Source organism: Epinephelus lanceolatus, chromosome 22, assembly GCF_041903045.1.
Source record: "Epinephelus lanceolatus isolate andai-2023 chromosome 22, ASM4190304v1, whole genome shotgun sequence".
NCBI classification, from domain to species: domain Eukaryota; kingdom Metazoa; phylum Chordata; class Actinopteri; order Perciformes; family Serranidae; genus Epinephelus; species Epinephelus lanceolatus.
This window is the reverse complement of record NC_135755.1, coordinates 299,555-415,163: the sequence shown is the minus strand read 5'-3', so window position 1 is coordinate 415,163 and position 115,609 is coordinate 299,555. Positions and strand designations below refer to the sequence as shown.

Sequence of the window (115,609 nt, the reverse complement as noted above, 5' to 3'; positions counted from 1 at the left end):
AAAAATTTCATCTGGTAGATATATGGAGAGAAAAAAATCCTAACACTAAACTCTATACATGGAATAATAAGGCTTGCACCTCAATGTCCTGCATAAACTACTGGTTAGTTTCTGATCGTTTAGATAAGAATAACATTACTGCTAATATAATAACTACTCCTCTAACAGACCATAGAGCTGTGTCACTAAATGTCTCTTTTAGCCCTAATACTACTCGCACATCTAGAAGCTCTTATTGGAAACTTAACAACTCTATTCTAGAAAATGAGATGGTTATTCAAAAAGTCCAAACATTAATAAATCACACATAAAGCTGATTTGGACATCTTTTTTGCACACCTCACAGAGACAAAATTAATCAGCGATGACCAAAAAAATGTGTGTGATAGCCCCTTAACCCCTAATGAAGTCCTTGTTGCCATCAAACACCTAAAACTCAATAAATCTCCTGGAGTTGATGGCCTAACATCCGAATTTTACATTGCTTTTGCAGAGCAGCTAGCCCCCTTCCTTCATGGTATGTTTGTAGAGAGCATTAACAATCAAACTCTTCCTCCCACCCTGTGTCAAGGTCTTTTAACCTTAATTCCAAAGCATAAAAAAGATCCACTTTTGATTGATAATTGGCGACCAATTTGCCTTCTTAACAATGACTACAAAATATTAGCTCAAATTTTTGCAATCAGAATAAAAACTGTTCTAGACTACATTACTGATGAAACCCAAAGTGGTTTTATGAGACATAGACATATAGCTAATAACATCAGACTTGTGCTAGACCTTATTAATTATGCTGATCTTTGCAATGATGATAGTTTAATTTTGTTTCTAGATTTCTGCAAAGCCTTTGACACCATCGAACACGCCTTTATGTTTCAAGCCTTGGAAAAATTCGGTTTTGGCTCTTACTTTTGTGCAGCCATTAAAACTATGTATAAAAATACTAACTGTTCAATCAAACTATATGCAGGCACCTCTCCCAGATTTGATTTAAAGCACGGTGTTAGACAAGGCTGCCCGATCTCACAGTACTTGTTCCTGATTTGTACTCAGTTACTTTCAGACTTTATTAAACTCAGCCCACTGAAAGGTATCACTATAGCTGAAAGAGAGATCATCATCATCAGTCAGCTAGCTGATGATACCACTTTATTTTTAAAGGACGCTTCCCAGGTATCTGTAGCCATCGACACAGTTAAGACGTTTTCTAATGCCTCTGGGCTTTGTTTAAACGTCAGTAAGTGTGAGCTGTTAGCACTTAAGAACTGTAATGTTTCCTCCATCTCTAGCATTCCTGTTAAAGATTCTGTTACCTATCTCGGCATAGATGTTAACAAAAATCAGAGTACTAGATGTTCCCTGAACTTTAATCCCATTATAGGAAAAGTACAGAGAAAGTTTAATTCATGGCTCCAGAAAGATTTGTCAATTAGAGGCAGAATTTTACTAACTAAAGCAGATGGCATTTCCCGCTTGACCTATGCAGCTTTGTCTCTTGCTGTGAATAAACAGACCGCTGGATCCATTGATAATATGCTCTATAAATTTGTGTGGAGAAACAAGATAAGATAAAATAAGATAAGATAAGATACACCTTTATTGATCCCATAATTGAGAAATTCCAGTGTTACAGCAGTCAAGGGGAAAGAGTCAGATTAAAGATTTCAATTTAAACTTAAAAAACTTAAATAACTAGGCATGCAAAAATAGTAGAAAAATACAAAAAAAAATAATAGAAAAGTACAAAAATACAAGAGATGGCGATAAATAATAATAACAATAACAATAAAAATAATAATGGGAAGTGGATAATAAGGAGCAGCAGTGAATGAAAATGACCAGTGGATAAGATGCAATTGATTGTATGTGCAAAAACAGCAGACTGCTGTGGTGTCCCTAAAGTGTCCATGGTGTCCCTAAAGTGTCCATAGTGTCCCTAAAGTGTCCATGGTGCAGTTTACTGTGAGCAGTGCTGGTTATGTAGCCTGACAGCAGCAGGCAGGAAGGACCTGTGATAGCGTTCCTTCACACACTTTGGGTGAATCAGTCTATCGCTGAAGGAGCTCTCCAGAGCTTTTATCTCCTCCTGCAGAGGATGGGAGTCATTAGTCCTCCTCCTTTCTCCCACCACCTGCACAGAGTCCAGAGAGCATCCCAGGACAGAGCTGGCCTTCTTGATCAGCTTGTCCAGTCTCTTCCTATCTGCAGCCGAGACACTGCTGCCCCAGCAGACCACTCCGTAAAAGATGGCTGATGCCACCACAGTGTCAAAGAAGGTCTTCAGGAGCGCCCCCTGCACTCCAAAAGACCTGAGCCGCCTCAGCAGGTAGAGTCTGCTTTGGCCTTTCCTGTACAGTGCTGTTATGTGATTAGTCCAGTCCAGTTTATTGTTAAGATGAACACCCAGGTACTTATAAGATGTCACCATCTCAATGTCCTTTCCCTGGATGTTCACCGGTGTTGGGGGGAGGAGTCTGCGCCTGCGGAAATCCGCCATCAGCCCTTTGGTTTTCCCCACGTTGATCTGAAGGTGGTTCCTCAGGCACCAGTCCACAAAGTCCTGGTTCAGTTCTCTGTATTCCCTGTCGTCCCCATCTGTGATGAGGCCGACGATGGCAGAGTCGTCAGAGAACTTCTGCAGATGACAGGTGGGGGTGTGGTATGAAAAGTCTGCAGTGTAGAGGGTGAAGAGGAACGGTGCCAGCACTGTCCCCTGCGGGGCCCCCGTACTGCAGACAACCAAGTCCAATACACAATCCTGGGTCCTGACATACTGCAGCCGGTCCGTGAAGTAGTCCAGGATCCAAGATGTGAGGTGATTAGCCACCCCTATGTGCTCCAGTTTGTCCCTCAGAAGCGCAGGCTGTATGGTGTTGGAGACGAGACAGGACCAGGCGCTCCAGAGTCTTCATGAGGTGTGATGTTAATGCCACCGGTCTGAAGCTGCTGAAGTCCTTGGGGTGCAGAGTCTTGGGCACAGGTACCACGCAGGATGTCTTCCACAGCTGTGGTACTTTGCCCAGCCTCAGGCTCAGGTTGAAGATGGTTTCAACTATGCTGCACAGTTGGTCTGCGCAGGACTTCAGGAGCCTGGAGCTGATGCCGTCTGGACCCGCAGCCTTCCTCGTCTTTATCCTCCTCAGCTGATCTCTCACCTGACAGGTAGTGAAGGACAAGCTGGAGCAGGGGGGCTGTGCGCTGGAGGGTGGAGGTGATGAGGTGGGGGGGAAGGTGAAGGTGAGGATGAGGGGGGTTGCAGCCGTGATGTCTGGGCCAGGGGAGGGGCAGACTGATCAAATCTATTGAAGAACAGATTCAGATCATTCACCCACTGCTGGTCACCTCTGGCCTGGGAGTCTGGCTGTTTGTGTCCTGAGATGGTTTTCAGACCTCTCCAGACTCCACTGACGTCGCTCTGCTGCAGCTGTTCCTTCATCTTCTTTTTAAATCCTTCCTTTCCCCGCCTGATGTTTCTCCGTAGGTCCTTCTGCACGGCCTTCAGCTCCTCCTTATTTCCAGAGTTAAAAGTTCTCCGCTTCTCCTTCAGGAGAGCTTTTATATCTGGAGTAAACCAGGGTTTGGTGTTGGAGAAGCAGCGTACAGTCCTGGTGGGTACGGTGCTTTCCACACAGAAGTTTATGTAGTCCGTAATGCATGATGTCATACTGTCAATGTTCCTCTCCATGGGAATCGCTGAGTACCTGCCACACAGTGGTCTCAAAGCAGTCTTTCAGGGCCTCCTCAGACCACCTCTTCACAGTGCGGGTGGTTGCTGGTTCTCTCTGCACCAGAGGTCTGTAGACAGGCAGAAGATGAACCAGGTTGTGATCAGCTCTTCCCAGGGGGGGCAGGGGGGGTGAGTGGTATGCCTCCTTGGTGTTGGCATAAAATAAATCCAGTGTTTTATTGTCTCTGGTGTGGCAGGAAACATACTGGGTGAAGGTGGGCAGGGTGGTGGATGGACAGGCGTGGTTGAAGTCCCCAGAGATCAGAAGGAGGGCCTGAGGGTGCTGTGTCTGCAGCCTACTTGTAACAGAGTGGAGAACGTCACAAGCAGACTCAGCCTTTGCAGACGGGGGGACATACACTGCTACCATAATGACATGAGAAAACTCCCTGGGTAGATAATATGGTCTCATGCCAACAGCCAGCAGCTCAATGTCCCTGCAGCAATGCTGTTCCTTGATAGTGATGTGCCCAGAGTTACACCATCTATCATTCACAAACACAGCCAGCCCCCCTCATTTCCTCTTACCGCTGTCCGCTGTCCTGTCGTAACAGGATACACTACATCAGGAAATCGATTTTAATGAACTCATATGAACATGGTGGCCTAAACTTTCTTGATTTCTCTACCCTAAATAACACTTTCAAAATAAATTGGATTAAACAATTCCTTAAAAACCCATCCTCAATCTGGAATTTTATTCCAAATTATTTATTTTCAAAACTGGCCTTAAATTCATTTTAATCTGCAACTACAGTATTGAAAAAATCCCCCTAAAGTTGTCCAATTTCCATAAACAAATGCTTCTTTCCTGGTCCTTAATTTACAAGCACAATTTCTCACCCCACAGATACTACATTTGGAATAATAGAGACATTTTATACAAACATAAATCTTTATTTTTGGAAAACTGGTTTGTCCATGGAATTTACTTAGTTAAGCAGCTTTTTAATTCTAAAGGTGTTTTAATGTCTTACTCTGAACTTTTAGACAAGTACGGTATTCCCATACCACCAAAGGAATATGCTCAGGTTTTTGATGCAATCCCATCTGGTGTCATAACGCTTCTTAAAAACTCTGTAGCTTCCGAATTAACCTTATTGAATTTGGATCCTGCTGATACTAGTGTGGGTCAAATCTGTTTTGCCACTAAGAAAGGAAACAACAACCGTGATATATACGTGCCCTATTTCAGAAGGACGTGGTCTCTGTCCCAAATGTGGTCTCTTACTGGAATAGCTTCACTCCAGACCTGAACTGGACGAAAATATGGTGTCTTCCATCCAAATATCTGATCTTGAACAAGGTCAAAGAAGTGTCTCTTAAAATGATTCATCGGTTTTACCCCTGCAAGTTGTTTTCATGGAGATACAAAAAAGACATTGACGTGGACTGCTCATTCTGCCAACAAACTGAAGAAGATCTATGTCACTTGTTCTGGTCCTGCTCTTTCTCTGATGCTTTCTGGCGAGACGTCGGTATATTCATTTCCTAAAACACTGACTCTGATTTTTCGCTTACATATGTAAATGTATTGTTTGGATTTTTTTTCATATAATGCTAAAAAAAACAAATCAATATTATATCATCAATCAATCCTGTTACTTGCAAAATACCATATCCACAAATCTAAATTCTCTAACCAAAACCATCTTTTTTAATTTTTGAGAAGAAATTCAAACAATACATTACCACAATCCATCGTTCTAAAAACCAAAAAGCCATCAAAACTACTGATCTATGTACACTGTATAATATCTGTATGAATTAGTTTGTCCTTTTTGTCTACAATCCATACTCCTGGCATCACTGTGTTTTATGTTCAGGTCCTATTTGCACTACTGCAATGACCAACTTTTGAATAAAGTTTGCAAAAAAAAAAAAGAGGAGGAGCTTCAGTAGTGAGGAACTCATTCAGCGGCTCCTCTGGCAGCATCAGTGATTCTGTCTCCTAACAGCCTGATGATCACAGATGATTTATACTGAACTATATATATATATATATATATATATATATATATATATATATAGTTCATGGTGACAAACATCATGGACTGATCATCATGAATTTATGAACATTTAAATATGAAATTACGGTATCAAATGATTATAATTTTAAGCACCTTTTCCAGGCCATTCTCTTGTTTGTTTGTTTTATTTGTTTGTTTATGACTTTATTATTCTAAACTAACTTTCTTGTTTTTAATTTTCCCTTTTTTTTAAATGAATGTCTTACAATTTTGGGGGGTAATTTACTCTTCCATTGCTCATCACCTTCTTCCTGTGTTTTTGGGGAGACATCAGGTCAGTGTGATAAGACAGAAGAACTCAGGTTCAGTCTTTGTACCTGATACAGGAGGAACACGGCCCCTCAACCAGAGACACACTGACTGAACACGCAGCCTTCAAATGCTAAAGTATTCTTTAGTTTTATTTCTTCATCATCATCAATAATATTATTATTATTAATAATAATAATAGTAATAGTAATAATAATAATAAATAATAATAATAACGGAACCTTTTCCATTACACAATCTCCATCTTCGGCCCTGTCGCCCCTCCTCCACCTCGCCACCCATTGGCTGTTTGATCTGACAGACACTGCCTCTGACCAATCAGACGCAGGCGTCCAAACTCCCTCCGCGTAGATTTCCCGCCCTGCTGTCGTTGCTGGGCGGGGCGGAGCCGCGTTGCAACGAGCTTTGACTTGCGGCCCCGTGAGCCAATCACAGACGAGTATCAGGACGAGCTCCGCCCAGGTTGGCCGGCCCAGTTCCCGCCCTCTGAATGGGGGCGTTGCTGGGGGGCGTGGTCGGGCTCGAGCTCGACCCAGTTTGAAAGTGAATCACCAGTGAGTCGCTGCTTCAGCCACCAAACAACAACAAGAAGGACCGACAGGAACCGACCAGAACCGACCCGGACTCTGCTGCAGCCTGTACCGGCCCTCCTGACGAGTGAGTACCCCGTCCATCCTCCTCCCGCTGCGGCACGCGCAGTTAACGGAAAACGAGTTAGCTTTGAGTCACCGGTTTTTCAGTGCTGTGCAAAATCTGGTGATAAAAGGTCCGTGAATGAGGCTGAAACGGGAATAAAATGGCCGCTGTAACGGGCACAGTGTGGCGGATATTTGTTCGGGTCTCCGCGGGCGCACGGAGCGGACTGACCGAGACGTGTTGTTGTAAACACGAAACGCCCATTATGGAATATGAATGCCAGGGAATAGCCTTATCCCGTCCATACAACGCTGACCTCTCCGGAGCATAACCGGAGCCCTGCATTGAAAATGCGTAGCTGTTGTACCGACACCGTGTTTCCGTTGCAAATGCGGCCGTTTGGAATAAAAACGGCTCCGTGGTGATAAAGATGAAGCCCACGGAGTGTGAGCAGAAAGCTGCTCTTTGTGTTGCTCTGACATGGTGTTTTTTCTTTGATGCTAGCCCGTTAGCCTGCTGCTAGCGGAGGGGGATGGGGCGGCTGGCCCTGCAGAGGGCGGGAAGCAAATGGTGGCCCATTGTTCTGTTAGCATGGCTAGGCTAACTGCAGCACTCCGTACATGTCCATAGAAGACGCGGCTAGCTCCGGTTTTCGTTCATCTCTACGGCTCGTAGACTCCCAGTCACAGGCGGAGCGGAGGAACCGGCTCCGGCCCCGGCGGGATGTCCCGGCACAGTCCCGGACCGACAGAGGGTCCGGTGTGGGTCGGTGGGCCTCCGGGCTCCCCGGCTGAGAAAATGGATCCCCACTTTGTTCTCTTTGTTATTCTCAATCAGCCCGTTACACCGCCGGAGGACCGTTATTTCACCGTGTAACGGGCCGTTAACGGGACGCGGTGTGACGGAGGACGGAGGAAGTTGATGTGCTCTGTGGTCAAATGTGATGTTTAATAAAACATGTTTAAACATTTGACAAGGTTAAATTCAGATTGTGAACAAAAGCAGACTCTCAGGTTAAAGGGTCAGTCCACCCAAATGTTTTCACCCCTCACTTCACATGTATGAATTTAATTAAAGCTGAATAAAGATTTAATCACTTCATTTATGATTTTCACTTTGATTCATCCTTTCATCAGCGGGTGGTGTCAGCGTCAACACTATGCAGTCATCTTAAATATTGTTATTAAACAATCTGTCTGCGTCTCCTTCTGTCCACACTGAGTGTAAAATATCACCACCAGTGTTCTTCATCATCATCATCATCACTTCACCTCCTTCATCCAGTCGCTTTTCTTTGTTGTACATGTTGTATTAACTGTGTCTGAAGACGTCTCCTGGGGACACGTGTGGACATCTGTCTCTGCTCCGAGACACCAGATCAGCTGTAACATATGATCAGCATGATAATCAATAACATGCAGCCAGCTTGTTTCAGATGTTTTGTCTCAGGCGTCACTGTCAGCTGAGCGGTACTCACGAAATGATCAACATTTAATATTATCTACACTGATCAATGATGAAACTAGTGTCAGCATGATGTAATAATTGATTATTGATCATGTTGTTATAGACTGTATATTCTGTTCACACTGAAATAAAAAACAAACACAACTACTGAAAACAATGCAAATGAACTAATTAATCAGTTCAGTCAGATCAATCATTCTCCTTTTATATCTGTACCCGTCTGTCTGTCTGTCAGGCCGCCAGTATGATGCGTAAAGACGTCAACAAGCCGAAGGGGAAGACGTCGGCGTACGCCTTCTTCGTCCAGACGTGTAGAGAGGAACACCGGAAGAAGAACCCTGAGCAGTCGGTCAACTTTGCCGAGTTCTCCAAGAAATGCTCCGAGAGATGGAAGGTAAGACGGACAGGTAGGTGAGGACTGACAGACAGGTGGGTGAGGACAGACAGGCAGGTGGGTGAGGACAGACAGGCAGAGTCTTCTAAACACTGTTCACCTCTGAGTCCTGCTGAAGTGTTCCCACCTGATGGAGCTGACATCAGGAGGTCAGAGTGTGAGCGTGGTGATGATCCCATCAGAAGAGACCGCAGATCTAAAGTCAACGTGTTCGTAACAAAAGATTTCTCCAACTGACTTTAAAAAACTCAAATCAATAAGTCAGATTGTTTTTACTGAAATGTGGATAATAAAGTGTGGTGCTCCCTCGTCTGTCCAGCTGGTGTTGAGCCCCTTTATTAAATAATTCATCTCCTCACATGGCGTCTATAAATCATGTTCTCTTCTCGCAGCTTGTGCCCTCAGCAGGACACAAAAACCAACACAGTGTCAGAGTTTGACCATTAAAATAGAATCAGCTGTTAAACGTTGAGTAACTGGATGTGATGTATAAAACCAGCGTCTCCTATAATGAGACATTAACACAGTGAGCACACATGTATGGAAATGAGATTCAAACCTGCGTCCCTTCGACGTTAGTAAGTCAGTGATGTTTGTGGGTCCGTGTCCTGCGTCCCTGATGTGTTAAACTCTGACAGGTCGCGTTAAACTCATTGTCCACATGTCCATAGAGACTCACCTCATCATCACCGTGATGGTGAACATAAGATCTGTGATGTTACCTGACGATAATAATAATAATAGTAATAATAATACATTTTATTTATAAAGCGCTTTTCAGAGTTCTCAAAGTCACTTTACAGAGACGGTTCAAACATATCAAAAAGCAATTTTCAGCAAAAGACATCGAAGACAAAGAAGAATAGCAACGGGAGTGAAAAAACAAATAAATGAATAAAAGTAGCTAAACATTAAAAGCAAAACAGAACAGGTGAGTTTTGAGTAGTGATTTGAATGATGGGAGGTCAGTGCATTCACGGATGTGTTTTGGGAGGGAGTTCCAGAGGGTGGGGGCAGCAACGGAGAAGGCTCTGTCCCCCCAGGTTCTGTGCTTGGTCTTGGGGATGGTGAGAAGGTTGGCATTGGAAGAGCGGAGGCTGCAGGAAGGGGTGTAAGGGTGGAGCAGGTCTGTGAGGTAAGAGGGGGCCTGGTTGTGGAGGGCTTTATGGGTGAGTAGGAGGAGTTTGAAGTGGATGCGTTGTGGAACAGGGAGCCATTGGAGGTTTTGAAGGACAGGGGTGATGTGGTCGCGGGAGCAGGTGTGAGTGAGGAGGCGGGCGACAGAGTTTTGGATGTATTGGAGTTTATTGAGGAGTTTGGAGGTTGGGCCATAAATGATGCTATTGCAATAGTCAAGGTGGGATGGAATGAAGGCGTGGATCAGGGCTTCGGCAGCATTGCGAGAGAGTGAGGGGCGGAGGCGAGAAATGTTTTTAAGGTGAAAGAAGACTGTTTTAGTGACTTTTAGTGACGTTACTTATCATCGAAGTGTTTTTCACAGAAACCGCAGAGAGGTGAAATTGGTGACTTTCACGACTGCAAAGGCTCAATCTCCTCTAGTTTTTAAGGGTGATCGAGGAACATCCAAGACCATCTGATTCGCTGATCTGAGGGCTCTGGAGGGCCGATGCAACTTAAGGTCAGATAGGTATTCCGGAGCCAGCCCATTCAGAGACTTAAAAACAAATAAAAGAATCTTAAAATCAATCCTGTACCTAACCAGAAGCCAGTGAAGTGAAGAGAGCACCAGAGTTATATGCTCGCATTTCTTTGTCCCAGTTAGGAGACGAGCTGCTGCATTTTGAACAAGCTGCAGACGGTCAAGCTCTGACTGCTCAATGCAGACGTACAGGGAGTTACAGTAATCTAAGCAAGAGGTAATAAAAGCATGGATAATTTTATCGAGGTCTTTCTGGCTAAGATAGGGTTTAACTTTGGCTAAAAGCCTCAGCTGAAAAAAGCTAGACTTAGACCACTGAGGTGACCTGTTTGTCTGGCTTAAAAGCACCATCAATAATCACACCAAGATTCCTGGCGTGGGATCCCATGTGAGGTGCTAGTGGGCCAAGGGAGCTGGCAAGGACCTGAACCAGACCAGGGAGACCGAACAGGACAACCTCTGTTTTGATTTCATTCAAGTTTTATTATTAAACACCAGTTTCCACCTGTGGAGTCTCACCTGAACCAGTACCACATGTTTTATTCCTTTGACCTTTACCACAGGTGATTTATCTACTGACAGACCTCACATGAGGTTCTGACTCTGTGTGTGTGTGTGTGTGTGTGTGTGTATTTCAGGCTCTGACAGCCAGTGATAAGAAGTGTTTCGAGGACATGGCAAAGGCCGACAAGGTGCGTTACAACAGAGAGATGAGAGACTACATCCCCCCCAAGGGCTTTGGAAAGAGGGGGCGCAAGAGGAAAGACCCCAACGCTCCCAAAAGACCCCCGTAAGACATCACACACACACACACACACACACACACACACACACAGAGAGAGCAATAAACCGATCAGCCAAACAACACTGAGCATCTTGTCACAGCACAATGTTCTGTTGGGAAATCTTGGGTTCTTTGTTCTTGTGGTTGCCACCTGACACCTCCAATTCCTTGGATCCCAGTCTGATCAAACATCTGTGGGACATGCTGGTACCCCACCTCACAACCCAGGGGACTCAAAAGATCTGAAGACACCAAAGGACACCCTCTAGAGGTCATGTGTCCATGTCTTAACAGGTCAGAACCAAGTCCGACCCAAGGAGCACCCACCTTGGATCAGAGGTACCTCTGGGGTACCAACGCGTCCCTCAAATGTTCAATCAGATGGGGATCTGGGGTATTTTGGAGCAAAGTCGACACCTTGAGGTCTTTGTGCTGTTCCTGGGGTCGTGAGAAGCTTTTGAGGTGTGGCGGGGTGCACTGTCCTGCTGGAGGGCACTGCCATCGAAGTGCTGCTGCCATGGGGGGGGTTTACTTGGTCTGTAACGGTGTTTGGGTGGGTGGAGCACATCAAGTAGCATCAACATAAATATCAGGACCCAAGGGGTTCCCAGCATAATATTGTGCTGTAACAAGAAGATCAGTGTTGTCCACTTCACCTGTCAGTGGGTTTAATGTTTTGGCCGATCAGTGTGTGACTGATGTCTGCCAGCAGAGGGCAGCACACACTGAGACGTACAGCTGAGGGTCCTCTGGTCTGTCAATCAGGAGACGCTCTCTGATGGTGAACTGATCTGTGATCAGGCTGAGGCTCATCACAACAGACCTTTATTCACACTAATGGTTAACCTGTCTGTCTGTCTGCAGGTCTGCGTTCTTTGTGTTCTGCAGTGAGTACCGTCCCAGTGTGAAGCAGCAGTTTCCTGGTCTGTCTATAGGAGACTGTGCCAAGAAACTGGGAGAGATGTGGAGCAAACTGTCCCAGTCTGAGAAACTGCCCTACGAGGAGAAGGCCCAGAAACTACGAGAGAAATACGACCGGGTTAGTGACAGTGACACAGAGACAGGTTTTTACTGTGGTTAGTGTAGTGACAGAGAGCATGAGATGTGTGTTCAGTGTGTAGTTACTGTGGTTGTAAATAGGTAGAAGACGTGTGTGTGTCCTCATCAGGATCCATCAGTGGACCAACAGTCTTCATCACGGTCCACCGGTGGACCGACAATCCTCATCAGTGTCCATCAGTGGACCAGCGGTCCTCATCAGGGTCCATCAGTGGACCAGCGGTCCTCATCAGGGTCCATCAGTGGACCGGCGGTCCTCATCACGGTCCATCAGTGGACTAGTCTCCTGCATGTTTCTGATATGAATGTAATGATGAAATGATATATTTTGGTGGTTTGAGTTGAAGTAGGGCTGCACAGTATATGCGGTAGACGGTAGAAATGATATAAATTTGGCCCATGGTAGAGATTTGTGCTCTACCATTCTATCGTCGATGACGTCATCACACCTGCCTCAGTGTGAAAATAGGTTCGTTGGAGATGAGCCAGGCCTGCGCAGATTCGATCACCGGCGATTGGCGCACAATCCATGCCGGTTAGTTTTGTGTCCGACTTCATCCCGACTTGCTCTGACGTATTACAAAAGTGGACGGCGATTAAACCGCGAGAGCGAGGCGGCCGCAGTTTTTAGAGCCAGGTGCTGCAGTTGCTCTCCACCGACTGCACCGCCTGGCTCTCACCTGATCTAACAGCTGATTGGTTCAGATGTCGACTCAACAATATGACGTTTTAGATAAACTACTCATTTTTGTTGAATTTTAGAGATTAAGATTGTATTTGTCTGACCTGAAGGTTTATTCTGTGAACAGAAAACATGGTGTGTGACTGATGGTGAAAACAAACTGATATATGGGTCTGATCACTTTTTTAATGAACAGAATCATTCCAGACAGGATGTGAGTGTGTCTGTGACTTCCTGTACGGACTGAAGGCTGCTGGAAATGGTCCGACTTCACTGCGGCTTTTTGTCACCGCCCCCCGCTGCGGCCGCCTGCTCTCATCTACTTTCCAGGCGAGGTGCAGTTCATCTCGAACGAGCCTATTGGCTGCGAGCACAGAGACAGCGGAGCAAGAGGAGCTGGTTCATGTCCGTGATTTAGCGTAGCACGTGCAACATGCGTTGCTGGAGAACTTGTGAGTGAGTGAGTTAATGTCTTATGAACAGCCCCGGACTTCTCAGACTCTTTTAGCGACTTACTGCTCAGAGGGAACTTGTTCAGTGTCTCCTCTGGCAACAGCACAGCATCTCTCCCTCTCCTCTCTCGCCGTGCGCACACGGGAGTTGGTTTTCGGCAAGAGAGTTTGTCATAAACCTTTGGTAATGTAAACCTATGTGACGCTAGGGGCTCCACAAAAAACTCCGTATGTGAATGTGTGATAGTTGTGGTATCATAGCAGCCTGTCACAGGTTACAGCGTGATGATTAGAGGAGAAATGGCAGAGCATAAAGGTCCAGGTGGAAAAAACACAACTCAGTCATTTAGGATTTTGCTAAAAGAAGGAAATTACCTTTTGATATAGATCCCAGGGTACATTTTGCACCATAGAGTGCTGGGTTTTAATTTTGAGTTTTGAGATCTGCATTCTGCACAATAAATGCTCTAAAAAATTCATTATATCTTTGCTTTTGTTATTGTTGTTTTTTTAATCAATTTAGCTTTGCTAAGGGACTACAAAACCCATTCAGAAACACTTCTATTATAACTTTTACACTTAAATTTATACCGCGATATATACCGTTACCGTGAAGGGATTCGATTTATACCATGATATGAATTTTAGGTCATACCGCCCAGCCCTAAGTTGAAGGTGTGAGAAAGAATAGTATCAGTAACATTGTTAACACTGTGCTACATTACAGAGAAATACAAACCGTACTAATGAACCTTCATTAATATAGGCCTATATTTTATCTCCAAGTGCACGTCACACACTGAGCGAGCTGTCTGTTAATGACGCTGTGGGCTAATGGGCATGTAGCTACTTCCATGTTTCACATGATGCATCATGTAGGTTTGGATTTATTATGACAAGGTGCAGCTCCTAATAGAGTTTCATGTTTATGTTTTTTCTCTGCGACTAAGCGACCAATGAAATCTTGCTGACTAATGACCTTTCTGGTCGACTGCCGGGGGCGGGCCTAGTGTCTGTGTGTAGTCACTGATGAACACATTAATGTTCATCAATAATGAATTTCCTGTGTGTTTCTGACAGGACATGGTGGCGTACCGCGGCGGCGGAACGTACGCCAGCAGGAATCCTGGCTCCTCAGCTCAGGGAGGAGAGGAAGAGGAGGATGATGAGGGAGAGGATGAAGATGAGGAGGAGGAGGATGACGAGTAGAAACGAAGAGCTGCAGCTGGATGAGAGAAAGAGATACGGAGAGTGTGTGAGACAGGTGTGTGTGTGTTTCAGAGGACGAGACAGATGAGGAGTCTGACACGGACCAGACACACTGATGCTGTCTAATACACACACACACACACACATACAGGTGTGTTACACACTGACACAGCTCAAAACACACAGGTGAGTCACACAGAGGTGTGTTATACGTAGACGTGTCAAATAAGGGACTTACACACTGGTGTATGTTACACAGGTGTGTTACCTACAGGTGTAGCCTATACACCTGTAGGTAACACACCTGTGTGTAGCATACCTGTTTGTATCTCGCCTGTTTGTAACTCAGAAAGTTGTTGTTCAGAAAGGAAGTGAAGCTCTGAGCGTGGCGGCCATGATGACTTCCTGCTGCAGGTGATATTAGGGAGAGTAGAAGAAGAAGAGGGACAGGTGAGGGTAAAGGTAAGCTCAGCCAGCTGCCAGCCAATCAGGAGCAGCTATTCTGTGACAGAATCAATAGTGTTAACTGTTTAAAAGCTTTGTCGTGATTGGTGTAAAGTCATGTGATGTCATCATAGAAACCGGACCAAAGTCGGGACAAACGCTCACCTCGTGTTTTTAAATGTCTTCCATATGATACACTAGACTGTACCTGTACCGAACTGTACCTGTACCAGTCAGACTTTACCTGTACCAGAGTCAGACTGTACCTGTACCAGACTGTACTTGCACCAGAGTCAGACTGTACCTGTACCAGACTGTACTTGCACCAGAGTCAGACTGTACCTGTACCAGACTGTACTTGTGTCAGACTTTACCTGTACCAGACTGTACCTGCACCAGAGTCAGACTGTACCTGTACCAGTCTGTACTTGCACCAGAGTCAGACTGTACCTGTACCAGACTGTACCTGCACCAGAGTCAGACTGTACCTGTACCAGACTGTACCAGAGTCAGACTGTACCTGTACCAGACTGTACCTGCACCAGAGTCAGACTGTACCTGTACCAGACTGTACCTGTGTCAGACTTCACCTGTACCAGAGTCAGACTGTACCTGTACCAGACTGTACCTGTACCAGAGTCAGACTGTACCTGTACCAGACTGTACCTGCACCAGAGTCAGACTGTACCTGTACCAGACTGTACCTGCACCAGAGTCAGACTGTACCTGTACCAGACTGTACTTGTGTCAGACTTTACCTGTACCAGACTGTACCTGTGTCAGACTGTACTTGTGTCAGACTTCACCTGTACCAGACTGTACCTGTACCAGACTGTACCTGTACCAGACTGTACTTGTGTCAGACTTCACCTGTACCAGACTGTACCTGCACCAGAGTCAGACTGTACCTGTACCAGACTGTACCTGCACCAGAGTCGGACTGTACCTGTACCAGACTGTACCTGCACCAGAGTCGGACTGTACCTGTACCAGACTGTACCTGTGTCAGACTGTACCTGTACCAGACTGTACCTGCGTCAGACTGTACCTGTACCTACTGTTCACACACCTGCAAGACTGCAGGTATCGCACTTTGGTACAAATACAGACTGAACATCATCACAGTAACTCTACACGTCAGGAGAACTCCTCAGGTAAAGACGTGTTCAGATCGGTTCTGAGGAGAGTACAGCGAACTCCTCAGGTAAAGACGTGTTCAGATCGGTTCTGAGGAGAGTACAGCGAACTCCTCAGGTAAAGACGTGTTCAGATCGGTTCTGAGGAGAGTACAGCGAACTCCTCAGGTAAAGACGTGTTCAGATCGGCTCTGAGGAGAGTCCGGAGAACTCCTCAGGTAAAGACGTGTTCAGATCGGTTCTGAGGAGAGTCCGGAGAACTCTTCAGGTAAAGACGTGTTCAGATCGGTTCTGAGGAGAGTCCGGAGAACTCTTCAGGTAAAGACGTGTTCAGATCGGTTCTGAGGAGAGTCCGGAGAACTCCTCAGGTAAAGACGTGTTCAGATCGGTTCTGAGGAGAGTCCGGAGAACTCTTCAGGTAAAGACGTGTTTGTCTCTCAGCAGGTGGAGGACATCATATCTCATTAACACCTGAGTTTTAACAGAGATGATGTGGAGACGTCTCTGTGGGAACCTGTCCAATGTTTCCTGTTGATCAGTTATTGATTAACGATCAGCTGATCGATCAATGATGGCACTTACTCAGTTCAGTGTGTTAACTGGTTTTAGGTAGGTAGACCACATGGATCAGTTGACACGAGGTCATGTGACTGAATCAGACTTCCTGTATCAAAGATCAGATTTTAAACCGTTGATCATATGATCAATAATCAATAATCAGTAATCATCAGTGTTCTGAACCTGACAGATGGGTCGCTCTGAAACACACACACAGGACCAGAGTGAGTGTGTGTCGCAGTGTGTGTTTGTGTGAGTGTGTGTATGTGTGTGATAATGGTGTGTGTGTGTGTGTGTGTGTGTGTGTGTGTGTGTGTGTGTGCGTGCGCGTGTGATGGCTTTCAGTAACGTGTGTGTGAGATTGTGTGTGTCAGAGGTCATCAGATGTTAAACTGTCCGTCACCAGAGGACAGTAGAGTTAACCCCCCCCCCCCACCTCACTGTTACCATGGTTACCCCTGCACCCCCACTCCCACCCCTGTGTGTTACCATGGACACCCCCCCCCTCCCGCCCCCCCCCTTCATCATCATCATCATCATCATCATCATCATCATGATGTTGTTGTTTTTTATTTTCTTACTGGAGCTTTTTCTGTTGCTTTGTTTCACTGTCCTCCTGTAGAGACACATTGTCCTCCTGTAGAGACACATTGTCCTCCTGTAGAGATGTCCACTTTTCTAATAAACTGAGGAAAAACGCACTTCGTCTGTCTGTCTCTGTCTCTTCTAATTCACTGTGGACACACTGTCCTCCTGTAAAGACACACTGTTGTCCTGCAGAGACACTGTTGTCCTCGTACAGACACACAAGGAGACACACCACAGAAGTGGCAGGCCGTGGTTTGTTCGTCCATAAACTGACTCCTACATGGTTTTAAGCCACCTTTACCAAACGGTTTTTGGAGCCTGGTAGTTTTTAATAACAGCCTTTGACTGAATTAAGAATTTTGGCAAACGGATGAGTGGACTGTAAATTACTATGGTAAATCCGCCCACTGCCACCGCTCCAGCCGCTGATTCTTTGCACACCCAGGTCGCTGTCCCTGAGGACCCCTGGCTGCAGCCCTAAGCTAAACCCAAAGCCCCGTCTAGCTCTACTCCATCACATCCACATCATCGGCCCTGGGCTGTGATTGGTGGATCTTTCTTTTCACACTCCGGCAAACAAAGACTTCCACTTGACGAATCGATGCGACATCCTTGATTCAAATGAATATCCTCCATTAACCAGGAACCCGGAGCCTCTTCCACCTCCCATGACAAAACCTCGGTTCTGGTCCCAGCACATTTCACTGCATGTCCACTGCACAGTGGGAATCAAGCTGCAGCTCTGTCTCCATCCTGACTCGTCTCCTCTGGACTGGAGGTTCTGGACAAACTGGATAAACTTCGAACAGTTTCAATCTCTTCTGGGAACGTGGGTTTGTTTACAGTGCAGGTGGTCTCCACCTGAACACAGCTGGTACACGAGCGCTTTCATACACCCTCTGCCATCCACGTGCCCCCACGCCCACCTGCCTATTACATCATCATTTAAACTATGAAGTACTGCAGTATTTAAACCATGAAGAACTGTAGTATTTGAACCATGAAGTGCTACAGTCTGCAGTATTTAAACCATGAAGTGCTACAGTCTGTAGTATTTAAACCATGAAGTACTGCAGTCTGTAGTATTTGAACCATAAAGTACTGCAGTATTTAAACCATGAAGAACTGTAGTATTTGAACCATGAAGTACTGCAGTATTTAAACCATGAAGAACTGTAGTATTTGAACCATGAAGTGCTACAGTCTGTAGTATTTAAACCATGAAGTACTGCAGTCTGTAGTACTTAAACCATGAAGTACTGTAGTATTTAAACCATGAAGTACTGTAGTATTTAAACCTTGAAGTACCGCAGTCTGTAGTATTTAAACCATGAAGTACTGTAGTATTTAAACCTTGAAGTACTGCAGTCTGTAGTATTTAAACCATGAAGTACTGTAGTATTTAAACCATGAAGTACTACAGTCTGTAGTATTTAAACCTCGAAGTACTGCAGTCTGTAGTATTTAAACCATGAAGTACTGCAGTCTGTAGTACTTAAACCATGAAGTACTGTAGTATTTAAACCATGAAGTACTGCAGTCTGTAGTACTTAAACCTTGAAGTACTGTAGTATTTAAACCTTGAAGTACTGTAGTCTGTAGCATTTTAAACCATGAAGTACTGCACTCTGTAGTATTTAAACCATGAAGTACTGTAGTATTTAAACCATGAAGTACTGCAGTCTGTAGTATTTAAACCTCGAAGTACTGCAGTCTGTAGTACTTAAACCATGAAGAACTGTAGTATTTAAACCTTGAAGTACTGTAGTCTGTAGTATTTAAACCATGAATTACTGCAGTCTGTAGTATTTAAACCATGAATTACTGTAGTATTTAATCCATGAAGTACTGCAGTCTGTAGTATTTAAACCTAGAGGTACTGCAGTCTGTAGGATTTAAACCATGAAGTACTGTAGTATTTAAACCATTAAGTACTGCAGTCTGTAGTATTTAAACCATGAAGTACTGTAGTATTTAAACTATGAAGTACTGCAGTCTGTAGTATTTAAACCTCGAAGTACTGCAGTCTGTAGTATTTAAACCATGAAGAACTGTAGTATTTGAACCATGAAGTGCTACAGTCTGCAGTATTTAAACCATGAAGTGCTACAGTCTGTAGTATTTAAACCATGAAGTACTGCAGTCTGTAGTATTTGAACCATAAAGTACTGCAGTATTTAAACCATGAAGAACTGTAGTATTTGAACCATGAAGTACTGCAGTATTTAAACCATGAAGAACTGTAGTATTTGAACCATGAAGTGCTACAGTCTGTAGTATTTAAACCATGAAGTACTGCAGTCTGTAGTACTTAAACCATGAAGTACTGTAGTATTTAAACCATGAAGTACTGTAGTATTTAAACCTTGAAGTACCGCAGTCTGTAGTATTTAAACCATGAAGTACTGTAGTATTTAAACCTTGAAGTACTGCAGTCTGTAGTATTTAAACCATGAAGTACTGTAGTATTTAAACCATGAAGTACTACAGTCTGTAGTATTTAAACCTCGAAGTACTGCAGTCTGTAGTATTTAAACCATGAAGTACTGCAGTCTGTAGTACTTAAACCATGAAGTACTGTAGTATTTAAACCATGAAGTACTGCAGTCTGTAGTACTTAAACCTTGAAGTACTGTAGTATTTAAACCTTGAAGTACTGCAGTCTGTAGCATTTTAAACCATGAAGTACTGCACTCTGTAGTATTTAAACCATGAAGTACTGTAGTATTTAAACCATGAAGTACTGCAGTCTGTAGTATTTAAACCTCGAAGTACTGCAGTCTGTAGTACTTAAACCATGAAGAACTGTAGTATTTAAACCTTGAAGTACTGTAGTCTGTAGTATTTAAACCATGAATTACTGCAGTCTGTAGTATTTAAACCATGAATTACTGTAGTATTTAATCCATGAAGTACTGCAGTCTGTAGTATTTAAACCTAGAGGTACTGCAGTCTGTAGGATTTAAACCATGAAGTACTGTAGTATTTAAACCATTAAGTACTGCAGTCTGTAGTATTTAAACCATGAAGTACTGTAGTATTTAAACTATGAAGTACTGCAGTCTGTAGTATTTAAACCTCGAAGTACTGCAGTCTGTAGTATTTAAACCATGAAGAACTGTAGTATTTGAACCATGAAGTGCTACAGTCTGCAGTATTTAAACCATGAAGTGCTACAGTCTGTAGTATTTAAACCATGAAGTACTGCAGTCTGTAGTATTTGAACCATAAAGTACTGCAGTATTTAAACCATGAAGAACTGTAGTATTTGAACCATGAAGTACTGCAGTATTTAAACCATGAAGAACTGTAGTATTTGAACCATGAAGTGCTACAGTCTGTAGTATTTAAACCATGAAGTACTGCAGTCTGTAGTACTTAAACCATGAAGTACTGTAGTATTTAAACCATGAAGTACTGTAGTATTTAAACCTTGAAGTACCGCAGTCTGTAGTATTTAAACCATGAAGTACTGTAGTATTTAAACCATGAAGTACTGTAGTATTTAAACCTTGAAGTACTGCAGTCTGTAGTATTTAAACCATGAAGTACTGTAGTATTTAAACCATGAAGTACTACAGTCTGTAGTATTTAAACCTCGAAGTACTGCAGTCTGTAGTATTTAAACCATGAAGTACTGCAGTCTGTAGTACTTAAACCATGAAGTACTGTAGTATTTAAACCATGAAGTACTGCAGTCTGTAGTACTTAAACCTTGAAGTACTGTAGTATTTAAACCTTGAAGTACTGTAGTCTGTAGCATTTTAAACCATGAAGTACTGCACTCTGTAGTATTTAAACCATGAAGTACTGTAGTATTTAAACCATGAAGTACTGCAGTCTGTAGTATTTAAACCTCGAAGTACTGCAGTCTGTAGTACTTAAACCATGAAGAACTGTAGTATTTAAACCTTGAAGTACTGTAGTCTGTAGTATTTAAACCATGAATTACTGCAGTCTGTAGTATTTAAACCATGAATTACTGTAGTATTTAATCCATGAAGTACTGCAGTCTGTAGTATTTAAACCTAGAGATACTGCAGTCTGTAGGATTTAAACCATGAAGTACTGTAGTATTTAAACCATTAAGTACTGCAGTCTGTAGTATTTAAACCATGAAGTACTGTAGTATTTAAACTATGAAGTACTGCAGTCTGTAGTATTTAAACCTCGAAGTACTGCAGTCTGTAGTATTCAAACCATGAAGTGCTGCAGTCTGTAGTAGTTAAACCATGAAGTACTGCAGTCTGTAGTATTTAAACCTTGAAGTACTGCAGTCTGTAGTATTTAAACCATGAAGTACTGTAGTATTTAAACCATGAAGTACTGCACTCTGTAGTATTTAAACCATGAAGTACTGTAGTATTTAAACCATGAAGTACTGCAGTCTGTAGTATTTAAATCTCGAAGTACTGCAGTCTGTAGTATTTAAACCATGAAGTACTGCAGTCTGTAGTACTTAAACCATGAAGTACTGTAGTATTTAAACCATGAAGTACTGCAGTCTGTAGTACTTAAACCATGAAGTACTGTAGTATTTAAACCTTGAAGTACTGTAGTCTGTAGTATTTAAACCATGAAGTACTGCAGTCTGTAGTATTTAAACCATGAAGTACTGTACTATTTAAACCATGAAGTACTGCAGTCTGTAGGATTTAAACCTCGAAGTACTGCAGTCTGTAGTATTCAAACCATGAAGAACTGCAGTCTGTAGTATTTAAACCATGAAGTACTGCAGTCTGTAGTACTTAAACCATGAAGTACTGTAGTATTTAAACCTTGAAGTACTGTAGTCTGTAGTATTTAAACCATGAAGTACTGCAGTCTGTAGTATTTAAACCATGAAGTACTGCAGTCTGTAGTATTTAAACCATGAAGTACTGTAGTATTTAAACCTTGAAGTACTGCAGTCTGTAGTGTTTAAACCATGAAGTACTGCAGTATTTAAACCATGAAGTACTACAGTCTGTAGTATTTAAACCTCGAAGTACTGCAGTCTGTAGTATTTAAACCATGAAGTACTGCAGTCTGTAGTACTTAAACCATGAAGTACTGTAGTATTTAAACCATGAAGTACTGCAGTCTGTAGTACTTAAACCTTGAAGTACTGTAGTATTTAAACTTTGAAGCACTGTAGTCTGTAGTATTTTAAACCTTGAAGTACTGCACTCTGTAGTATTTAAACCATGAAGTACTGTAGTATTTAAACCATGAAGTACTGCAGTCTGTAGTATTTAAACCTCGAAGTACTGCAGTCTGTAGTACTTAAACCATGAAGTACTGTAGTATTTAAACCTTGAAGTACTGTAGTCTGTAGTATTTAAACCATGAATTACTACAGTCTGTAGTATTTAAACCATGAATTACTGTAGTATTTAATCCATGAAGTACTGCAGTCTGTAGTATTTAAACCTAGAGGTACTGCAGTCTGTAGGATTTAAACCATGAAGTACTGTAGTATTTAAACCATTAAGTACTGCAGTCTGTAGTATTTAAACCATGAAGTACTGTAGTATTTAAACTATTAAGTACTGCAGTCTGTAGTATTTAAACCTCGAAGTACTGCAGTCTGTAGTATTCAAACCATGAAGTGCTGCAGTCTGTAGTAGTTAAACCATGAAGTACTGCAGTCTGTAGTATTTAAACCTTGAAGTACTGCAGTCTGTAGTATTTAAACCATGAAGTACGGTAGTATTTAAACCATGAAGTACTGCAGTCTGTAGTATTTAAACCTCGAAGTACTGCAGTCTGTAGTATTCAAACCATGAAGTACTGCAGTCTGTAGTATTTAAACCATGAAGTACTGCAGTCTGTAGTACTTAAACCATGAAGTACTGTAGTATTTAAACCTTGAAGTACTGTAGTCTGTAGTACTTAAACCATGAAGTACTGTAGTATTTAAACCTCGAAGTACTGCAGTCTGTAGTATTTAAACCATGAAGTACTGCAGTCTGTAGTACTTAAACCATGAAGTACTGCAGTCTGTAGTACTTAAACCATGAAGTACTGTAGTATTTAAACCTCGAAGTACTGCAGTCTGTAGTATTTAAACCATGAAGTACTGCAGTCTGTAGTATTTAAACCATGAATTACTGTAGTATTTAAACCTCGAAGTACTGCAGTCTGTAGTATTTAAACCATGAAGTACTGCAGTCTGTAGTATTTAAACCATGAAGTACTGCAGTCTGTAGTACTTAAACCATGAAGTACTGTAGTATTTAAACCTTGAAGTACTGTAGTCTGTAGTATTTAAACCATGAAGTACTGCAGTCTGTAGTATTTAAACCATGAAGTACTGTAGTATTTAAACCATGAAGTACTGCAGTCTGTAGTATTTAAACCTCGAAGTACTGCAGTCTGTAGTATTCAAACCATGAAGAACTGCAGTCTGTAGTATTTAAACCATGAAGTACTGCAGTCTGTAGTACTTAAACCATGAAGTACTGTAGTATTTAAACCTTGAAGTAGTGTAGTCTGTAGTATTTAAACCATGAAGTACTGCAGTCTGTAGTATTTAAACCATGAAGTACTGTAGTATTAAGTACTGCAGTCTGTAGGATTTAAACCATGAAGTACTGTAGTATTTAAACCATTAAGTACTGCAGTCTGTAGTATTTAAACCATGAAGTACTGTAGTATTTAAACCATGAAGTACTGCAGTGTGTAGTATTTAATCCATGAAGCACTGCAGTCTGTAGTACTTAAACCATGAAGTACTGTAGTATTTAAACCATGAAGTACTGCAGTCTGTAGAACTTAAACCATGAAGTACTTTAGTATTTAAACCTTGAAGTACTGTAGTCTGTAGTATTTAAACCATGAAGTACTGCAGTCTGTAGTATTTAAACCATGAAGTACTGTAGTATTTAGACCATGAAGTACTGCAGTCTGTAGTATTTAAACCTAGAAGTACTGCAGTCTGTAGTATTTAAACCATGAAGTACTGTAGTATTTAAACCATGAAGTACTGCAGTCTGTAGTATTTAAACCATGAAGTACTGTAGTATTTAGACCATGAAGTACTGCAGTCTGTAGTATTTAAACCATGAAGTACTGCAGTTTGTAGTATTTAAACCTAGAAGTACTGCAGTTTGTAGTATTTAAACCATGAAGTACTGTAGTATTTAAACCTTGAAGTACTGCAGTCTGTAGTATTTAAACCATGAAGTACTGTAGATTTAAACCTTGAAGTACTGCAGTGTGTAGTATTTAATCCATGAAGTACTGTAGTCTGTAGTATTTAAACCATGAAGTACTGTAGATTTAAACCTTGAAGTACTGCAGTCTGTAGTACTTAAACCATGAAGTACTGTAGTCTGTAGTATTTAAACCATGAAGTACTGTAGATTTAAACCTTGAAGTACTGCAGTCTGTAGTACTTAAACCATGAAGTACTGTAGTCTGTAGTATTTAAACCATGAAGTACTGTAGATTTAAACCTTGAAGTACTGCAGTCTGTAGTACTTAAACCATGAAGTACTGTAGTCTGTAGTATTTAAACCATGAAGTACTGTAGATTTAAACCTTGAAGTACTGCAGTGTGTAGTATTTAATCCATGAAGTACTGCAGTCTGTAGTATTTAAACCTAGAAGTACTGCAGTCTGTAGTATTTAAACCATGAAGTACTGTAGTATTCAAACCATGAAGAACTGTAGTCTGTAGTATTTAAACCATGAAGTACTGTAGTCTGTAGTATTTAAACCATGAAGTACTGTAGTCTGTAGTATTGTATTGTAGACACACCTGTTTCCTGCAGGATGACAGGTGTGAGGGGGCGTGGCCTGGGGAACAAAGGGAAGAGAAACGTTTGCTGTGTGGACAGAGGACGTGTGGACAGACGTTAGTGGACAAACATGTAGCTGCTTGTTGTGTCTGTACCTGATGGATCTGAATCAGGACGTGTCTGATTCGTGACGACCAATCAGAGGACGTCTGACGTCTCCACCTCACAACGCTGTGTCTGGTGAGTTCAAACATTTCTTTTTGGTCCTTTTTGGACACTGTAGTTGGACTGAGGTGGTCTCACGGGGACAGTTACCCAGAAGACATTGTACACCCTCCAGGATGACTGACGTACCTGCTGTCTGTCTGTGGTGTCCTCTCAGATGTTGAGTCAACTGCAGGTGTCTCCTTCAGTCAGTGTAACACCTGTATGTGACCAGCAGAGGGCTCCACACAGCTGTATTATACATGTAGTGATGTAACAGGAAGGACTTATGTAACAAACATGGAAACATCCTGTTCTTCTTCTTCTCTCTCAGTTCAACACCAACACACACACACTGACCCGCTGCCACAACAACTGACCTGCCACCGCAACAATTGACCCGCTGCCGCAACAACTGACCTGCCACCGCAACAACTGACCTGCTGCCACATCAATTGACCCCCCGCCACATCAACTGACCCCCCGCCACATCAACTGACCCCCCCCATCACATCAGTTGACCCCCCGCCACATCAACTGACCCCCCCGCCACATCAACTGACCCCCCGCCACATCAACTGACCCCCCCCATCACATCAGTTGACCCCCCGCCACATCAATTGACCCCCCCGCCACATTAACTGACCCCCCCGCCACATTAACTGACCCCCCCCATCACATCAGTTGACCCCCCGCCACATCAATTGACCCCCCGCCACATCAATTGACCCCCCCCGCCACATCAACTGACCCGCTGCCACATCAACTGACCCGCTGCCACATCAACTGACCCGCTGCCACATCAACTGACCCCCCGCCACATCAGTTGACCCCCCGCCACATCAGTTGACCCCCCGCCACAACAACTGACCCGCTGCCACATCAATTGACCCCCCGCCACATCAATTGACCCCCCTGCCACATCAGTTGACCCCCCTGCCACATCAGTTGACCCCCCTGCCACATCAATTGACCCCCCGCCACATCAATTGACCCCCCGCCACATCAGTTGACCCCCCTGCCACATCAGTTGACCCCGCTGCCACATCAATTGACCCCCCTGCCACATCAATTGACCCCCCCGCCACATCAGTTGACCCCCCGCCACAACTGACCCGCTGCCACATCAATTGACCCCCCCGCCACATCAGTTGACCCCCCTGCCACATCAGTTGACCCCCCTGCCACATCAATTGACCCCCCCCGCCACATCAGTTGACCCCCCGCCACAACAACTGACCCGCTGCCACATCAACTGACCCGCTGCCACAACAACTGACCCGCTGCCACATCAACTGACCCCCCCGCCACATCAGTTGACCCGCTGCCACATCAGTTGACCCCCCGCCACATCAGTTGACCCCCCGCCACAACAACTGACCCGCTGCCACATCAATTGACCCCCCGCCACATCAATTGACCCCCCTGCCACATCAGTTGACCCCCCTGCCACATCAGTTGACCCCGCTGCCACATCAATTGACCCCCCCGCCACATCAGTTGACCCCCCGCCACATCAGTTGACCCCCCGCCACATCAGTTGACCCCCCGCCACAACAACTGACCCGCTGCCACATCAATTGACCCCCCCGCCACATCAGTTGACCCCCCTGCCACATCAGTTGATCCCCCTGCCACATCAATTGACCCCCCCGCCACATCAGTTGACCCCCCGCCACATCAACTGACCCGCTGCCACATCAATTGACCCCCCCGCCACATCAGTTGACCCCCCTGCCACAACAACTGACCCGCTGCCACAACAACTGACCCGCTGCCACATCAATTGACCCCCCCGCCACATCAGTTGACCCCCCGCCACAACAACTGACCCGCTGCCACATCAATTGACCCCCCCGCCACATCAGTTGACCCCCCTGCCACATCAGTTGACCCCCCGCCACATCAACTGACCCCCCCGCCACATCAATTGACCCCCCCGCCACATCAGTTGACCCCCCGCCACATCAACTGACCCCCCCGCCACATCAACTGACCCCCCGCCACATCAACTGACCCCCCCGCCACATCAGTTGAACCCCCCGCCACATCAATTGACCCCCCCGCCACATCAGTTGACCCCCCCGCCACATCAATTGACCCCCTGCCACAACAACTGACCCCCCGCCACATCAACTGACCCGCTGCCACATCAATTGACCCCCTGCCACATCAATTGACCCCCTGCCACATCAATTGACCCCCCCGCCACATCAATTGACCCCCTACCACAACAACTGACCCGCTGCCACAACAACTGACCCCCCGCCGCAACAACTGACCCCCCGCCGCAACAACTGACCCGCTGCCGCAACAACTGACCCGCTGCCACAACAACTGACCCCCCGCCGCAACAACTGACCCCCTGCCACAATAACTGACCCGCTGCCACAACAACTGACCCCCCGCCACAACAACTGACCCGCTGCCACAACCGACCCCCCGCCACAACAACTGACCCCCTGCCGCAACAACTGACCCCCCGCCGCAACAATTGACCCCCCGCCACATCAACTGACCCCCCGCCGCAACAATTGACCCGCCCCCACAACAACTGACCCGCTGCCACAACAACTGACCCACTGCCACATCAACTGACCCCCGCCACAACTGACCCGCTGCCACATCAACTGGCCCACCGCCACAACTGACCCCCCACAACAAATGACCCGCCGCCACAACAAATGACCCGCCGCCACAACAGCTGACCCGTCGCTACAATAGCTGACCCGCTGCCACAACAACTGACCCACTGCCACATCAACTGACCCGCCCCCACAACAACTGACCTGCCGCCACAACAACTGACCCACTGCCACAACAACTGACCCACTGCCACAACTGACCCGCGGTTCCACCAGATGACACATGTTGCCAAATACCACAGCAGTTGACACGTTTCAAGAAGTGTTAATTTGTAGTCCTAAAACCAGGAAGTGTTACCGTTTGTAGTCCTAAAAAAAGGGAGTGTGATAGTTTGTAGTTCTAAAACCAGAAAGTGTTAGTTTGTAGTCCTAAAACCAGGAAGTATTACAGTTTGTAGTCCTAAAACCAGGAAGTGTTACAGTTTGCAGTCCTAAAACCAGTGTTACAGTTTGTAGTCCTAAAACCAGGAAGTATTACAGTTTGTAGTCCTAAAACCAGGAAGTGTTAGTTTGTAGTCCTAAAACCAGGATGTATTAGTTTGTAGTCCTAAAACCAGCAAGTATTACTGTTTGTAGTCCTAAAAAAGGAAGTGTTACAGTTTGTAATCCTAAAACCAGGAAATATTACAGTTTGTAGTCCTAAAAAAGGAAGTGTTACAGTTTGTAATCCTAAAACCAGGAAATATTACAGTTTGTAGTCCTAAAAAAGGAGGTATTACAGTTTGTAGTACATAAATCACACAGACATGTTCTTTTTTTGTAATTTTTTTTTTGTTTAATTTCTTAATTTTTTCTATGTCTGTGAAACATAAGGAAATTTTCAGACGGGAGAAATCAACCAACCACAAACAAGTATCATATGACATCATACAGCAGGACCATCTGATTGGCTGGTCATTCTTTAAAGGAAGACGATTGTTGGAGAGCAGTTCAGGTGTGTGTATGGGGGGTGAAGGACAGGTAAAGAGACTGTGTGTCACCTGGTCTGGTTGTCATGGTAACGGTTGTCATGCTCAGCCCCATGGTGACGATAGTAAACAAAATCACACATAAACAAATCAACAAAAACAACAAACAAACACTGAACCACTTCCTAACTGGATGACCACATGAAGTCATGACATCACTAATTACTAATTAACTAACCAGACAAAGATATGACATCACACACCAACACTGCTACCATGGCTACTACAGCGAGCATCCGACTGGCTGTGGATTCAGCTGCTTCCATGGCAACACACGACGAGACCAATTACCGAACTGGTTTCTGTTAAACTGGTTTCTGATGTTAAACTGGTTCCTGTTTAACTGGTTCCTGGTGTTAAATTGGTTTTGTTCAACTGGTTTCTGATGTTAAACTGGTTTTGTTTAACTGGTTTCTAATGTTAAACTGGTTTCTGATGTTAAACTGGTTTTGTTCAACTGGTTTCTGATGTTAAACTGGTTTTGTTCAACTGGTTTCTGATGTTAAACTGGTTTTGTTAAAATGGTTTCTGATGTTAAACTGGTTTCTGATGTTAAACTGGTTTAGTTAAACTGGTTTTATTAAAATGGTTCCTGTTAAACTGGTTTCTGATGTTAAACTGGTTTTGCTAAACTGGTTCCTGTTAAACTGGTTTCTGTTGAACTGGTTTGTGACGTGTGTGTACTGTAAACAGCCAATCAGAGCCTTTCTTACCTGATAGTCCAGTATTAATGGCGCTCTCTGTGATGAGTTTAAAGTTGTAAAAAAACAAAACATCACCATAAATAAATAAATAAATAAATATGTCAACAAATAAATAAATAAACAAACAAACAGGTAATAAATAACTGGAGACATAAATAAATAAACAGTAAACACGTCAGCTGTGTGATCAGTAATTTGGTGTTCATGCAGAGTGACGATGATGATGATGATGATGATGAAGGAGGTGAAGAGCCTCCTGTGGGTCAGTCTGTCCTCAGTGACATCACAGCGTGTGTGAGTGCTGATTGGTGGGTTTGGGGTCAGTTAAAGCTGCACTGAAGCAACAGGATGGGTACAGGAAACAATCAGATGGGAACTAAAGGTCAGTAAACACATCATGACTGAGGACAGGTACAGGTGTGTTCGAGGCTCTAACGGACAGAGTGTGTGTGTGTGTGTGTGTGTGTGTGTGTGTGTGTGTGTGTGTGTGACAGCTGAAACATGTTGACATGTGCAGCTTTAACCAGCGTATGAGTGTGTGTGTGTCTATTTGTCGTTGATTCGTAGTTTGAAGGACACCCGTCCAGCGAACTTGTCCCTGTCGCTGCCGTCGGCCAGAGTGTTGGAGTGAATCTTACACTCGATGTTGATGTCTGTGTTCAGAGAGGCGTTCAGGAACTTCACGGCCACCAGTGGCTGAGTGTAGTTCACCTGTGACATTGAACACATCACACACTGAGTGACATGACATCACTGCAGGACATCATCACAGTTCCTGAACACACCGTCCTCTAGTGTGTGTGTGTGTGTGTGTGTGTGTGTGTATTTGTGTGTGTTCTCTGTGTGTTACCTGAGCCTTCTTGCCGTAGTATGGGTAGTACATGAGGTTGAAGGTTCCGTTGGGAGGATAGTAGGCCAAAGGTCCAATCTTTTCAGTGTCCTCCCTCTGCACACACACACACACACACACACACACACACACTGATCAATACTTCAGATCAGTCATCAATAACCTGCAGTTCACACAGGAACATTAACCAGGAGAACTTCTGTTCATGTTCTATGTTCTGACTCTGTGGTTCTATGTTCTAAATCCAGTTCTATGTTCTTAATCTGTGGTTCTACGTTCTAAATCTGTGGTTCTTTGTTCTAACTCTGTGGTTCTACGTTCTAAATCTGTGGTTCTATGTTCTAAATCCGGTTCTATGTTCTAACTCTGTGGTTCTACGTTCTAAATCTGTGGTTCTATGTTCTAAATCCGGTTCTATGTTCTAACTCTGTGGTTCTACGTTCTAAATCTGTGGTTCTACGTTCTAAATCTGTGGTTCTATGTTCTAAATCCGGTTCTATGTTCTAACTCTGTGGTTCTACGTTCTAAATCTGTGGTTCTATGTTCTAAATCCGGTTCTACGTTCTAAATCTGTGGTTCTACATTCTAAATCTGTGGTTCGATGTTCTAACTCTGTGGTTCTACGTTATAAATTTGTGGTTCTATGTTCTAACTTTGTGATTCTATGTTCTACGTTCTCAATCTGTGGTTCTATGTTCTAACTCTGTGGTTCTATGTTCCACAACCTTCATTTGTTCTTACCCACTCATTTTTCTCCACTTTATACCTCTGATGATGGAGGGATAAAAAAATGGAGACAAACACATTCAGAGAGAGATTCAGAGAGACGGACTCAAATTCAGAGAGACAAATTCAGAGAGACAGATTCAGAGAGATGGATTCAGAGAGACGGACTCAAATTCAGAGAGACAGATTGAGAGAGACAGACTCAAATTCAGAGAGACAGATTCAGACAGATTCAGAGAGACAGATTCAAATTCAGAGAGACAGATACATACCTTGGCTCCACAGATGACATAAGGAGACTGACCGTCCTTCCCCGGCAACATACCAATGACCTGTAGAGAAAGACAGGTGGACAGACAGGTCAGAACGTGTTTCAGTGTCTCCATTAACAGAGAACCAAATGATCCGTCAGCAGGAACGTCATGAAAACCAATCAGAGTCAGTCTGGTTCTCAATGGCTGACGTACCTGTCACTACGGTCCGCCTACAGACCGGGTTCAGTCTGGTCTCAGGGTCAAAGGTCAACATACCCGTCACTACGGTCCACCCACAGACCAGGTTCAGTCTGGTCTCAGGGTCAAAGGTCAACATACCCGTCACTACGGTCCACCTACAGACCAGGTTCAGTCTGGTCTCAGGGTCAAAGGTCAACATACCCGTCACTACGGTCCACCCACAGACCAGGTTCAGTCTGGTCTCAGGGTCAAAGGTCAACATACCCGTCACTACGGTCCACCTACAGATCAGGTTCAGTCTGGTCTCAGGGTCAAAGATGGACGTACCCGTCACTACGGTCCACCTACAGACCAGGTTCAGTCTGGTCTCAGGGTCAAAGATGGACGTACCCGTCACTACGGTCCACCTACAGACCAGGTTCAGTCTGGTCTCAGGGTCAAAGGTGGACGTACCCGTCACTACGGTCCACCTACAGACCAGGTTCAGTCTGGTCTCAGGGTCAAAGATGGACGTACCCGTCACTACGGTCTGCCAACAGACCAGGTTCAGTCTGGTCTCAGGGTCAAATATAGACGTACCTGTCACTACGGTCCACCCACAGATCAGGTTCAGTCTGGTCTCAGGGTCAGAGATGGACGTACCCATCACTACGGTCCACCCACAGACCAGGTTCAGTCTGGTCTCAGGGTCAAAGATGGACGTACCCGTCACTACGGTCCACCTACAGACCAGCTTCAGTCTAGTCTCAGGGTCAAAGATGGACGTACCCGTGACTACGGTCCACCCACAGACCAGGTTCAGTCTGGTCTCAGGGTCAAAGATGGACGTACCCGTCACTACGGTCCACCTACAGACCAGCTTCAGTCTAGTCTCAGGGTCAAAGATGGACGTACCCATCACTACGGTCCACCCACAGACCAGCTTCAGTCTGGTTTCAGGGTCAAAGGTGGACATACCCATCACTATGGTCTGCCAACAGACCAGGTTCAGTCTAGTCTCAGGGTCAAAGATGGACGTACCCATCACTACGGTCCACCCACAGACCAGGTTCAGTCTGGTCTCAGGGTCAAAGATGGACGTACCCGTCACTACGGTCCACCTACAGACCAGCTTCAGTCTAGTCTCAGGGTCAAAGATGGACGTACCCATCACTACGGTCCACCCACAGACCAGCTTCAGTCTGGTCTCAGGGTCAAAGGTGGACATACCCGTCACTATGGTCTGCCAACAGACCAGGTTCAGTCTGGTCTCAGGGTCAAAGATGGACGTACCCGTCACTACGGTCCACCCACAGACCAGGTTCAGTCTGGTCTCAGGGTCAAAGGTGGACATACCCGTCAGTACGGTCCACCCACAGACCAGCTTCAGTCTGGTCTCAGGGTCAAAGATGGACGTACCCGTCACTACGGTCCACCCACAGACCAGGTTCAGTCTGGTCTCAGGGTCAAAGGTGGACATACCCGTCACTACGGTCCACCTACAGACCAGCTTCAGTCTAGTCTCAGGGTCAAAGATGGACGTACCCGTCACAACGGTCCACCCACAGACCAGGTTCAGTTTGGTCTCAGGGTCAAAGGTCAACGTACCCGGTTGAGTTTGATGAGGATGCAGGGCTGACCTCTGCTGTAACCATAGAAACGATCTGAAATCCCAGAACACTCCTCCAACATGGTCCGATTGAACTGACAGGAACGCTTAGGATTGTTCCTGACCTGCAGAGAGGCAGACAGACATAGAGTGAGACAGGTGAAGAGTGAGACAGGTGGAGACAGACAGGTGTAGAAACAGACAGGTTACCTCTCCACTGTCCTCTTGAATGAAGTATTGATCTGGTGGGCAGTTATCATTGGTCTGAACCTGATAGCTGTCGTTGTACGCTGTAGGCACACAGACAGGTGGACAGACAGACAAGTAGAGAGTCAGACGCCAAACTGTACACATGAATTAATTACGATGTGTTACATCACATCCTGTAATATTCTGATTGTTTAACCAGCGTCTTACGGGACAGGAAGTTGTTGAGGTTCTGAATGAAACCGTCCCAACTCTCAGTGTCCGACACCGAGAAACTGATCTCCAGCTGGTCCCCCTTCGGACGAATCATCATCCCTGAAACATGACAACACACGTCCTCGTTAACCAATGACAGGCTGAGCCTCGTTAAACAGTCACAACTGAGTCTCATTTACTAATGACAGGCTGAGCCTCGTTAACCAGTCACAACTGAGTCTCCTTTACTAATGACAGGCTGAGCCTCTTTAACCAGTAACAGCTGAGCCTTGTTAACCAGTCACAACTGAGTCTCCTTTATTAATGACAGGCTGAGCTTCTTTAACCAGTCACAGCTGAGCCTTGTTAACCAGTCACAGGCTGAGCCGTGTTAACTGACAGGCTGAGCCTCGTTAACCAGTCACAGCTGAGCATCGTTAACTAATGACAGGCTGAGCCTCTTTAACCAGTCACAGGCTGAGCCTCGTTAACCAGTCACAACTGAGCCTTGTTAACCAGTCACAGGCCAAGCCTTGTTAACCAGTTACAGGCCGAGCCTTGTTAACCAGTCACAGGCCGAGCCTTGTTAACTAATGACAGACTGAGCCTCTTTAACCAGTCATAGGCCGAGCCTTGTTAACCAGTCACAGGCTGAGCCGTGTTAACTGACAGGCTGAGCCTCGTTAACCAGTCACAGCTGAGCCTCGTTAACCAGTCACAGCTGAGCATCGTTAACTAATGACAGGCTGAGCCTCTTTAACCAGTCACAGGCTAAGCCTCGTTAACCAGTCACAACTGAGCCTTGTTAACCAGTCACAGGCCGAGCCTTGTTAACCAGTCACAGGCCAAGCCTTGTTAACCAGTTACAGGCCGAGCCTTGTTAACCAGTCACAGGCCGAGCCTTGTTAACTAATGACAGGCTGAGCCTCTTTAACCAGTCACAGGCCAAGCCTTGTTAACCAGTCACAGGCCGAGCCTTGTTAACTAATGACAGGCTGAGCCTCTTTAACCAGTCACAGGCCAAGCCTTGTTAACCAGTCACAGGCCGAGCCTTGTTAACCAGTCACAGGCTGAGCCTTGTCAACCAGTCACAGCTGAGCCTTGTTACCCAATCATAGGCTGAGCCTTGTTAACCAGTCACAGGCTGAGCCTCGTCAACCAGTCACAGCTGAGTCTTGTTAACCAGTCACAGCTGAGCCTTGTTAACCAGTCACAGGCTGAGCCTTGTTAACCAGTCACAGGCTGAGCCTCGTTAACCAGTTACAGGCCGAGCCTTGTTAACCAGTCACAGGCCGAGCCTTGTTAACCAGTTACAGGCCGAGCCTTGTTAACCAGTCACAGGCCGAGCCTTGTTAACTAATGACAGGCTGAGCCTCTTTAACCAGTCACAGGCCAAGCCTTGTTAACCAGTCACAGGCCGAGCCTTGTTAACTAATGACAGGCTGAGCCTCTTTAACCAGTCACAGGCCAAGCCTTGTTAACCAGTCACAGGCTGAGCCTTGTTAACCAGTCACAGGCTGAGCCTCGTCAACCAGTCACAGCTGAGCCTTGTTACCCAATCATAGGCTGAGCCTTGTTAACCAGTCACAGGCTGAGCCTCGTCAACCAGTCACAGCTGAGTCTTGTTAACCAGTCACAGCTGAGCCTTGTTAACCAGTCACAGGCTGAGCCTTGTTAACCAGTCACAGGCTGAGCCTCGTTAACCAGTTACAGGCCGAGCCTTGTTAACCAGACACAGGCCGAGCCTTGTTAACCAGTCACAGGCTGAGCCTCGTCAACCAGTCACAGCTGAGCCTTGTTAACCAGTCACAGGCTGAGCTTTGTTAACCAGTCACAGGCTGAGCCTCGTCAACCAGTCACAGCTGACTCTCATTTACTAATGACAGGCTGAGCCTCGATAACCAGTCACAGCTGACTCTCATTTACTAATGACAGGCTGAGCCTTGTTAACCAGTCACAGCTGAGCGTCGTTAACCAGTTACAGCTGAGCCTTGTTAACCAGTCACAGGCCGAGCCATGTTAACCAGTCACAGGCTGAGCCTCGTCAACCAGTCACAGCTGAGCCTCGTTAACCAGTCACAGCTGAGCCTCGTTTACTAATGACAGGCTGAGCCTCTTTAACCAGTCACAGCTGAGCCTTGTTAACCAGTCACAGGCCGATCCGTGTTAACTGACAGCCTGAGCCTCGTTAACCAGTCACAGCTGAGCCTCGTTAACCGGTCACAGGCTGAGCCTTGTTAACCAGTCACAGGCTGAGCCTCGTTAACCAGTCACAGCTGAGCCTCGTTAACCAGTCACAGCTGACTCTCATTTACTAATGACAGGCTGAGCCTTGTTAACCGGTCACAGTTCAAGCCTTGTTAACTAATGACAGGCTAAGCCTTGTTAACCAGTCACAGTTGAGACTTGTTAACCAGTAACAGCTGAGCCTCATTAACCAGTCACAGCTGAGCCTCTTTAACCGGTCACAGGCTGAGCCTCGTTTACTAATAACAGGCTGAGCCTCTTTAACCAGTCACAGCTGAGCCTCGTTAACCAGTCACAGGCTGAGCCTTGTTAACTAATGACAGGCTGAGCCTCGTTAACCAGTCACAGGCTGAGCCTTGTTAATCAGTCACAGCTGAGCCTCGTTAACTAATTACAGTCTGAGCCTCGTTAACCAGTCACAGCTGAGTCTCCTTTACTAATGACAGGCTAATGACAGCCTTGTTAACCACTCATAGCTGAGCCTTGATAACCAGTCACAGGCCGAGCCATGTTAACTGACAGGCTGAGCCTCGTTAACCAGTCACAGCTGAGCCTCGTTAACTAATGACAGGCTGAGCCTCGCTACCCAATCACAGGCTGAGCCTCGTTAACCAGTCACAGCTGAGCCTTGTTAACCAGTCACAGTTCAAGCCTTGTTAAATAATGACAGGCTAAGCCTTGTTAACCAGTCACAGCTGAACCTCATTAACCAGTCACAGCTGAGCCTCGTTAACCGGTCACAGGCTGAGCCTTGTTAACCAGTCACAGCTGAGCCTCGTTAAACAGTCACAGGCCGAGCCTTGTTAAACAGTCACAGGCCGAGCCTTGTTAACTAATGACAGGCTTAGCCTCGTTACCTAATCACAGGCTGAGCCTCGTTAACCAGTCACAGCTGAGCCTTGTTAACCAGTCACAGCTGAGCCTTGTTAACCGGTCACAGTTCAAGCCTTGTTAACTAATGACAGGCTAAGCCTTGTTAACCAGTCACAGCTGAGCCTCGTTAACCAGTCACAGCTGAGCCTCATTAACCAATCACAGCTGAGCCTCATTAACCAGTCACAGCTGAGCCTCGTTAACCGGTCACAGGCTGAGCCTTGTTAACCAGTCACAGCTAAGCCTCGTTAAACAGTCACAGCTGAGCCTTGTTAACCAGTCACAGGCCGAGCCTCGTTAAACAGTCACAGGCCGAGCATTGTTACCCAATCACAGGCTGAGCCTTGTTAACCGGTCACAGTTCAAGCCTTGTTAACTAATGACAGGCTAAGCCTTGTTAAACAGTCACAGCTGAGACTTGTTAACCAGTCACAGCTGAGCCTCGTTAACCAGTCAGAGACCGAGCCTTGTTAACTAATGACAGGCTGAGCCTCGTTAACCAGTCACAGCTGAGCCTCGTTAACCAGTCCCAGACTGAGCCTCGTTAACCAGTCACAACTGAGCCTCGTTAACCGGTCACAGCTAAGTCTTGTTAACCAGTCACAACTGAGCCTCGTTAACCAGTCACAGCTGAGCCTTGTTAACCAGTCACAGCTAAGCCTTGTTAACCAGTCACAGCTGATTCTCGTTAACCAGTCAGAGGCCGAGCCTTGTTAACTAATGACAGGCTGAGCCTCGTTAACCAGTCACAGCTGAGCCTCATTAACCAGTCACAGCTAAGCCTTGTTAACCAGTCACAGCTGAGCCTCGTTAACCAGTCAGAGGCCGAGCCTTGTTAACTAATGACAGGCTTAGCCTCGTTAACCAGTCACAGCTGAGCCTCGTTAACCAGTCCCAGACTGAGCCTCGTTAACCGGTCACAGCTAAGTCTTGTTAACCAGTCACAGCTGAGCCTCATTAACCAGTCACAGCTGAGCCTCGTTAACCGGTCACAGGCTGAGCCTTGTTAACCAGTCACAGCTAAGCCTCGTTAAACAGTCACAGCTGAGCCTTGTTAACCAGTCACAGCTGAGCCTTGTTAACCAGTCACAGCTGAGCCTCATTAAACAGTCACAGGCCGAGCATTGTTACCCAATCACAGGCTTAGCCTCGTTAACCAGTCACAGCTGAGCCTCGTTAACCAGTCCCAGACTGAGCCTCGTTAACCGGTCACAGCTAAGTCTTGTTAACCAGTCACAGCTGAGCCTCATTAACCAGTCACAGCTGAGCCTCGTTAACCGGTCACAGGCTGAGCCTTGTTAACCAGTCACAGCTAAGCCTCGTTAAACAGTCACAGCTGAGCCTTGTTAACCAGTCACAGCTGAGCCTTGTTAACCAGTCACAGCTGAGCCTCGTTAAACAGTCACAGGCCGAGCATTGTTACCCAATCACAGGCTGAGCCTTGTTAACCGGTCACAGTTCAAGCCTTGTTAACTAATGACAGGCTAAGCCTTGTTAACCAGTCACAGCTGAGACTTGTTAACCAGTCACAGCTGAGCCTCGTTAACCAGTCACAGCTGAGCCTCATTAACCAGTCACAGGCTGAGCCTTGTTAACCGGTCACAGTTCAAGCCTTGTTAACTAATGACAGGCTGAGCCTTGTTAAACAGTCACAGCTCAGCTTTGTTAACCAGTCACAGCTGAGCCTCATTAACCAGTCACAGCTGGGCCTCATTAACCGGTCACAGGCTGAGCTTTCTTATCAAGTCACAGCTGAGCCTAGTTAAACAGTCACAGACCGAGCCTTGTTAACTAATGACAGGCTAAGCCTTGTTAAACAGTCACAGCTGAGCCTTGTTAACCAGTCAGAGGCGGAGCCGTGTTAACTAATGACAGGCTGAGCCTTGTTAAACAGTCACAGCTCAGCTTTGTTAACCAGTCACAGCTGAGCCTCGTTAACCAGTCAGAGGCCGAGCCTTGTTAACTAATGACAGGCTGAGCCTCGTTAACAAGTCAGAGGCCGAGCCTTGTTAACTAATGACAGGCTGAGCCTCGTTAACCAGTCACAGCTGAGCCTCGTTAACCAGTCCCAGACTGAGCCTCGTTAACCAGTCACAACTGAGCCTCGTTAACCGGTCACAGCTAAGTCTTGTTAACCAGTCACAACTGAGCCTCGTTAACCAGTCACAGCTGAGCCTTGTTAACCAGTCACAGCTAAGCCTTGTTAACCAGTCACAGCTGAGCCTCGTTAACCAGTCAGAGGCGGAGCGTTGTTAACTAATGACAGGCTGAGTCTTGTTAAACAGTCACAGCTGAGCTTTGTTAACCAGTCACAGCTGAGCCTCATTAACCAGTCAGAGGCCGAGCCTTGTTAACTAATGACAGGCTGAGCCTCGTTAACCAGTCACAGCTGAGCCTCGTTAACCGGTCACAGCTAAGTCTTGTTAACCAGTCACAGCTGAGCCTTGTTAACCAGTCACAGCTGAGCCTCGTTAACCAGTCACAGCTGAGCCTCATTAACCAGTCACAGCTAAGCCTTGTTAACCAGTCACAGCTGAGCCTCGTTAACCAGTCAGAGGCCGAGCCTTGTTAACTAATGACAGGCTGAGCCTCGTTAACCAGTCACAGCTGAGCCTCGTTAACCAGTCCCAGACTGAGCCTCGTTAACCGGTCACAGCTAAGTCTTGTTAACCAGTCACAGCTGAGCCTCATTAACCAGTCCCAGACTGAGCCTCGTTAACCGGTCACAGCTAAGTCTTGTTAACCAGTCACAGCTGAGCCTCGTTAACCAGTCACAGGCTGAATATGGTCTGTGTGTTTGTTTTGTTACCTGGAGTAGCCAGGCGGTCCTGCCAGGTGGGCTTGTAGTCGTCGAGCGTCAGCAGCATGATGTACATGGTGAGAACAAACATCCCCGCCAGAAACAGGTAGAAGATCAGGTAGAAGAGCAGGATGAGACCTGAGGAGGAGACAGAGGAGGAGACAGGGGAGGAGACAGAGGAGGAGACAGAGGAGGGGACAGAGGAGGAGACAGAGGGAGAGACAGAGAAGGAGACAGAGAAGGAGACAGGGGAGGAGACAGAGGGGGGACAGAGGAGGAGACAGAGGGGGAGACAGAGGGAGGAGACAGAGGAGGAGACAGAGGGGGGAGACAGAGGAGGAGACAGGGGGGAGACAGAGGGGGAGACAGAGGAGGAGAGAGGGGAAGACAGAGGAGGAGAGAGAGGAGGAGACAGAGGAGGAGACAGAGGAGGGGACAGAGGGGGGAGACAGAGGAGGAGACGGGGGGAGACAGAGGAGGAGACAGAGTAGGATAGAGAGGAGGAGACAAAAGAGGAGACAGAGGAGGAGAGAGAGGAGGAGACAAAGGAGGAGACAGAGGGGGAGATAGAGGAGGAGACAGGAAGAGACACAAAGCAGGAGTTATTTTATGACACAGTGCAGCTCATCACATCGTCTCCTCTAAATGTCATCTTTATAATCCTCTTGAGTTTGGCCCCGCCCCCTGCTCATGACCTACATTCAGTGTTTGGGGAGGGGGAGGAGCAGGGAGAGAGGAGAAGTGAGGGGGGGGAGCAGGGAGGGGGAGGAACGGGGAGAGAGGAGGAGTGAGGGGGGGAGCAGGGAGGGGGAGGAGCGGGGAGAGAGGAGGAGTGAGGGGGGGAGCAGGGAGGGGGAGGAGTGGGGAGAGAGGAGGAGTGAGGGGGGGAGCAGGGAGGGGGAGGAGTGGGGAGAGAGGAGGAGTGAGGGGGGGAGCAGGGAGGGGGAGGAGTGGGGAGAGAGGAGGAGTGAGGGGGGAGGGTATAATCTCTCAGCTCTGTCTCATGTTGGATTTTTATCATTCACATTAACAGCAGTCAGTTCAAACTGGTTTTTACCCGGCAACAGAGAATCCTGCTCTCTGATTGGCTGACAGCTGTAACAGTTTAACCCCTAAACACATATATACATACCATATATACATACATATACATATAGTATATATGTATATATATGTATATATGTTCTAAATATTCGACTACAGGTAACTACAGGCAACTACAGGTCACTACAGGTAACTACAGGTCACTACAGGTTACTACAGGTAACTACAGGCAACTACAGGTCACTACAGGTAACTACAGGCAACTACAGGTCACTACAGGTTACTACAGGTAACTACAGGCAACTACAGGTCACTACAGGTAACTACAGGTCACTACATGTAACTACAGGCAACTACAGGTCACTACAGGTAACTACAGGCAACTACAGGTCACTACAGGTAACTAAAGGCAACTACAGGTCACTACAGGTAACTACAAGCAACTACAGGTCACTACAGATAACTACAGGTAACTACAGGTAACTACAGGCAACTACAGGTCACTACATGTAACTACAGGCAACTACAGGTCACTACAGGTAACTAAAGGCAACTACAGGTAACTACAGGCAACTACAGGTCACTACAGATCACTACAGGTAACTAAAGGCAACTACAGGTCACTACAGGTAACTACAGGTCACTACATGTAACTACAGGCAACTACAGGTCACTACAGGTAACTAAAGGCAACTACAGGTCACTACAGGTAACTACAGGCAACTACAGGTCACTACAGGTAACTAAAGGCAACTACAGGTCACTACAGGTAACTAAAGGCAACTACAGGTCACTACAGGTCACTACAGGTAACTACAGGCAACTACAGGTAACTACAGGTAACTACAGGTCACTACAGGCAACTACAGGTCACTACAGGTAACTACAGGTCACTACAGGTAACTAAAGGTAACTACAGGCAACATCTGTCTGTGTGTTGTGCTGCTGCAGACTTTAAAGATGACATCACAGTCTGACTCTGGTCATGTGACCTGTTAAAGGCCTGGTACTGTCCCTTTAAGAGGTACATGAGGGTCCTCACAACAACATATACACAAATGTGTGTGTGTGTGTGTGTGTGTGTGTGTGTGGATAGATTACAGTCCAATCAACTTTGTCTGTCTGCTTAATCCAGATTAACACACACACACACACACACACACATTAATGCACACACACACACACATACATTAATGCACGCGCACACACACACACATACATTAATGCACGCACACACACACACACACATTAACGCACGCACGCACGCACACACACACACACACATTAACACACGCACACAAACACACACACAACACACCCTGGGACCTCTGAGCAGTGAGACAAATGCACAGTGAGACAGCTGAGTAGTGAGACAGCTGAGCACTTAGACAGCTGAGCAGTGAGACCTCTGAGCAGTGAGACAGCTTGTCCCAACACTCAGCAGCCATGGGCACCTGATGAAGACTAGAGGAAGATAAACAGCCGCAGCACTCTGAACACTCAGAGACCTGATGAAGACTAGAGGAAGATAAACAGCCGCAGCACTCTGAACACTCAGAGACCTGATGAAGACTAGAAGAAGATAAACAGCCGCAGCACTCTGAACACTCAGAGACCTGATGAAGACTAGAGGAAGATAAACAGCCGCAGCACTCTGAACACTCAGAGACCTGATGAAGACTAGAGGAAGATAAACAGCTGCCTGCACTCTGAACACTAAGAGACCTGATGAAGACTAGAGGAAGATAAACAGCCGCAGCACTCTGACCACTCAGAGACCTGATGAAGACTAGAGGAAGATAAACAGCCGCAGCACTCTGAACACTCAGAGACCTGATGAAGACTAGAGGAAGATAAACAGCCGCAGCACTCTGAACACTCAGAGACCTGATGAAGACTAGAGAAAGATAAACAGCCGCAGCACTCTGAACACTCAGAGACCTGATGAAGACTAGAGGAAGATAAACAGCCGCAGCACTGTGAACACTCAGAGACCTGATGAAGACTAGAGGAAGATAAACAGCCGCAGCACTCTGACCACTCAGAGACCTGATGAAGACTAGAGGAAGATAAACAGCTGCCTGCACTCTGAACACTCAGAGACCTGATGAAGACTAGAGGAAGATAAACAGCCGCAGCACTCTGAACACTCAGAGACCTGATGAAGACTAGAGGAAGATAAACAGCCACAGCACTCTGAACACTCAGAGACCTGATGAAGACTAGAGGAAGATAAACAGCCACAGCACTCTGAACACTCAGAGACCTGATGAAGACTAGAGGAAGATAAACAGCCGCAGCACTCTGACCACTCAGAGACCTGATGAAGACTAGAGGAAGATAAACAGCTGCCTGCACTCTGACCACTCAGAGACCTGATGAAGACTAGAGGAAGATAAACATCTGCAGCACTCTGAACACTCAGAGACCTGATGAAGACTAGAGGAAGATAAACATCTGCAGCACTCTGAACACTCAGAGACCTGATGAAGACTAGAGGAAGATAAACAGCCGCAGCACTCTGAACACTCAGAGACCTGATGAAGACTAGAAGAAGATAAACAGCCGCAGCACTCTGAACACTCAGAGACCTGATGAAGACTAGAGGAAGATAAACAGCCGCAGCACTCTGAACACTCAGAGACCTGATGAAGACTAGAGGAAGATAAACAGCTGCCTGCACTCTGAACACTAAGAGACCTGATGAAGACTAGAGGAAGATAAACAGCCGCAGCACTCTGACCACTCAGAGACCTGATGAAGACTAGAGGAAGATAAACAGCCGCAGCACTCTGAACACTCAGAGACCTGATGAAGACTAGAGGAAGATAAACAGCTGCAGCACTCTGAACACTCAGAGACCTGATGAAGACTAGAGAAAGATAAACAGCCGCAGCACTCTGAACACTCAGAGACCTGATGAAGACTAGAGGAAGATAAACAGCCGCAGCACTGTGAACACTCAGAGACCTGATGAAGACTAGAGGAAGATAAACAGCCGCAGCACTCTGAACACTCAGAGACCTGATGAAGACTAGAGGAAGATAAACAGCTGCCTGCACTCTGAACACTCAGAGACCTGATGAAGACTAGAGGAAGATAAACAGCCGCAGCACTCTGAACACTCAGAGACCTGATGAAGACTAGAGGAAGATAAACAGCTGCCTGCACTCTGAACACTCAGAGACCTGATGAAGACTAGAGGAAGATAAACATCTGCAGCACTCTGAACACTCAGAGACCTGATGAAGACTAGAGGAAGATAAACATCTGCAGCACTCTGAACACTCAGAGACCTGATGAAGACTGGAGGAAGATAAACAGCCGCAGCACTCTGAACACTCAGAGACCTGATGAAGACTAGAGGAAGATAAACAGCCGCAGCACTCTGAACACTCAGAGACCTGATGAAGACTAGAGGAAGATAAACAGCCGCAGCACTCTGAACACTCAGAGACCTGATGAAGACTAGAGGAAGATAAACAGCTGCCTGCACTCTGAACACTCAGAGACCTGATGAAGACTAGAGGAAGATAAACAGCCGCAGCACTCTGAACACTCAGAGACCTGATGAAGACTAGAGGAAGATAAACAGCCGCAGCACTCTGAACACTCAGAGACCTGATGAAGACTAGAGGAAGATAAACAGCTGCCTGCACTGTGACCACTCAGAGACCTGATGAAGACTAGAGGAAGATAAACAGCTGCCTGCACTGTGAACACTCAGAGACCTGATGAAGACTAGAGGAAGATAAACAGCTGCCTGCACTGTGAACACTCAGAGACCTGATGAAGACTAGAGGAAGATAAACAGCCGCAGCACTCTGAACACTCAGAGACCTGATGAAGACTAGAGGAAGATAAACAGCCGCAGCACTCTGAACACTCAGAGACCTGATGAAGACTAGAGGAAGATAAACAGCCGCAGCACTCTGAACACTCAGAGACCTGATGAAGACTAGAGGAAGATAAACAGCTGCCTGCACTCTGAACACTCAGAGACCTGATGAAGACTAGAGGAAGATAAACAGCCGCAACACTCTGACCACTCAGAGACCTGATGAAGACTAGAGGAAGATAAACAGCTGCCTGCACTCTGACCACTCAGAGACCTGATGAAGACTAGAGGAAGATAAACAGCTGCCTGCACTCTGAACACTCAGAGACCTGATGAAGACTAGAGGAAGATAAACAGCCGCAGCACTCTGACCACTCAGAGACCTGATGAAGACTAGAGGAAGATAAACAGCTGCCTGCACTCTGAACAGTCAGAGACCTGATGAAGACTAGAGGAAGATAAACAGCCGCAGCACTCTGAACACTCAGAGACCTGATGAAGACTAGAGGAAGATAAACAGCCGCAGCACTCTGAACACTCAGAGACCTGATGAAGACTAGAGGAAGATAAACAGCCGCAGCACTCTGAACACTCAGAGACCTGATGAAGACTAGAGGAAGATAGCCAAATGTTTTCAGGTCACTTGGTCATGTCGTTAAGAAATGGACGTTAACAGGAAGTGTGGAGGTCAAGCTGAAAACTGTGTGAGAGAGGAAGAGTGGTGGTGCACTGTCGTACTGTGCAGACACACCTGGACAGGTATGACCTCATGGTGTGTCCTCACCACTACACTGAGCCTCACAGGTCTGTGCAGGGACATGGAGACACATCCTGATGCTGTTTGGAGACACGTCCTGAGGACTGATGAAGGTCAGACAGACCATAATGAGCAGACGCTGCTGCTCCAGCTGACGGAGCTCAAGTGTCTCTGAGTCGTGAAGATGAGGAGAGGACAATGATGTGTAACACACCTCCAAATCCACAATGGACGCCCTGAAGAGGAGCCAGCTGAAGGTTAGGCCACGCCCCTCACAGTCCCCGACCATGACATCATTAACCATCTGTGGACAGAGCTCAAAGAGCAGAGCAAAGACCTGAGAGACTCTGAGCTGGAGACAACCAGGGGGCGCTGCTGAGCACCGACCATGCAGGGTGACACACACACACACACACACACACACACACACACACACACACAGCTCCACTTTGAGGCTGTTTACTTCAGGTTATTGTGTGTGTGCATCAGTGTGTAAGTGTGTGTGTGTGTGTGTGTGTCCTTCAGTCTCCATCAAGGCCAAACATCCACTGGCCTGATGCATGATGGGAGACATGACATCATCAAAGAGCAGTTATGTAAAGCAGCAGCAGACCTCAGACTCTCTCTCACTCAGTGGACGGATGATGTCACAGGAAGCCAATCGTGGTTGTTTTGCTATGGAAGCTAACGTTAGCTAACATGCTAAAAAGTTAGCGTTCCGGAGATATTCAATGTTCCTCTTAATCCCTCCCCAGTTCCTGACGGGCATCCTGGGTCCTCTGGTGACTCCCACCTGTCTTCAGTTTTAGTGAGACCTCTGTCTCTGTCTCTGTCTCTGTGTGTCAGTGATGCTAACTTGTCCTCTGTCAGCCGTGTCCCGTCTGAAGGTCACTCTGTCTCTATTTATAATCTGTGTCTCTCTTAAAGGAGACACTGTGGATCACACAGGAAATGGGACCAATGTGTGTCTCTCAGAGGACAGGAGGGCTCTGTCACTTTCAGCTCTCTGATTGGCTGTCTCCTGGTGAAATGCACTATGGGAGTCGTAGTTGACTCTTTAACTGTTAAAGGTCTGGTGGATTTCGTGGGGTCCATCAGTGAGGACTGAAACTTGTCCTGGTCAGATCCCTTCATTGATCAGGATCTGGATGATCCTCAGAGTCTCTGTCTCTCAGACACAAACAGGAAACACTCTGAACACACACGTTAGGTCAAATCATCACTGTTCATTTCACTGACAAAATGAGACGATGACGAGCTACAAGTAGATCTTTATAATAAAAACTAAGGCGAGGCGTGATGAAAATGTTGGTGGTGGACTGGTGGACATTGCCGAGAACGATCGTGCTTGTATGAACTTCACAGGCTGTAAACTCCAGTAAATAGTCTGCACCAGGATGTTTGGGTTGGTGCGAGTTGTGAGCTGTAATTCAGCAGTAAATAATCAGCCGTGTGTGTCTGACTGTGGATGGTGGAGCTGCTGAATGGACTTGTTGAGTTTGTTAGTTGCAGCGGTGGCTGTTAGCAGCTAGCATGGATAAGTCAGAGTTTACAATGAACCTGGGGACAAATCCTAGTTGGCTCACATTAGTTATTTGTTGAGAGCATAAATAGAGAGATGTTGAGCTTTTCAGATGATGATCAGTAAGTGTGTGCTCGTAAATCAGCCCTTAAACCTGTCACACACTGCTGGAGACATGACACACACATAATCTTATACAACCTGTCACACACTGCTGGAGACATGACACACACATTATCTTATACAACCTGTCACCTTGAGTCTGATTTATGACACTAGTTTAAAGATACAAACACACAGAGACAATAATCACTGAAATGTTTCATTGAGATTTAATGTGACACATCATCATCATCATCATCAATATTATTTGATCTGAGACAAACTGCTCGTCTCAATAAAGATCTGAGAGGTCTGTGTGACAGAGACGTCACTAACCACTGCTAACTTTGAGTTTAGGGGCTGTTCTGTATCTACCAGATAAATATTGTCCCATGACCCTCCAACATTTTAGATGTTTGATGTTTGGAAGTTATAAAATAAAAAATAAAAATAAATAAGCCCCTCCCCTCAGCCAAAATAAAACCATAAGCCCCTCCCCTCAGCCAAAATAAAACCATAAGCCCCTCCCCTCAGCCAAAATAAAACCATAAGCCCCTCCCCTCAGCCAAAATAAAACCATTAGCCCCTCCCCTCAGCCAAAATAAAACCATAAGCCCCTCACCTCAGCCAAAATAAAACCATTAGCCCCTCACCTCAGCCAAAATAAAACCATAAGCCCCTCACCTCAGCCAAAATAAAACCATAAGCCCCTCCCCTCAGCCAAAATAAAACCATAAGCCCCTCCCCTCAGCCAAAATAAAACCATAAGCCCCTCACCTCAGCCAAAATAAAACCATTAGCCCCTCCCCTCAGCCAAAATAAAACCATAAGCCCCTCCCCTCAGCCAAAATAAAACCATAAGCCCCTCCCCTCAGCCAAAATAAAAACATTAGCCCCTCCCCTCAGCCAAAATAAAACCATTAGCCCCTCCCCTCAGCCAAAATAAAACCATAAGCCCCTCCCCTCAGCCAAAATAAAACCATTAGCCCCTCCCCTCAGCCAAAATAAAACCATTAGCCCCTCACCTCAGCCAAAATAAAACCATTAGCCCCTCCCCTAAGACAAAAATAAAACCATAAGCCCCTCCCCTCAGCCAGAATAAAACATAAGCCCCTCCCCTCAGCCAAAATAAAACCATTAGCCCCTCCCCTCAGCCAGAATAAAACATAAGCCCCTCCCCTCAGCCAAAATAAAACCATTAGCCCCTCCCCTCAGCCAGAATAAAACCATTAGCCCCTCCCCTCAGCCAAAATAAAACCATTAGCCCCTCCCCTCAGCCAGAATAAAACATAAGCCCCTCCCCTCAGCCAAAATAAAACCATTAGCCCCTCCCCTCAGCCAGAATAAAACATAAGCCCCTCCCCTCAGCCAAAATAAAACCATTAGCCCCTCACCTCAGCCAAAATAAAACCATAAGCCCCTCCCCTCAGCCAAAATAAAACCATTAGCCCCTCACCTCAGCCAAAATAAAACCATTAGCCCCTCCCCTCAGCCAGAATAAAACATAAGCCCCTCCCCTCAGCCAAAATAAAACCATTAGCCCCTCCCCTCAGCCAGAATAAAACATAAGCCCCTCCCCTCAGCCAAAATAAAACCATTAGCCCCTCCCCTCAGCCAAAATAAAACATAAGCCCCTCCCCTCAGCCAAAATAAAACCATTAGCCCCTCCCCTCAGCCAAAATAAAACCATTAGCCCCTCCCCTCAGTGATTAAATATTATTTAACCCCCCCTCTACCTCATAAATAACAAACAGTCCCTAATCTGATGATGATGATGATGATGATTCAGGGCTGATGAGGTCACACATCCTCATATTACTGTTATAGAACACTGACGTCTGACGTCACACACTGTCAGTGATCAGAACTGATCGATTCTGATCAATAACACACACAGGGTACTGCTGTGACGTCACACAGGCAGAGACACATTGACGGACGGACAGAGACCCTGACGGGGACGGGGACAGACAGACGGACAGAGGGTACCGGAGCGTGAACGGGACTCACCCCAGCTCGAGGCGGTTCGGCCCAGCAGCTCGTGAGTTCGCGGGTTCCAGAAGAATTCCCGCCACTCGCTCGAGCCTTTGCGGTCCTCCTCCTTGGTGCCGGACATGATGATGATGATGGGGATGAAGAGGATGAAGATGGAGGTCGGTCCGTGTGCTCCCTCGGTGACGGCACGAGACTTCCGCCGCGGCTGCTGCTGCTGCTGCTGCTGGTTCCGGTCAGAGACGATCAGAGTATCGATCCGACTGATCGACGGTGATGGGTGAGACGGGACGGCGACAGACAGACGGAGACAGAGAGACAGGACGGTGTCACTGCGGTAGACCTCCTCCTCCCTGCGAACACCGGCTGACGTCACACCTGTCTCCCCTCACTCCGCCAATCACAGAGGGGCTTCATGAGGACAGGGACCGCCCCCTGCAGGCTGTCCGGTCTTTGAGCCTGTCTTCTGTCTTGAACACTTGTCTCCAGGCTGAGGCTTCAGATGCACTTCATAGATGAAGACACCTGATATCTGCACCTGTCTCACCTCTGCTGCCTTACAGTCATGTGCTCCTGACCAGTGTCTGCACACGTCACACACCAGGTACTGCTGTGCTGCTGTGCGCCTTATGCACAGGTGGAAAGTAACTAATTACATTTACTCACGTTACTGTAATTGAGTAGTTTTTTTGTGTCATTTGTAATTTTTTCAGTAGTTTCTTAAATCTGTAATTTTACTTTTACTTAAGTACATTTTGACTGCAGTATTGTACTTGGCTACACTGGAGATCACATCCGTTACTGAGTAAATAAAAAAAGTTTTCGGCTAAATGCAAACCAGAAGAGTGAATCTCGGAAATCTCGTGTGGAATTGACCCAGAACAAGCGAGTTACTGGAGAGAGAGCTGGAGGAGGGTGGGAGCGCTTCAGCAGAAGAACAAGCAGACGCAGCAGTTGACATGAACGAAGAAACCAACGAAACCAAAGAAAACTCCATGTGCACAGTGCCCGTTATAATTGTCGGTCAGAAATATGCGGCCCGCGCTCTAGTGTGCTCACCTGTGTGTGTGTGTGTGTGTGTATATATGTGTGTGTGCGCATGCACATCGGGAGCCATGCACGATACAGAGAGCAGAGGATGATTTTAAAGGTGCGACCATGTAGAGACAGAAATGACATGGTGTCATGTAAACAATATGTCATCATGTTATAAAGTGAAACGTTTCAGCGTATAACACGATCAATAGTATATTGTTATTATATGAAGCGTCTGTTGCACAAAATAATATAACTTTAGTTTATGAAGAGATCAGACGGAGCCCTCTCCTCTCCTCTCCTCTCATATGCTTTACTCACAAGTGTGTGAACTGACCTGGATATGAAGCGTCCGTAGCACCTAATAATATAACAGTAGTTTCTAAAGAGCAAAAAAACCCTAAAACTAAATCAGCAGCAGAGGTCATATTTCAGCAGAGGTCATATTTCAGCAGCAGAGGTCATATTTCAGCAGCAGAGGTCATATTTCAGCAGAGGTCATATTTCAGCAGCAGAGGTCATATTTCAGCAGCAGAGGTCATTTCAGCAGCAGAGGTCATATTTCAGCAGCAGAGGTCATATTTCAGTAGCGGAGGTCATATTTCAGCAGAGGTCATATTTCAGCAGCAGAGGTCATATTTCAGTAGCGGAGGTCATATTTCAGCAGAGGTCATATTTCAGCAGCAGAGGTCATATTTCAGCAGAGGTCATATTTCAGCAGCAGAGGTCATATTTCAGTAGCGGAGGTCATATTTCAGCAGAGGTCATATTTCAGCAGAGGTCATATTTCAGCAGCAGAGGTCATATTTCAGTAGCGGAGGTCATATTTCAGCAGAGGTCATATTTCAGCAGCAGAGGTCATATTTCAGTAGCAGAGGTCATATTTCAGTAGCGGAGGTCATATTTCAGCAGAGGTCATTTCAGCAGCAGAGGTCATATTTCAGCAGCAGAGGTCATATTTCAGTAGAGGCCATATTTCAGCAGCAGAGGTCATATTTCAGCAGAGGTCATATTTCAGCAGCAGAGGTCATATTTCAGTAGCAGACGTCATATTTCAGCAGAGGTCATATTTCAGCAGCAGAGGTCATATTTCAGTAGAGGTCATATTTCAGTAGCAGAGGTCATATTTCAGTAGAGGTCATATTTCAGCAGCAGAGGTCATATTTCAGTAGCAGACGTCATATTTCAGCAGAGGTCATATTTCAGCGGCAGAGGTCATATTTCAGCAGAGGTCATATTTCAGCGGCAGAGGTCATATTTCAGTAGCAGAGGTCATATTTCAGCAGAGGTCATATTTCAGTAGAGGTCATATTTCAGCAGAGGTCATATTTCAGTAGAGGTCATATTTCAGCAGCAGAGGTCATATTTCAGCAGCGGAGCACCACCTGCTAGTTGCATATAGAGGAAACACAGTTGCTCAGTGGATTTGTTCTGTTGTGGAATACACAGTATTCTTCCAAATTAGTTTTAGTGTATTTTAATATTCAGAATTTCGCTTTGACAAGCTCTCTCTCTGTTTTTGACCATACACCTGTTTGCATCTCTGAGAATAATGCCCAACAACATTGCTCAAAAAGTTGCTCTGTGTATCATCAGTCTAACAGTTGTGTTGGTGAGTCAAAATGAATGAGGGCTGCACAATATTAGACAACACTGACAAAGCGACGACGATTTTGTATACTGCGATATGTGTTGCAATATACAGTGTGTTGCAATAAGTTGAATAGCTCTATTTGGACAGAAGTCCTCATTTGGGATTTGAAAGTCTGTATTTGCATGAAATATACATTTTACAATCAAACTGTGCTGGAAACTGAGAACTTCACAACCTAAAGTATTAAACAGCAAAATAAGTTTGGCATATTGCCTTTGACTAATATCATATTGATATGATGAACTCATACTGTGAGTCTCACACTGTGACTGTTGCGCAAGAACACATCGCCATGGTGATGCTCTAATGATATTGTGCAGCCCTAACTTGAACTGAATTCTTGTGTTCATCAGGATTTATGACCCTGGACATTTCTGCACTGCACAGGAGCGACCCCCGTCAAGCTGCTGGAAGTAACTAAGTAACTTCTACTTTAAGTACATTTTAAACAAACTACCATTTACTTTAACTTGAGTAGATTTTTAGATGGGTAGCTTTACTTGTACTTAAGTAGAACTTCACCAAAGTAAAGGTACTTTTTCCACCTCTGGCCTTATGATTGGTTGTGGCCTCACAGACACCACTGTGCTCTGTATGGTGCTGCTACACGGTCGACTCGTCTGTGTGTCCGCAGCCTCTCACATTGGTTGGTTTTTAGAAACTAAGCACAAAAAGTAATGAAATGTGTGTTTGGTAAATTATTTCTTTGTAACAAAGCTTCTTGGCGATCAATCTTACACCGTTGGAAAGCCTGTTTATTTCCCTTTAAATGCTGCCACATCTGTAAGGATCATGCATTTGTGGGATGACCAGCAGAGCTGAGTGTAAATTTGCCAAATCTTCTCAACCAATGCCAAACAGCTTTTCTTTTGCCGTTGCTACTGACTCTTGTTTTAAGCTTCTGGAACCACCAGGTGTGAGCACAGGCCCTGCTACAGTGGTCAGCTGGCATCTGCTCCAACAATCAGCACGCCATGTTTCACTGATCTGGATTGGGCCCGTGCGATAGGACAACTTCAACCTGGTGTTCCGCAAAACCAAGCTGCAGCATTATTTAAAGCGAGCCCTCGTACCATCTGCAAACTGAAGGTTATAAGTTCCATATCACGGAGGATGTCAGAGACAGGCTGAGAAGTGAGCGTTCCAAGAAGACCGTTTCCTCATCCTATCAGCACTCGTAGGCAGTCTGCTACAGATTTGCAGTCAAGGTGTGCAGGACGATATGGCCGACGGCGCTCTGCCCAGACAATCCAGGACAGACTGCACGCAGCCAGTCTCCGGTCTCACAGGGCTGCCAGGACGCCTGCCACTGCTGCCCTTCACCGTCAGGCCCGTTTGCTCTGGTGTCGGCAACATGTGCACTGGAACCTGAACATGTGGAGGAACGATATGTTCAGCGATGAGTCCAGATTGGCCTGGTTCCCTCTGATCTGTCCACGTACACGTGCAGGAACCCAAATCAGTAAGGCCTTCGCTTTCATAATATTCTTCAAATGCTGGTTCTGAGGATGAGAACAGAACTGAACAGAACTCAGCAAAAAAGCTTTTAAATACGCTGCTCCTTCGTCCTGGAATAATTCACAGAAGGATGTGAAACTGTTAAGACGCTTATAAAGGATGGAGAAATGAGCTCTTAGTCAGTGCGACTGTTCATAAATCACTTAGAAATTACACTCACATCACATTTGTTCTTGTCCTCACCTTGTATTTCATGTTCATTGAATACTGCCGTCTTTAATCATTTGTTGTGTGTGTGTGTGTGTGCGCGCGCGTGCGTGCGTGTGCGTGCGTGCGTGTGTCGTTGTTGGAACTATATAAACATATACAGAGTTATACTCAGTTTATTACGGTAAACTTTAACATGTTAGTTGAATGATTCCTGTTGTCACAGCACAGGTTCATTGGACGAGTGGCGGCTGCAGGCTGGTCTGTGGCGTGACGATATAAACATGTGACGGAGCAGCTGAAGGCGGAGCCACTGGTGTTGGTCAGCTGTCAGTAGGATGTAGTTCATACACAGGAACACTGGGCTTCATCATCACCATCCTCTGTCTCACCGCTAACATTTAAAACACTTTAAAGTCACGTTGTGTGCATGATGTTCACCTGTAGTGTGGGGTCATATGGGGGCGGGGCCAGTGAGGCAGGTATGAAGAGTCACACCTGTTAGTGTTCAGTCAGAGATGTGGGATGTTACATCATCCTGTCAGCTGACCACAGACTACAGCTTATCATAATACATCAGTGTGTCCCTAAATCACAACATCCCAGATACACGTGACTGACAGACGCCGCCGTGCACTGAGACAAACGTGGTAACGTACAGTAACGTGGCCACTTTATGGTTGTTGGGAGGCGGAGCTTAGCCGTGTAACAGACGTCCTCTAACATGTCAGCATCGTTAAATAAACTGACCTCACTTTGTCTGGTGTTAATGATTAATGGGATCAGTATAAAAACTAAACACTGTCTCTGAACAGGAAGTAGTTTTAGAAACACGGGGACACTGGGTTCATGTCCTCACACGGGGACACTGGGTTCATGTCCTCACACGGGGACACTGGGTTCATGTCCTCACAGGGGGACACTGGGTTCATGTCCAACAGTCTCACAGTGTAATGAAGTGAAACCTGTTTATTTCAGTACCTGAACACAGCTGTGAAAAACGACATTACTAATAATACAACACATCTGAAGATCTGTTTGTGACGAAGGCTGGACTATCCCGTCTGTCACAATGAACTGACCCTTCACTAAGTCCCGCCCCTTGAACACAGACCGGCCAATCACAGCGTAGCATCGTCCAGCTCCAACAACAACACAGCTGTGCTCCATCAACTCCAGGCTGCTGCTGTGGGTTTGTGAGGGACACTGTCGGCTACAGGCTAACTGACAGACTGACGGACCATCACAAAGGGGCGGGGCTTAGCGAAAGGTTAGCTGACCCATGTGAAGTCCTGCAGTAACACAATAACAAGTACTTCCGGCCATCTTGTTTTTACATGGATTAGGTTGTTGTGCTGTCGTTGCCACTAGATGGGACAGAAAGTGTCCACGAACGAGGAAGAAGGTGCAGCAGACACAAGGTGTGATGTCCCCAGGTGAGGACTGAGGGTCTCAGGAGGGTCAGTAACAGGTTCAAGGTTCTCGTAGTAAAAAAAAAAATGGCGTGTTTTATTTTGTACAGGAAGTGCGGAGACTGACAGTCATTAGTGTTCAGGGAAACCGTGGGCTGGTCCATCAGAAGTGGACATGTCCAGAGTGAGGTGTCTGTCCTGGGGGCCCATCCTGGAGCAGGGTCCGGTCCAGCTGCCGGCTGATTGAGTAGTGCTGGACCAAAGACTCATCGGTCCAGTCTGCTCGGGACAGCAGCTGGTCCATGTGAGGCCCCAGTGTCCTATGTGGAAGAGGGTATGGACTGATGGTGGGGTCCCGCTCTAGCAGTGACTGTCCAGGGGCTCGATGTGGCCCGTCAGGTCCATATGGTGTCCCCATCAGCATAGAAGTGTCCCGATCCAAGGGGGTCTGCTCGCCCATCTGGTACAGCTGCTTTTTATGAACCTGATGGTGGTCCTGGTGGTCTAGTCTCGTATGGCAAATCTGCTTTTTGTGGATCTGAAGGTGGTCCTGGTGGTCCAGCTGGACGTGGTACTGCTGTTTCTTCTGATTCTGAATGGTGTCCTGGTCCTGGTGGTCCATCTGGGCGTGGTACTGCTGTTTCTTCTGATTCTGAATGTTGCCCTGGTCCTGGTGGTCCATCTGGACATGGTACTGCTGTTTTTTCTTATTGTGGATGTTGTCCTGGTCCTGGGGGTCCATCTCGGCCTGGTACTGCGGTTTCTTCTGGTTGTGGTCCTTGTCTTGTTGGTCCACTTGGGCCTGGTACTGCTGTTGCTGCTTCTTCTGGTTTTGGATTTGGTCTTGTTGCTCCAGGTTCTCCTGAAGGTCCATCTGAGCGTGAAACTGCTGCTTCTTCTGGCTCTGGATCTGGTTATGGACCTGGTTCTTGATGTCTTTCCAGTGTCGCCCTCTGAGGACGGGCTCCAGGTCCAGACAGCGCTGACAGACCTCCTTCCCTGGTACTGACTGGACCAGCACGTGGACTCCCAACTGTCTCCAGACCGCCTCCTTCTCTGCAGATGACCACGGGCGACGTCGGACCTTCCTGGGAGCCACAGGGACTGAAAGACAGACAGGAAGGAGGTAAGACAGCGCAGATCGGACATGTCAACATGTCAGAAACGTGGCGGTTGATATCAGCACCAGTGAAAATCCACAGGTCCTGATACCTTGTCCAACACCGCCGTCAAAAACACAATTACATGACCCGCTTCGAACACAGAGTACTGGTCTGAGTGGTTAATGAGATTTACACATATTAAAACATACATCAGCACCTGTACACGTACGGCGCGATGGTTGATCTTTGAGGGATAATATGTGCCTCGCCCCTGCTCGGCTGTGATTGGACAGATGGGTAAAAAGTGACCGTGACAAGCGCCATCTTTTACCCCAAGTTAAACATTTTTTCAGTCTCAGTGACCCACAAAAAAATGCCAAGCGTGCAGCGTTGAGCGTAGAATAGACGCTTAGCGCCTCGTCACACTGTGGCCGTTTGTATGACAGGCTCGCCTTTCGGCAAGCTGCACTTGTCGCCAGTTTCCACGTGTTGTTCTTCCATGGTGGTCGGCGTTCTTCTTCTTCTTCCTGTGACAGTTAACGTGAGATGAAAACCCGTAGGCGTACGTGCTGCCCTGTCCAGACCGGGAGAATCAAACCCCCAGTATCAACAGGAGTAAAGAAAGTGAGTGATGTCACATTTTTTTAATTTTGGCATCGACTTGGTACTGAAGGTATCTCTTCTCGTGGCATCCTGAGATCAAACCTCCTTAACATGTAACAGACTCCTGGAGAACCCACCTGAGATCGGAGGCTGCAGTCTGGACTCTGGTGGACTCGTGGACGTCAGCGGTCGGTTACTCCTCTGAGATGGACCTACAGTACAGAAGGTAGAGACAGATGATGACGTCAAACAGCACCACCTGGTGGACCACCAGAGTCATTACAGATGAATGGGTTAAGGTCAGGAGTGTGATCAGGTGTGAGGACTCACCCTCTGGTCTCGGGTTGGACTGCTGCTGACCCGGTTCTTTACACTTGTCACTTCTGGATTGGACGGATCGTTTCTTCAGCTTCGCTCCCTCTGAGGGAGCAGCTGGAAGAAGAAGAATCAGTCAGGTGGATTCATGTGTTCACCGTATGAATCAGTGATGAAGACGGTCCCTGAGGTTGACCAGGTGTTACCTGTGTCAGGATCCGGGTTCAGCAGCCCCAGGTTGTCCCACTCCCTCCCCAGCAGGTGGTAGAAGTCGGTGGTCTTGGCAGCAGCCTCCCAGTCTCCATCCTGCAGACTCTCTCCGATGGCAATTTCACAAACCGTCTTCAGCGTAGTCTTCACCGCCAGCGGAGGGCGACTCCAGCGGTATCCGGACGCCTTCCTGGCGGCGGCCAGTGCCAGGCTGAGGCGACCTGGGGCCAGAAGGTCCTGGAGAGTGTGAACGTCAGAGTCCAGAGATTTAGCAGCGAGCAGGAACCTGCCCAGCTCCCTCAGCTTCTGACTGACGTAGTCGTACCTCCTCTGGCTGCCATCTTGGTTCCCCATCAACTTGTTCCCATATTTACAGATCAGCCAATCAGATTTGACCTGGACAGAGAGACGAGGGCGGGGTCAAACAGAGACAGGTGGACAGACAGACAGGTGGACAGGCAGGCAGGTGAACAGACAGATAGGTGGACTGACAGACAGACAAGTGGACACATAGACAGAAAAGCAGACAGACAGGTGGACAGGCAGCAAGGTGGACAGACAGACAGACAGGCAGGTGGACAGGCAGGTGGACAGACAGGTAGACAGACAGAAGACAGACAGACAGACAGGTGGACTGACAGACAGACAGACAGACAGACAAGTGGACACACAGAAAGGCAGACAGACAGGTGGACAGGCAGCAAGGTGGACAGACAGAGAGGTGGACAAACAGACAGACAGGCAGGTGGACAGACAGGCAGACAGGTGGACAGACAGACAGGCAGGTGGACTGACAGACAGACAGGTGGACAGACAGACAGGTGGACTGACAGACAGACAGACAGGTGGACAGACAAGTCGACACATAGACAGAAAGGCAGACAGACAGGTGGACAGACAGACATGTAGACAGACAAGTGGACACATAGACAGAAAGGCATACAGACAGGTGGACAGACAGACAGACAGGTGGACAGACAGAGAGGTGGACAGACAGACAGACAGGCAGGTGGACAGACAGGCAGACAGGTGGACAGACAGATAGGTGGACTGACAGACAGACAGGTGGACAGACAAGTGGACCCAGACAGATAGGCAGGTGGACTGACAGGCAGGGAGACAGACAGGTGGACAGACAGGTAGACAGGCAGGTGGACAGACAGGTGGACAGACAGACAGGTGGACAGACAGAGAGGTGGACAGACAGATAGGCAGGTGGACTGACAGGCAGGGAGACAGACAGGTGGACAGACAGGTAGACAGGCAGGTGGACAGACAGGTAGACAGACAGGTGGACAGACAGACAGGCAGACAGACAGGTAGACAGCCAGGTGAACAGATAGACAAACAGACAGACAGACAGGCAGGTGGACAGACAGGCAGACAGATAGACAGACAGATAGGTGGACTGACAGACAGACAGACAGACAGACAGGTGGACAGACAAGTGGACACATAGACAGAAAGGCAGACAGACAGGTGGACAGACAGACAGGTAGACAGACAAGTGGACACATAGACAGAAAGGCAGACAGACAGGTGGACAGACAGACAGGTGGACAGACAGACAGGCAGGTGGACTGACAGGCAGGCAGACAGACAGGTGGACAGACAGGTAGACAGGCAGGTGGACAGACAGGTAGACAGACAGACAGGCAGACAGACAGACAGGTAGACAGACAGGCAGGCGGATAGACAGGCAAGTGGACAGACAGACAGACAGACAGACAGACAGGTGGCCACATAGACAGGCAGACAGACAGACAGACAGGTGGACAGACAGACAGGTGGACAGACAGACAGGTGGCCACATAGACAGGCAGACAGACAGACAGACAGGTGGACAGACAGACAGGTGGACAGACAGACAGGCAGGTGGACTGACAGGCAGGCAGACAGACAGGTGACAGACAGGTATTAATGCAGGTGGACAGACAGGTAGACAGACAGACAGGCAGACAGACAGACAGACAGGTAGACAGACAGGCAGGCGGATAGACAGGCAAGTGGACAGACAGACAGACAGACAGACAGGTGGCCACATAGACAGGCAGACAGACAGACAGACCTGGTGTGAGACATGGTCCTGGTTCATGCGGTGCAGGACTTCACTGCAGCTCTCAGACGCGCCGCTGGAAATGGGGAGGAGGCGGGAGGCTGCGGCCTGGACCCTGCTGCGCTTCCTGGGCGGGTCTGTCCCGGGGTCAGAGGTCACATTCTGATCCACACCGGGGTCAGAGGTCACGGGACGTTTGGATCCAATCTGGTCTGTAGCAGTCGTGTCTCCTGAGGGGTTGGAGGGTGTGTCCTCTGTGGACCTGTCCGTCCTTTGGTTTGATGGATCACAGACCAACTTCACCGTGGAGTCAGAGGTCGAGTTCTTTACGGGGTCAGAGGTCAATATTGCTGTGGAGGCGGAGTCTTTGGAGGGGTCAGAGATCAGCTTCTTACGACAGGAGGCCTGATGTTTCCACAGATCAGCACGAAGGAAGAAGCCGAGGCAGAGCGGGCAGGGCAGGTAGTTCCTCGCATCCACTTCCTCCGATGGCTGACGCCACGGGACGATCTCTCCGCTGCCCTGCCTGATCACCTGAGGGACAGACAGGTAGAGACAGAGACAGACAGGTCGTTAGATGTGAATATCATACAGGAAACAGACAGGTAAACAGGTGGGTAAACAGGTAAACAAACCTCGATGTTGTGCATGTAGTTTCCTCTGCAGCGTAAATGCTCCAGCAGCAGGTGGCGTTGTTTGGAGCCCGTTGGCAGCGTGCTGGCAGCTGCCACTTCCTGTTGGTCGGCGTGTTTCCTCAGCAGGTGGCGAGCGATCTTCACCTGCGGCCGCCGACAGAACACGCAGTAATGCTTCTTATCCCACCGCCGCTTCCCGTCGCTCCACGTCCTCTTCACCGTCACACCCTCCTTCGTCTCTTCCTGGCCCCGCCTCTTCTCCTTCTGGACGCGCCTCCTATCACCTGGGCCCCGCCTCTTCTCACCAGGGCCTCGCTTCTTCCCTCTCTGACCCCGCCTACCTAAAGTGGCAGCGGCTCGTCGGCGGGTACGGCGGCTGGCGGGCTTTGTCAGTTCTTCATCAGGAGAGGTGTGGTCTGAGGCGTGGAGCTCTGTCTTGTTCGCCATGGCAACCTCAGCCTGGTTCACCGTGGTAACAGCGGTCTCCACGGTAACCGAGGACCCTGTGATCAAACACACGGGTGAACATCAGCGTGGTGCAGGCAGATGTGATGATGTCAGAGGACATGTTCTTTTTCTAATTGGTCAGCATAACACTACAGGTGTGTTTACACCCCCTGGTGGTCGAACCTGGAGCTGCACTGTGACGAACAGCAGCACAGAGCCACACCAGACTCCACACAGATATCAGACAATTTAAAGTTTCTCCACCTTTGAGCACAGAAACAGACCTCAGAGAAAAACATCCGACATGTTTTACAAGTAAACAGTTGTTACATGTTAATTCGGCCTGAACCAATTTCATAAACAGTCTTCAATGAGACAAAGGTTCAGCTGTCAGTGCTGAATCTCCTGTGAGATGAGCGCAGCCTCTTTATATGAAACACACTGCGGTGGACTGAAGGAGCAGGGTCGACCCGTGTAATGACCACACACTGTGACGTCACAGAGTATGATTCGTAATTACATTTATGGCAGAATTAATGAAAATAAACATAATATAACAACCACAGCTTCAGTCGGGCTGTTTGATGCAGCGGCGGGCGACGAACACTAAATCAGCTGTTTTCTGAATGGAGTCTGGCAATGCCTCCTCCCAGATTTTAGCTCCTGGACAGCCGACATCAGGAGGGTGGTCTGGTGTCGATCAGTGAGTTCAGATGGACTGTCGATTACTGATCGATAAGTAATCATATCGATAACGATGCGCCGACTGTTTAAGGGGGTCAGACTGCGGACAGGAGGCCGTCAGAGGAGGGCGTGTCCGATAATGGAAGCGTATTTACCTTCTCAGTAAAGGCTAACGGCTAACGGGACAGAGGCTAACGGTAGCATCGCGGTTATTATTAGCATGTTAGCAGTTAGCATGAAGCTAGCTGTGATCGTGTTGTGTTTGAGGAGCAGAGCTGAAACTAATCAGCTGATAACACACTGATGATCAATATTAATATCAACTTTAAAACGGTCCTCACCCCGCTGACACACACTCCTCCTCTTCCTCTGGTGATGTAGGACACCAGCTGATCCTGCTCTGTGGCGCCACCTGCTGCCGCGGAGTGGAGACACGTCACATGGTATCGATCACATATTGACTCTGTCTGATCAGTGAGTTATATTGATCCGCTCTGATGTCAGGATGTTTGTTATTAGGGAATCAACGTCATTACTTAGACCTGCACAGGTACATTAAAAGAATTATTAATTAAAATAATCTTTTATCAAAATAAATAATTATTGCTGAAAATAATCATTGGTTAAAATTAATAACTATAAATAATTATTGAGCAAAATAATAATTAACTAAAATAACGATTGATCAACTGTTAATACGTGAAGTGTACAGACAGAGTCCACAGTGTGCAGCTCGATGTAAAACACACACACAGCACAGTGACGTAGATGCTCCGTACGGAGAGATGTAGGTCTATGATTATATTTTAAACAATATTTACATGAATACACAACAAAATATGTCAGACTGTAAAACAAGACACTGTGAGTGGAGACACAAACAGAAACTGATGAAGCTCCTAAAAAAGAGCGACAGACATGACAGGATAATAGTCTGAGATCAGCCTCACAGATCAATAACAGGTCTGAGATCAGCCTCACAGATCAATAACAGGTCTGAGATCAGCCTCACAGACAAAGACCTTTGTCTCATCCTGCTCTGCAGTCCTCCATCTTGTTCACACCAGGTGTCTGACAGTACCACACGCTGCCACATGATGGCGCTCACATACAGCTGATAGTTTCTAACAGACCCTAAAGAAGACACATCAACAGTCTCCATGTCCTCTGGGACCTGCTCCACATCTTCTATAAAGATCACTCAGTCAGGACCATGTCCACCGGTCCTGTCCAATCAGATCCTCCCTGCTGTGATGGACGGACATGTAGGAGAGGATGGTTAGACAGGGGCCACCAGTCTAACTCCACCTGTCCCCCGTCTGTCCTCCACCTGTCCTCACTTTTCCCCCACCTGTCCTTACCTCCACCTGTCCTCCACCTGTCCTGCAGGTTCTTGGACCTAAGCTCCTCCCCCTCAGACATGTCTCCGTCTGAAGACAGTTGAAACCACGACAGACGTGTCCCATCAGATCGGAGCGCAGCCAGGTGAGTCCAGGTGAGCAGGCAGAGACACGTCCGCTGGGATAGTCCTCAGGTATCTCACAGGTACGATGACTCACCTGTCTCAGCCTGTTTGTTTACCTTCTGTCTCAAGTCATGTATCCTGCTGCTTGCCACGTCTCACCGTAACCATGGAAACCACGGAAACCAACGACGGTAGCTGTGAGACTCATTTTGAGGAGTGTCCCCTGTTCTCTGTCCCCGTCCTCTATCCCCTGTCCCCTCCCCCTGTCCCCCGTGACCTGTCCTCTGTCCGCGATCCTCTGTCCCCTGTGACCTGTCCTCTGTCCCCTGTCCTCTGTCCCCTTGCCTCTGTTCTCCTGTCCCCTGTCCTCTGTCCCCTGTCCCCTTGCCTCTGTTCTCCTGTCCCCTGTCCCCTCCCCCTATCCTCTGTCCCCTGTGACCTGTCCTCTGTCCCCGATCTTCTGTCCCCTGTGACCTGTTCCCTGTCCTCCTGTTCCCTGTCCTCCTGTCCCCTGTCCCCTGTCCCCTTGCCTCTGTTCTCCTGTCCCGTCCCCTCCCCCTGTCCTCTGTCCCCTATGACCTGTCCTCTGTCCCTGATCCTCTGTCCTCTGTCCCCTGTCACCTGTCCCCTGTCCTCCTGTCCCCTGTCCCCTTGCCTCTGTCCTCCTGTCCCCTTTCCTCTGTCCTCTGTCCCCTGTCACCTGCCACCTGTGACCTGACCCCAGCGGCAAGACATGTCTGGCGCCAGTTTGTAGCTTCCTGTCAGCAGCGAGATGTGTCTGGTGCCAGTTTGTAGCTTCCTGTCAGCAGCGAGATGTGTCTGGTGCCAGTTTGTAGCTTCCTGTCAGCAGCGAGATGTGTCCGGCATCAGTTTGTAGCTTCCTGTCAGCAGCGAGATGTGTCCGGCATCAGTTTGTAGCTTCCTGTCAGCAGCGAGATGTGTCTGGTGCCAGTTTGTAGCTTCCTGTCAGCAGCGAGATGTGTCTGGTGCCAGTTTGTAGCTTCCTGTCAGCAGCGAGATGTGTCCGGCATCAGTTTGTAGCTTTCTGTCAGCAGCAAGATGTGTCTGGTGCCAGTTTGTAGCTTCCTGTCAGCAGCGAGATGTGTCCGGCATCAGTTTGTAGCTTCCTGTCAGCAGCGAGATGTGTCCGGCATCAGTTTGTAGCTTCCTGTCAGCAGCGAGATGTGTCTGGCATCAGTTTGTAGCTTCCTGTCAGCAGCGAGATGTGTCCGGCGCCAGTTTGTAGCTTCCTGTCAGCAGCGAGATGTGTCCGGCGCCAGTTTGTAGCTTCCTGTTAGCAGCTTCCTCTGAAAATAAGGCTGAAGGAGGGTCAGACCTGCGCAGAATCCATCACTACCACTATCCGCTGCTCACTGCTCAGTACACTGGTTTAATTTGTGACGTCACCTCGCCACGCTCTGACGTCATGCAGAAGTGGACGGTGATGACCTCACAAGGTTGAGGCTGCTGCAGCTGCTCTCCACCCACCACAGGACCCAGGGGATGATGAGAAACACCTGGCTGTCACCTGATCTGACAGCTGATTGGTTCGGACCAACGGCTGGTCCAGAGGCCTCCTGTGAGTGTCCCTTTCAGAGACCTGGACGCTCCGGGGACAAAATAAATTAGGACCATGGTTATATTATTAACCTCTGATGTCATCGACTCTGATTGTTTCTGTTGAAAGATCTAGTTTCATGTGTCATCACATGTCACAGCTGACACACACGCACACATCCACACACACCCACACACACACACACACGCAGACTGAGGCTGTGTTCACACCTGTCCTGTCCTGTTGGTTTGTGGTGAGAAGGTGTTCCGACCTGGATGTGAAGCAACTGCAGTCACATGACACATTGTTTGGGTTAAACATGAGCATGTTACAGTCCTGGAGGATTATTAATGTGCACCTCCTCCTGTACTGCCTTAATATGCACATTCAGCACATCCAATGCATCAAAACATTGTTTTCTAGTTGGAGCCGCGCCTCGTTTTCAAACTGTATGCTTTGACTAAAATGAACAATGACAGCAATATAGTCCACGATGAGCAGCGCTAAAATCAACCTGCGTAGTTGTCCCTCCATTGTGACATTAGAAAGTGTCACATTTATCTTGCAAGTGTCCTCTTCTTCAACGTTTGCTTTACTTCCTGGATTTTTCTGACCAATCAAGAGCAGCTTTCTCACACAAGGCATTTGATCTGGTCCTCTTGTAAATGCTGCCGTGAGAACACGAACCAACTCTAGGCAATTATACAACTTTGGAGTGAGAGAGAGAGAGAGAGTGAATGATGTCAGACTCAGCTGTGGTAACCTCTGACTCCAAAAGCCTCAGAGCGCCCAGAGTCTACAAACCAACATGTGTGAGTGTGTGTGTGAGTGTGTGTGTGTGTGTTTATGTGTGTGTGTGTGTGTGTGTGTTGCGCCTCACAGAGCAGCGTTCTTCTTCTGTGTTTTGGTCTCTTCTCTGTCTGGTGTTTACTCTGACATCACCGCTGTAAAGTCACTGTAAAGGATGATGATGAAGATGATGATGATGATGATGATGTGAGTGAGGTGTAACCATGGTAACTGAAGTGCTGTGTCCTGTGTTTGGATCTTGTTGACTTCCGCTGAGAGTAAAGAGGTGTGTGTGATGACGTCCAGGACCAAACAGAGAGACGGAGGGGGGAGGAGACCGGGACACACCTCCTGCTCCTCCTCCTGCTCCTCCTCCTGTAGAACAGGGAGCGGCTCCAGCTGAATAAAATCCTCCTGCAGTCAGAGCTGTGTCAGTTTGATCTGCGACAGAGTGACGCCGCCATGACCCGAGCAAAGGTGAGTGCTGACAGGAGACTGACTGTAGGTGTCCTCAGAGACACACAGAGACACTCAGAGACACACAGAGACACTCAGAGACACACAGAGACACTCAGAGACACCTAGAGACACACAGAGACACACAGAGACACACAGAGACACTCAGAGACACACAGAGACACACAGAGACACACAGAGACACCTAGAGACATACAGAGACACCTAGAGACACACAGAGACACTCAGAGACACACAGAGACACCCAGAGACACCCAGAGACACACAGAGACACTCAGAGAGACAGAGACACTCAGAGACACACAGAGACACACAGAGAGACAGAGACACTCAGAGACACACAGAGACACACAGAGACACCTAGAGACACACAGAGACACTCAGAGACACCTAGAGACACACAGAGACACTCAGAGACACACAGAGACACCCAGAGACACCCAGAGACACCTAGAGAGACAGAGACACTCAGAGACACACAGAGACACACAGAGACACCCAGAGACACCTAGAGACACACAGAGACACCTAGAGACACACAGAGACACACAGACACACAGACACTCAGAGACACCTAGAGACACACAGAGACACAGAGACACACAGAGACACCTAGAGACACACAGAGACACTCAGAGACACACAGACACTCAGAGACACACAGAGACACCTAGAGACACTCAGAGACACTCAGAGACACCCAGAGACACTCAGAGACACACAGAGACACCTAGAGACACACAGAGACACTCAGAGACACCTAGAGACACACAGAGACACTCAGAGACACTCAGAGACACTCAGAGACACACAGAGACACCTAGAGACACACAGAGACACTCAGAGACACACAGAGACACACAGAGACACACAGAGACACCCAGGGACACACAGAGACACACAGAGACACTCAGAGACACTCAGAGACACACAGAGACACACAGAGACACTCAGAGACACACAGAGACACACAGAGACACAGAGACACCCAAAGACACCCAGAGACACCCAGAGACACACAGACACACAGAGACACTCAGAGACACCTAGAGACACTCAGAGACACTCAGAGACACCCAGAGACACCTAGAGACACACAGAGACACTCGGAGACACTCGAAGACACACAGAGACACCCAGGGACACTCGGAGACACTCGAAGACACACAGAGACACCCAGGGACACACAGAGACACACAGAGACACTCAGAGACACTCAGAGACACACAGAGAGACACAGAGACACACAGAGACACTCAGAGACACCCAGACACACAGAGACACACAGAGACACCTAGAGACACCTAGAGACACTCAGAGACACTCAGAGACACCCAGAGACACCTAGAGACACACAGAGACACTCGGAGACACTCGAAGACACACAGAGACACCCAGAGACACACAGAGACACCCAGAGACACACAGAGACACTCAGAGACACCCAAAGACACTCAGAGACACACAGAGACACACAGAGACACTCAGAGACACCCAGAGACACTCAGAGACACACCGAGACACTCAGAGACACCCAGAGACACCCAAAGACACTCAGAGACACACAGAGACACACAGAGACACTCAGAGACACCCAAAGACACTCAGAGACACTCAGAGACACCCAGAGACACACAGAGACACTCAGAGACACAGAGACACACAGAGACACGCAGAGACACTCAGAGACACACAGAGACACTCAGAGACACACAGAGACACTCAGAGACACACAGAGACACTCAGAGACACAGAGACACACAGAGACACGCAGAGACACTCAGAGACACACAGAGACACCCAGAGACACACAGAGACACTCAGAGACACAGAGACACACAGAGACACGCAGAGACACTCAGAGACACACAGAGACACTCAGAGACACACAGAGACACGCAGAGACACACAGAGACACTCAGAGACACGCAGAGACACTCAGAGACACACAGAGACACTCAGAGACACACAGAGACACAGAGACACACAGAGACACCCAGAGACACGCAGAGACACTCAGAGACACACAGAGACACTCAGAGACACACAGAGACACAGAGACACGCAGAGACACTCAGAGACACACAGAGACACTCAGAGACACACAGAGACACAGAGACACGCAGAGACACTCAGAGACACACAGAGACACTCAGAGACACCCAGAGACACTCAGAGACACACAGAGACACACAGAGACACTCAGAGACATACAGAGACACACAGAGACACACAGAGACACTCAGAGACACACAGAGACACCCAGAGACACGCAGAGACACTCAGAGACACTCAGAGACACAGAGACACCCAGAGACACTCAGAGACACTCAGAGACACTCAGAGACACTCAGAGACACTCAGAGACACTCAGAGACACTCAGAGACACCCAGAGACACGCAGAGACACACAGAGACACTCAGAGACACCCAGAGACACACAGAGACACACAGAGACACTCAGAGACACCCAGAGACATACAGAGACACAGAGACACTCAGAGACACCCAGAGACACGCAGAGACACGCAGAGACACTCAGTGACACTCAGAGACACTCAGAGACGGACTCAAACTGTCTGCTGCTGACTGTATGTCATCAGAGGAACTGGTGGTCCTCTGACTGTCTGAGGGACACAGCATCGTGGTCTGTGGTGGTTGTTCAGTCTGAGCTCTGTCAAGTCTGCAGAGTCTCATGTGGTCTGTGGTCTGAGGTTGGACCTGGTCTCATGTGGTCTGTGGTCTCAGGTTAGACCTGGTCTCATGTGGTCTGTGGTCTCAGGTTGGACCTGGTCTCATGTGGTCTGTGGTCTCAGGTTAGACCTGGTCTCATGTGGTCTGTGGTCTGAGGTTGGACCTGGTCTCATGTGGTCTGTGGTCTCAGGATGGACCTGGTCTCATGTGGTCTGTGGTCTCAGGTTGGACCTGGTCTCATGTGGTCTGTGGTCTCAGGTTGGACCTGGTCTCATGTGGTCTGTGGTCTCAGGTTGGACCTGGTCTCATGTGGTCTGTGGTCTCAGGTTGGACCTGGTCTCATGTGGTCTGTGAATGTTCCCTGAATGCACCATGTAATCTGGAGTGTGTTGTTGTAGACAGGTGTATGTGGGAGGGGCGGGGCTTCCTCAGGTATGCAGGTGATGGGTCACTGCAGTGTTTGAGTGGAATGTTGTTGCTAGGAGACGAACGAGACGAGACAGTGTTCAGATTTAAAGCTGCAGATGAGACAAACAGGAGGAGGAGGAAGATTCAAGTGTTCAGTCTCACCTGTGTGTGTGTGTGTGTGTTTGTTTCCAGGTGAGCTTTGTATGTGTGCTGCTGAAGATGACCTTTGACCTCATCTCTGCCCAGCTGCTGAGGCCCAGACGCTGTCGAACATGTGAAGAAGGTAACGGACCAATCACGGGTGACGCTCTGTAAGGACGTTGAGCTGAGTGTGAAGGTGACTTCCTGTCTGTGACCTGCAGGTTACTTTGTGAGGAAGAACTGTTCGGTGTCTAACGGGAGGCTGTGGGGCGTCATGTGTCAGCTCTGCACCAACTGCTCAGGTAATGAAGCACTTCCTGTTTGCTCCTCAAAGGTCTGCCTCACTTCCTGTCGTTTTCATGACACAGTGCAGATGAGTTGTGTTTGAGGCGTTCAGGTTCACAAACAGTCATCAGGTTTTCTGTGTGTGTTCATCAAACGAGTCAAAGAATGAGTCCAGTGTCCTCCGGGTGCTCCGACATGTTCTCCCCGTGTCGGCGTGGGTTTCCTCCAGGTGCTCTGACATGTTCTCCCTGTGTCAGCGTGGGTTTCCTCCAGGTGCTCCGACATGTTCTCCCCGTGTTGGCGTGGGTTTTCTCCAGGTGCTCTGACATGTTCTCCCTGTGTCAGCGTGGGTTTCCTCCAGGTGCTCTGACATGTTCTCCCTGTGTCAGTGTGGGTTTCCTCCAGGTGCTCTGACATGTTCTGCCCGTGTTGGCGTGGGTTTCCTCCAGGTGCTCTGACATGTTCTCCCTGTGTCAGCGTGGGTTTCCTCCAGGTGCTCCGACATGTTCTCCCCGTGTTGGCGTGGGTTTCCTCCAGGTGCTCTGACATGTTCTCCCTGTGTCAGCGTGGGTTTCCTCCAGGTGCTCTGACATGTTCTCCCTGTGTCAGCGTGGGTTTCCTCCAGGTGCTCCGACATGTTCTCTCTGTGTCAGCGTGGGTTTCCTCCAGGTGCTCCGACATGTTCTCCCTGTGTCGGCGTGGGTTTCCTCCAGGTGCTCCGACATGTTCTCCCCGTGTTGGCGTGGGTTTCCTCCAGGTGCTCCGACATGTTCTCCCCGTGTCAGCGTGGGTTTCCTCCAGGTGCTCCGACATGTTCTCCCTGTGTCAGTGTGGGTTTCCTCCAGGTGCTCTGACATGTTCTCCCCGTGTCAGCGTGGGTTTCCTCCAGGTGCTCCGACATGTTCTCCCTGTGTCAGCGTGGGTTTCCTCCAGGTGCTCTGACATGTTCTCCCTGTGTCAGTGTGGGTTTCCTCCAGGTGCTCCGACATGTTCTCCCTGTGTCAGCGTGGGTTTCCTCCAGGTGCTCCGACATGTTCTCCCTGTGTCAGTGTGGGTTTCCTCCAGGTGCTCCGACATGTTCTCCCCGTGTCAGCGTGGGTTTCCTCCAGGTGCTCCGACATGTTCTCCCTGTGTCAGCGTGGGTTTCCTCCAGGTGCTCCGACATGTTCTCCCTGTGTCAGCGTGGGTTTCCTCCAGGTGCTCTGACATGTTCTCCCTGTGTCAGCGTGGGTTTCCTCCAGGTGCTCTGACATGTTCTCCCTGTGTCAGCGTGGGTTTCCTCCAGGTGCTCCGACATGTTCTCCCCGTGTTAGCGTGGGTTTCCTCCAGGTGCTCCGACATGTTCTCCCCGTGTCAGCGTGGGTTTCCTCCAGGTGCTCTGACATGTTCTCCCTGTCTCAGCGTGGGTTTTCTCCAGGTGCTCTGACATGTTCTCCCCGTGTCAGCGTGGGTTTTCTCTGGGTGCTCCGACATGTTCTCCCCATGTCAGCGTGGGTTTTCTCCGGGTGCTCCGACATGTTCTCCCCACGTCAGCGTGGGTTTCCTCTGGGTGCTCCGACATGTTCTCCCCATGTCAGCGTGGGTTTCCTCCAGGTGCTCTGACATGTTCTTCCCATGTCAGCGTGGGTTTCCTCCAGGTGCTCCCACATGTTCTCCCCATGTCAGCGTGGGTTTCCTCCAGGTGCTCTGACATGTTCTCCCCATGTCAGCGTGGGTTTCCTCCAGGTGCTCTCACATGTTCTCCCCATGTCAGCGTGGGTTTCCTCCAGGTGCTCTGACATGTTCTCCCCGTGTCAGCGTGGGTTTCCTCTGGGTGCTCCGACATGTTCTCCCCATGTCAGCGTGGGTTTCCTCTGGGTGCTCCGACATGTTCTCCCCGTGTCAGCGTGGGTTTCCTCCAGGTGCTCCGACATGTTCTCCCCATGTCAGTGTGGGTTTCCTCCAGGTGCTCTGACATGTTCTCCCCATGTCAGCGTGGGTTTCCTCCAGGTGCTCTGACATGTTCTCCCTGTCTCAGCGTGGGTTTTCTCCAGGTGCTCTGACATGTTCTCCCCGTGTCAGCGTGGGTTTTCTCTGGGTGCTCCGACATGTTCTCCCCATGTCAGCGTGGGTTTTCTCCGGGTGCTCCGACATGTTCTCCCCACGTCAGCGTGGGTTTCCTCTGGGTGCTCCGACATGTTCTCCCCATGTCAGCGTGGGTTTCCTCCAGGTGCTCTGACATGTTCTTCCCATGTCAGCGTGGGTTTCCTCCAGGTGCTCCCACATGTTCTCCCCATGTCAGCGTGGGTTTCCTCCAGGTGCTCTGACATGTTCTCCCCATGTCAGCGTGGGTTTCCTCCAGGTGCTCTCACATGTTCTCCCCATGTCAGCGTGGGTTTCCTCCAGGTGCTCCGACATGTTCTCCCCATGTCAGCGTGGGTTTCCTCTGGGTGCTCCGACATGTTCTCCCCGTGTCAGCGTGGGTTTCCTCCAGGTGCTCCGACATGTTCTCCCCATGTCAGTGTGGGTTTCCTCCAGGTGCTCTGACATGTTCTCCCCATGTCAGCGTGGGTTTCCTCCAGGTGCTCCAACATGTCCTAACAAACAGACAGAGTTGATAATCAGCTTCCTAGTGCCTGTTTTCTGTGACTGAGGCTGCAGGGTTTGTTGATCCAGCTCAGACAGAGTCATTTGGACTCTGAGACCGCTGGACTTTGTTTGGTCCTTCATCAGCTGTTTAAAATAAACGCTTCAGTGTTTAGAATAAACAGCTGTTTGGAGAATAAACACATCACAGGAAGTGACTCAGTCCTCTCCTGCGTCCATCTGAACTGTCGATCAGACAGACTGAGACAAGACGCTGTCCTCAAAGACACCAACCTGAAGACAGCAGCTGACTCAGTTAGACAAACAACGCTCTGATGTTTCACAGTGACGTTAATTCATCCTGAAGATATCTGTTGGATCAGATGGGTTCTGTAGGGTTAACAGTATTATTATTATTATTATTATCATTATTATTATTAGTATTATTATTATTATCATTGTTATTATTTACACATAGAACAGCACCATATGTGAGACTATCTGCTGTGACCCAGTGTTCATATTTTATATGAACTTGTTATATAAAGTTTGATGATGTTTCAGTCCTCTTCATATGTGTGATGATTTTATTCATTCAGATTCCTTTTTTCTTTAAAATGTATAGTTTGATTAAAAACAGATTTATTGATTTTTGGCTCCAGCTGCTCAGCGGGAAACTCTGCTTCAGTGTTCCACCTTTGCTGACTCGCTGTGCGGAAACAAAACCACACCTGCCGTCACCTGGAGACCCACTGACGCTCCAGGTAAACTCACCTGACATCAGCTCATTAATGCTCACCTGACATTAGCTCATTAACTCACCTGACAGCAGCTCGTTAACTCACCTGAGAGCAGCTCGTTAACTCACTTGACATTAGCTCATTAACTCACCTGACAGAAGCTCGTTAACTCACCTGACAGCAGCTCATTTATTCACCTGACAGCAGCTCGTTAACTCACCTGACATCAGCTCGTTAACCCACCTGACAGCAGCTTATTTATTCACCTGTCATCAGCTCATTAACTCACCTGACAGCAGCTTATTTATTCACCTGTCATCAGCTCGTTAACTCACCGGACAGCAACTCGTTAACTCACCTGACAGCAGCTTATTTATTCACCTGTCATCAGCTTATTAACTCACCTGACAGCAGCTTGTTAACTCACCTGACATCAGCTCGTTAACTCACCTGACATTAGCTCATTAACTGACCTGACAGAAGCTCATTAACTCACCTGAGAGCAGCTCGTTAACTCATCTGACAGCAGTTCATTTATTCAGCTGACAGCAGCTCATTTATTCACCTGACATCAGCTCGTTAACTCACCTGACAGCAGCTCATTTATTCACCTGACATCAGCTCGTTAACTCACCTGACAGCAGCTCGTTTACTCACCTGACAGCAGCTCATTTATTCACCTGACATCAGCTCGTTAACTCACCTGACATCAGCTCGTTAACTCACCTGACAGCAGCTCGTTAACTCACCTGACAGCAGCTCATTTATTCACCTGACATCAGCTCGTTAACTCACCTGACAGCAGCTCATTTATTCACCTGACAGCACCTTGTTAACTCACCTGACATCAGCTTGTTAACTCACCTGACAGTATCTCATTAACTCACCTGACATCAGCACGTTAACTCACTTGAGAGCTGCTCGTTAACTCACCTGAGAGCTGCTTGTTAACACACCTGACAGCATCTCATTAACTCACCTGAGAGCTGCTCGTTAACTCACCTGATATCAGCTCGTTAACTCACCTGAGAGCTGCTCATTAACTCACCTGACAGCATCTCATTAACTCACCTGAGAGCTGCTCGTTAACTCACCTGACAGCACCTTGTTAACTCACCTGACATCAGCTCATTAACTCACCTGAGAGCTGCTCGTTAACTCACCTGACATCAGCTCGTTAACTCACCTGAGAGCTGCTCGTTAACTCACCTGACATCAGCTCATTTATTCATCTGACAGCAGCTTGCTAACTCCTCCTCTTCTTCTTCCTCTTCACAGTCTCTGCTCCTGAAAGCATCCTCAAAGTCACGTAAGAATCTTCATCTCCTTTAAAGTGGCAGCCATTTTGATTTTAGTTAGACCAGTGAGGTGTCCCAGTCAGACCAGTGGGGTCCCAGTTTGACGTTGTGCTGTTGTCTCTGTCTGCAGAGTCCCATTTTTGTTTGTGGTTCTGCTGCTCGGTGTCAGTATCACCCTGTGGTCGTGCAGAAGCCACAAATGGAACAAACTTAAAGGTAACAACCCCTCTCTCCTGACAACAAGCCCCTCCCCCATGTTGACAAGCCACTCCCCTGACAACATGCCCCTCCCCCATGTTGACAAGCCACTCCCCTGACAACATGCCCCTCCCCTCAAAGAACAAGTGACACACCTTGTTGTTTCCTCTGCAGGTCTGGATCAGCTGTGACTGATGCGGAAATGATCACATTCAGAGTTTGTCTTTGCCAGAGACGGCTGTGGGATCAGATCCAGCTCTCAACACAACCACCAAGTGGGGCAGCAGGACCCAAGTCCAGGTGCTGTCCAGGTGCAGCCCTGTCTGAGGCCAGTCCGAGTCCAGGATTAGTCCCCGTTCAGTCCAGGTGCTGTCCTGGTGCAGCCCTGTCTGAGGCCAGTCTGAGGCCAGGATTAGTCCACGTTCAGTCCAGGTGCTGTCCAGTTACAGTCCAGGTGCTGTCCAGTTACAGTCCAGGTGCTGTCCAGGTTCAGTCCAGGTGCTGTCCAGGTGCAGCCCTGTCTGAGGCCGGTCTGAGTCCAGGATTAGTCCAGTTTCAGTCCAGGTTCAGTGCAGGATTAGTACAGGTGTAGTCCAGGTTCAGTCCAGGTGTAGTTAAGAGTTAGTCAAGGTGTAAACCAGATTTAGGTCAACTGTGGTCCAGGTTAGGTGAGAGGTAGAGTTAGTTGAGGTGTAGCCGAGAGTAAGTCAAAGTGTAGTCCAGATTTAGTCCGGGAGTAGTTTTGAGTTAGTCGAGGTGTAGTCCAGGTTCAGATCAGGTGTAGTCCAGATTTAGTTCGGGTTGACCAAGATTTAGTCCAGCTGTAGCCCAGGTGTAGTCCATAGTCAGCCCAGGTGTAGTCCAAAGTCAGTCCAGGTGTAGTCCAGATTTAGTCCAGCTGTAGGCCAGGTGTAGTCCAAAGTCAGTCCAGGTGTAGTCCAAAGTCAGTCCAGGTGTAGTCCAGATTTAGTCCAGCTGTAGGCCAGGTGTAACCAAGATTTAGTCCAGCTGTAGGCCAGGTGTAGTCCAAAGTCAGTCCAGGTGTAGTCCAAAGTCAGTCCAGGTGTAGTCCAGATTTAGTCCAGCTGTAGGCCAGGTGTAACCAAGATTTAGTCCAGCTGTAGGCCAGGTGTAGTCCAAAGTCAGTCCAGGTGTAGTCGAAAGTCAGCCCAGGTGTAGTCCAAAGTCAGTCCAGGTGTAGTTAAGAGTAAGTCCAGGTGTAGTCCATTATATACTAATTTGATCCCCCTGTCAGCCAATCAGATTGAAGAAGAGCTCCTTATCTGTGTTTAACAGAACAACATGCTGTGACATCACTTCCTGTGGGGTACCACAGTTATTTTCTTTCTTTAAGTGCTGATGATGCCCAGTGGACTTGAAGACAGGGTGTCTCCCTCTGCTGGTGGAGTCTGGTACTGCAGCTCTCTGCGGCTCTGTTTACTACATCCAGTCCAACTTTATTTAAAATCAGTTTAATAAAATGAGGTTTGAAGGTGACCTGAAAGAAAACCAGCAGAGACCTGATCCTTCAGAGACCTGATCCTGCAGAGACCTGATCCTGCAGAGACCTGATCCAGCAGAGACCTGATCCAGCAGAGACCTGACTCACTGTCCCCCTGTCTCAGTGTCTCAGAGTCTCACTGTCTCAGTGTCTCACTGTCCCCGTCTCCCTGACTCACTGTTCCCCTGTCTCACTGTCCCCCTGTCTCACTGTGTCAGAGTCTCACTGCCCCCGTTTCCCTGTCTCAGTGTCCCAGAGTCTCACTGTCTCCATCTCTCTCACTGTCCCCCTGTCTCATTGTTTTGCTGTCTCCCAGCGTCTCTCACTGTCTCATTGTCTCACTGTCCCCCTGTCTCAGTGTTTTGCTGTCTCCCAGCCTCTCTCACTGTCTCTCTGTCCCCCTGCCTCAGTGTCCCAGAGTCTCACTGTCCCCCAGCCTCTCTCACTGTCTCGCTGTCTCCCAGTGTCTCTCACTGTCTCATTGTCCCCGTCTCATTGTCTCACTGTCTCCCAGCGTCTCTCACTGTCTCACTGTCCCCCTATCTCACTGTCTCCCAGTGTCTCTCACTGTCCCCCTGTCTCACTGTCTCAGTGTCTCAGCGTCTCTCACTGTTGGACTTTAAGGATTCAGTGTGAGTCAAACTCCAACAACACTGCAGCCTACATTTCCCATGATGCTCCTGACTCCTCCAGAGCCACAGGGGACATCAGCCTGCAGACTGGGGACCAAATTTACCTGTTGAATCAGAGCACAGTTTGTCATCAGTGGGCTAGCTGTAACCATGGTAACGTCAGCCGACTGTAACCATGGTAACGGCAGGTTGTGGGCCCGGGTGTCTGCATGTTGTTCTGTTACTGATGTTTCCTTGTTGTCATGTGACTGTTTGTGATGCAGCCAATAAAAACCCGTCTGAGAAACTTTATCCTTGAATCTGAATTCAAACACGAGGTCATGTGACGCCTGTGTGGTATGAAACATGACACCATGACAGAGTTAACCCCGCGTTGGGACCAGACCAGCTGTGAAAGGGTTAAACTGAGACAGCTGGAGGGAGGCGGGGTCTCACACACACACACACACACACACACACACACACACACACACACACACACCCTTATCAGTTGTCACCGCGGCAACGGACAGGAAGCAACACAAACTTCCACACCCATAATGTTACGTGGTGTGATGACATCATCAGGGGGAGGAGTTCAGTGAAGACCACAGATCAGAGACGTCTGTCATCACACCTGAGCTCATTTAATTAATTTAATTAATTTGATTTAGTGTGAGAGAAAAGTCAAATACAGAACAGCATTTCACCAAACAACAAATCAGAGTTATAAACACTTTATTGATCCGTGATTGGTTAGAGGGAGAAATAAAAGTGTGTAAATATGAAATGATAAAACATAATGAGCATCATGCTGCAGTGTTTCATAAATAATAACAAACAACAACAGAATCCAAGTAAACAAACAGGACCAATCACAGACGTGATGAACAAACACGTTACCTGTCTGTCACTGAGGAGACAAACACCTGAGACAGTTAACAAGACCTCTGAGGGGTCAGAGGTCTTGTTAACTGTCAGCAGATTCATGTGTTAATCGCTTGGAGCTGAGGCTGCTGATGAAGTGATGAAACACACACATGTTGAAAGACATGTGAGGAAACAGAGTTGAATCCTCCCACAGCTCACACTCATCCTCACCTCCTCATTGATATTCACACTGTGACGTAATGTGGTGAACATAAAGAGTAATCTGATTACTTTATATAAAATAAATAAACAAGGTGAGTCTCACTTCATGTTTCATTATTGTCGGACTGATCCTCGGGTCAGCAACGTGCACGCGCTCCCCAAGTTTCGTCATGAGCTCTGATTGGCCGAGAGGATTCCACCCAGAAGGGAGTGCCTGGTACGCATGCGTAGAAGGGGAGGGAGGGGGCGCGTGTTTGTAAAGTTTGGGGGAAGTCGAGACAGAGAGAGAGAAAGGTTCAACAAAGTTTACTAAATACTTTTTAGTCTCTGCTGCACAGCTGCCCGACACACCGAGGGACAGACTGAGGGACACACTGAGAGGCAGACTGAGGGACAGACTGAGAGACAGACTGAGGGACACACTGAGAGACAGACTGAGGGACAGACTGAGAGACAGACTGAGGGACACACCGAGGGACAGACTGAGGGACACACCGAGGGACAGACTGAGGGACAGACTGAGAGACAGACTGAGGGACACACTGAGAAACAGACTGAGGGACAGACTGAGGGACACACTGAGGGACACACTGAGAGACAGACTGAGGGACAGACTGAGAGACAGACTGAGGGACAGACTGAGAAACAGACTGAGGGACAGACTGAGGGACACACTGAGGGACACACTGAGAGACAGACTGAGGGACAGACTGAGAGACAGACTGAGGGACACACTGAGAGACAGGGAGACAGACAGAGACAGAGAGGAGAGAGGAGCTCCGATATCCAGACGGAGACACCGGGAGGTCGCAGTGCTCCAAGCCGGACCAGGGTGCGCGACCGGCGGCATGAAGGTGGAGTTCGCCCCGCTGAACATCCCGCTGCGGAGGAGACTGCAGACCGCCGCGACTCTGCAGTGGGTCTTCTCCTTCCTGGCTCTAGGTACCTGTCCCCTGTCGCCATGTCCCTCTGTCTGTCCCCTGTCCCTCTGCCCCCATGTCCCTCTGTCAGACCGCCGCGACTCTGCAGTGGGTCTTCTCCTTCCTGGCTTTAGGTACCTGTCCCCTGTCGCCATGTCCCTCTGTCTGTCCCCTGTTCCTCTGTCCCCATGTCCCTCTGTCCTCTATCCTCTGTCCCTCTGTCTGTTCCCTGTCCTCATGTCCCTCTGTCCCCATGTCTCTCTGTCCTCTGTCCCCATGTCCCTCTGTCAGACCGCCGCAACTCTGCAGTGGGTCCTCTCCTTCCTGGCTCTACGTACCTGTCCTCTGTCCCCATGTCCCTCTGTCCCTCTGTCTGTCCCCCTGTCCTTCTGTCAGACCGCCACGACTCTGCAGTGGGTCTTCTCCTTCCTGGCTCTAGGTACTTGTCCCTCTGTCCATCTGTCTGTCTGTCCCTCAGCTCAGTGCTGTCCCCCTGTCTGCCCCTGAGCTCAGTGCTGTCTCTCAGCTGTCCCCCTGCCTGTCTGTCCCTCAGCTCAGTGCTGTCCCTCTGTCTGTCTCTCAGCTGTCCTCCTGCCTGTCTGTCACTCTGCTCAGTGCTGTTCCTCTGTCTGTCTGTCTGTCTGTCCCTTAGCTGTCTCTCAGCTCTGTGCTGTCTCTCAGCTGTCCCTCTGCCTGTCTGTCCCTCTGTCTGTCCCTCAGCTCCATGCTGTCCCTCTGTCTGTCTGTCTGTCTGTCCCTCAGCTCAGTGCTGTCCCTCTGACTGTCTGTCCCTCAGCTCAGTGCTCTCCCCCTGTCTGTCCCTCAGCTCAGTGCTGTCTCTCAGCTGTCCCCCTGCCTGTCTGTCCCTCAGCTCAATGCTGTCCCTCTGTCTGTCTCTCAGCTGTCCTCCTGCCTGTCTGTCCCTCTGCTCAGTGCTGTTCCTCTGTCTGTCTGTCTGTCCCTTAGCTGTCCCTCAGCTCAGTGCTGTCTCTCAGCTGTCCCTCTGCCTGTCTGTCCCTCAGCTGTCCCTCTGTCTGTCCCTCAGCTCAATGCTGTCCCTCTGTCTGTCTCTCAGCTGTCCTCCTGCCTGTCTGTCCCTCTGCTCATTGCTGTTCCTCTGTCTGTCTGTCTGTCTGTCTGTCTGTCCCTTAGCTGTCCCTCAGCTCCGTGCTGTCTCTCAGCTGTCCCTCTGCCTGTCTGTCCCTCTGTCTGTCCCTCAGCTCCATGCTGTCCCTCTGTCTGTCTGTCTGTCTGTCTGTCTCTCAGCTCAGTGCTGTCCCTCTGACTGTCTGTCCCTCAGCTCAATGCTGTCCCTCTGTGTGTCTCTCAGCTGTCCTCCTGCCTGTCTGTCCCTCTGCTCAGTGCTGTTCCTCTGTCTGTCTGTCTGTCTGTCCCTTAGCTGTCCCTCAGCTCCGTGCTGTCTCTCAGCTGTCCTTCTGCCTGTCTGTCCCTCAGCTGTCCCTCTGTCTGTCCCTCAGCTCCATGCTGTCCCTCTGTCTGTCTGTCTGTCTGTCACTCAGCTCAGTGCTGTCCCTCTGACTGTCTGTCCCTTTGCTCAGTGCTCTCCCCCTGTCTGTCCCTCAGCTCAGTGCTGTCTCTCAGCTGTCCCCCTGCCTGTCTGTCCCTCAGCTCAATGCTGTCCCTCTGTCTGTCTCTCAGCTGTCCTCCTGCCTGTCTGTCCCTCTGCTCAGTGCTGTTCCTCTGTCTGTCTGTCTGTCCCTTAGCTGTCCCTCAGCTCAGTGCTGTCTCTCAGCTGTCCCTCTGCCTGTCTGTCCCTCAGCTGTCCCTCTGTCTGTCCCTCAGCTCAATGCTGTCCCTCTGTCTGTCTCTCAGCTGTCCTCCTGCCTGTCTGTCCCTCTGCTCATTGCTGTTCCTCTGTCTGTCTGTCTGTCTGTCTGTCTGTCCCTTAGCTGTCCCTCAGCTCCGTGCTGTCTCTCAGCTGTCCCTCTGCCTGTCTGTCCCTCTGTCTGTCCCTCAGCTCCATGCTGTCCCTCTGTCTGTCTGTCTGTCTGTCTGTCTCTCAGCTCAGTGCTGTCCCTCTGACTGTCTGTCCCTCAGCTCAATGCTGTCCCTCTGTGTGTCTCTCAGCTGTCCTCCTGCCTGTCTGTCCCTCTGCTCAGTGCTGTTCCTCTGTCTGTCTGTCTGTCCCTTAGCTGTCCCTCAGCTCCGTGCTGTCTCTCAGCTGTCCTTCTGCCTGTCTGTCCCTCAGCTGTCCCTCTGTCTGTCCCTCAGCTCCATGCTGTCCCTCTATCTGTCTGTCTGTCTGTCACTCAGCTCAGTGCTGTCCCTCTGACTGTCTGTCCCTTTGCTCAGTGCTGTCCCTCTGTCTGTCCCTCAGCTCAGTGCTGTCTCTCAGCTGTCCCCCTGTCTGTCTGTCCCTCAGCTCAGTGCTGTCCCTCTGCTTGTCTGTCCCTCAGCTCAGTGCTGTCCCTCAGCTCAGTGCTGTCCCTCTGTCTGTCTGTCCCTCAGCTCAGTGCTGTCCCTCTGCTTGTCTGTCCCTCAGCTCCATGCTGTCCCTCTGTCTGTCTGTCTGTCCCTCAGCTCAGTGCTGTCCCTCTGACTGTCTGTCCCTCAGCTCAATGCTGTCCCTCTGTGTGTCTCTCAGCTGTCCTCCTGCCTGTCTGTCCCTCTGCTCAGTGCTGTTCCTCTGTCTGTCTGTCTGTCCCTTAGCTGTCCCTCAGCTCCGTGCTGTCTCTCAGCTGTCCTTCTGCCTGTCTGTCCCTCAGCTGTCCCTCTGTCTGTCCCTCAGCTCCATGCTGTCCCTCTGTCTGTCTGTCTGTCTGTCACTCAGCTCAGTGCTGTCCCTCTGACTGTCTGTCCCTTTGCTCAGTGCTGTCCCTCTGTCTGTCTGTCCCTCAGCTCAGTGCTGTCTCTCAGCTGTCCCCGTCTGTCTGTCCCTCAGCTCAGTGCTGTCCCCCTGTCTGTCTGTCCCTCAGCTCAGTGCTGTCCCTCTGCCTGTCTGTCCCTCAGCTGTCCCTCTGTCTGTCCCTCAGCTCAGTGCTGTCCCTCTGTCTGTCTGTCCCTCAGCTCCATGCTGTCCCTCTGTCTGTCTGTCTGTCCCTCAGCTCAGTGCTGTCCCTCTGTCTGTCTGTCCCTCAGCTCAGTGCTGTCTCTCAGCTGTCCCCCTGTCCGTCTGTCCCTCAGCTCAGTGCTGTCCCTCTGCCTGTCTGTCCCTCAGCTCAATGCTGTCCCTCTGTCTGTCTCTCAGCTGTCCTCCTGCCTGTCTGTCCCTCTGCTCAGTGCTGTTCCTCTGTCTGTCTGTCTGTCTGTCCCTTAGCTGTCCCTCAGCTCTGTGCTGTCTCTCAGCTGTCCCTCTGCCTGTCTGTCCCTCAGCTGTCCCTCTGTCTGTCCCTCAGCTCCATGCTGTCTCTCTGTCTGTCTGTCTGTCCCTCAGCTCCATGCTGTCCCTCTGTCTGTCTGTCTGTCCCTCAGCTCAGTGCTGTCTCTCAGCTGTCCCCCTGTCTGTCTGTCCCTCAGCTCAGTGCTGTCCCTCTGCCTGTCTGTTCCTCAGCTGTCCCTCTGTCTGTCCCTCAGCTCAGTGCTGTCTCTCTGCCTGTCTGTCCCTCTGTCTGTCTGTCCCTCAGCTCCGTGCTGTCCCTCTGTCTGTCTGTCCCTCAGCTCAGTGCTGTCCCCCTGTCTGTCTGTCCCTCAGCTCCGTGCTGTCTCTCTGCCTGTCTGTCCCTCAGCTCTGTGCTGTCCCTCTGCCTGTCTGTCCCTCAGCTGTCCCTTTGTCTGTCCCTCAGCTCAATGCTGTCCCTCTGTCTGTCTGTCCCTCCACTCAGTGCTGTCCCTCTGTCTGTGTGTCCCTCAGCTGTCCCGCTGTCTGTCCCTCAGCTCAATGCTGTCCCTCTGTCTGTCTGTCCCTCAGCTCAGTGCTGTCCCCCTGTCTGTCTGTCCCTCAGCTCAGTGCTGTCCCCCTGTCTGTCTGTCCCTCAGCTCAGTGCTGTCCCTCTGTCTGTCTGTCCCTCAGCTCAGTGCTGTCCCCGTCTGTCTGTCCCTCAGCTCCGTGCTGTCTCTCTGCCTGTCTGTCCCTCAGCTCCGTGCTGTCCCTCTGCCTGTCTGTCCCTCAGCTGTCCCTCTGTCTGTCCCTCAGCTCAATGCTGTCCCTCTGTCTGTCTGTCCCTCAGTTGTCCCTCTGTCTGTCCCTCAGCTCAATGCTGTCCCTCTGTCTGTCTGTCCCTCAGCTCAATGCTGTCCCTCTGTCTGTCTGTCCCTCAGCTCAGTGCTGTCCCTCTGTCTGTTTGTCCCTCAGCTCAGTGCTGTCCCTCTGTCTGTCTGTCCCTCAGCTCAGTGCTGTCCCTCTGTCTGTCTGTCCCTCAGCTCAGTGCTGTCCCTCTGTCTGTCTGTCCCTCAGCTCAGTGCTGTCCCTCTGTCTGTCTGTCCCTCAGCTCAATGCTGTCTCGCTGCCTTCGTCCTCCTGGCTCTCTCTGATTGGTGGATGCTGGCTGTCCTCTATGCTGGTTGGCTGTGGTTGGACTGGGACACTCCGTCCTCTGGGGGTCGAAGGTCACACTGGGTCAGGAGCTGGAGCGTCTGGGACTACTTCAGGGACTACTTCCCTCTGTCGGTGAGCTGAGTGCCATCCATCCGATCAATCAGGTTTATTATAGATCCGATCAGTCAGGTTTATTATAGATCTGATCAGTCAGGTTTATTATAGATCTGATCAATCAGGTTTATTATTGATCTGATAAGTCAGGTTTATTATAGATCTGATCAGTCAGGTTTATTATTGATCTGATCAATCAGGTTTATTATAGATCTGATCAATCAGGTTTATTATTGATCTGATCAGTCAGGTTTATTATAGATCTGATCAGTCAGGTTTATTATTGATCTGATCAATCAGGTTTATTATAGATCTGATCAGTCAGGTTTATTATTGATCTGATCAATCAGGTTTATTATAGATCCGATCAATCAGGTTTATTATAGATCTGATCCATCAGGTTTATTATAGATCTGATCAGTCAGGTTTATTATTGATCTGATCAATCAGGTTTATTATAGATCCGATCAGTCAGGTTTATTATAGATCTGATCAATCAGGTTTATTATAGATCTGATCAGTCAGGTTTATTATTGATCTGATCAGTCAGGTTTATTATTGATCTGATCACTGTGATTATTGATTTATGTCTGCAGCTGGTGAAAACTGTCGATCTGGATCCAAAGAAAAACTACATCTTTGGTTTTCATCCACACGGTGAGACACACACACCTGACTGTCTGTACTAGAGTTTGGCGATCTTGTCCATATCCTATCGTCCTATCGCCATCTAGTGAAATCGCCGATGAACGATGTCATCGCCCGGGGGGGGGGGTCATTATGCGTCGCCGCGGAAACGTTCACTTATAGCCTCTCCTTGACGTTTGAGCAGCTTTATAAAACTCTTGAACATGTAATGGCTCCTCCGCTCTCTCGCTAAGCAGCCTCCCTCTGTCTCCTCTCACTCAGCCTCATTCAGCCTCCTTCAGCGTCGTTCAGCCTCGATCAGCCTCGTTCAGCCTCGATCAGCCTCGATCTCGTCAGCATGCTCCACACACGTGCTGCCCCCCCCCCCCACACACACACACCTCGCGATTGCATCGTCATTTAAAAAAGACATTGTGATCGGTCGGATCGCCCATCGGCACAACCCTAGTCTGTACCCGTCTGTCTGTACCTGTCTGTACCTGACTGTCTGTACCTGACTGTCTGTACCCGTCAGTCTGTACCTGACTGTCTGTACCTGTCTGTACCTGACTGTCTGTACCCGTCAGTCTGTACCTGTCTGTAACTGACTGTCTGTACCTGTCTGTACCTGACTGTCTGTACCTGACTGTCTGTACCTGTCTGTACCTGACTGTCTGTACCCGTCAGTCTGTACCTGACTGTCTGTACCTGTCTGTACCTGACTGTCTGTACCCGTCAGTCTGTACCTGTCTGTAACTGACTGTCTGTACCTGTCTGTACCTGACTGTCTGTACCTGACTGTCTGTAACTGTCAGTACCCGTCTGTCTGTACCCGTCTGTCTGTACCTGACTGTAACTGACTGTCTGTACCTGTCTGTACCTGACTGTCTGTACCTGACTGTCTGTACCTGTCTGTAACTGACTGTCTGTACCTGTCTGTACCTGACTGTCTGTAACTGTCAGTACCCGCCTGTCTGTACCTGACTGTCTGTACCTGTCTGTACCTGACTGTCTGCACCTGTCTGTACCTGTCTGTACCTGACTGTCTGCACCTGTCTGTACCTGTCTGTACCTGTCAGTACCCGTCTGTCTGTACCTGTCTGTACCTGACTGTCTGTACCCGTCTGTCTGTACCTGACTGTACCTGACTGTCGGTACCCGTCTGTCTGTACCTGACTGTCTGTACCTGTCTGTACCTGTCTGTACCTGACTGTCTGCACCTGTCTGTACCTGACTGTCTGTAACCGTCTGTCTGTGCCTGACTGTACCTGACTGTCGGTACCCGTCTGTCTGTACCTGTCTGTACCTGTCTGTACCCGTCTGTCTGTACCTGTCTGTACCTGACTGTCTTTACCTGTCTGTACCTGACTGTCTGTACCCGTCTGTCTGTACCTGACTGTCGGTACCCGTCTGTCTGTACCTGACTGTCTGTACCTGTCAGTACCCGTCTGTCTGTACCTGACTGTCTGTACCTGACTGTCTGCACCTGTCTGTACCTGACTGTCTGCACCTGTCTGTACCTGTCTGTACCTGACTGTCTGTGCCTGTCTGCACCTGTCTGTACCTGTCTGTACCTGACTGTCTATACCTGTCAGTACCCGTCTGTCTGTACCTGACTGTCTGTACCTGTCTGTACCTGACTGTCTGTACCCGTCTGTCTGTACCTGACTGTACCTGATTGTCAGTACCCGTCTGTCTGTACCTGACTGTCTGTACCTGTCTGTACCTGTCTGTACCTGACTGTCTGTACCCGTCTGTCTGTACCTGACTATCTGTACCTGTCTGTACCTGTCTGTACCTGACTGTACCTGACTGTCTGTACCTGTCTGTACCTGTCTGTACCTGACTGTCTGTACCCGTCTGTCTGTACCTGTCTGTCTGTACCTGTCTGCACCTGTCTGTACCTGACTGTCTGTACCCATCTGTCTGTACCTGACTGTCGGTACCCGTCAGTCTGTACCTGACTGTCGGTACCCGTCTGTCTGTACCTGTCTGTCTGTACCTGTCTGTACTTGTCTTTACCTGTCTGTCGGTACCTGTCTGTCTGAACCTGACGGTACCTGTCTGTACCTCTCTGTCTGTACCTGACTGTCTGTACCCGTCAGTCTGTACCTGTCTGTAACTGACTGTCTGTACCTGTCTGTACCTGACTGTCTGTACCTGACTGTCTGTACCTGTCTGTACCTGACTGTCTGTACCCGTCAGTCTGTACCTGACTGTCTGTACCTGTCTGTACCTGACTGTCTGTACCCGTCAGTCTGTACCTGTCTGTAACTGACTGTCTGTACCTGTCTGTACCTGACTGTCTGTACCTGACTGTCTGTAACTGTCAGTACCCGTCTGTCTGTACCCGTCTGTCTGTACCTGACTGTAACTGACTGTCTGTACCTGTCTGTACCCGTCTGTCTGTACCTGACTGTCTGTACCTGTCAGTACCCGTCTGTCTGTACCCGTCTGTCTGTACCTGACTGTCGGTACCCGTCTGTCTGTACCTGTCTGTCTGTACCTGTCTGTACTTGTCTTTACCTGTCTGTCGGTTCCTGTCTGTCTGAACCTGACGGTACCTGTCTGTACCTCTCTATCTGTACCTGTCTGTCTGTTGTCTGTACTTGTCTGTACCTGTCTGTCTGAACCTGTCTGTCTGTGCCTGTCTGTCTGTACCTGACTGTCTGTACCTGTCTGTACCTGACTGTCTGTACCCGTCTGTCTGTACCTGACTGTCTGTACCTGTCTGTACCTGTCTGTATCTGACTGTCTGCACCTGTCTGTACCTGACTGTCTGTACCCGTCTGTCTGTACCTGACTGTCTGTACCTGTCAGTACCCGTCTGTCTGTACCTGACTGTCTGTACCTGACTGTCTGTACCCGTCTGTCTGTACCTGACTGTACCTGACTGTCGGTACCCGTCTGTCTGTACCTGTCTGTACCTGACTGTCTGTACCCGTCTGTCTGTACCTGACTGTCTGTACCTGTCTGTACCTGACTGTACCTGACTGTCTGTACCTGTCTGTACCTGACTGTCTGTACCTGTCTGCACCTGTCTGTACCTGACTGTCTGTACCCGTCTGTCTGTACCTGACTGTCGGTACCCGTCTGTCTGTACCTGTCTGTCTGTACCTGTCTGCACCTGTCTGTACCTGACTGTCTGTACCCGTCTGTCTGTATCTGACTGTCGGTACCCGTCTGTCTGTACCTGTCTGTCTTCACCTGTCTGTCTCTCAGATGTGGCAGTGTTGACCTGTCTGTCTCCACCTGTCTGTCTCTCAGGTGTGGCAGTGGTGGCCTGTCTCTGTCTCAACCTGTCTGTCTCTCAGGTGAGCTGGTGGCAGTGTTGACCTGTCTGTCTCCACCTGTCTGTCTCTCAGGATTGGCAGTGTTGACCTGTCTCTGTCTCCACCTGTCTGTTTCTCATGTGTAGCAGTGTTGACCTGCGCTGGAGCCCGAGGCCCGAGGGCTTCGGGCCAATTATTATCATTACTTCATCGCTTCTCGGCCTTTTGGCTAAGATCAAGTGTAGTATCTGTTCTTATCAGTTTAATATCTGATACGTCCCCTACCCGGGGACCATATATTAAATTGCTTTTTGGAACAGGGAGATGGAAAAGGGGCTTGGGTTGGGAACCGGAGGGTCGCCTGTTCAAGTCCCCGTCCGGACCAAAATATGGAGCGTGGACTGGTAGCTGGAGAGGTGCCAGTTCACCTCCTGGGCACTGCCGAGGTGCCCCTGAGCAAGGCACCGAACCCCCCAACCGCTCAGAGCGCCTGTCATGGGCAGCCCACTCTGACATCTCTCCACTTAGTGCATGTATAGGTCCAGTTTGTGCATGTGTGTGTTTGGACCTGTGTGTAATTGACAACAGAGTGAAAAATTGAAAATTGAATTTCCCCTCGGGGATTAATAAAGTATATAAAATTAAATTAAAAAAATTAAATTACCTCAGACACAGGCCGGGCTCTGGCTTTTTTTTTAACCTGCCAATTAGAGACGTGTGTGTTTGTGTTCAACCGATTTAAACGGCAACACTTGAACGCAGCAGCCGCTGTGCCTCTCCCTCTCCGCTGCACGTCACTCATCATATTGTAGTGTCCGCCAGGACGTGTGGAAGGATGACGCGGTTATTCGGCAAACCGCCGTTTGTTACTGAACAGTACAGGTTACTGTTGGCCGTAACCACGCCAAAACAACCACAAAACAAGGACTTAGCTGTAACGTTAACTCGAACCATGCGCTGCTGCTCTCTCCTCCAGCTCGCTCCAAACACAAGCACACGCACTCACACAGCCCTCATCCTCGTCACTCTCGCACCCCGCTCACAGAACACTGACATTACAACAGAACATTCACTGCAGGGTCGCTACAATATTTTACTGATCCCATTCATAAACACTGTGATAAGGTTTGTTTTGTTCGTGTTTGTAGCTTAGGCTTGGATAGACGTGTTTATGTGTTAATAGACCTGCCACCTACAATTTGCAATATCAGGCGCTGCAGTTGCATTGCGCACACTCACTTCAAAAAACAAAATAATCAATTAAACAGCCCCGAAAATGCTTCAAACGCTTTTCTAAAAATCTTAATATTGAAAGGAAATGAAATATACCCACTTATGCCATTAAAAGTGCTTATATAAGGTCGGAGGTCTATAACTGCACATACAGACCTCCAACCTTATCTGGGTATATTTCGTTTCCTTTCAATATTAAGATTATTTAGAAAAGTGTTTGAAGCATTTTAGGGGTTGTTTAATTGATTATTTTGTTTTCTGGAGTGACAGTGTGCGATGCAACTGCAACAGTGTGCAGCAACAGTTGACAGTTCTCACTAAATAGGAGAATACAGCCATTAAGTTAAATAAATTCATATTTAACTTTATCCTTTCAATCAAAATATAATGAATGTAGCTTAATACCATGCTAGAAACCCCAATTAAGCTATTTTAATGTCTGCAACATTAACAGCCTACATGTTGTTATGGGAGGTTAAAAAAAAAAAAAAAAACAGTCGGGCTTTTTTTCGGGTTCGGGCATGAGAATTCTGAAAACCTGTCGGGCCGGGCTGAGGCTCCACCCCCTCGGGCCGGGCCAGGCTGAGGCTCCACCCCCTCGGGCCCAGATAATAGGCCCGTGCAGGGCACTAGACCTGTCTCTGTCTCCACCTGTCTGTTTCTCATGTGCAGCATTGTGTTGACCTGTCTCTGTCTCCACCTGTCTGTCTCTCAGGTGTGGTAGTGTTGACCTGTCTCTATCTCCACCTGTCTGTCTCCCAGGTGTGGTGGTGGCAGTGATAACCTGTCTATGTCTCCACCTGTCTGTCTCTTAGGTGTGGTAGTGTTGACCTGTCTCTGTCTCCACCTGTCTGTCTCCCAGGTGTGGTGGTGGCAGTGATAACCTGTCTCTGTCTCCACCCGTCTGTCTCTCAGGTGTGCTGGTGGCAGTGATAACCTGTCTCTGTCTCCACCTGTCTGTCTCTCAGGTGTGCTGGTGGCAGTGATAACCTGTCTCTGTCTCCACCTGTCTGTCTCTCAGGTGTGCTGGTGGCAGTGATAACCTGTCTCTGTCTCCACCCGTCTGTCTCTCAGGTGTGCTGGTGGCAGTGATAACCTGTCTCTGTCTCCACCTGTCTGTCTCTCAGGTGTGCTGGTGGCGGGGGCCTTTGGGAACTTCTGCACGGAGGCGACAGGTTTCTCTCGTCTGTTTCCTGGACTGACGTCTCACCTGCTGATGCTGCCGTTCTGGTTCAGAGTCCCCTTCTTCAGAGACTACATCATGTGTGGAGGTTCACACCTGTCTGTATACCTGTACCTGTCTGTGTGTGTGTCTGTGTGTTGGATCATTGTTGGTGGTTGACGTGCTGTAACAGTGAAACAGCTGATGTTAAAGTGGTTCTGTTCCGTCAGACTTCAGACCAACATGTTTATGTGTTTACATGTGTTTACATGTGTTTACATGTAAACACATAAACATGTAGAGAGCTGAAGAGCACCATGTCCAGGTCTGATGGCTGTCTGTCCACCAGTTGTCTGTCCAGCAGCTGTCTGTCCATCAGTGAGTTTACACTGTGTGACAGGTCGGAGCAGGAGGAGTCCGACAGCTGCTCTCTGATTGGCTGACCCAGCACAGTCACACAGGACCAGTTTCATCATCGATCTTCAGAGATAACAGAGTTCAGCCTGTCTGTCTGTCTGTCTGTCTGTCAGGCCTGGTGTCCTCCTGTAAGTCCAGCCTGTCTCACCTCGTCAGTCATCCTGCAGGAGGAAACGTCGCCGTCATCGCAGTGGGCGGAGCCCCGGAGGCTCTGGACGCTCGACCAGGAGCTTTAAAACTACAGGTGCACTTTTATTTATTTCATCTGACTCCTCGTCTGATTTACAGAAATATCTGTTTATATTTATTTTAAATATGAAACACAGCAGGCACCAGTCAGCTGATCAGGTTTCATGTTTCTGGTCATTTTGTTGTTTCACAGTGAAATTATTAGGAAATATGTGACCTCCATGGTGTTACAAATGCAATGTCCACTGGGAACAGAGACAGACAGACAGACAGACAGACATGTTGCGTCAGTCAGTGAAACCAGGTTGAATTCTGTACAGAGTCACCGTGTGGAAACTTCCATCTGTCTATCAGCACAGCAAACTTTATACACACAAAGTGCAGCTAATTGACAGAGCTAACCTTACCATGCTAACACATGTCACAGACACAAAGTGCAGCTAACTGACAGAGCTAACCTTACCATGCTAACACATGTTACAGACACAAAGTGCAGCTAACTGACAGAGCTAACCTTACCATGCTAACCCATGTTACAGACACAAAGTGCAGCTAACTGACAGAGCTAACCTTACCATGCTAACACATGTTACACACACAAAGTGCAGCTAACTGACAAAGCTAACGTCACCATGCTAACACATGTTACACACACAAAGTGCAGCTAACTGACAGAGCTAATGTTACCATGCTAACACATGTTACAGACACAAAGTGCAGCTAACTGACAGAGCTAACCTTACCATGCTAACACATGTTACAGACACAAAGTGCAGCTAACTGACAGAGCTAACCTTACCATGCTAACCCATGTTACAGACACAAAGTGCAGCTAACTGACAGAGCTAACCTTACCATGCTAACACATGTTACAGACACAAAGTGCAGCTAACTGACAGAGCTAACCTTACCATGCTAACACATGTTATAGACACAAAGTGCAGCTAACTGAGAGAGCTAACCTTACCATGCTAACACATGTTACAGACACAAAGTGCAGCTAACTGACAGAGCTAACCTTACCATGCTAACACATTTTACAGACACAAAGTGCAGCTAACTGACAGAGCTAACCTTACCATGCTAACACATGTTACAGACACAAAGTGCAGCTAACTGACAAAGCTAACGTCACCATGCTAACACATGTTACAGACACAAAGTGCAGCTAACTGACAGAGCTAACCTTACCATGCTAACACATGTGACAGACACAAAGTGCAGCTAACTGACAGAGCTAACCTTACCATGCTAACACATGTTACAGACACAAAGTGCAGCCAATTGACAGAGCTAACCTTACCATGCTAACACATGTTACAGACACAAAGTGCAGCTCACTGACAGAGCTAACCTTAGCACGCTAACACAAGTAATAGATACAAATTGCAGCTGACTCTCAGAGCTAACCTTAGCACGCTAACACATGTTACACACACAAAGTGCGGTTGACTGACAGAGCTAACCTTACCATGCTAACACATTTTACAGACACAAAGTGCAGCTAACTGACAGAGCTAACCTTACCATGCTAACACATGTTACACACACAAAGTGCAGCTAACTGACAAAGCTAACGTCACCATGCTAACACATGTTACACACACAAAGTGCAGCTAACTGACAGAGCTAACGTTACCATGCTAACACATGTTACAGACACAAAGTGCAGCTAACTGACAGAGCTAACCTTACCATGCTAACACTTGTTACAGACACAAAGTGCAGCTAACTGACAAAGCTAACGTCACCATGCTAACACATGTTACAGACACAAAGTGCAGCTAACTGACAAAGCTAACCTTACCATGCTAACACATGTTACAGACACAAAGTGCAGCTAACTGACAGAGCTAACCTTACCATGCTAACACATGTTACAGACACAAAGTGCAGCCAATTGACAGAGCTAACCTTACCATGCTAACACATGTTACAGACACAAAGTGCAGCTCACTGACAGAGCTAACCTTAGCACGCTAACACAAGTAATAGATACAAATTGCAGCTGACTCTCAGAGCTAACCTTAGCACGCTAACACATGTTACAGACACAAAGTGCGGTTGACTGACAGAGCTAACCTTACCATGCTAACACATGTTACAGACACGAAGTGCAGCTAACTGACAAAGCTAACGTCACCATGCTAACACATGTTACACACACAAAGTGCAGCTAACTGACAGAGCTAACCTTAGCATGCTAACACAAGTTATAGACACAAAGTGCGGTTGACTGACAGAGCTAACCTTACCATGCTAACACATGTTATAGACACAAAGTGCAGCTGACTGACAGAGCTAACCTTACCATGCTAACACATGTTACAGACACAAAGTGCAGCTAACTGACAGAGCTAACCTTAGCATGCTAACACAAGTTATAGACACAAAGTGCGGTTGACTGACAGAGCTAACCTTAGCATGCTAACACAAGTTATAGACACAAAGTGCGGTTGACTGACAGAGCTAACCTTAGCATGCTAACACATGTTATAGACACAAATTGCGGTTGACTGACAGAGCTAACGTTAGCATGCTAATTAGAGATCGTCAGGTTTTCATAGTGACATAAATTCCTCTCTGTAGTCCTCAGTCCTCTCTGTAGAACTCAGTCCTCTCTGTAGACGTCAGTCCTCTCTGTAGTCCTCAGTCCTCTCTGTAGAACTCAGTCCTCTCTGTAGACCTTCAGTCCTCTCTGTAGACCTCAGTCCTCTCTGTAGTCCTCAGTCCTCTCTGTAGACCTTCAGTCCTCTCTGTAGACCTCAGTCCTCTCTTTAGTCCCCAGTCCTCTCTGTAGACCTCAGTCCTCTCTGTAGACCTCAGTCCTCTCTTTAGTCCTCAGTTCTCTGTGTAGGCCTTCAGTCCTCTCTGTAGACCTCAGTCCTGTCTGTAGACCTCAGTCCTCTCTTGAGTCCTCAGTCCTCTCTGTAGACCTCAGTCCTCTCTGTAGTCCTCAGTCCTGTCTGTAGACCTCAGTCCTCTCTGTAGACCTCAGTCCTCTCTTTAGTCCTCAGTCCTCTGTGTAGGCCTTCAGTCCTCTCTGTAGACCTCAGTCCTGTCTGTAGACCTCAGTCCTCTCTTGAGTCCTCAGTCCTCTCTGTAGACCTCAGTCCTCTCTGTAGTCCTCAGTCCTCTCTGTAGACCTCAGTCCTCTCTTTAGTCCTCAGTCCTGTCTGTAGACCTCAGTCCTCTCTGTAGACCTCAGTCCTCTCTTTAGTCCTCAGTCCTCTGTGTAGGCCTTCAGTCCTCTCTGTAGACCTCAGTCCTCTTTTGAGTCCTCAGTCCTCTCTGTAGACCTCAGTCCTCTCTGTAGTCCTCAGTCCTCTCTGTAGACCTCAGTCCTCTCTTTAGTCCTCAGTCCTGTCTGTAGACCTCAGTCCTCTCTGTAGACCTCAGTCCTGTCTGTAGACCTCAGTCCTCTCTGTAGACCTCAGTCCTCTCTTTAGTCCTCAGTCCTCTCTGTAGACCTCAGTCCTCTCTGTAGACCTCAGTCCTCTCTGTAGACTTCAGTCCTCTCTGTAGACCTCAGTCCTCTCTGTAGACCTTCAGTCCTCTCTGTAGACCTTCAGTCCTCTCTCAGTGATGTCTCTGCAGCAGCAACATGTCCTCAGAGGACAGGGGACAGTCAACTCTGCTCAGAAATCAATCTCTCAGTTAACATATTAACTTTTAACATCCTGTCAGAGACAAACAGGGAGAGACAGACAAGGAGGGACAGATAGGGAGGGACGGATAGGGAGGGACAGACAGGAAGGGACAGCCAGGGAGGGACAGACGGCACAACAGAGACACCTGCTGAGTCCAACAGGTAACTGCTTCCACAGACAGGAAACACATCACAGGCCTCAGACTCTGTGACATCAGAGGATCCACAGTCAGGAGGAGACAGCTCGTCTCTTTGGAGTCTCATCAGTCCATGTCCTGAAGGACAGTCTGAGCAGAGACATCATGACTCAGCAGAATGTAAACAGAGTTCTGTGCTGGCGATGAACGCAATTTTTGGTAAAATATCAAATATTCAGTAAACTATCAACTATTTTCTCTGCTGTCCATCATGGGACCAAAAAAGTGCAGAAGATTTGGAGGAGATCAGTCACCGAACTTTATGTCGGAGGAACTCAGCGGTGTGGCCAAACAACAGACAGAACTGCCTGTCTTACTGAAGGAGGTTTGTGAACTTAAGAAGATGATGCAGGAGAAAGACAACAAAATCAGTCTCCTGGAAAAACAAGTGGATGAATTAGCACAATACACCAGGATGGATGATGTCATTGTAACAGGATTGAACACCAAACATAGATCATAGGCGAGGGTTGCCACTGCAGCTGGAGCCGACAGCACAAGCGCTGAGGATGACACCCCGGAGGAAATTCATTCCCTGGAGCAGCAGATCATCCAGTTCTTTTCCTCAAATGACATCCACATTAAGAACAGTGATATTGCCATCCACTTCCAAGGAAAGACAACAGGTCTAAACCGGTCATCATTATCCGGTTTGCAAACAGAAAAGTTAAGAATGATTTGCTGCGGCAAACGGAAAAGCTGAGTGGAACAGATGTGTACGTCAACGAACACCTGACCAAGAAGAATGCAGATATAGCAAGACAAGCCAGAGCCCTTCAGAAACAAAAGAAAATACAGACGACCTGGACAAGGCTTTGTAAAGTTTGGATTAAATTAAATGGGACTCCGGAGGAAGCGAAAGTCATGATGCTAAGAGAGCTCTCTGACGTAGATAAGTTCAAGTGACTGCTCCCTCGGGGACATAACTGCCCAAAACGACTCTTTATTGTTTAGGCCTACACTGAGTGACTTTTCTTTTTTTCATGGGACAAACTATGAGCATTCTTCCTTCAGGCTTAGGCCTACTGTACATCACGCCAATAGACTGCATCCTGCATGCGGAATTACTAGGCCTACATGACGTCAACTGACTGTATCCAATTTACCTCTGCACAAGAGCTCTGTCTGAAAACTTTTGACAACACTGAACATAGATTTCACAACTTTGAATATAATATAGACCCGGATCACTTTTTTCTCAACAACATTTCTCGTCAATGTAAATATTTCACAGAGGAACAGTTTAAAGACTGCCCTATGACCGATGGAACATTTTCAATTATACACTTTAATAGCAGGAGTCTCTCTGTGAACATTCCAAAAATTTAGGACTGTTTAAAAACATCCAACAAACTTTTTTCAGCTATTGCAATTTCTGAGACATGGTTAAAAGATGAACAGGAGGATGTCGCCCAGATTGGTGGTTGAATCAAAGGGGCAGGGCGTTGCACTTTATGTTAAAGCCCCTACAAGGAACTTTCATTTTGAGTTGATTTTGGCGACCCTGTGGACAAAAGCGGTAGTGTTTTGCCAGAATGAAGCCTACATTTCCCATGAGCTCTAGCGCGTATTGCCGTAAAGACACTTACCTGGCTCGCGCATGTGTTTGTTCTGGGGATGAATGAAACAACAATACGGGAAAACTTTGCCCTCGCTCCTATCGGGGATCCCAGCTCACCTCTGCCGCGCCCCAGCTCCACCTCTCTGGTGTAAGCGCCACTGCCGCCGGGGTAAACGCAGCGGTCGGCTGGTAAGGCTGAAAGCCTGTTTGGCGAGCACTTCCACGGCTTCTTGGACTGAGTATGGAGCGGTGCCTCGCCTCTTTATTTCTCAGCACTCGCTGGACCCTGTCGACGCCTGGCTGGTACCTGTCGTTGGCCCGGATGAGGTGTTCCAGCCCCGCGGTCCCTGCTCTCCTCGTCCCCGCTGGCGCGGGGTGAATCTGAGCAACCTGCGGCCTCTGTGTGTGGCTCCCCGGACAGCTAACGCCGTGGCCCTGCCGGTTCCTGCCAGGATTGGGCTGGTAAATGCTAGATCGCTAGCGAACAAAACGTTTATCCTGAAGGATTTCCTGACTTCCCGAGGATTGGATTTTCTCTGTGTGACTGCGATGTGGCTGACTGTTGGTGAGTCCAGTGCTTTCACAGAACTTTTACCCGATGATTGCTGCTATTTTAACGTCGGGTCAAGGAGGAGGAATAGCGACTATTTATAAGAGTCACTAAATGTAAGTAGCTAGGTAAGATGACGTGTGCCGTCTGAGTGCCGTAAATCGTTTCGTCCTGGAAGCGACCTGGGGCGGACCCGGAGACAGTTTGCTAAAGGTATGGATATACACTATATAGAAATAGCTTATCTTCACACCGATGGTCTCATTTGCTGTTGTAGGTCACACACAGACATCAGCAGAAACCAGAGACTTTTGCATATCCAGTTAAAAGTTCCTTGTAGCGGCTTTAAGTCAACTCACCAATGTAAAATTGTTAAAAATATGTCCTTTTCAATAGAAAATATTTTGGAATGTGTTACAGTTGAGATTAAATGTGAAAAATCAAAAAATATAATTATAAGCTGTGTTTATAGAGCTCCTGGGTCAAACATTGATCTTTTTGAGGATAAACTTACAGAAATGTATAACACAATCAATAGCAATAAGCTTCTATTTGTCTGTGGAGACTTCAGTATAGATTTTCTAAATCCACATAATCACAAATAACAAAATTCATTAACTCTGTGTGTTGTATGGGATTGTATCCAACAATTACCCATCCAAGCAGGATAACTATGAACACAGCTACACCTATTGATAATATAACAAATGTCACTGAAGGGAACTTAACTTGGGGTTTACCTATAAGTGATGTTAGTGACCATTTGCCTGCACTGACTGCACATCTAACAAGGAAAATAACAGATGCAACTATTGAAAATCTTAGAAAGGACTTACTGCATCAAAACTGGAACGAAATTTATGTTGATGATATTGACAAATCTTAATTTATTTACATTATTTCAAAGTTATATGATAAACACTGCTCTCTTGTGGCCAAAGCAGGTAACAAATGGTATACAGACAAACCATGGATAACAAAGGGGCTACAGAATGCATGTAAAGAGAAAAACCTATTGTATAAGCAATTCCTAAAACTTAGAACTAAGGATGCTGAAAGCAAATATAAGACATACAAAAATAAATTAACTTGTATCATGAGATCTAGCAATAAATTATATTACAATGAATTACTAGAAAAAAACAGAACTAATATTAAAGGCAGATTCTAAATGAAATTATCAAAAAGAAAAAAAGTCGTTAAAGATTACCCATCTTTCTTTTACTCAAATAATGATGCAATCATTAAGGAAAATAAACCTATAGCAGATCGATTCAATGAATACTTTGTTAATGTGGGTAAAAATCTAGCCAACTCTATTGTATCCCCTAAAAATATTTACTGGGAAGACATCAATACCATCAACATAATATCGGATTCAATGTTTATTAAAAAACTGATGAAAAAGAAATAATTGATATAGCTCGTAAATCAAAAGATAAAAAAATCAACGGACTGTAAGAATTTTGATACGTTTTTGATAAAGAAAATTATTGATTGTATTGTTAAATTATATTTGTAACCTGTCTCTAATGAGTGGAAAATTTCCATCAAAAATGAAAATAGCTAAAGTGAGCTAAACTGCTGTTTAAATCTGGTGACAAACATGTATAGGCCAATCTCACTGCTACCACAGCTCTCCAAAATTTTGGAAAAGGTATTTGTGGAGAGGCTAAATGATTTCTTATCAAAGCACCAAATACTCTGTGAACAGCACTAGCTCTCATGTAGCCTGGAAATCCAGACCCAAATCTAGAAAGATTTAGGGTCTGGCCATGAGTAATGCAAATGGCCCAACTCGAGGGGCGGCACCAAGCATGCATTTGTAAATATCACTGTTCCTTTTTTAGAGAAAAAGCCAAGTCTAACTCGTTCATTGTAGCGGCCAAAGCCGTTTCAAACACCTGGTGTAATACAACTGGTTGCAGTGTTTACTGACTGATTCCGGACTTCGTCGTCGCAGCGCTGTCGTCATCTGTTTAGCTTGCCTCTGGCCCGCCTATATCAGATACACTGATGTGATTGGTGCAGCTCGGTTTCATGGGCATAGGTAATGACCATCATTTCTGATTGCCAGAGGGACTCGCTGAGCAAATTCAAATTGTGCTCTCGTAAGAACTCTAGATTTCCAGGGTAGCCCTAATGGACTTTGCTGAAGAAATTACAAATGCCATTGATAAAAAGCAGTACAGCAGGGGTATTTTTTGATTTACAGAAAGAATTTGACACTATTGACCACACCTTATTATTAACCACATTACAAAAGTATGGCATCAGGGGATTGGCACATGACTGGTTGACCAGCTATTTACAAAATAGGTATCAATATGTTCATATTAATAAGACAAACTCAGAGTACTTGAAGGTTACATGTGGTGTGCCTCAGGGTTCGGTCCTTGGTCTATTGCTTTTTCTTTTATATATTAATGACATAAGTTTGGTTTCAAAGTCACTGAATTGTATTTTATTTGCTGATGATACGACTGTGTTCTGTTGTGGGGATCATTTGGGACAGCTTCTGGATACAGTGGAGAAGAACTGCAGAAATTCAAACAATGGTTTGATTTAAACAAATTATCACTTCACTTTGGCAAAACAAAGTGAAGTGATAATTTGGAAATAAGTCCATGAACTCAAGCAGAAGTTTAACAATAAATGATGTTGATAATGAAATTGTATCTGAAACAAAATTCCTTGGAGCTATCATGTTGATCTGTTCTGTACGACATCTATTGCACATCTGTCCGTCCTGGAAGAGGGATCCCTCCTCAGTTGCTCTTCCTGAGGTTTCTACCGTGTTTTTTTTCCCCGTTAAAGGGTTTTTTGGGGAGTTTTTCCTGATCAGCTGTGAGGGTCATAAGGACAGAGGGATGTCGTATGCTGTAAAGCCCTGTGAGGCAAATTGTGATTTGTGATATTGGGCTTTATAAATAAAATTGATTGATTGATTGATTGATTGATTGATATTATTGATGACAAATTAAGTTGGAAATCCCACATAAATTATGTTAAATCAAAAATGTCAAAATCCATTGCAATTTTGTACAAAGCCCATGATTTCCTCTCTCAAAATTCACTAATTACACTTGATAATAGCTCCATATATGACATATTTTATTGAGGTCTGGGGAAACACATATAAAAGAAATACTTTGTTATATAAATTCAATAAATTATATATAAATTCTATATTTTTATTGCAAAAGAAAGCTGTAACAATTATCTGTAAAAAAAAAAAAAAAACCTTATCGCGAGCCAACTAACCCACTATTTATTTGCAAAAACATTTTGAAATTCACGGACTTAGTTGATTGCATCCCAATACAAACCACGTACAAAGTAAAAAACGAACTTCTGCCTCCACCTCTCAAAAACTGTTTAAAATGAGAGACACCAGATATAATCTGAGGGGAACATTATTATTTGATAAACCAAAGAACCGAACTAATGTTAAAAATAACTGTGTTTCTGTGAAAGGGGTAAAGATGTGGAACAACTGTCCCGAAAATATTAAATCATGTTGTACATTACACATCTTTAAAAGATTCTATAAAAACTACATTATTTCTTGCTATGGTAAAGACAATTAAGTTTACTGACTGTACTATTATTTCCGAATTTGTGCGCTGTGCGCTATTCGTTCTATTGTGTGATGGAAAATTTAAGTTTATTGATATGATTGATTTCAAATTCTTGCACGTTGCTCTTTTGTATTTGTATTGTTATGACGAGTATAATTTTGTAAGGTAAAATGGGTAGGTGTTTCTAAGCTTTAGCTTCCACCCTTTCAGTTACATTGATTATTGAAATGTACTGACATAAACACATTCATTCATTCAGCTGCTTCAACTTGCCTTTGATATCAGAGGGTTGTATGATGTAACTGATCTCTGACATCACTCACATCATGTGACCTAAACGCACCAATGCCCAAATGTTTCACCACCGTGGAATAAATGAATAATAAAATACATTAATATAAGATGGACGTGTGGCGTTTACAGAGACGCCGTCACAGCTTCCTGAGTGGTAAACATGTAGTTAACATGTAGTAACCATTTAATAAAAAATGTAAACATGAAGTAAACATATAAACATGTAGTAAACATGAAATAAACAAACACGTGTTGCCTTAAAAACAAAGGAATGGTTTTTATGTGAATATTTACTGAACATGTTTGTTTCTGTGTTTCAGGTCCTGAACAGGAAGGGCTTCATCAAATTGGCTCTCAAACACGGGTGGGTGGGGCTTATGGAAGGGGGGTGGGTGGGTGGGCGGGGCTTCAATCAGTACACTAACTCTGTGTGTGTGTGTGTGTGCGTGTGTACGCATGTGTGCAGAGCTCAGCTGGTCCCAGTCTTTTCCTTTGGAGAAAACGAGTTGTTTGATCAGATGGAGAATCCCAGCGGCTCGTCTCTGAGGAGGCTGCAGGTCAGAGGTCACACCGACGTTCACACTGCATTCACACAAACCATGACACACACACACACACACTCATCGGTCATCCTGTGTCCACAGAACCGGCTGCAGAGCATCATGGGAGTGGCAATGCCTCTGTTTCACGCCAGAGGAGTTTTCCAGTACAGCTTTGGTCTGATGCCCTACAGGAAGCCCATCCACACTGTCGGTAAGACCGCAGTGTTAGCCTGACGTTAGTCTGACATTGGGTTAACGTTAGCATGATCTTAGCCTGACGTTAGCGTGACGTTAGGTTAATGTTAGCCTGATGTTAGGTTTATGTTAGCCTGATGTTAGGTTAACATTAGCCTGATGTTAGGTTAATGTTAGCCTGACGTTAGCTTTATGTTAGCTTTACGGTAGGGTAAAGGTTAAGTAAATGTTAGCCCGAAGTTAGTCTGATGTTAGGTTAAAGTTAGCCTGACGTTAGATTAATGTTAGCCTGATGTTAGGTTTATGTTAGCCTGATGTTAGGTTAACATTAGCCTGATGTTAGGTTTATGTTAGCCTGATGTTAGGTTAACATTAGCCTGATGTTAGGTTAATGCTAGCCAGACGTTAGCTTTATGTTAACTTTATGGTAGGGTAAAGGTTAAGTAAATGTTAGCCCAAAGTTAGCCTGATGTTAGGTTAATGTTAGCCTGATGTTAGGTTAGGGTTGTGCGGTATACCCATTTGTACCGAAAACCAGTATTTATTTTCATTATGATATGAATTTTTCATATGCCGCAATACGGGTGAATAGCCCAAACAACATCAACATTTTTTTCATCTTAGCTCTTTAGAAAGTACCGTTATATTATTTGGCGCTACGGATGCTTCATATCCAGGCCTATCGAACAGGTCTATACCTTGTCCGTTTATTAAACAAACTAAATAGCCTTAAGTTATTAAGTTATTTATTTATTAGTCTTATTTACATGACGGCATGTCATTTCTGTCTCTACATGGTCGCGCATTTACAATTCTCCTCTGCTCTCTGTATCTCCCACGGTGGAGTTTCGCCCCGATGCGCGCGCACACACACACACACACACACACACGTGCGCACACACACACACAAGTGAGCACACTACAACACGGCTCGGGCCGCATTTTCCTGACCAAAGCCGACCCGAGTCCGCGACAATTATAACCGAGTCCGGCCTGAACCCGCAGCACAGCACTAATGCAGCGGAGCCTGTGTTGTGTTCAGGCGTTGTCACGTAAATAACAAATTCCAGCACTTGAATAGGCCATAGCACAACACAACAGCATGTCAAGTGGGCCAAACCAGAGCAAAATACCGTCAAATACTGTGAAACTGATATGATTTTTTTTTTTTAAAAAACGTGATATGAAAATTTTGTCACACCGCCCAGCCCTATGTTAGGTTAATGTAAGCCTGAAGTTAGGTTAGTGTTAGCCTGATGTCAGCCTGATGTTAGGTTAGTGTTAGCCCAATGGGAGGAGTGGGAGGAGCAGATGGATCTGACGTGTTGTCTGTTTTCAGTGGGAAGGCCGATCTCAGTGGTCCAGACTCCCAGTCCCAGCAGAGAGGACATCGAGTGTCTCCATAAAGTTTACCTGCAGAGTCTCACTGAGCTGTTTGAGCAGCACAAACACACCTATGGCCTCCAGGAGCACCAGCACCTTACCTTCATATGACCTTTACATGACCTTCATCTCACCTTCACATGACCTCCATATGACCTTAACGTGATCTCTATCTCACCTTGAAATGACCTTCATCTGACCTTCACATGACCTTTATCTCACCTTTATATGACCTTCACATTGCCTTCATATGACCATCACATAAACACCTGGCCTTCATATCACCTTTATCTTCATCTCTCACCTTCACATGACCTTCATATCACCTTCACATGGCCTTCATCTCACCTTTATATGACCTTCACATGGCCTTCATATGACCATCACATAAACACCTGGCCTTCATATCACCTTTATCTTCATCTCTCACCTTCACATGACCTTCAATTCACCTTTATATGACCTTCATCTCACCTTTATATGACCTTCACATGACCTTCATCTCACCTTTATTAGACCTTTATATGACCTTCACATGGCCTTCATATGACCTTCACATAAACACCTGACCTTCATATCACCTTCATCTTCATCTCTCACCTTCACATGACCTTCATATCACCTTCATCTTCATCTCTCACCTTCATACGACCTTCATTTCACCTTTATATGACCTTCACATGACCTTTATCTCACCTTCATCTAACAATCATCTCACCTTCATATGACCTTCATTTCACCTTTATATGACCTTTATCTCACCTTTATTAGACCTTTATATGAACTTCTCATGACCTTCATGTGACCTTCACATAAACACCTGACCTTCATATCACCTTCATCTTCATCTCTCACCTTCACATGACCTTCATATCACCTTCACATGGCCTTGATCTCACCTTTATATGACCTTCTCATGACCTTCATATGACCGTCACATAAACACCTGACCTTCATATCACCTTCATCTTCACATCTCACCTTCACATGACCTTCATATGACTTTCCCTATGATGTGTACATAAACATTACTACATTTCCATGACAACAGGAGCTGGTTGATTTGAAAGTAAAACTTTCTTCTTATTTCTGTTGACATTTGTAACGTTTCTGTTGAACTGTTTCACTGTGTGTTGAAGAGCGACGTAAATATGTTATTGAGTATTTATTATGTTTCTTTAATAATTACATGATGATGTAACATTGACAGCTTGGTCATGCAGAGGTCTAATGTGACATCACAGTGACATCATAGTGACATCATAGTGACAATAAAAGATCCAAATGAAATGGTGTCTGTTAGCTGTTTGTTAGCTTTCTGGTAGCTGTGTGTTAGCTGTCTGTAAGCAGTCTGTCAGCAGTTTGTTAGTTTGTTAGCTGTCTGTAAGCAGTCTGTCAGTTAGCAGTCTGTAAGCAGTCTGTCAGCAGTTTGTTAGTCTGTTAGCTGTCTGTAAGCAGTCTGTCAGCAGTTAGCAGTCTGTAAGCAGTCTGTCAGCAGTTTGTTAGTTTGTTAGCTGTCTGTAAGCAGTCTGTCAGCAGTTTGTTAGTTTGTTAGCAGTCTATCAGCAGTTTGTTAGTTTGTTAGCTGTCTGTAAGCAGTCTGTCAGCAGTTAGCAGTCTGTAAGCAGTCTGTCAGCAGTTTGTTAGTTTGTTAGCTGTCTGTAAGCAGTCTGTCAGCAGTTTGTTAGTTTGTTAGCAGTCTGTCAGCAGTTTGTTAGTTTGTTAGCTGTCTGTAAGCAGTCTGTCAGCAGTTAGCAGTCTGTAAGCAGTCTGTCAGCAGTTTGTTAGTTTGTTAGCTGTCTGTAAGCAGTCTGTCAGCAGTTTGTTAGCAGTCTGTCAGCAGTTTGTTAGTCTGTTAGCTGTCTGTAAGCAGTCTGTCAGCAGTTAGCAGTCTAAGCAGTCTGTCAGCAGTTTGTTAGTTTGTTAGCTGTCTGTAAGCAGTCTGTCAGCAGTTTGTTAGCAGTCTGTCAGCAGTTTGTTAGTTTGTTAGCTGTCTGTAAGCAGTCTGTCAGCAGTTTGTTAGCAGTCTGTCAGCAGTTTGTTAGTCTGTTAGCTGCCTGTAAGCAGTCTGTCAGCAGTTAGCAGTCTGTCAGCAGTTTGTTAGTTTGTTAGCTGTCTGTAAGCAGTCTGTCAGCAGTTTGTTAGCAGTCTGTCAGCAGTTTGTTAGTTTGTTAGCTGTCTGTAAGCAGTCTGTCAGCAGTTTGTTAGCAGTCTGTCAGCAGTTTGTTTGTTTGCTGTCTGTAAGCTGTTTGTTAGCTGTCTGTAAGCAGTCTGTCAGCAGTTTGTTAGTTTGTTAGCTGTCTGTAAGCAGTCTGTCAGCAGTTTGTTAGTTTGTTAGCAGTCTGTAAGCAGTCTGTCAGCAGTTTGTTAGTTTGTTAGCTGTCTGTAAGCAGTCTGTCAGCAGTTTGTTAGCAGTCTGTCAGCAGTTTGTTAGCAGTCTGTCAGCAGTTTGTTAGTTTGTTCGCTGTCTGTAAGCTGTTTGTTAGCTGTCTGTAAGCAGTCTGTCAGCAGTTTGTTAGCAGTCTGTCAGCAGTTTGTTAGTTTGTTCGCTGTCTGTAAGCTGTTTGTTAGCTGTCTGTAAGCAGTCTGTCAGCAGTTTGTTAGCTGTCTGTAAGCTGTTTGTTAGCTGTCTGTTAGCTGTCTGTAAGCTGTCTGTTAGCAGTCTGTCAGTTTGTTAGCAGTCTGTCAGCAGTTTGTCAGCAGTTTGTTAGTCTGTAAGCTGTTTGTTAGCTGTTTGTAAGCTGTTTGTTAGCTGTTTGTTAGCTGTCTGTAAGCTGTTTGTTAGCTGTCTGTAAGCAGTCTGTCAGCAGTTTGTTAGCTGTCTGTAAGCTGTTTGTTAGCTGTCTGTTAGCTGTCTGTAAGCTGTCTGTTAGCAGTCTGTCAGTTTGTTGGCAGTCTGTCAGCAGTTTGTCAGCAGTTTGTTAGTCTGTTAGCTGTTTGTTAGCTGTCTGTAAGCTGTTTGTTAGCTGTCTGTTAGCTGTCTGTAAGCTGTTTGTTAGTCTGTTAGCTGTCTGTAAGCTGTTTGTTAGCTGTCTGTTAGCTGTCTGTAAGCTGTTTGTTAGCTGTTTGTTAGCTGTCTGTAAGCTGTTTGTTAGTCTGTTAGCTGTCTGTAAGCAGTCTGTCAGCAGTTAGCAGTCTGTAAGCAGTCTGTCAGCAGTTTGTTAGTTTGTTAGCTGTCTGTAAGCAGTCTGTCAGCAGTTTGTTAGCAGTCTGTCAGCAGTTTGTTAGTCTGTTAGCTGTCTGTAAGCAGTCTGTCAGCAGTTAGCAGTCTAAGCAGTCTGTCAGCAGTTTGTTAGTTTGTTAGCTGTCTGTAAGCAGTCTGTCAGCAGTTTGTTAGCAGTCTGTCAGCAGTTTGTTAGTTTGTTCGCTGTCTGTAAGCTGTTTGTTAGCTGTCTGTAAGCAGTCTGTCAGCAGTTTGTTAGCTGTCTGTAAGCTGTTTGTTAGCTGTCTGTTAGCTGTCTGTAAGCTGTCTGTTAGCAGTCTGTCAGCAGTTTGTCAGCAGTTTGTTAGTCTGTTAGCTGTTTGTTAGCTGTTTGTTAGCTGTCTGTAAGCTGTTTGTTAGCTGTCTGTTAGCTGTCTGTAAGCTGTTTGTTAGTCTGTTAGCTGTCTGTAAGCTGTTTGTTAGCTGTCTGTTAGCTGTCTGTAAGCTGTTTGTTAGTCTGTTAGCTGTCTGTAAGCTGTTTGTTAGCTGTCTGTTAGCTGTCTGTAAGCTGTTTGTTAGCAGTCTGTCAGCAGTTTGTTAGTTTGTTTGCTGTCTGTAAGCTGTTTGTTAGCTGTCTTTAAGCAGTCTGTCAGCAGTTTGTTAGTTTGTTAGCTGTCTGTAAGCAGTCTGTCAGCAGTTTGTTAGTTTGTTAGCAGTCTGTAAGCAGTCTGTCAGCAGTTTGTTAGTTTGTTAGCTGTCTGTAAGCAGTCTGTCAGCAGTTTGTTAGCAGTCTGTCAGCAGTTTGTTAGCAGTCTGTCAGCAGTTTGTTAGTTTGTTCGCTGTCTGTAAGCTGTTTGTTAGCTGTCTGTTAGCTGTCTGTAAGCTGTCTGTTAGCAGTCTGTCAGTTTGTTAGCAGTCTGTCAGCAGTTTGTCAGCAGTTTGTTAGTCTGTTAGCTGTTTGTTAGCTGTCTGTTAGGTGTCTGTAAGCTGTCTGTTAGTCTGTTAGCTGTCTGTAAGCTGTTTGTTAGCTGTCTGTTAGCTGTCTGTAAGCTGTTTGTTAGCTGTCTGTTAGCTGTCTGTAAGCTGTTTGTTAGTCTGTTAGCTGTCTGTAAGCAGTCTGTCAGCAGTTAGCAGTCTGTAAGCAGTCTGTCAGCAGTTTGTTAGTTTGTTAGCTGTCTGTAAGCTGTTTGTTAGCAGTCTGTTAGCTGTCTGTAAGCTGTTTGTTAGCTGTTAGCAGTCTGTCAGCGGTTTGTTAGCAGTCTGCTTGCAGTTTGTTAGTAGTCTGTTAGCTGTTTGTTAGCAGTCTGTTAGCTGTCTGTAAGCTGTTTGTTAGCAGTCTGTTAGCTGTCTGTAAGCTGTTTGTTAGCTGTTAGCAGTCTGTCAGCAGTTTGTTAGCTGTTAGCAGTCTGTCAGCGGTTTGTTAGCAGTCTGCTTGCAGTTGGTAGTAGTCTGTTAGCTGTTTGTTAGCAGTCTGTTAGCTGTCTGTAAGCTGTTTGTTAGCAGTCTGTTAGCTGTCTGTTAGCTTTTTATTAGCCTCCACTAGCAGTCTGTTAGCTGTCTGTAAGCTGTCTGTTAGCTTTTTATTAGCCTCCACTAGCAGTCTGTTAGCTGTTTGTCAGCTGTCTGTTAGCAGTCTGTCAGCAGTTTGATAGCAGTCTGTTAGCAGTCTGCTGGCAGTTTGTTAGCTGTTTGTTAGCTGTCTGTAAGCTGTCTGTTAGCAGTCTGTCAGCAGTTTGTTAGTCTGTTAGCTGTCTGTAAGCTGTTTAACAGTCTGTTAGCAGTCTGCTGGCAGTTTGTTAGCTGTTTGTTAGCTGTCTGTAAGCTGTTTGTTAGCTGTCTGTAAGCTGTCTCTTAGCTTTTCATTAGCCTCCACTAGCAGTCTGTTAGCTGTTTGTCAGCTGTCTGTCAGCAGTTTGTTAGCTGTCTGTAAGCTGTCTCTTAGCTTTTCATTAGCCTCCATTAGCAGTCTGTTAGCTGTTTGTTAGCTGTCTGTTAGAAGTCTATTGGCAGTCTGTTAGCAGTCTGCTGGCAGTTTGTTAGCTGTCTCTTAGCTTTTCATTAGCCTGTGACTCACTGTCTGTTAGCAGTCTGTTAGCTGTCTGTAAGCAGTCTGTCAGCAGTTTGTTAGCAGTCTGTCAGCAGTTTGTCAGTCTGTTAGCTGTCTGTAAGCAGTCTGTCAGCAGTTAGCAGTCTGTCAGCAGTCTGTCAGCAGTTTGTTAGTTTGTTAGCTGTCTGTAAGCAGTCTCAGTCAGCAGTAGCCTCCACCAGCAGTCTGTTAGCTGTCTGTAAGCTGTCTCTTAGCTTTTCATTAGCCTATGACTCACTGTCTGTTAGCAGTCTGTTAGCTGTCTGTAAGCTGTTTGTTAGCAGTTTGTTAGTTGTCTCTGTCTGTTGTTGTATGTTGTTGATTGTTGTTTGTACCATCAGCTCATCATACCAAACAACAATGGACGTGCATCAAGTGAGATGATGTCATCGTTTCCCCAAGTTCTGCATTTTCCATCCAAACAGACGAACAGTGAGGGAGGTTAAAAAATCAGAAGAAACTTTACACAGACGAGTGTACGTTAGTAAACATCTGTGGATGTGTCATTAGTAAACATCTGTGGATGTGTCATTAGTAAACATCTCGTCAATAAACATCTGTGAACGTGTCGTTACTTCAGTAAACATCAGTGAACGTGTCGTTAGTAAACACCTGTGAACGTGTCGTAAGTAAACATCTGTTTACGTGTTGTTAGTAACATCTGTGAACGTGTCTATACTTCAGTAAACATCAGTGAACATGTCGTTAGTAAACATCTGTGAACGTGTCGTTAGTAAACATCTGTAAACGTGTCGTTACTTCAGTAAACATCTGTAAACATGTCGTTACTTCAGTAAACATCTGTAAATGTGTCGTTAGTAAACATCTGTTTACTTGTTAGGAAACATCTGTAAAAGTGTCAATAATAAACATCTCGTCAATAAACGTGAACGTGTCATTAGTAAACATTTGTGAACGTGTCGTTAGTAAACGTGAACGTGTCGTTAGTAAACATCTATTTGTGAACATGTCATTAGTAAACATCTGTGAACATGTCGTTAGTAAACATCTATCTGTGAACGTGTCGTTAGTAAACATCTATTTGTGAACATGTCATTAGTAAACATCTGTGAACATGTCATTAATAAACATCTGTGAACGTGTCGTTAGTAAACATCTGTGAACGTGTCGTTAGTAAACATCTATCTGTGAATGTGTCAGTAAACATCTGTGAACGTGTCGTTAGTAAACATCTGTGAACGTGTCGTTAGTAAACATCTGTGAACGTGTCATTAGTAAACATCTGTGAACGTGTAATTAGTAAACATCTGTGAACGTGTCGTTAGTAAACATCTGTGTACGTGTTGATCGTAAACATCTGTGTACGTGTCATTAGTAAACATCTGTGAACGTGTCATTAGTAAACATCTATCTGTGAACGTGTCGTTAGTAAACATCTGTGTACGTGTCATTAGTAAACATCTGTGAACGTGTCGTTAGTAAACGTGAACGTGTCGTTAGTAAACATCTATCTGTGAACGTGTCGTTAGTAAACATCTATTTGTGAACATGTCATTAGTAAACATCTGTGAACGTGTCGTTAGTAAACATCTGTGAACGTGTCGTTAGTAAACATCTATCTGTGAATGTGTCAGTAAACATCTGTGAATGTGTCGTTAGTAAACATCAGTGAAAGTATCATTAGTAAACATCTCATCAATAAACGTGAACGTGTCGTTAGTAAACATCTATCTGTGAACGTGTCATTAGTAAACATCTGTGAACGTGTGGTTAGTAAACATCTGTGAACGTGTCATTAGTAAACATCTGTGAACGTGTCGTTAGTAAACATCTGTGTACGTGTCGTTAGTAAACATCTGTGTACGTGTCGTTAGTAAACATCTGTGAATGTGTCGTTAGTAAACATCTGTGTATGTGTTGATAGTAAACATCTGTGTACGTGTCATTAGTAAACATCTGTGAACGTGTCATTAGTAAACATCTATATATGTACGTGTCATTAGTAAACATCTGTGAACGTGTCGTTAGTAAACATCTATGTACATGTTGATAGTAAACATCTGTGTACGTGTCATTAGTAAACATCTGTGAACGTGTCATTAGTAAACATCTATCTGTGAACGTGTCGTTAGTAAACATCTGTGTACGTGTTGATAGTAAACATCTGTGTACGTGTCATTAGTAAACATCTGTGAACGTGTTGTTAGTAAACATCTGTGTACGTGTCGTTAGTAAACATCTGTTTACGTGTTTTTAGTAAACATCTGTGTACGTGTCGTTAGTAAATATCTGTTTATGTGTTGTTAGTAAACGTTTGTTTACATGTTGTTAGTAAATATCTGTGTATGTGTCTTTAGTAAATATCTGTGTATGTGTCGTTAGTAAACATCTGTTTACGTGTTTTTAGTAAACATCTGTGTACGTGTTGTTAGTAAATATCTGTTTATGTGTTGTTAGTAAACATTTGTTTACATGTTGTTAGTAAATATCTGTGTATGTGTCTTTAGTAAATATCTGTGTATGTGTCTTTAGTAAATATCTGTTTATGTGTTGTTAGTAAACATTTGTTGACATGTTGTTAGTAAATATCAGTGTATGTGTCTTTAGTAAATATCTGTGTATGTGTCTTTAGTAAATATCTGTTTATGTGTTGTTAGTAAACATCTGTTTACATGTTGTTAGTAAATATCTGTGTACGTGTCGTTAGTAAATATCTGTTTATGTGCTGTTAGTAAACATGTGTTTACATGTTGTTAGTAAATATCTGTGTATGTGTCATTAGTAAACATCTGTTTACATGTTGTTAGTAAATATCTGTGTATGTGTCGTTACTAAACATCTGTTTACATGTTGTTAGTAAACATCTGTTTACGTGTTGTTAGTAAACATCTGTGTACGTGTCGTTAGTAAATATCTGTTTATGTGTTTTTAGTAAACATCTGTTTATGTGTTGTTAGTAAACATCTGTGTACGTGTCGTTAGTCAATATCTGTTTATGTGTTGTTTGTAAACATCTGTTCACGTGTTGTTAGTAAATATCTGTGACCGTGCTGTTAGTAAACATCTTGTTAGTAAACATCTGTTTACGTGTTGTTAGTAAACATCTGTTTACATGTTGTTAGAAAACATCTGTGAACGTGTCATTGTAAGATGATACCTCCTGTTTACGTCACCATTGTGGTCACTTCCTGTACAGAGGGGTATACCAGAAAGCGGGTTTAGTGAAAACTCTGAGTGTGTTAACCCCGAGATGAGGGAAACTCAGAGCGTGTTAACCCCGAGATGAGGGAAACTCAGAGCGTGTTAACTCTGAGATGAGGGAAACTCAGAGCGTGTTAACCCCGAGATGAGGGAAACTCTGAGTGTGTTAACCCCGAGATGAGGGAAACTCTGAGTGTGTTAACCCTGAGATGAGGGAAACTCAGAGCGTGTTAACCCCGAGATGAGGGAAACTCAGAGCGTGTTAACTCTGAGATGAGGGAAACTCAGAGCGTGTTAACTCTGAGATGAGGGAAACTCAGAGCGTGTTAACCCCGAGATGAGGGAAACTCTGAGTAAGTTAACCCCGAGATGAGGGAAACTCTGAGTGTGTTAACCCTGAGATGAGGGACACTCTGAGCGTGTTAACCCCGAGATGAGGGAAACTCAGAGCGTGTTAACTCTGAGATGAGGGAAACTCAGAGCGTGTTAACTCTGAGATGAGGGAAACTCAGAGCGTGTTAACTCTGAGATGAGGGAAACTCAGAGCGTGTTAACCCCGAGATGAGGGAAACTCTGAGTAAGTTAACCCCGAGATGAGGGAAACTCTGAGTGTGTTAACCCTGAGATGAGGGAAACTCTGAGCGTGTTAACCCTGAGATGAAGGAAACTCAGAGTGTGTTAACCCTGAGATGAGGGAAACTCTGAGCGTGTTAACCCCGAGATGAGGGAAACTCAGAGCGTGTTAACTCTGAGATGAGGGAAACTCAGAGCGTGTTAACCCCGAGATGAGGGAAACTCTGAGTAAGTTAACCCCGAGATGAGGGAAACGCTGAGTGTGTTAACCCCGAGATGAGGGAAACTCTGAGTGTGTTAACTCTGAGATGAGGGAAACTCTGAGTAAGTTAACCCTGAGATGAGGGACACTCTGAGCGTGTTAACCCCGAGATGAGGGAAACTCAGAGCGTGTTAACCCCGAGATGAGGGAAACTCTGAGTGTGTTAACTCTGAGATGAGGGAAACTCTGAGTGTGTTAACTCTGAGATGAGGGAAACTCTGAGTGTGTTAACTCTGAGATGAGGGAAACTCTGAGCGTGTTAACTCTGAGATGAGGGACACTCTGAGCGTGTTAACTCTGAGATGAGGGACACTCTGAGTGTGTTAACCCTGAGATGAGGGAAACTCTGAGCGTGTTAACCCTGAGATGAGGGAAACTCTGAGCGTGTTAACCCTGAGATGAGGGACACTCTGAGCGTATTAACCCTGAGATGAGGGAAACTCTGAGCGTGTTAACCCTCAGATGAGGGAAACTCTGAGCGTGTTAACCCTGAGATGAGGGAAACTCTGAGTGTGTTAACCCTGAGATGAGGGAAACTCTGAGTAAATTAACCCTGAGATGAGGGAAACTCTGAGTGTGTTAACCCCGAGATGAGGGAAACTCTGAGCGTGTTAACCCTGAGATGAGGGAAACTCTGAGTAAATTAACCCTGAGATGAGGGAAACTCTGAGTGTGTTAACTCTGAGATGAGGGAAACTCTGAGTAAATTAACCCTGAGATGAGGGAAACTCTGAGTGTGTTAACTCTGAGATGAGGGAAACTCTGAGTAAGTTAACCCTGAGATGAGGGAAACTCTGAGTGTGTTAACCCCGAGATGAGGGAAACTCTGAGTGTGTTAACCCTGAGATGAGGGAAACTCTGAGCGTGTTAACCCTGAGATGAGGGAAACTCTGAGCGTGTTAACCCCGAGATGAGGGAAACTCAGAGCGTGTTAACTCTGAGATGAGGGAAACTCTGAGTGTGTTAACCCCGAGATGAGGGAAACTCTGAGTAAGTTAACCCCGAGATGAGGGAAACTCTGAGTGTGTTAACCCTGAGATGAGGGACACTCTGAGCGTGTTAACCCCGAGATGAGGGAAACTCAGAGCGTGTTAACCCCGAGATGAGGGAAACTCTGAGCGTGTTAACCCCGAGATGAGGGACACTCTGAGCGTGTTAACCCCGAGATGAGGGAAACTCAGAGCGTGTTAACCCCGAGATGAGGGAAACTCTGAGCGTGTTAACTCTGAGATGAGGGAAACTCAGAGCGTGTTAACCCCGAGATGAGGGAAACTCTGAGCGTGTTAACCCCGAGATGAGGGAAACTCTGAGCGTGTTAACCCCGAGATGAGGGAAACTCTGAGTGTGTTAACCCCGAGATGAGGGAAACTCAGAGCGTGTTAACCCCGAGATGAGGGAAACTCAGAGCGTGTTAACCCCGAGATGAGGGAAACTCAGAGCGTGTTAACCCCGAGATGAGGGAAACTCAGAGCGTGTTAACCCCGAGATGAGGGAAACTCAGAGCGTGTTAACTCTGAGATGAGGGAAACTCTGAGCGTGTTAACCCTGAGATGAGGGAAACTCTGAGCGTGTTAACCCTGAGATGAGGGACACTCTGAGCGTGTTAACCCTGAGATGAGGGAAACTCTGAGTGTGTTAACCCTGAGATGAGGGAAACTCTGAGTGTGTTAACTCTGAGATGAGGGAAACTCTGAGCGTGTTAACCCTGAGATGAGGGAAACTCTGAGTGTGTTAACCCTGAGATGAGGGACACTCTGAGCGTGTTAACCCTGAGATGAGGGAAACTCTGAGTAAATTAACCCTGAGATGAGGGAAACTCTGAGTGTGTTAACCCCGAGATGAGGGAAACTCTGAGTAAATTAACTCTGAGATGAGGGAAACTCTGAGTAAATTAACCCTGAGATGAGGGAAACTCTGAGTGTGTTAACTCTGAGATGAGGGAAACTCTGAGTAAGTTAACCCTGAGATGAGGGAAACTCTGAGTGTGTTAACCCCGAGATGAGGGAAACTCTGAGCGTGTTAACCCTGAGATGAGGGAAACTCTGAGTAAATTAACCCTGAGATGAGGGAAACTCTGAGTGTGTTAACCCCGAGATGAGGGAAACTCTGAGTAAATTAACTCTGAGATGAGGGAAACTCTGAGTAAATTAACCCTGAGATGAGGGAAACTCTGAGTGTGTTAACTCTGAGATGAGGGAAACTCTGAGTAAGTTAACCCTGAGATGAGGGAAACTCTGAGCGTGTTAACCCCGAGATGAGGGAAACTCTGAGTGTGTTAACCCTGAGATGAGGGAAACTCTGAGCGTGTTAACTCTGAGATGAGGGAAACTCAGAGCGTGTTAACCCTGAGATGAAGGAAACTCAGAGCGTGTTAACCCTGAGATGAGGGAAACTCTGAGTGTGTTAACTCTGAGATGAGGGAAACTCTGAGTAAGTTAACCCCGAGATGAGGGAAACTCTGAGTGTGTTAACCCTGAGATGAAGGAAACTCAGAGCGTGTTAACCCTGAGATGAGGGAAACTCTGAGTGTGTTAACTCTGAGATGAGGGAAACTCTGAGTGTGTTAACCCCGAGATGAGGGAAACTCAGAGCGTGTTAACCCTGAGATGAAGGAAACTCAGAGCGTGTTAACCCTGAGATGAGGGAAACTCTGAGTGTGTTAACTCTGAGATGAGGGAAACTCTGAGTGTGTTAACCCCGAGATGAGGGAAACTCTGAGCGTGTTAACCCCGAGATGAGGGAAACTCTGAGCGTGTTAACCCTGAGATGAGGGAAACTCTGAGTAAATTAACCCTGAGATGAGGGAAACTCTGAGTGTGTTAACCCTGAGATGAGGGAAACTCTGAGTAAGTTAACCCTGAGATGAGGGAAACTCTGAGTGTGTTAACCCTGAGATGAGGGAAACTCTGAGTAAGTTAACTCTGAGATGAGGGAAACTCTGAGTGTGTTAACCCTGAGATGAGGGAAACTCTGAGTAAGTTAACTCTGAGATGAGGGAAACTCTGAGTAAATTAACCCTGAGATGAGGGAAACTCTGAGTGTGTTAACTCTGAGATGAGGGAAACTCTGAGTAAGTTAACCCTGAGATGAGGGAAACTCTGAGTGTGTTAACTCTGAGATGAGGGAAACTCTGAGTGTGTTAACCCTGAGATGAGGGAAACTCTGAGTAAGTTAACTCTGAGATGAGGGAAACTCTGAGTAAATTAACCCTGAGATGAGGGAAACTCTGAGTGTGTTAACTCTGAGATGAGGGAAACTCTGAGTGTGTTAACCCTGAGATGAGGGAAACTCTGAGTGTGTTAACCCTGAGATGAGGGAAACTCTGAGTAAGTTAACCCCGAGATGAGGGAAACTCAGAGTAAATTAACCCTGAGATGAGGGAAACTCTGAGTGTGTTAACTCTGAGATGAGGGAAACTCTGAGTAAATTAACCCTGAGATGAGGGAAACTCTGAGTGTGTTAACCCTGAGATGAGGGAAACTCTGAGTAAATTAACCCTGAGATGAGGGAAACTCTGAGTGTGTTAACTCTGAGATGAGGGAAACTCTGAGTAAATTAACCCTGAGATGAGGGAAACTCTGAGTGTGTTAACTCTGAGATGAGGGAAACTCTGAGTAAGTTAACCCTGAGATGAGGGAAACTCTGAGTGTGTTAACCCTGAGATGAGGGAAACTCTGAGCGTGTTAACCCTGAGATGAGGGAAAGTCTGAGCGTGTTAACCCTGAGATGAGGGAAACTCTGAGTGTGTTAACTCTGAGATGAGGGAAACTCTGAGTAAATTAACCCTGAGATGAGGGAAACTCTGAGTAAATTAACCCTGAGATGAGGGACACTCTGAGTGTGTTAACCCTGAGATGAGGGAAACTCTGAGTAAATTAACCCTGAGATGAGGGAAACTCTGAGTAAATTAACCCTGAGATGAGGGACACTCTGAGCGTGTTAACTCTGAGATGAGGGAAACTCTGAGTAAATTAACCCTGAGATGAGGGAAACTCTGAGTAAATTAACCCTGAGATGAGGGACACTCTGAGTGTGTTAACCCTGAGATGAGGGAAACTCTGAGTGTGTTAACTCTGAGATGAGGGAAACTCTGAGCGTGTTAACCCTGAGATGAGGGAAAGTCTGAGCGTGTTAACCCTGAGATGAGGGACACTCTGAGCGTGTTAACCCTGAGATGAGGGAAACTCTGAGTAAATTAACCCTGAGATGAGGGAAACTCTGAGTGTGTTAACCCTGAGATGAGGGAAACTCTGAGTGTGTTAACCCCGAGATGAGGGAAACTCTGAGTAAATTAACCCTGAGATGAGGGAAACTCTGAGTGTGTTAACTCTGAGATGAGGGAAACTCTGAGTAAATTAACCCTGAGATGAGGGAAACTCTGAGTGTGTTAACTCTGAGATGAGGGAAACTCTGAGTAAGTTAACCCTGAGATGAGGGAAACTCTGAGTAAATTAACCCTGAGATGAGGGAAACTCTGAGCGTGTTAACCCTGAGATGAGGGAAAGTCTGAGCGTGTTAACCCTGAGATGAGGGACACTCTGAGCGTGTTAACCCTGAGATGAGGGAAACTCTGAGTAAATTAACCCTGAGATGAGGGACACTCTGAGTGTGTTAACTCTGAGATGAGGGAAACTCTGAGTGTGTTAACCCTGAGATGAGGGAAACTCTGAGCGCGTTAACCCTGAGATGAGGGAAACTCAGAGTAAGTTAACCCCGAGATGAGGGAAACTCTGAGTTATCCGTTCCAGAAAGAGAGGTAACTGAAACTCTGAGTCAGTCACCATGGTAACAGACTCTGTGAACATAACCTGCTCGCTGACAGGTTTTCTTCAATAAACCCTGAGTGTTTCTCTGTCTCCTCCCTCTTACACGCTGTTTCATTTCCTCATTCATTCAGTCCGTGTCAAAGCTTGTATGGAAGCGCATTCATTAGCGGAGATTTACCGTCTGTCACAGTCTAAATCCTGCTGGATATTAGTTTGTTACTCAGGACTGTCTGAAGTTACTGAATTTATGCACATCAATCATTTCTTTGGACATCAGTTTTTGTCTTTACATTCAAATATTACACAGCGAGAATTCACCCTCAGCTCAGAATCAAACCTCTGTCCTTTTTATATTTATTATTTTTATAACACTGTGCACAAGGATCAGACTGTCAGTCTGTCAGAGCAGCTCCCAAATGTTTATTGCACATAATGTGTAGGTCTAATTATTTAAATTTTAAAAATGGGTATGAAGCTTTAGACACGTAGTATCAATGACTAATGATCTCTGTCACTGATGTCACTGGTCGCACTGATGGAACATAATTCCTATAGCCTAATATTGGGGATTATATGTTCATATTTCTGAGTGAGCAATGGTGCAGCATTTCACTGTCTTTAAATTTACTACATTTGTAGCTGAAATAAAGTCACTGAATGCTGTTGAGTCAAGATACAAATAGATGTGCAACATTTTAAAATCTACTGTATTTTAACCTCAACGTCTTTTCAAGTGCAAATCACCAAACATGTTATTACTGGGTCAGACTGTGAGTTTACAGTCATGTCTTTATGTCTTTGATCTATAGCCTAGCCTATATGTTTTAAATCTTCTGCCTCCTGTGTTTTTCCCCATCAGATTAAATCTGAACAAATATATTATTATATATTATTAATATAATGTAATGTATCTACAGCCTGATACACAGTCAGATTCCACCACTTTATCTTCATTAAGGAAATGTAAGTCTGATAAATGATGACTAAACTTTTTTATTAACTTTATGGTTAACTTATTTACACTTTCCTCGCTCTGACTCAGGCTCTTCTTTTAAAGATAAACGTGCACCGTCTGCTACACATGCATTAATATCTCTACATCCACTGGATTAAAATGGA

General features: G+C 46.8%; 6 protein-coding genes and 1 non-coding gene across 16 annotated transcripts; 5 read left to right on the top strand and 2 right to left on the bottom strand.

Moving 5' to 3' along the window:
- The first annotated feature begins 6,526 nt into the window (after nucleotides 1–6,526).
- On the top strand, nucleotides 6,527–14,514 carry LOC117246117 (high mobility group protein B2-like). The gene is made up of 5 exons (XM_033609856.2): nucleotides 6,527–6,684; nucleotides 8,366–8,524; nucleotides 10,823–10,974; nucleotides 11,833–12,007; nucleotides 14,242–14,514. Exons 2-5 carry the CDS (start codon nucleotides 8,375–8,377, stop codon nucleotides 14,368–14,370), a joined length of 606 nt encoding a protein of 201 aa, XP_033465747.2. The 5' UTR covers nucleotides 6,527–6,684; nucleotides 8,366–8,374; the 3' UTR covers nucleotides 14,371–14,514.
- Nucleotides 14,391–17,209, top strand: LOC144459907 (uncharacterized). The gene is made up of 3 exons (XM_078164711.1): nucleotides 14,391–14,414; nucleotides 14,949–15,527; nucleotides 15,674–17,209. The coding sequence occupies exons 1-3, from the start codon at nucleotides 14,391–14,393 to the stop codon at nucleotides 16,043–16,045; spliced, it is 975 nt and encodes a 324-aa protein (XP_078020837.1). The 3' UTR covers nucleotides 16,046–17,209.
- An 11,212-nt stretch (nucleotides 17,210–28,421) lies between these two features.
- atp1b2a (ATPase Na+/K+ transporting subunit beta 2a) lies at nucleotides 28,422–48,922 on the bottom strand. The gene is made up of 8 exons (XM_078164053.1): nucleotides 48,556–48,922; nucleotides 39,292–39,420; nucleotides 33,378–33,482; nucleotides 33,171–33,250; nucleotides 32,960–33,085; nucleotides 31,190–31,249; nucleotides 30,192–30,287; nucleotides 28,422–30,052 (listed from the first exon to the last, which is right to left on the bottom strand). The coding sequence occupies exons 1-8, from the start codon at nucleotides 48,659–48,661 to the stop codon at nucleotides 29,888–29,890; spliced, it is 867 nt and encodes a 288-aa protein (XP_078020179.1). The 5' UTR covers nucleotides 48,662–48,922; the 3' UTR covers nucleotides 28,422–29,887.
- A 4,129-nt stretch (nucleotides 48,923–53,051) lies between these two features.
- Nucleotides 53,052–64,276, bottom strand: LOC117246110 (uncharacterized). 2 transcript variants are annotated; one of them, XM_078164047.1, is made up of 7 exons: nucleotides 64,260–64,276; nucleotides 59,226–59,728; nucleotides 58,603–59,124; nucleotides 56,531–56,930; nucleotides 56,340–56,441; nucleotides 56,147–56,221; nucleotides 53,052–55,407 (listed from the first exon to the last, which is right to left on the bottom strand). In XM_078164047.1, exons 2-7 carry the CDS (start codon nucleotides 59,670–59,672, stop codon nucleotides 54,467–54,469), a joined length of 2,487 nt encoding a protein of 828 aa, XP_078020173.1. In that variant the 5' UTR covers nucleotides 59,673–59,728; nucleotides 64,260–64,276; the 3' UTR covers nucleotides 53,052–54,466. The 2 variants fall into 2 exon arrangements, with proteins under 2 accessions (XP_078020173.1, XP_033465735.2); XM_033609844.2 differs by lacking the exon at nucleotides 64,260–64,276 and adding an exon at nucleotides 60,698–60,893.
- On the top strand, nucleotides 64,249–75,398 carry LOC144459662 (uncharacterized). Of its 8 annotated transcripts, XR_013488507.1 has the most exons (9): nucleotides 64,280–64,645; nucleotides 67,940–68,030; nucleotides 68,110–68,190; nucleotides 71,401–71,502; nucleotides 72,757–72,787; nucleotides 72,907–72,992; nucleotides 73,149–73,960; nucleotides 73,994–74,070; nucleotides 74,148–75,398. XR_013488507.1 is itself a non-coding variant. In XM_078164057.1 (7 exons), the coding sequence occupies exons 1-7, from the start codon at nucleotides 64,631–64,633 to the stop codon at nucleotides 73,163–73,165; spliced, it is 369 nt and encodes a 122-aa protein (XP_078020183.1). In that variant the 5' UTR covers nucleotides 64,273–64,630; the 3' UTR covers nucleotides 73,166–75,398. The 8 variants fall into 8 exon arrangements, 4 of the variants coding, with proteins under 4 accessions (XP_078020181.1, XP_078020180.1, XP_078020183.1 ...); XR_013488504.1 differs by having other exon boundaries at nucleotides 73,149–73,274; nucleotides 73,341–75,398; XR_013488505.1 differs by having other exon boundaries at nucleotides 73,994–75,398.
- A 1,018-nt stretch (nucleotides 75,399–76,416) lies between these two features.
- On the top strand, nucleotides 76,417–101,789 carry mogat3a (monoacylglycerol O-acyltransferase 3a). 2 transcript variants are annotated; one of them, XM_078164049.1, is made up of 9 exons: nucleotides 76,417–77,120; nucleotides 81,487–81,665; nucleotides 82,244–82,304; nucleotides 87,907–88,050; nucleotides 88,472–88,602; nucleotides 98,700–98,743; nucleotides 98,846–98,936; nucleotides 99,024–99,132; nucleotides 100,456–101,789. In XM_078164049.1, exons 1-9 carry the CDS (start codon nucleotides 77,027–77,029, stop codon nucleotides 100,608–100,610), a joined length of 1,008 nt encoding a protein of 335 aa, XP_078020175.1. In that variant the 5' UTR covers nucleotides 76,417–77,026; the 3' UTR covers nucleotides 100,611–101,789. The 2 variants fall into 2 exon arrangements, with proteins under 2 accessions (XP_078020175.1, XP_078020174.1); XM_078164048.1 differs by lacking the exon at nucleotides 76,417–77,120 and adding an exon at nucleotides 77,237–77,537.
- LOC117250746 (U2 spliceosomal RNA) lies at nucleotides 85,756–85,937 on the top strand. The gene has a single exon (XR_004501141.1). It is a non-coding gene; the product is annotated as a U2 spliceosomal RNA (small nuclear RNA).
- Nucleotides 101,790–115,609: the final 13,820 nt, after the last annotated feature.

Excerpts from the sequence above, each read along its gene's own strand:
- LOC144459662 (XM_078164054.1), top strand. Across the intron at positions 68,031-68,109 it reads CTGTCGAACATGTGAAGAAG|GTTACTTTGTGAGGAAGAAC; the intron begins GTAACGGACCAA and ends TGTGACCTGCAG. Across the intron at positions 68,191-69,150 it reads GCTCTGCACCAACTGCTCAG|GTGCTCCGACATGTTCTCCC; the intron begins GTAATGAAGCAC and ends GGTTTCCTCCAG.
- LOC117246117 (XM_033609856.2), top strand. The coding sequence starts at position 8,375 with ATGATGCGTAAAGACGTCAACAAGCCGAAGGGGAAGACGTCGGCGTAC. Across the intron at positions 8,525-10,822 it reads AATGCTCCGAGAGATGGAAG|GCTCTGACAGCCAGTGATAA; the intron begins GTAAGACGGACA and ends TGTGTATTTCAG. Across the intron at positions 12,008-14,241 it reads TACGAGAGAAATACGACCGG|GACATGGTGGCGTACCGCGG; the intron begins GTTAGTGACAGT and ends TGTTTCTGACAG.
- LOC117246110 (XM_078164047.1), bottom strand. The coding sequence starts at position 59,672 with ATGGCGAACAAGACAGAGCTCCACGCCTCAGACCACACCTCTCCTGAT. Across the intron at positions 56,931-58,602 it reads AGGACCATGTCTCACACCAG|GTCAAATCTGATTGGCTGAT; the intron begins GTCTGTCTGTCT and ends CTCTCTGTCCAG. Across the intron at positions 55,408-56,146 it reads ACTGCAGCCTCCGATCTCAG|TCCCTGTGGCTCCCAGGAAG; the intron begins GTGGGTTCTCCA and ends TCTGTCTTTCAG.
- LOC144459907 (XM_078164711.1), top strand. The coding sequence starts at position 14,391 with ATGAGAGAAAGAGATACGGAGAGT. Across the intron at positions 14,415-14,948 it reads GAGAAAGAGATACGGAGAGT|AAACCGGACCAAAGTCGGGA; the intron begins GTGTGAGACAGG and ends ATGTCATCATAG. Across the intron at positions 15,528-15,673 it reads CCAGACTGTACCTGCACCAG|TCAGACTTCACCTGTACCAG; the intron begins AGTCAGACTGTA and ends ACTGTACTTGTG.
- atp1b2a (XM_078164053.1), bottom strand. The coding sequence starts at position 48,661 with ATGTCCGGCACCAAGGAGGAGGACCGCAAAGGCTCGAGCGAGTGGCGG. Across the intron at positions 33,483-39,291 it reads GGACCGCCTGGCTACTCCAG|GGATGATGATTCGTCCGAAG; the intron begins GTAACAAAACAA and ends GTCATGTTTCAG. Across the intron at positions 30,053-30,191 it reads ACTACGGCAAGAAGGCTCAG|GTGAACTACACTCAGCCACT; the intron begins GTAACACACAGA and ends TCAATGTCACAG.
- mogat3a (XM_078164048.1), top strand. The coding sequence starts at position 77,252 with ATGTCCCTCTGTCTGTCCCCTGTTCCTCTGTCCCCATGTCCCTCTGTC. Across the intron at positions 82,305-87,906 it reads CTTTGGTTTTCATCCACACG|GTGTGCTGGTGGCGGGGGCC; the intron begins GTGAGACACACA and ends TCTGTCTCTCAG. Across the intron at positions 88,051-88,471 it reads AGACTACATCATGTGTGGAG|GCCTGGTGTCCTCCTGTAAG; the intron begins GTTCACACCTGT and ends TCTGTCTGTCAG.